Source organism: Saccoglossus kowalevskii, chromosome 16, assembly GCF_978046115.1.
Source record: "Saccoglossus kowalevskii chromosome 16, keSacKowa6.1, whole genome shotgun sequence".
Taxonomy (NCBI): domain Eukaryota; kingdom Metazoa; phylum Hemichordata; class Enteropneusta; family Harrimaniidae; genus Saccoglossus; species Saccoglossus kowalevskii.
Window position 1 is genome coordinate 13,220,148 of NC_140656.1, and position 124,778 is coordinate 13,344,925.

Sequence of the window (124,778 nt, forward strand, 5' to 3'; positions counted from 1 at the left end):
GAATCAAGAGAGAAGTGTAGGTGCCTGAGGTTTTTTGGCGGCCACTACAAAATATATTGACCGTTTCCTCAACTTTTCCTGAGATGATATCGGTTTCTCCTCGTAGTGATGCGGTCGATAATATTTGTATACGCATACAGCTTACACAAATGTCTCTTCAATTGTCCCTGTAGCCTCGGTATGTGCATTATATTTTATTCGATATTACAAAATTGCAGATGCCGCAAACTATATTTTTTATTTCCCATCATTGTATGTGTGAAGCCACAAAACAAGCTAATAAAAGTGCGCGAAATCAGTCTTTCGATCACCACTCAACAATTAGCGACTACTAGTATATTATAATTCAGTATATTTCTAAAGTTATTTTTATTGTTTCAAATAGTATTTGCTTATTCAAGGATTTAGCGAAAACAAACATTTAGTAACAACTTTTAAATATACGAGTGATGTAGTAACAACTGTTTTATAATGTACTGATTCATATAGCGACAGAAATATAAAGGCAAATCAGAGTGATATATACTCACTGCAAGTTCAATAGTTCAAATTATTGACTTTGATCACTTTTCTGTGTCGTAATACATATATATACTAATAGTCATATATGCCAGAATATTCACACCACAAGGTTGGCTAAGCATTCACGTTTACGAATTGACCCCTCCTCAAAAATCCATAACATCTTTGAGAATGAAATGCGAGACGTGGACGATGAAACAGCGGTTAGCGTGTTCGTCCCGGGTGTTTACTCCGCAGTGTAAATCACAGTACAGTCTGTCCTGTCTCCCAAAGGTTTGGCGAAGTAGTTTGCACACACGCACTTGCAATTAAAACCCAAGAAGAAAGAAAATCAAGAGAGACAACAGTAACTTTTTTAGACATTATTTAAAAAAAAACAAACTACTTTTTGAACAGCACATACCACTGTTATTGTGTTTGAAAATTTGAAAACTATATTTTAGTGGAACACACCAAAAACAGACTAAGAATACTTTATATATACGAGGAGCGTTCAATAAGTAATGTCCCTGATCCATTTCCCATAGCAGGAGATTAATGAAACTTGGCACGGTTATTGGTCTTTCTCTACATAGGAACCACTCAGAGTTATGCATTTATCCCATTGTTTGATGTTTGGTCCTCCAACCACCTCGTAACTTCATAAATCAAGGCTGCATCATCTGGGAAACGCTTTCCTTTCATAAACAACTTCATGGCTGGGAAGAGATGAGAATCAGAGGGTGCACGGTCAGGAGAGTAAGGGGGATGGGGAGGATTTCATAGCCACACGTCCGTGCACCTGATCTGGCGACATGCGAGTGGTGGACCGGTGCGTTGTCCTGCAGGAGGAGGATATCATTGCTGATCTTGCCCCGCCTCTTGATTTTGGTAGCTTCTCTTAATTTCATCAAAAGTGAAGCGTAATAGACTCCTGTAATTGTGGTACCTTTTGCCAGGAAATCTGTCATCACTACTCTTGGTCCCAGAAGACTGTGAGCATGACCTTGCCAGCGGAGGGCTGCACCCTTGCCTTCTTTGGAGGTTGTGAGTCGAAGTGCTTCCATTGCATTGACTGGGCTTTGTTATCTGGATCATAGTGATGGTCCCAAGTTTCATCCTGTGTAATCAGTCTTTTGAAAAACTTTGACTCATCTTCTTAGCACATCTCCAAGTTCATCCTCGAGCACTCGACGCGTTTTTGCTTCTGGAAAGTAGTGAGCAATATCAGGGGGAAGTTCTTCTACTCTCGGGTTCTCCACACGTGTCAAGGGGGAATCTCATCTCGTCTCTATATCTCGTCCCCTTGAGGTACGGGATCGGGGAAGTCACTTAAGCCTTACGGTCAAATACACACACAGCGAAATACGTTTCAACTTTCGTCTTAGTCGGTCAGTCGAGCACTCTATAAGACACAGCTCCCTGGGGAAAAGTCCCCAAGACTATCGCAAGGCTGACCCAAGACTAGCCCAAGACTGGACTAAGACTCGCCCCAAGACTCTCCAGGACTGGACTGCGTCTGTCGTGCTGTACTCGCCAAGACCAACTAAAACAACTTTATTCATTTTCAAAACTCTAACCAATTACAAAGCAGGAAAATGACTCTAGGGCGTAACCTTCAATCATAAAGCCAATCACACTAAGTACTGAATACGTCATATCTTTTGATTAATCGTTCACTTCATTAATAACTACGAATACCAACTGTCAGAAATAGTAGTCCGAATAGCGACGGTTATCTCGTAATTAGTTCCAAATCACTGAGTCGAGTTCCGTCCAGAACATCACATGGCCTAAACGATGCCAGACTTAACACAGCCGTTCACGCGTAATTAACTAATTAAGTCGATCAACAGATACGCAAAAACAAATTCATCACAGCAACCTGGGAATCCATCTGACAGACACCTTATGCATATGCAAATGGTCATGAATAATAGTTTCCACAGACCCTGTACTAATCTTGACCTCTTGGGCTATTTGGCGAACAGTAATGTGTCCATTTTCCAAAATCACTGCCTCAACTTGACGGACAGATGCATCGTCACTGCGCGACACTCAACTGGCTCCATTTCACACCTGACTCGGTTCAAACACTGTAAATCAGAAATCACATTTAGTTCAGAGCTGTTTTTGCAACATCACCCATAGAGATGTAAATCATTACACATGCAAAATTTCATCTAAATCAGACTACTGGAAATGGGTTAGGGGCATTACATATTGAACGCCCCTCGTATATTGAAAGCATATTATTTTTAGGATTGTATTTATATGTTATAATATTGGAAGTATAGAAGTATCCATCTATATGAGAAATTAACGTCTTGACTATACATTGGTGTTAATGGCGTTTGAAAATGAGAGTATATGACGGTTCTGACACAAAGAGGGCGATTTTGCAAATTAGCGAATGCCTGAGCAGTAAAACCAGAAATTCAATTCAAAGTAGTTTCTAAACCCAACGTCCAATTTTTTTTTGAAATGTTCACATACGTATCACCTTGAGTTTCTCATCAAAATCGTCGCTGTTGTCTTCAAATAAATAATATATTTGTGTGAACGTAAAACTTACATGATAAAAGTGTAATTTATTCACACAATCAGAATATTAATTTTTGATTGATTGTTAATTATTAATACAAACTTATCCAGCTGGCACAAATTCATGATTTTTTTTACCAAAAATGCAGTTGTTTTTTTAACAAAACAATAAGCCCAATTTAGGAATCAAAATATAAATAGGCTGCCACATTCAGTTATCTATATATCTACATTTAACAACATAACATGACTTAAATGTCATCTTCGTCATCTATTAGCTCATTAGAAAAATGTGATTTAAAAGGTGAATCGCATCTTTAAGTTAGTTAGCAAATATTAACTATGACATCGTGACCCCTCTTCTCACGATAATACACGGTATCTGGTGACGTCATACATCGCGTAATCTGTATGTGGTTTTGTGTACCTGACACAACGAATTTAAACTACTGCCGGCAATTTTCTTCAGACGTAATGTTTCCGTGTAATCAGATCCTCTTAAAAATGGACCGCATTACACTTATTCTAGTGTCAGCCGTAGTGAGTATGGCGTCGGATGATTTGACGCAATGCATTGGCGAGCGGAGCTTTCAAAGTCTTAATTTGCATATTTGCCAGACCAATGTTTAACATTGATGGCGCTCTCCATGACAACAGTTAATTCAGTTTATCAAATTTACATTCAGCCTGATTTCGCTATATACCGATAATTTTTCATCAACAATTCTCGTAAAAGCAATAGACTTCAATATTACAATTTCCACAGCCATGTGTCTAAGTGATTTCCCATGTAATCTCATTCTTGTATCCGTTGGAAACAGAAAACGCGCATTTTCAACACGTTCGCAAACGTGAGTGAAGAGTCAAGGTGAAATTTATTTAAGTATTTACGTAATCAGAAGGCTCATACAAATAGTGCAGAATTATAATATTATTTCCCGCGTGTTCAAGGCCAGAGAAGTCTAGTAAATTTGTACTGCTGCTGTGTCGTGCCATCATGTGAAAAGCTCTGAGAGACACAAGTCAATCAGCACAAATTTGATTGGAGTAGAGATTGAGTTTAGGTACCTTTCAAAAAAATTGATTCTATTGTTTGCATCTGTGCACAGCAAAAGGATTTTTCAAGTGAATTAGGAACGGATATCAAGTCGCCGTACAAATTATATAACATTTATATAAAAATGTATAATTTTGTCAAAACTACGAATACCTAGTTCTGAAAGTTCCAGAGGCGAAATTTCTAGTCTTCCCAAAACCAATTTGTTCAATATTCCCTGTTCATCTCTCATATTTCTAGTTAAAAAGTCGCAAAATGTCATAACTACACTTTCGAAAACTGGTTTGCGTACTAAATTCAATTCGCACGACTATAATAAATCTTTGGTAATTTCTCTTACTGGATGTCGACCAAAAAAATGCAGTGCTAACTTCGCTTACATAATTTTTCGGTACCATCATCTGATATTTTGTACTGAGAGCAAAGCCATGATTTTCAAAATGTCGGTCGGGTAGCAGCCGCAATTCTTCGCTGGTTCCCGGCGTCCCTTGCGAATAGCAGGTAGGACGCAGGTAACTAGTAATCGCCATATTGTTGCACTGGGCCGGGATTCCGGCCAAAAGGCCCGCGACTATGTGACGTAATTTGAAAACATTCCAAGTTCTGTTCACGTGCCTGTAATACTGCGATAAAGCCGTGCCCATTCACTCCACCTGCTTAGACCTCCTATTTGAGATAATTCTGGTATTTATCGTTATTTTTGTAACAAAAGAAACATTTTTATATTCCCGAGAGTAAAAGGAAAACCCTGCTTTATATATAGAACGACTGCGAGCGTAACACTGACGTCAGATAACCAAGGGAAATAGAACAGAGAATGAGAACGTGATGGACCAATCAGAATGCCGGATCCATTACTAGTTACCGGCCTATTGGGCTCATACCACTAATTGAATTTCCATCGACGACAATGTTAACATATGACGAGATTGCTATATGAAAATGATGAACAAAGTTGAAAACATGGCCCAAAAATGGGAAATCAACATGCCAGTAATCAACCACTTGAAAAAAACTATCATGTTGGCCAGCTCAAACTCTTGCAAATCTCAGGTAAACAAGGCACACCTACTGTATTTAAATTGCATCTAGAGAAATCACTGGAAAAACACCAAGATTAGAACATTCAAATACACACAGAATAAACTCACAGTCGCTAAGTAGTAAACAAAAGACCACATGTTGGTCTCACATTTGACCCAGGTGATCACGCCCTCAAACAGGAAGCACCTGAGAAAAAACAAATATTGAAAAAATTTCATTGGTTCTTCCAAGGCATTTAAATTGAGCAGCCATTGGTTGATTAGTGGCATGAGACCTTATTGTGGCTTGGTGCGCCGCGCCATGACACTTGAGACGGGAAACAGCCAACTGCAATACAGGATGGTGGCGCTATGACAGTTAAAAATCTAATACAGCTATTCTCAGTACGGACATCCGGGCATTTTCCCAGCCTGGAAACCAACAGAAAACGGTACTTTGGGATGGTTGTTGAAACTCCCCTGAATTGTGTAAAAAGATTACCCCCTACATGTGTAAAAAGATTACCCCCTACATGTGTAAAAAGATTACCCCCTACATGTGTAAAAAGATTACCCCCTACATGTGTAAAAAGATTACCCCCTACATGTGTAAAAAGATTACCCCCTACATGTGTAAAAAGATTACCCCCTACATGTGTAAAAAGATTACCCCCTACATGTGTAAAAAGATTACCCCCTACATGTGTAAAAAGATTACCCCCTACATGTGTAACATCAGAGGTACATTAAGTAATGTACCTTTGATTTGATAACATATATAACTTGAAATTTGGTTGCCAATGATTACTTCAAAGTTGTGTGCTGTTTTCCCAAATTTAGCATTGAAATAGTACATGGTACAGTGCGGGGGGGGGGTGGTGGTGCATGACACAATTTGTCGGAATAATCGTCTCATTTGCATAAATTAATATTCATGAGCAATGAAAAACTCGTCTTCCGATAGCACCATGATAAGTGTAAATTGACTGATACTATCGTTATGAGCTGAAAAAATAATCGAAAAACTGATGAGAGACGATTTTGATCAGACTCCAACAAACTGTTGAAAGTAACCACAGTTTTTTTTTCTTTATCCTGATCATAGCAAGTTATGAAATTCATGGAGAATGCTCAAAATGTTTTCAGTGAGTTTTGTCAGTGTATTTCGAGAAACCACAGAGTGTGTGCATGCGCAGTTTGAAATGGGATATTTTACTATATTAGGGTGTGTCTACATCGCGCGTTAACATTTGCATATAACATTAGCGCGTAACAAAGATTGTGATAAAGGAAAGAGTGGTATAAACAAAGATCAGTGATTACTTGAAATCGATACCAGGAAGGGGGAGGGTAAAATAAAAGTTATATAACATTTTATTATTTAATAATTTATTAAAATACATAAGTTTGTCCAACTCCCTGTGGAAATACATGGTACAATCTTGCGCGTCTTATCAACGTGGAACGTCTGGCGACGTGGCTCCGCCCCCGAGGATACGAACCATTTTATCGCGGACTATGTTTTGCAAGGTGATGTTATTGTAGTGAAATGGCGCACGTGATACACTAAAACTTCGAAGAAAAACGATCTGTTAACATATATAGTTGGGAAAGAAACATTAAAGATCAATTTCACTGAAAAGAGTCTCCTAACATTTCCTTTCATTTTGTATTCTGGTGAATATTTCATTACTATTTCTGGCTTGAACGGGTTTGATTTTCCGCGCCTAACAGTCATAGAACACAAAGGTTCTAGTAATTTTATAAAGTTAGTCATTTATTGTACAATCTAATGCTTTGGCATCTAGGAAAGGATTGTACTTTTCTAACGCAAATCGTGTATATTTTAATATAATTAACTGAACATTTTTATTCAGAGCCAGGGCGTGAGCGTCTTATTAAAGTGATTAATGTAACCGAGTGACTAACGTATAACTTTGTTAACCGACAGGGTAATATGCAAATGAGTTCTATGCAAAGCTGCTTTGTGCAGTGATGAAAAGTAACGCGTATCGAACTGTGCGGAGTTCGGCGTTACTTATCATTGCGTAAAGCGCAAAGACCTATGGGAAGGAGATTGGGTACATTGGTGCGCGTCTTAGCAACGTGGAACGTCTTTCGACGTAGCTCCGCCCCCGAGGATAACCTACATATATCAACCAATGATTTTGCAAATGCAAAAATGCACGGACCAGATAAAAAATCCCTGTCAGTTTTCTCTGACCCCCCCCCCTCCTCTCACACAACGCGACAATTACATACATCATCCTAATATGTTTGCAACTTATATTTATTCAACATAAAGCTACGTAGCATGCAACCCTCAGTAGTTGAAGAATTTTGTTTAAGTGCGCCCTCTCTGATGACCAGCGTTTGGAAACCAGTGGCGCTGTTCATTGGACTATACATTCAATTTCTGTCGTATTTTGTCCAACAGGAGTCGACGTCTGGCTCTTTGGTGAATAAAGTAGGGCTTCATTTTCTCGAGCTATTGCCGCATGCAGTTGCCTTTTTTGCGCATATTTGGTAAAAATGTAATATTAGGTAATTAATTAATTTATTGATTAATAAATAAAAATAGAGTAAATTATTCTGTAGAATATACTACCTATAACAAGGGAATTATTTCAACGATTTGACGAGGGGTGATAAAACACATAAACCATCTACTGATTACTTGATTAAACACATAAACGCCAGACACAAATAAGTTAAAGTAAGTGTAGTTACATTTGCTAAATATGCGATCAGTGACATACAATAATATCAATCTCATTTCCTCTGTAAACAACGGTAGGAGTGAACGTATACTCTCCTAACACGGCTACTATAAACAGTACGTGTGTTGCTCCATAATACTTTATTGCGTTAAATAAACGTCACAGAGAGGTGATTTACGAATACATATAAACACGGCCTGACATGTCAGTTACCTTTCAGTATATTATTGACCTTTGGGAATTCGTATACGTACTTTCCAACTGCTCACTAAATTCAAAACATGATATTTCATCCTTCCATTATACGTGGTATGTAGTCAAATCGTTTCAGTCTACCAGTGGCAATGAATTATGTGTCGCCAAATTGTTTAGACTCGATTTATTTTCAGAGCAAATCACGCTTTATTCCGAAGATCGGCTCTGCACGACAACATGTTATGAATCAATATTGAAAATGAGTCATTTGTAATAGCATGCCGAATTTCACGATATTCGTTCACTGAATCTCCCGGCATGGCATTGCACTGAAGCCCTCGGTTGAGCATGACATGGACAATATACAATGCAAATATGTAAGCTATCAGCCATATAGGAACCTTTTCACGAGTCGTACAACAGTCGTTATAAGCGTGTACAGCGAGACGAGCCGACATCTGGATATATGCTTCCTTTTTCTTGGTTTTCCGCAATTTCAACTTAGTGAGAAATACCGCGAGTCGCGCCCCTATCAAAAACGGGCTTCTGTGATGTATATGTGTGTTTACATCGTTGATGTTTTGATCCGTGGTCGTCTACAGTTGTTGAGTTTGCAAAATTCTAAATGACAAATCTTTGAACAACCAACCACAATTGAGAATTGAAACGACGTTGTTTACGTCAGAGAAACGCTTTATCACTAGAGGGCGCGACCGTGGGTGTGTCAGGATGGTTGCCATGGTTATATAGGTAATGGGGACTGTGGGCTCGATGACAGGATGCGATTACGGGGGAGAAAGAAAAATTATCTGAAATGCAAAACCGAATGTCGAGGCTTTTCCGCTCCCGGCGTGATCTTAGCGGCCGTTTGCCTTTACGGTTTTTTCTGCGTGAGGCTTGTGCGGGCGTTAAACTTTTTTTTTACTTCATCATTACATTGCATCAAATACGATATACTGTATAATATTTTATTTTATTTTAGCTGGGATTAATTTTCACTAAAAATACATTTTGGCTGTTTTGTATGAAGTTTATTTTCACTGATTTGTGATGAGTTGAAGGTAAAATTTACAGAAAAAAATATTTTCACTGAATTTTATTACGTTCACTTATTCATTCCTTCAGCGAAAACACACTCTAAGTGAAAATAAAGTACTTTGCAGCAGCATGGCTTAGAAGGTATCCAACTAACACGTGTCGACTGGAATAGCACTAAATTTAAATGCCAGGTATAGAGTATGGACTCTCAGAATAATAAAAATATAAGCGAAAGTTGTGCAATTATTTGGTTGCCGGGTAACAGCCTTTTATTGGAGTGCGTGCGCATCGACCACGTGCACGTAATGGCATGATTGTGAATTACATACACCACACAAAACCAAATGACACAAATCAAATGAAATTCACATGTATTTCCACACAAAGGAATAGACATATGGGTCACCGTGAGACGAATTACAACGTGTAAAAAAATGCCATCCATGCGCAATAAACTAACCAATTTCACGTGAAAAGAACAGAATAAAATACAAGTACTACTTGTACTCTTATATTACCATCAAAGCGGGGAGTCGTCACCGGCGCATGCGTCAGATGGCCATAGCTTGTCATTGTTTACAAATAAGCGTCTACCCATGAGCCTTTGCGTGTTAGCGTGTTTTATTATCGTCGCTTGGGACTCAATTCCCGCGCATGCGCAGGTGATGACCCTCCCGCTTTAATATAATGAAAAAAAAAACAAGAGGCTTAAAAACCATAGATCTAAGGTCTATGAAAAAACAAAACAAAACAGTGAGCTAATTCATTATAGATGCACAAACACATACATTCTCATTCTCACTAGTGATACTGTGTGTTTGTGGGAGCACTATAATCTGATTTTAGATCATAATCACCATATTCCTCTTCTGGGTCGAATTTGTTGTTCAAGTTCAAACTCGGTTTGTTATTAATACAGAGCATACGTCATTCTGCACTATGAATACTTCATATCCAATATGTTTATGACAAAACTACAATTTCCATTTATATTGGATTTTTCATTAATGTTAATCTGATTAAAATAAGATGTATTGTACGAGTGTTTTGAATCATTTCAACTTTTGCCTGTTATCTGCTCACATACTAGACTAAATGCCGTCTAATATCGTGAGATTTGAAAAAAATCTGCGAATAAGAGACCGAGTGAATCGGATTGGAGGGTTGCTGGCGGGCCTGACGTACAGGCCAATCTGCGCATGCGGGTTTCCATGATAATGTACTGAAGCCATGGAAACAGCCAATCAGTGACTACGTATTCATGTAGCGGTTCACTAGGCTGTTCTTGAGTGCACTTGGATGGGCATTCTGAATGGATGGATTTCAATATCCCCACATACACCTGACCAACTTCATTAAGAGATACTGTTCTCGAGATCGCTTCAGAGTAAATCACTCAACCAATCAGAGAACATGCATCATGATATGTACATTCAGCGCGATGCGTTGTTTGAAACACGCATTCTGAATGGATGTTCAAAATTATGGGATATGAACGAGATTCTTTATTTGAGTTGGTAAGTTCTATGTGCGAATTTCACAATAAAAAATGACAAAACCATAAATAAAAGAAAAAGTGCAAAAAATACATATAATTACTGTTCGACGTGCCACAGGCAGGAAACTATCCAAACTTGGGGTGAGCGAGAATTATGGTTGTTCGAGGAACATCTATCTATAAAATAGCTGAAACAAATTCATCACATCTTTTGATTTGAAGGTGTTACATAATTATAGATTTTAGACAAATTTTATCAAATTTTAGATTTTATTTTCATCTAGTTCGAAACATGTTCGAACCACGATGAATCATTTTTTTTAAATAAATAGAACTCGTAAGAGTTTCAAGTCCTGAAAATTCGTGACCACACGTTTTTTCATTCTATGTTACAGAAAATATTTTTGAGATATGATGAAACATTTCTACCATAGAAACAATTTTCATGGATGTTTGACCCATTTTTCTAGCGGGAAAAGTAGCTAGGTGATAAATATGTCATTTATCTAGGTTTTGAGGACAACAAGCATAACGCAAAATTACACTGTGGATGTCAAAGAAATCTGATGACCTATTTTAATGGTTGCAAAGTACCTTAATACAGAATAATGACATAATCGACAGTTACAAGATTAGAATTGTTCGTGTTATCGCGACAATCTGACAAAGGTTAGCTATGATGACGTCACAGACAAGAAAGTACAGCTGTCCTATACCTTAACCCCTATTAGCCTAATGCGAAAGACATAGTCTATAATTGTGAGTTTCAGTATTGCGCATTTCAAAAAAAAAAAAAAAATAATTATGATGTGACATGTCAAATGCTCGAATGAAGAATATAGTTTGTCGTGTATACAAATTAGCATTGACATGATCGATTTTCACTCGCACACATTCTACTAGTTGTGTTAACATGGTACCAAACATATATTCAGAATCTGAGATGTCTTCCTGGTTACATAAGACAACGTTGAGGGTTTTCGAGATCGGCTCCGTGTTAAATTTACACTAGTACTTTTTCGAAGATCTCAATGAGAGCTTTCCTATAAGAGTCGCGTCTTCTAGCGTCGAAACGCATTGGTGGCGTCAAGATGACGTAGTTGGATAAAAGCAACGTCGTTCTAAAAGACAATTGTGAAGCGTTGTGTAGTTGTTGGTCATTTAAATTTAGCAAATAACTGAAAAAAAACAAACAGTATATATACCTGGAGATGCCCACTGTGTCGACAAATTAAAGTAATATTTTTTGCATGCATGACAGAACATCTTTCAACAGTGGGAAGTGTGACTTGCGTGAACGTTTTTGCTGCCAAAGCTTATTTCCGCTTCGAAAGATTAGGCGCCGTAAAGAAACCGTGGTTTTACGACGACTGGCGAAGATGCATACTATACAACAAGTATCCAAGACATTCCGACCTTAGACAAAATAAACAAAATTCATGTTTCCGATCGATCGCGCGAAAATCTGAAAAATCACAGCTCATCACAGCTGTGGCTTAAATAAATACTGGTACACGACGACAAACAGACAAATAATCAAAGACATACTTGCTTGGAATATTCGACAACGACAACGACTGTTACGATGTCGATATTTGATCATTGCTATCAGCGAGTACATAATTAAACTACTTTAATAGACCGCCATGACGTCACAATATTCTTCAGTTCGCTTGTTCGATCCATATTTGATCATTCCGTCATTCCTATGCTCCTTACACGCCGACCAATCAAATGGCACATTCCACACGATCGCATAAAGTATAATTTAAAGACCCGTTTCACGTTTTTCACCCTGGGGCAAGCGTAATTTTTCACGGCAATAAAACCGCAAATCTCACTCTGTCCGTAATTGCAAAATAATAACCTCGGGGATTTTACAATCTTATGAAAATATGCATCCTGCGAGTTTCAACATATGCGCATGCGTTTACGCATGTTACTAATATTTTTTCAATCTCAAAATAGCGTTGAATTATTGACTGGGGCATAAGGTGACTGAGTACGATACTATCAGTGTACCGTGAATATGAAACAAACTGTCGAGTAATGTGTATTAATGTAACGGATTCACTGAGAACGTCGTAGCAATAACAATTTTAATGTTATGCGAATTAAAAAAAACACGTTTAATTTCTTCATTCGGATAGCTTCAAATAACTTCTGTTGGAAATATATGAAAATGAAACCAATTTTATTTATAGTCCAATTTTGACAGCATCAAGTTACCACGGCAACGGATAATATGTGACTATGGCTACATTTTCGTAGAGTTAAGTTTGAATTAAAACGTGGGTGTAGTTTGGGTTTACGAAATGATAATTACATAGAACTCGGAACAATAAAAACAAATAATTAAACGTATTGAATCAAAATATATTGACAGACATTGAATGATTTTAAATTTCAATCACATACAGACAAAGCTCTTGGTTTAGCTGTAGTTCGTTTTTTATTGTCGGTACGGTTATTTCGTCCATAGTGTGTGAACGAGAAACTACTAGTATAGCGAAACCAACTGAAGAGTACAGTCCTTCGTTATACATTTTGTTTTAAAGCGGGACTGTGACCATGCCGTGGTTGTTCTCTACACAGGTAAAATTAACCAGCAGTCGTATTATCGTGGGAGGAACTCTGCCAAGGGGCAGGCATATTTCATATACAAGTAATGTGGTTAGAAGTACATCATCGTATGTTTCTTGTCCAGTGTAGTTACGGTTACTAGTGTAGGGGTAAAACAACCGTGGTTTAAAGCGGGAGAATCGTCACCTGCCCACGCACGGGTCCCAAGCAATAATAACAACACACGCTAAGAACGCAAAGGCTCATGGGTAGACGTTTGTTTGTAAACAATGACACGCAATGGCCACATGACGCATGCGTATGTGAGCGTGTTCGAATTTCGTGTAAACCACGGTGCATTTTATACCTGGGGCCGCCGTTGCAACAACATAAGTTAGAATAGTATAATCATTGCAGAAAATGTTACTGTAGCATGTGCATTAATGATTAAGAATGATTAAGATTCTGATTGCACTCTACACATCTGGTTGTATTGTGTTATTTCCAGGTTCTCTCTCCATAAGATTGATCACGAAATCAGAAAACGAACTTGAATTTTATCGAGGATTGGTAAAACGTCGAAGGAATGAACACACATCTAGTCACCATAAATAACATATTAGTTCACCGGAATATGCTTCCTCTCTATAATAGTATATTATTACTCGCTAATATAACATGAAAGTGCGGGGGAACATTTGTACGACGTACGACGAAAGGGAAAATCAATGGCGTTAGTGCGTATACGTATTTGATAATATTCTTTATATATAAATCCGATGAAAGATTGAAATGATAAACCTAGTTTTGAAGATATATCTACTTTAATGAATTAAACGATCTTTGTGTCGTGTTATTTTATTGCATGTCTTTACTGCCAGTGAAGTGTGTATTGACCGTGTCACTTGTATCCCATTGATACGCAGATACGACTTAACTCTATTTGTATTATCGTCGATAATTACCTTCTCTGCATCCTTGCAGGCTTTTTCCATCGCATCAATGTACATTTCACAACACAGAAAGAGCCAACCTTCGAAGTTCGAATGTAACTTAAAGAGGGGGGGGGGAGTCGTCACATGCGCATGTGTCAGATGGCGATAGCGTGTCATTGTTTACAAACAAGCGACTACCCATGAGCCTTTTCGTTTTAGCGTGTGTTGTTATCGTCGCCTGGGAATCAATTCCCGCGTGTGCGCAGGTGACGACCCTCTCGCTTTAATTATCACAGCCGAGTCGAAGAGATGCGCTATATTTATTACATTGAAAATTTACCATAGGCCCTGGTGGTCGCTGAAATCTCGTTGGAAGCGAGGAAGCGACGATACTTGTTTAGCCTCCAAATAGTGTTCTGTTCTCTCCTGCGCCCTCCTGCGCCCACTGTTGTAAATAGCATACCTACATAGGTCGAGTGAACAGTGTCGCGATGACGTAAGAGAATGGAACATTATTTGACGGGAAGAAATAATTACATTGTATCGTGTGTTTTTTTCTCGCACTCAACGATAGTTCGGTGGCCATTTGAGTGCAAGTGTTATGGATAGCAGCACAAAAGATGTAGATGTGAAATATTCCTTACTCGGAAATTACCGCCATAACCACAGAGTCATTGATAACGTTGCTTCACACCCAACATTTTTTTAAAGTTTTAATCTTCAGAATGACGTTATAAGTAAACACATATGAAACTAAACCATCGCAGCATCGTCTTCCTCGTTGACTAGTATTATAACGTATATTCCGAAGACATGTAGTCTAATGAGAGAAGTGTAAGGTTTTTTTAATTCATGCATAAATATGTGCATGCTAAGAGGCCTAATTTGCATAAAAACATAATTAGCATATTCTATAAGATCAAACGTATTTCACACCAATGAATGATTAATTAAAAGAGGGGGATGTGTCACTTCCAATTACTTTAAATTAGTACCTGTGACATTTTTTGTTCGAATTCGAATTCGTTAACAATTTTATATTAGACTGGAATTTACACACACCTTATATGTCGCATAAGCAACAGTAATATTGGCTCCGAATTTAAGAAAATGTCGATAATACAGCGATGTATTTACAAATATCAACCAACACACACGTTTATCCAAATCGTTAATCATTAAAACCCCGTTGAATGCAAATAATACTCAGAATATCAGTTTAATACTTCACTGAACAAAGAAGATTTACGAGTGAAGAGCACGAGGTCTGAATTAATTATGGAGAAAACAATAACGTCATGGTAACATTTATGCTATAAATAGTGCATTATCATGGATGAGCAAGAGTGCATGCAAGATGTCACAGTGTATAAATATATATTAATGACATTTTTTTCTACTATTCATATACCTGTGACAATGAGGTAACAGCATTTCCTTTTTTTGGAATGCCCTTGTTCATTGGCCACTATGCAAAGGTTAAACGCTGAATGTACGCCGACCTATAGAAATTTTGCTTTCAGTTTGTAAACTGAACATACCGGTAGTATTGAATAGCAGCTGGTACTTCTACTCGTCCCGTCTATTTCAAAGTGTGGATCAATATACGAGTCAAGCAGCGGGGCGTTTCAAGTTGCTATTCATCACATGATTCCTTATAAGAACTGTTCTCTCCTAAAATTTGCTAACCACTTTAACATTTTGAGCGCCATAAATTTCCGCGACAAAATCTTGGCGCAAAATTTTGTAATGTTATACATTTTTCTAATTTTATTTTATCATTTTGGAACAGATAGACATAATTTTTTTATTGGCAAGAAATGAATTATTGTTATGAATTCTTGAATGGTGACAGAATTTGATTTTGCCTCTCTAAGAGTTGATATCCAACCTAAATTTATATTACATAATTGCGTACATTTGTGATTCAATAGATAATAATATTGAAAATAATATAGAAAACTACAACGTGTACCCCTGTAATCAACTACCACGTTCTTCTATAGTTGTGCTTTGCTTTTAGATTATTATTATCGTCCAATTCTAGACACGTGTCACATTGCTGCGCCGTTTCTACCACGATGAAACGCAATAATTGGTCATATTACGGGGGCATTACAGTCATTGCCTCGTTAACATTGAACAATTACGTTACCGGTTTAGAATAAATTATTGTGTTTATGTCTGTCACATCTTTGCTAATTTATCACGGGCTTTGTCAGGCATGTTGCGATAACTGCCGCGTTAGCTATCAACGTCCTGTAACATTGGTCCATGATCAAACTATGGTGTGGGGAGAGAAAAGAATAATTTACAGTTTATAACAAGAACAACGAACGATTTAAAATCATCGTCTATAAATAATGCTATTGTTATGTCTGCTAACGTACAGCTGCTTCACACAACGCAATACATAACTTACCAATTCTACGCGTTTTATTGACGTTTCGTGAAATATAGCCGACGACGTTACTCAAGTTGAATAATATGAGGTTATTACGAGCATACCTCAAAGTGCACGAAGGCAGCGGAAGTATCGACCGACGCACAGCGGAGGACGATGCGACGGCGTACTGTCTGAGTGCATAATTTGAGGTATCCTCGTAATTACCTTATATTTATACATCTTTTCCTTCCAAGGATACACCATGGGAATGCCGAAATCCAAAAAGTTTAGAACAGAATCATCGTTCATCGAATCAACTTCATTGTGTGGACTCCGGTCAAACCCTGGTGGCAGCCATGTTTGTTTTTATTATTAGAGGACGCTTACGCGCGTAATCATTCCATATTTGGAATTCGCATTTCTTTATATGGTAGGATGAAAATACCCCGTAAAATACCACAAAATTACGGCACGCTATAACTTATGGCGTTACGATGACAGATGTATAATAATATAAAATATGCATTCAGCAGTGATAAATATTAAGCCCGTATGCGACAGTAGAGTATCTGCAAGCACGACGGTTATATGAAACATTCAATTAGCGAGAAACCTGAGACAATTCCAAACCACGTGTTGCTGTTACCATTTTTAATAAATCTGTATCATACTAATACTGTTTTATATGTTTTCTCTTGGAGATAAACAAGTTTTGAATTTTCGATTTCCAGCAAGATATAAAGAACAACCGACAATACAAACAAACGTCCATGTGGCAGTGTCAGTCGCGTTGAACGACAATTTAGCCCAATGTCACTGCCGACTTTTACTATAAGTCAGATTCGTTTTTTTATAATTATTCATCTAATTGCATATTATTTCACACCGCTCTGCCTCAAATCTATACTACTGCTGGGACACGTCATTGTTCTACGGAGACTTTCAACGAACCTTCCCACAATGCAACTCACCGGGCTGGTAAATCCTAATGGGCATTTTAATAAAGCCACCACTGAATGTATTGAACGTCATGGACAGCACTCTAGTGTTATCTAGTATTATACTAGATATATATAATTTATATGACGTCACTCGATTTACTAAGTGCATTTCCACATACCTCGTTAATTGGGTATTCACACTTATACTAGTGCCACACAATTTACGCGAAAAACAAAACAAAACAGGCACAATGCCGGAAACATCAATTCCGGCGGGTCGGTTTTAATCGATATATACAATTACGAGCAGCGGGGTAATTCAGCATTTTTATTCCTCCTAAATAATACCCTGTAATTAATAATTCTGAAGTTCATATTCATCAACGTTGAAACAGGAGCATGTTGAAATCTGTACCCACAAAAAGATTCTTATCGCTGCCAAAGCTGAACGTATAAAACTAGTTATGTGTTTAACACGGAGAGTACTTATTTATCAATATCTGAGAAGAGCCCTTGAGCAAATCGGTTGACATATCAGCGAGAAGTACGGGAGAGTCATATTTTGCGTGTCTAAAAGCTGTTGGTCATTCACGTTGTAATGTTATAAAACTCATGTTTATTAAAGTTATTGTTCATACATGAGTTGTTGAACACACTGCATAGTTTGTAATTTCATTCAGCTTCTTTCAGTCATAATTCAAGACAAATAGAAGGCAAATATATAGAGAATATAGCAAATTATGTTTTTGTCTGTAATATTGTTTGTGTAATCTGTAATTATGAAAATTATTTATGGGTGCATATGATATATATTTTGTTATGAATTATTCTTAATATAAATTTTTGAATTATCTTGTCAAAGTCATTTTTTGGGGGTATTTCCCCCCCCCAATTATTGTTACGTAAATATATATTTTAAGACTACAATCAAACCGAATTCATGAGAAAGCTGGTTTACTTGTTCCGGTCAAATGAGCGATCAAACATATGTTCATCTTTTTGTATAAGTAATCAACTACAACCCCTTCTGGTCGCGACCGTCGGCAGGAACGATAGAATTGAACATAACTGAATCATCAGTACCTCGAAACATTTACAATTATTGTTAATCATTTACACCAGGTATACAATAAACTCGAACATTTCCACTGTGCGACCTCGGGTCACAAAACAATTATCATAAAGTCTAATCTCATTCCTCACCTATTGGATATGAAGATTTATGTTCACTTGGGAGTTATTCTATATATAGACCCATGATTCCGCATGTGACATACGCCAAACACTTCCTCGGGCTCTTTTAAAAAAAATCTATCCAGTGTTTTACTGCTATTTGATGGTTTACGTTAATAAGTAGGCCATATAATTGAGTCTTTTTTGATAAAAAAAAACAACCCACCCACATCCACTGACCTTAAATACATGCTGTTTTTTTCAGGAGTCAAATAAAAAATAAATACATAAAGTAGAGTTTTAAACGTAGTATAAATCTCATTACGGGTTGCAATTGTGACTGAAGGTTTTTTTTTCTCAAAGCAATTCTTGATCTCCAATTTGTTACTCCCCGTTGGTCATTAATACTAAGCAGAAACCTCATTGTTACCATAGCGACGTGTATTTCTAAAGATTGCTAATACCCTCCGCTCCCTCGCTATAAAACTACACATATATTTAAATTGGTAGGCCTTACTGCGACAATAACAAAATGTACCTTGCGGCATTTCCTTTCATATATATCTTAATACTAATACATTCGATACTCCTGACTGATATGGCTTCAGAACAAAATGTTTATTCTTTCACTCACTCACTCACTCTCTCTCTCTCTCTCTCTCTCTCTCTCTCTCTCTCTCTCTCTCTCTCTCTCTCTCTCTCTCTCTCTCCAATCAAACAACAAATATGCTTTTTACAGGGCTTATTACGTTTATCAGATCTTATTAAAAATAAAAGTGGCGAAAACACCTTAAAAGTGGACTACTTGTGCAGATCATAACAACAATGACAAACTCGCTATGTCCTTTTGTTCTGAATCCCATGGACGTTTACTTTCTCAACAAAACCTTTAGTAAAACTAGTACGTCAGGAACTAGTTTAGTTTTTGTTTACTCATTCTGTTTGTCCGAATCGAACGTCATCATGAATAATGATAACATTACGTACTATTTAGTTGGGAACGCCGTTATATCCTGGTCTTTTAAGTGAAAATAGAAATAATAAAATGGTTGTTTTCGCTTTCGAATTTGACGTTTGAAAAATAGAAAACGTTCAATCATAAGATATGCATTAATTCAATTTTACAGGCATATGACATATATGACCGAGATGGTTTTGAATAACCTAATAAGTGAAGAATGACTTGACGTTGCCAAAACCTAATTTATAAAATATTTGACACAATTCTTCAAACGTGGTGTACATGTGTACTTAAAATGACCACCCATGCATCGTTTATGCGGAAAATTGTATTTCACAGTGACGGTTAAAGGGTCAACAAATACATACATTGATTACGTTGACGTTGTTTCTGTTAAATATAGATTATGAATTTGTTCATGACTGATTGTAAGGCAAAAAGTTATTCTTCAAAATGTATAAAATAAAACACCTAAATAGGATGACCATGCATCTACAAATATCCCAGAGACTTGATCGTGTCTTATTTGTCGAATGACTTTACGTGTTCTTAATACTCGTATGATGGGTCAGTAGGGATTCAGTCACATGCGTCATTGTTTCCATGGAAAAGATATTATATTATGTTTTATATAAAATTATAGGACCGTCGTACTTTCCATGGCAAACGTAAATTCAGGAAAATCAACTACACTAAATCGATATTTTTTATCTGCACATTAGATACATCACGAGTAAAACATTTTTACTTTTGTGTGTCTAAAATGGTTGCCGCTGTAATTATATGTCGCCATGGCAACCACCACACCGCATCGGATGTCGCAACGCTTACACACGACGATCATGCGTAGAAGTGCGCAATTCGCCTCGTAGACCTTAGACATGATTAAGTCTAACTCTGTCAGTTCTCCCAGATCAATACTGTCCAGTCGCCTGGAGATTTCTTTTGTCATTGAATATAGTGCGTGAAAGGTCTCATTGTGTTCACTATTACGTCGTTTCCTTGATATCTGCGAACACAAACAACTGAGGCAGAACCAGCCTCCTGGAGCTTTTTTCAATATGAAAAACAATATAACGAGTTAATAAATTTTGCAAAAGCCACTAACCAAGGGGAAATGAAATGTCCTAGTGACGCAAATGAAAAGAAAACGAGCCGCAAATTGCAATATATTGGAAGTAATGACGGAGGCTGCAAACTGAATTTATCCAGGTTCGGGCGACGATTTTTAAAACGTCAGTTAAGGGCTTCGATACACAAACGATGATGTGGTAATCATTGAAGTCTCAGTCTGAAAAAACAAATCACGGATGTTAAATACTAAACACAATTTGCTAGTGAGGCCACTAATGGCTTCAGCCTTTTTTTTATTTAAGCAAAATAAATCGAAGTCAACAAAAGAGGAATTACATGATCACATGCTGGGGAATGGCAGGCGAGTATTTTACAAATAATAAACCACCAACCTGATAAAATGTACCACGATCGACTTCCATGTTACCACAATCAAACAAACAATGAACCATGACCATATTCAATGTACCCATTCCAAAATATGTTGTGTACCTTAATGTATACTGACCCACAATCAAGGTTTTCCCGATCAGCCTCAAAGTTACTCAGACCAATTCCACCTTCCCAATCATTCGTCAAGCAACCTCGTCATTCTACAAGTCAATACTAGTTACTGGTCGGACTTCCCACTACCCTGATCAGTCTTCAAGCTACCTGACCATCTCTAAAGCCTACCTACCTACCTTCATGCAGCCCTGATCGAAATTCAAGTTACACTATCAAGCAATTCAATCATTCTTCAAGTACTCCAATCAGGCTCAAAGCTACCCTGGTCAGACTTCTAGTAACATAAGCATCTTCCATTTTTTCTCGACAAGACTTAAAGTTACCTGGTCAGACTCCAACTACTAGTATTTCAATCAAACTTCATGTCTCCTCATCCTACTCAAGCTACCTATCATTCTTCAAGCTACCTCAATCATACTTCTAGCTATGTAGTCAGACTTTAGCTATCCCGACAGGACAACATAATCAAACTTCATACTATCTAGTCAGACTTCAAGTTACCTAACCAGGCCTTCATTTATCTCATCAGACTTCAAGCTACGTAATTAGACTACATACTACATCAATCAAGCTTCAACCAGATCAGACTTCAAACTACCTCGATCAGACTTCAAACTACCTCGATCAGACTTCGAGTTGCCTAATCAATATTCATGCCACCTGGTCAGATTTTAAACGACCTTATCACGCATCAGTCTACCTTGACAGTCAGACTTTAAGCTATATGATCAGACTTAAGCTACCCAAGAATCCTTCAACCCAACTTCATACTACCTAGGCAGACTTTAAGCTATCTGATCAGACTTCAAGCTCCTAAATAATTTCCAACCCGATTTCGTACGACCTAGTCAGACTTTAAGCTGTCTAATCAGACTTCAAGTTATCTCATCAGACTTCAAGCTATCTAATCGGACTTCAAGCTACCTAATCAGACTTTAAGCTATCTATTCAGACTTCAAGCTATCTAATCAGACTTCAGGCTATCTAATCAGACTTCAAGCTACCTAATCAAACTTTAAGCTATCTAATCAGACTTCAAGGTATCTAATCAGACTTCAAGCTATCTAATCAGACTTCAAGCTACCTAATCAGACTTTAAGCTATCTAATCAGACTTCAAGCTACCTAATCAGACTTTAAGCTATCTAATCAGACTTCAAGCTATCTAATCAGACTTCAAGCTACCTAATCAGACTTTAAGCTATCTAATCAGACTTCAAGCTATCTAATCAGACTTCAAGCTACCTAATCAGACTTTAAGCTATCTAATCAGACTTCAAGCTATCTAATCAGACTTCAAGCTACCTAATCAGACTTTAAGCTATCTAATCAGACTTCAAGCTATCTAATCAGACTTCAAGCTAGCTAATCAGACTTCAAGCTACCTAATCAGACTTTAAGCTATCTAATCAGACTTCAAGCTATCTAATCAGACTTCAAGCTATCTAATCAGACTTCAAGCTACCTAGTCAGACTTTAAGCTATCTAATCAGACTTCAAGCTACCTAATCAAACTTTAAGCTATCTAATCAGACTTCAAGCTACCTAATCAAACTTTAAGCTATCTAATCAGACTTCAAGCTATCTAATCAGACTTCAAGCTATCTAATCAGACTTCAAGCTACCTAATCATACTTTAAGCTATCTGATCAGACTTCAAGTTCCCCAAGTAATTTTCAACCCGATTTCGTACGACCTAGTCAGACTTCAAGCTACCTAATCAGACTTTAAGCTATCTAATCAGACTTCAAGCTATCTAATCAGACTTCAAGCTATCTAATCAGACTTCAAGCTACCTAATCATACTTTAAGCTATCTGATCAGACTTCAAGTTCCCCAAGTAATTTTCAACCCAATTTCGTACGACCTAGTCAGACTTCAAGCTACCTAATCAGACATCAAGCTATCTAATCAGATTTCAAGCTACCTAATCAGACTTTAAGCTACCCAATCAGACTTCAAGCTATCTAATCAGACTTCAAGCTACCTAATCAGACTTTAAGCTACCTAATCAGACTTCAAGCAATCTAATTAGACTTTAAGCTACCTAATCAGACTTCAAGCTATCTAATCAGACTTCAAGCTACCTAATCAGACTTTAAGCTGACTAATCAGACTTCAAGCTATCTAATCAGACTTTAAGCTATCTAATCAGACTTCAAGCTATCTAATCAGACTTTAAGATACCTAATCAGACTTTAAGCTACCTAATCAGACGTTAAGCTATCTGATCAGACTTCAAGCTCCCCAAGTAATTTTCAACCCGATTTCGTACGACCTAGTCAGACTTCAAGCTACCTAATCAGACTTTAAGCTATCTAATCAGACTTCAAGCTATCTAATCAGACTTCAAGCTATCTAATCAGACTTCAAGCTACCTAATCAGACTTTAAGATATCTGATCTGACTTCAAGTTCCCCAAGTAATTTTCAACCCGATTTCGTACGACTTAATCAGACTTCAAGCCACCTAATCAGACTTTAAACTATCTAATCAGACTTTAAGCTACCTAATCAGACTTTAAGCTATCTGATCAGACTTCAAGCTACCAAATAATTTTCAAGCCGACTTCATACTACCTAGTCAGACATCAAGATACCTAATCAGTATTGAAGCTACATAATCAGACTTCAAGCGAATTTGATCAGACTTCAAGCTACCTTGTCAGACTTCAAACTATGTTGATCAGACTTCAAGAATCCCGATCAAGATACCTAATCAGTATTGAAGCTACGTAACCAGACTTCAAGCGAATTTGATCAGACTTCAAGCTACCTTGTCAGACTTCAAACTATGTCGATCAGACTTCAAGAATCTCGATCAAAATACCTAATCAGTATTGAAGCTACGTAACCAGACTTCAAGTGAATTTGATCAGACTTCAAGCTACCTTGTCAGACTTCAAACTATGTCGATCAGACTTCAAGAATCTCGATCAAAATACCTAATCAGTATTGAAGCTACCTGGTCAGACATTAAACTACCTGATCATACTTAAAGTCACCTCGATCAGAGTTCAATTATTTTGATCAGACTCCAAGCTGATCAAACTTCCATTTCCCTAAATAAACTCCAAATTACCTGTCATCTCACCTATGGAAGTCTCTGTACAAATACATTACTATCTGTACTACTGAGTACACATTATGTCTACTAATGAATGCAATGGATGACATCAAGATAACTAACCCACAATCTTCTTTATAATTTTAACTATTGTATTATATGTTTGTTTCATATTGTTTTACATTTATATTCTACAAAAGGATCTGATGTAAATTACAGCTATAACGTGGACTACGCTCATTCAATACAATGTTATCATTAAACTAGCAGATCAACCCTAAATATACCTGACTAGACTTCAAGCAACCCCAACTGCAGCCTCGAACGTATATTTAAATCAGATTTCAAATCCATCTGTCACTATGTTAGTGTGATGTCCATGGGCAATATTTGTGTTTAGGTGAGTCGGTGCTGACACCAGATTGTGGCAATGCCAGTGATAACCTTTTGAACTCATTATAATTTAGCGGTTTAGTACTAAGAGATGCTTTCCATAGTATAATCTTTTGAAACCCAAAGATAGCCTAAGTGTAGATTGTTAGTAAGTAAAAGGTTGTAGATTGTACTCGACAACAGGTTTATTCATCATTCCAGGGTGATGTCTTTGGGAATGACGTCATAGGTCATAGGTCATGTTGTTAATAATAATAATAATAATAGTGTCAACAGAAGTGTGTATAGATTAATGTTGAGACGAGTCTTTACTGTTTACACGCGCGGGAATTGAGCCCCATGCGACGATAACAACACACGCTAAAACGCAAAGAAAGAAAGATCCCTCAGGTATTGGAAAAGGAGAATCTTATCTTATGATATAAAGAATGACTTAATGAACTTAATCCTCACATTAGATCACATGTCATTCGCATGTTTTATTTTACGTTCAAAATTGTCTGTAACATTTATATTCACTGAAAACTACATTCGACATGAAGGTGTGTTCTATAGTTTCACCCACGTACTCTTTAAGGCAGAAATTGAACATCAGAAAAGCTTCTACTCAGAAAAATGTGGGTACGTACGTTCCAAAATAAACTTGCATACAGTCTCTTGTTTAATTTTTTTTCCGAAGTTTTTTTCGATAAAATAAAATATGGGATAATTAATGACGAAAACCGGCTTACAGCGAAATAAATATATTTATTTCTCGGTAACATGACTTTCGCGGTAACCCGTTTTTCGCCATTTACACACTTCAATGGTATTTTATTTCCTTGAAAAAAACACCAAAAAATAAACAGGAGCTGATCATTTATACAATCTAATAGAAATAACAATAAATATAAATATGAATGCAATAAACTCGGTTGACAATAATGTTTCACATGGTAGTTGTTTTTCACTACATGTATGCAAATAGAAAACTAACTATGTGAGTTGGCTAAATGTGCTTTTAATGTTTGCTTGAAAGTATTGCGATTGGAAATATTTCTAATATGGTTAGCAAGGCTTTTCCACAATTTAATTCCAGGGAGTAATCCAGGGAAAATTGACCAAATGTAGTTCTTTTGTGTGGGCAGGCAAAGTTTCCATTTGACGGGATCTAGTTAATATGAATGGCCAGGAAAAGAGAATTAGCTACTTAGATCACGGGGAGGGGGGTATTATTGTTGTACAGATCATGAATAAAACATGCTGTTGGTCAAAAATGTCAAGAAAACCCAGAGAATTAGTAAAGAGAAGTCTGCTGTGAGTGAGTCTGTCTTTAAGCATTATAATGCGTGCCAGTTCATTTTGTTGTTTATAAATTGGATCGAGGGAAGAGCGGTAAGTACTACCCCAGACTTCTAAACCATATGATAAATGTAGGAGAATAAAGGAGTTATAAAGTACTAAGAAGTAGCGTAATTTTGAAATTAAGCCTATCAGTGGTGTTATTTTTGCTAACACTTTTATGTGAGGTGTTTATATATGGTTAAGGCAAGGTAAGTAGCTGTAGTAACATTAGATAACACATTATTATTGAGATTCAGGTTGTTGTTTGAAGGGAGGATGTTCTGAGGAAGAAAGAAGATCACAGAGTTAGTTTTATTGTTGTTAGTTTATTTGCAGCACACCAGTTTGCTACATGATTTAGATTAGTTTCAATTTTTATGTTTATGGTAAGTATTATTCTGGTCAAGATATTATTAAAATACGGTCTAGTCTGGTTTAAAGGGCGGTAGTCGTCGCGCCACGCATGCGCGAAATATATGGGTCTCATATAAACAATTATGGCGACTTGACTGTTGCGCAAATCAACGAGTACAAACTGAGATGTTACCAAGCTTTAATTGGGTGTTTGTAGGTGATTGGATGGTATCAAAGGAGTCACCGGCGTTAATTAGTGCAAGTCGCGCCAAGGTAAAACCTCATACTTGTGAATTTAATTAGAAGAGCGCATTGGATTGTGGGAAAATCAACGTTTATCATGATCAACACATATATCGCACATGCGCAGCGCGACGACAACCGCTCTTTAACTTGAGCAAGTTATCTGTTTGGTACCCACCCACATTGCAGCACAATGCGTTTTCTGGATGCAGGAATGTTTCATTATTCCAGAGTAATTAGAATATTTGCTAAGTGTGTGTACTTATACCTGAATTGTTATTGAATAACACTGTATAGTAGTACTAGCTTTACTGCCTCCAATTGTAGTCGAAGCATTCATGATTTTATTTGTTGAAACATGCTGTTTGATTGGCTTGTCTGTTGTTGCGTATCGATTAATCCAGGCACAGTCTTGAATTTGCTAATATCCCGAACGATGAGGGTGACAGTAGTATTGTTTCACGCGCACTGTATCTACTTGGCTTTGCCACAGAGACAACAGTGAGACTGGCCCTGTCTTCGCGGAGATGCTGAATTGTTCGGGTTACGAACATCGAGTTCCAAAAAACACGCCCAAATTGTAACTCCATGTTCAATTAACAGAACTTCGAGTTACGGGAAACACATATTTTTATTTTTGTTGATAGCTCGTAGCTCGACTAATTCGGCATCTCTTCTTCGTGACTTTAAACAATCATTTACAAGATTAATGATCAAAATTACTTCGCACTTATGAGCGTTATGACACGCACCAGACACACCAGCGACTGTGTACTGAGGTAAGGGAGTGGGTGGCTGGTACGCTTTTTACAGGAAATAAAAAGGAAAGTTCTAATTACAGTAAAAAATAGTTATTTTATACTTTTCAGATAAAAGCAAATTCCTAATTACATTTTTATAATATATTTGATAATTTGTGTTTAAGAATCGAAATTGGAAATTGAGTACAAATTACGAAATTTAATGTTGAAAATGCTTTATACGCTTACAAAAAATAAGATCTTCGTACAAATTACGGACGAGTAGCTGATTACATTGTACACCTTGTACATGTCTACGTTTTTTATTTATTTAAATTACATATTACGAAAAAAAACCAATTGATTACAGCTTACGAAAATACCCCTCTGTACCGATTTTTCAGACCGGTACATACATTTTGTTTAAATAAGTCTGTTATTTATTATATAGGAATTTATACTTTTGAATGAAATAAAATGAAAATCAACTAACTGCATCGGGATCTTATATTATATTTATATGACGTGCCCGAGTCCCGCACTATTATTTTGATGTCTACCGTTTTACCCAACTTGTTTTAATCGCGCAGCGACATCGAGGCGCGCATAAAAACAGTCAGCAACTCAGCTGGCATTGTCGTGTTTCGGTCACGGTGTTCGAAACAACATGGCGGTGACAGTAATAATACAACGCGGAAATGGTGTCACTGTAAAGGTATGTTCCTCGTCAGAAATCGTGGATCAGTGCATGGGTTCCAGTGGATCATTTACACGAAGTCACACATTTAGTGCCAACCTTGCTCAGTGATCGATCGATGCCACTATTTCAAAAAACCCGTGACGGTGAACTAAAAAAATATCTCATTATATTTCCCCTGCCCTCAACATTAAAAACAGGTATCTTCAAATGCTATACAACCCTTATAACATAATGGCCTGATAATTATGTATTTTTTTAATTTGAACATTCTTGGACATATTTTGGATGACATTTGAACACTTCAAATGTTGAAATAACATGAGGTTACGCTGAATTGCAGGTGTGGCCACAAAGTGTCAACCAAAGTGGTCAAAGGTCACGCCACGCGCTATCTCCAACTGAACAAAGGCAAGTTTCTAGAGTGCATTTCGGCTTCGCTGAGGTGTTTGAATGACGATGTCTGCTGCTTGACGGATATTCGCTGTGTTATTATGGATTTTAGTACGAGCTCGAAAACAGTTAAGTATAACATAGTATACCTATAGAAGTATGATACCTCAACACAACGGGTGTCAGCTGTCGGCGACCCAGCGAGTGGAATCAAAATGGCTTTCGCTGTAATCAGGGGGACTGTCGTCACACGAAACTGCCACTATCGACGCCGGTTACAGACCGTTTTGGGCCGTTTATAATATTATTGTGACCGACGGTGGTGTTTCAATCAACCAACTAATCGATTCAAATATTTAGAGCGACTTGATTTCAAGCAGATATTGCAGATCGTTGACTACATCGCCTTTCACACGTACGGTACAGGCCCACGCACCTTTGCGATCCAGACTAGTGTTCGGTTCCTTGTTGTGGAGTCGGTGTTTACTTTGTCACGACCACACAGTTCAACGATATATTAGTGACCCACGGTGACGGTTTGATTGTACATCACGGTACCCCCCTCCTCCCATCTGCGTAAAACGTGTGTAATCTCAACTTGTATTGAGTTGTTGATACCACAGTTTAGCTGTTCATGGCTCTCTATGCATCGCAACCCGGACACTGTGTAGCCGAGTTGTCAACCATGACCGGCGATTTGGGGTCCGAATAAGTTTGATATTAGATCGGTTGGTGTATTGGGCAATCGGTCGGTACCGAAGCCCCGATTGAATCGTGTATGCTGACCGATCTATCATATGACTTATCCGGACTCCAAATACCACGGAACCACGCGGCGCGGCGATCAAACCGTGTTATGTACGTTGACCTTGGAATGTGTATGGGTTAGTTACGGCATGAAGTACGTACCGTTAACTGCGCATTCATTGTAGGCATGTATGCAGAATGAACTCAGAACTACACGTCATTACATGTCGGTTTGACAGTTTTATTTTTGTATTTACTAATCGTCATTTCCAGTTTGATCAAATGTCGCGACGAGAAGGTTTGGGTTTTGTTTTCCTTTGGTTTCCCATGACATTCCGTACCGCAGTTATGGCATGTCCAGTGTTTACATCATACGATACACAAACCTTGGTGAGTGCAATGCAGTACACGGCATAGGCTTCGTACTTGACCTAACCAAGTGCCAGTGGCGGTCTATTTCCGACACTTCGGGTCTAGTTATAACACGTGTATGAAAACAACATCCCATGTTGAGAACGGGGCGCAGACTCTGTTTAATTAGTTGTGCATTTGAGATGCTCATTTTGTACTTTCGATTGACAATAATTTCACCCAATTAGAGAAGGTGTAGAACTTCAAGTTGTTAGTGGTATTGTTATTTGTTGATCACCTACTAAGTACAATAAAATATGTTTTGTTTTTTTAATTTCTGTGGAACGTTTACTCCAATGAGTAAGACGCTGTCGAATTTATATGATGACCGTTTTTGTCTCTGATTGTAAAGGCAGTTTTTAAGAAAAATGAATGAATGTTTACATAAATTTGTCTTTTTTTTTTTTTTCAAATATTTAAAAATTCTCAATTTGCTGTGAAATCAGATTATTGAAATGTGGCCTATGAACCAGAGTGTACTTGTTGTATTCTGCCAGACTACCTCGCCCTCACACAATAACAAAATAAATTGATGATATTTTTAATTATGTATGGAAATTACGCGACAGAGGAGTATGCATTCAGATAATTATGTTAATATAATTTGGTAATTAATAATTGAATAATAATAATTACTTCGGCGCGAAATCCGGTCTGTGAAATACATAATGTACATAAAAATAATAGTAATATGTATGTGATTGTCTTTTCTTTTTTTTTCTTTTTTTTTGTGTGTGTGTGTTACTTTATTGTATTTTCAACTAAGATACCACTCTGGGATACGGTTTTAATAAAGATTATTATTATTATTATTATTATTATTATTATTATTATTATTATTACTACTCGTAGTCTTTGGTAATTATTCAATTTAATTAGACTATGGAAGACATAATTAAATGTAGTCCACGTTGCCGGAGTATCGCTAGAATGGGCGTGATTGTAACAGTGTAGTTTTATCTTTTGAGTAGTATTAATCGTACGTCGCCGCTATCACCGGTAATGTGCGTTATCGTACTTTACGTAGCAGACCGTGGCCGTGTAGATATGGCATAACGATCGCTCTATAGTGATGACTGGGTTAATGTGTTGTTATGTATGTGTAAACGTGACGTCATTTGTCACGTGCCAGGTGAGGATTCACTAGGTGATCTCCTTCGTGCGGACGTCATTGTAATGAGACGTCGTGCGGTGAGTAGCAGCTCGCTCTGCCCTTCATGTACGTATGTACACAAAGCGATCATGCACATGTTAATATTATTTTTATATTTTGACTACAGGTATGTGAAACGTTGATCGACACGACTGCTTTACTAAAGGGGGACTACTGAACGCCGGAATACTATAACGCACTGCTTATATTCGACGTTGTGAACTGCACCATTGAAAGACGGAACCGCGGTGCGAGACCAGGAGACCGGTGAAGGAGGGTTATAAAGGCGTGGCGTGTGTCAGATAAAAATTACCAGCACATGATCACCGATGGTTGACCCCTATCTTTGAAAACCGTTTTATTATTAGCACGTTTATTATTTAGTATTTCAGTGTTGTACTGTACAGTTGTGTATTGCCCATTGAAAACAAGTGGTTTCACGCGAATTCATGCGATCGCGGGCGGTTCTTTGGGGTTAGTGTTGAGTTCTGGCGGCGAGACCTCACCTCAGATGACCTCACTGGGAAATCCAATGTACGGTTAGTGCCATGGCCAGCGTCAGCACCAAGTTGTTACGTCTGTGGCGCAGACGATGTACTAACAGGGCGTTTATCGCCGTCTTACTGGTGATGACACCGGTAATTATGTTATCGACCCACTTCCACAGTGAGATTCTCGAGTACGACCGAGGAGTCGGTTCCATCGACGGGAAAGCTGAATACCATGGGTACGAGGCCGATCGTGCAGTGCAGACCGCGTCAAATCCAAACCGTACAGTCGCCATGAAAGGTGTTTCACGTAAGAACGAGTCCACATGGCTGAGCAAGAGACCGCCAGATGTTGGAATCGATGCCAAAACAGCACAAGAAGACAAAGAACGAAGTATACAGATTATTTCGGGGTTACCAGGTGAGTGACCCGGAAGTAGGGGTGTTGTTGATTAAGCGTGGGAACATCCCTGTGTCAGTTGGTTAAGACAGAGCTCACAATCGAATGTTATTGTGCACAAATTCTATTAACATGTGCTTCGATAATTAACCTATGTTTTAATTTAAACTGACCATATACAGGCACTACAATATCACCTGAGATAACCCGGGTCTTTGAAAGGTCAACGACTAACCGTTGGAAACGTTTGCGTACTAGTATCATTGTGCCATGCACTCGTATACATAATCACTATACACACGCGTGCCCGCGAACGAATAAATGATAGCGCGTACCATTCTGTTGCATCTCTACTTAATGCGCCGAGTAAAATTATTAACAATGTTTTTTTTTTTAAAATAACTTTGTAATTACCAAAATATTATGCCTTCAGAAGCTGCATGAGCTTGAATACGGTGCTGGCAGCAGCTCGGAAAGTGTGGTTGTTGATATATTCGTTCTGTGTATGACTTTCGCATTTCGCTTTCAGGGTGAACACACACATTTATTGTAAATGAGAAACTTTCGATTATTCATCCCCAAACAATGCAATTGGTTGTCACATTTTACAGTTACACTTTAACATGGCAAAATACCATAAATTACGGTTATGTTTATCGTAGGGAAACATTCCCCTGGGCCATTCATCCCATCAGTTTGGGTTACGGTGTGTACAACTGCACTTTGCTTGACTGAGTGCAGTGTGTTTTGCCAGTCTAGTAAAGAACCTATATGGCTTCACAGTGGGAGAACGTATAGATAGCTGGAAGATAATGACTGTTGTTCAAAAGAAAGTGTCCATTAACCGCCGATTACATACTATTATCACAAATATACGTCATATATTCAGGGTACTGACCCTGTCATTTCGTGACATGTGTAATTTTGGCAACATGTATGCTTTTATAATAATGTTTAGACGCTGGTCGCTTTTAATATGCGGGTGACGACCGTTTATGCTGCATTTCGACAACTTATATGCTTGTGTTGTATTATAGTCGACGCCACCTTATTTACTGCTGCCTTCACCAACATGGCCATCATGTTGACATTCAAACAGACGGTGCTATTACGGTTGACACAGTGATGTATTATACTGTGTTTACTCTATTGACAATGATACATTATATGTCATTTTATTTAATGACCCACAATACTTCAGGCTTCGGGTGAATACAACTGTTTTCGCATTCTGTCTTTCAGACGCCCGCGACTCCCGGTAACAACTAACAGCGAGCCGTTGTTTTCATGACTGCTATATTTTTTCCCGGTTCAGCCATATGCTGTGACTTGCACACATCGACGTGTTTGCACACGTCTTGTTAAATACTATTATATCATTCGCAAATATATACATGTACAACTAATCACGTCTTTGGCGAGTCATAGTATTCAATATTGTGTTTAATCCTCCTGGTCCTTACGCGCGCTAAGCTCCCTGAAGGGGATACAAACAAGCACAAACGATTTCTATCCGCAACCTAATCACGTGACATGACATGGATTATTTTATCAGAATGTATAGTCGACAAGCTTTGAGAAACAAAGCAGCTGCCTGTGATTTGTTAAGGATGCTCAATACAGTTTCACTTCAGCGATGTGCGCATAATATTGCGCAGTTTCTACTGGTTCGAATATAGACTCAGTCGTACGAGTACGCGCGTAACTCTAATTTATTATGTTCGTGTTTTACTTTCCCTTCGCGGAGTTCGTATATTAACTGTGCAATATAAACATTCGGTAATATTTTTATTATTGCTAATAGTCATAATAATCTCCCGGTGTACAAAAATGAAAAATTAATATACATTTCTTGAACATTAAACATTTTCAAAAATGGCTTCACACATTCACTTTTTTCCATACGTTTTTCTTCAGTTTTCAATCATTTTAATAAAGATCTACATGCAAATAGGGAATATGCCAATTTCAAAAAAATCAACGAGAAGATGTATACAATGTAAAAATGCTGCACTGTAATGTCCGAAAGTGTGAATCGCGCGGCCAGTCATAGCCCAAAGATGGGAAAAGTCGACCATATCTGTTTTTATCTCTACAATACGACTTGGGTAATACACATTCGCGGCCTCTATCTTTAACAGAGTTGAAGGTAAATTGATGTTTAGTGTTGACGATGATTACCGCTTGCAAATAAATGATTTTAGAGAGTTTATTTTCAACTGTGCCCTTCAAAGGTTTGTCTTTATATAGGCTGTGAAAAATCTACAGTAATACACATAGTAAACGCACTACAAATGGAGGTAGAAATAATCGGTTCTTTGTATAGATTGAACGTTGCTGTAATAACTGTTTCTGATTAATGACCTGTTAATTAGTAAAGCAATCATAACCTTCCCCGGATCGCCAAATCTGGCACGGGACTACGGGCGAGCCGCGTCATTCTGATATTACAAATGTTGACCACAGCACAACTCAATACTTTACTGTATTGACTCGCAGGAGCATTTGTAACCTCGGCTTCACCTCAGCTTTCCGAGTCGACGCAACTGTATATTTGCAATTGTGATGTGGGTATTTCACTTACTTGTATGTGTATAATGGAAGGAAAAGAAGGGAGTTTCTACTCCATAGTATACGGACTCTCTACCGGTTAAAATAAACCCAGTATGAATTGTTAAAAATAATATTTATAATAATAATTATGTAATTGTATGGTTTGTGCATATTTTGCTTTACTAATTATGCTCGACAGTTGTTAGTGATCTCACCCATCTATGATGAATGTTGTTTTACTTAATTAATTATTTAATTATCATAATAATGCAAATTTCATTCAATTATCGTACTTGGTCTCGTGTATAACACTACCAAATTTGTTGTGAGTCGCCGGAAATGAATTATTTAATAGCCTTTTTACTACTTTTAACAATTACCATAATTTGACTTGGAATTCATTTCCGTGATTTGCGCCATTTATTTTAATTTTGCAAAAATAAAATGTAAAAAGAGAGTTAATTGATCTTATACTGATCTAGCGCGTAATTAAACCGTTGCATTAACATATGTGACGTAACAAACTTGCCTCGTAATTCAAATTTGTTCACGATGCTGACGCCAGGCCCACGTGAGTAACGAGATTGCTTCCGGCTTTGAATAACTGGATTGTCTTGTTTAAATAACATCGGAAAAGCCATACGAAGACACACCCAGTTCTCTTTTATTTTCATTCAATATTGAATGTCATAAGACGAGATGATTTTCAAAGCCAGAAACATTATTTTGAAAATGCGCGTGCAGTCAGTGTCGATTTTTTTTTCGCTTTAGAATCGCACATTTAATCGGAAGGTACGAGTTAGTGATATACATTTTTTTATATACGACTTTCCGTTAATCTAAACGGTAAAAAGTCGTATTCCCTCGCATAATGGTTGCTTATAGAATACTCTCTAATTGATTTTGTCTTAGATAACTGTCTCCAGGGGTCATTCGACCTCCAGGCACCCCCCATGGAGATTAGTGAAAGCCTAGAGAATACATCCCTTCAACACGCACATGGAATATCAAGGTACAAAACTGCGATAATATCGTATGCATTTAACTGTGATTGCGCATTCATGGTGCCTGGTTCTCGTTAACGGGTACCCTTGTCATGTGGAGTACGGGTACGGATTGTCGCAATACGTCGTGTTGCACGTGCGTCCCATGCCCGGAGACTGTACATGTACGTATGAATGTTGATACCTAATATTTGCATGCACAATGAACTGTTTACCTGACGACAGTGGCCTGGCTGGATGAGTGGCGATTGTGGCGCGCTGTGTGGCGACTATAACGATTGTGGTGCGCTGCGTGACGGCTGTGGCGCTCTGCGTGACGGTTGTGACGCACTGCGTGTCAGCTGTGGCGCGCTACGTAATGGCTGTGGCGCGCTGCGTGACGGCTGTGTGGCGCACTGCGTGACGGCTGTGGAACACTGCGTGACGACTGTGGCACACTGCGTGACGGCTGTGGCACACTGCGTGACGACTGTGGCGCACTGCGTGACGACTGTGACGTACTGCGTGACGGCTGTGGCGCACTACGTGACGGTTGTGTCGCGCTGCGTGACGGCTGTGGCGCGCTGCGTGACGACTGTGGCGCGCCGCTTTGCAACTAGTGATTTGAATTTAAAGGTTGGGTTAGATTGTCGTAACCGATGGTATCGGTGATTGATTGACGAAAGCATACAAACTAGAACACCTGGCGGACGGACAAATTATACAACAACCTGTTGTGTACAACAACCCATTTTCAGAATATGCTGTAGTGAAATCTTCCAAAAAGTACCGTGTGTGTATCACCCCTCCAGAAAATACACCTTTTGTTTAAAACTCAATCAATCATGATGTGTTCACAAACACTAATATTTGGTTGTCCTTCATATCTGCGTGACGACTGTGGCGCACTGCGTGACGACTGTGACGTACTGCGTGACGGCTGTGGCGCACTACGTGACGGTTGTGTCGCGCTGCGTGACGGCTGTGGCGCGCTGCGTGACGACTGTGGCGCGCCGCTTTGCAACTAGTGATTTGAATTTAAAGGTTGGGTTAGATTGTCGTAACCGATGGTATCGGTGATTGATTGACGAAAGCATACAAACTAGAACACCTGGCGGACGGACAAATTATACAACAACCTGTTGTGTACAACAACCCATTTTCAGAATATGCTGTAGTGAAATCTTCCAAAAAGTACCGTGTGTGTATCACCCCTCCAGAAAATACACCTTTTGTTTAAAACTCAATCAATCATGATGTGTTCACAAACACTAATATTTGGTTGTCCTTCATATCTTGTAATATACATGGTGTTGTCACTGTCGTTGCACAAAACTGTCAGAAACCTGGCATGCTTTGTTGCATTTCGTCTTCAGATGCGAAAAAAAGTTTATGTGCCAGCTTGTTAAACAATTTAATAAGCAATTCTGAAAAACGTATGATGCGATTATCGATTTGAAAATAATCCAATATCGGCTTTAAGTGTTTCATATATTGATTTTTAAGCTATCGTACGACTATCCCCAGTCCAATGTTTGGTACACAGTGCTCAATAGTGAACAATAATTATAATAAAAATGAATAATAGAAAGTCGTTTTTTTTAAAGTGTTGTTTTTCAATCCCATGAAATTTATTTTGAACAGTTTCACTGCGATTCAGAAATGTAGTCTTCAACTTGCTTGAAAATAGTTGGCATAGCAACACATACAATCGATTTTAATAAAACTGTGTCATTATTGAATGTATGTGAAAAGAGTTGATTTGAGTCCCTGCCACGATTGACCTACCGGTTCTTGTTTACATTCACTTAAATAGTAATGAGTTGCATTTGTATTACCTTGGATTCGATTTAAGTATGCCACCTCCCGAGTACGATGCTACTCTGATTTTGGCTCAATTATTTCACAGCTATCGGAATTGAGTGCTCGACATTGACTGCGACACATTGCCGTAATGCAGCAGCGTTTGCCGAGGAAAGAATTCGCATCTCGCAAAATGTTGACATGAAGCCCCACTTCAGAAAAGAGCTGAGGTGAAGGCGAGGTTAAAATGTCCCCTTGCGTGTAATGAAATTGTTGCATCTTAAATTTGGCGTATCGACATGTAAAGTGCTTGAAACACATTGTTATGACCCGATGCTGCGTTCTATGCTTGCTCATTATGTGTAAACGTGTTTAAATTGTAATTTCATTACCGAGTCTCTTCAAAGTTGTCAACCGTGCAGTCAACGCTCAGTCGGCGGATTTTGTGTAGTTGTTTTAATAACACATTTTCAGGCTGCTCTCAAGCGATATGGCCATTTCATTTTAATTTATTTTCATTAACGATAATCTAAATTTAACAATTCGTATTTCAATTACATAAATGCAACGTGGGAAGTTATAATCGTGCTTTCCTTCGCCAAATCTGCAAACGAAAATGACGAAACAGCCTGTTTGGGGGTCGCGGTTCCAACACTACGGGCCTCAAACCTTTACTAGAACCGAGTAATACTGTGAATTTTCCGAGTTTTAGCTGATACATTGGTGACATAACTCTTTTGTATAAAAGGACATTGGGCAAAGGACCCTCAAAAAGGTTTAAAAAATGAAAAAAAAAATGTTCCATTATTAAAAAGTGGAGGGAACGTCGTGCTTTCCACTTGAATCATGTAACAACAACCTAGTTCTCTTTTAGTAAATGGGTATTGTTGAGAACAAAACAAACCAGTAAATAGACACTATTTGAAACTAAGAAATAATACTTGCCTTGTAAGCGTTGTGTTAACTGTGGATATTGTGTTTATCGAAATACAAAAGACGTTTGTATTAGGTATTCATATTGGATATTTCCTACCGTGATCTGAGACTAGCAGGTCAATTAAGTTATTTATTTTGATAATTGTCCGTATAAAACTTTATTGCCTGTGCAAGTCTATACACGGTCTATACACGAACAATAACAGATTGTCATAATGTTACTCATTCATGCTTTGGTTATATCTTTTGTCGAGAAATTTACGACATAGTTTATAATATTTTATGTTGCAGACGACGTGTTCTAGCGCCAATGTATTATATTTCAAAACTATTTGTGGTTATTGTTGGTATACACGAGCATTCATTTTCATGTACTGGCAAGCTTATTACGATAAAGCCGGATTGACGTAAAATTGTATAAATAATACAATGAGTCAGGACCGCCAGCCTGCTCGCTTAGTATAATATTATTTTAAATTATTTTTTTTTGTAATTATAATACTCATTAATCCGCCATGTCATGATTGCGTGTACCGTATGGTATCCCCTTAATTAAATAGTTTTAATACATATGCATTTTCACATGCCACACGAGATGTTGAATTGTTCCGAGTTATGAACATCGAGTTACAAAAATTAAAAAACATAAATTCTATGTTGCCCGTAACTCGATGTTCGGTTAACTGTTATTTAAAATTCGAGTTACTAAATTTGGACGTTTGGCAAAAATAAAAATAAATGTTGCCCGTAACTTGAAATTTGGTTAACTCTTATTTAAAGTTACAATTTGGGCGTTGTTTCGCAGAAGTAGGCATGGGTTCTGATATATGGGCGTGGTCATTTTTGTAACTCGATGTTATCGTACCTCGATACCCGTAACTCGAACGATTCAGCATCTCTCTGTCAAATGGTCACCCGTTTAATAATCTCTGATGCCATTACGTTACCAGTTTCGCCAGGTTGTATATATAATCGAGTATGTACATTTACTGAAAATATGCAGTCTATTACATTCAGACACGTGACTTGTTGTCTTTCTGTCATATGTGGCCAAACAATAATACTGCTAGTTTTTACCCACAATATTAGGAAAGAAACAAATCACTAAAACATATAAATGGCACGTGTTTTCTTTGGAAACAAACAAGGCGTGTATGATATTTGCTTCGAATTCGTGTTGTACAATATACTAGTTGTTACAAGTCTGATGGTTTCCATAGAAACACCACCTTTGTGTTTTGTCTTTGACGCCGAGGTTCAATATTTCTCCATTGTCGAACTCTACCTATTATTTCTGTGATTAATTAGTATATTATTATTAATTATTATTATTGTAATTCATTACACTTGATGTAATTGAAGGACTAGACTGCGGTATATGTAAGGCTGCCCATCCATATAAAATGTCCGTTCTATTTGCAATTATGTATATTCCCGTTAATGTTTAAAATAGCCTTCGGCAAACTATTGTAATATTAGACAAAAAACGAATATGTTTCAGAAGCCACATGGCTTACCCATTAACCATATGAGCAAATAAAGACTTAGTTTTTTAATACAGTTACAATTTGTCAATTTACCCCTCAATTACAGTAGATAACAGTGCTCCTACATTTTTAATTGTTAGGGTTGTATTGAATCGCATACTGCTCAGTACCAACACGTCCAGCAGGTGGGAAGTCGGGCGCGCTTTGAAGTGCTGTGTCGCATGTCATTTGACTTCAGACGCAAATAGATAACCAGGTACCTTTTACTGTGAATTCATGCGTGCTTCAGCATTGGTGTTTTTTTTTCTCAATTAGATCATCCACCTTACGACATGATCCTTAAACCAGTCTCCAATCTAATACTCGCTATAGTTGTAAATCTTCGTAAACGAGCATTTGTATACCTTTCCACCGCGAGACGAGACGGAAATTTATTGCTTTCCAGTGACTTTTTCCCCCACATCCTTTCTCTACGTCATCGATCACTAATTCTAATAATACTGCCACGGGCCTTAGAACCGTACTCGCCAGAAAGTTACGCGAGATTATAGCACCGTGACAAATCCGCCGCCATTTTTGAAACACCTGTTCGTGAAAACAAACATACCAGTTTGTATTACAGTCAACCAGATACCAATATATATGTAAATTGTGTTGATATTATAAACATATACAATATAAATTTAGGTGCCACCGCCAAAATCTACATTTTAATAATGTGGCAGCTTCTTGTGTACATTATTGAAACTTAATACAAATGTCGTGTAAACAAACAAGGTATGGTACACGCGCTGTACACGTGACATGGGACGCACATCGAATGAAATTCCGTGCAACGACTGTATCTTTGTGTAGGTGGGTAGTGAAGGTAAACAAAATGTTCCACTGCTTTTAAATATAACCCATGTCATGTAACCTTATTTACTGCCGGCAACTGTCGCAATTTTATTCCAATTAATAGGCTTACAGTGCATTAAATTATGCCTTGTAATTACGGTATTGTGCACGCTCACTTGTTCCCATGCATCGTTTCTTATGATTGACTGGAGCGCTGGACGGATATATATTAATTTGACGGAAAAATTGACACATGTCAATATTGATTTCTAAATTGGCTCAATGAATTACTCGATATTTTTCATTTTTGAGTGGGTACAACCACTATAATGTATCGTAATGTGATATGTAGCGTAATAGAATTATACCACAATTCTGTCTTGTGTTTATTCTTCGGATAAGTTTCAATGCCTCAGTTTTTTTTTTCTATTAAACGAAAGTAATGTTAATAATACATGCTGGAAGTTAATATTAATAGTACTTATAATAACTGAGTTAATAAACCTTTTCCATGTATCAGATGAAGTGGAAATAGTGCTGTGTTTATTATATTAAAGCGGGGGAGTCGTCACCTGCGCATGCGTCAGATGGCCATAGCGTGTCATTGTTTACAAACAAGCGTCTACCCATGAGCCTTTTCAGCGTGTGTTGTTAACGTCGCTCGAGACGCAGGTGGCGACCCTCCCGCTTTAAAGCGTGTTGACCTCAATTCAAGTTCTCTGTTAAAGCGCGGTGGTCGTCGCGCAGCGCGTATTCGAAATTCATGTAAATAAACAATGTATTTTACACGCGTTGTATACATCGCCATGAGTCCATATCCAACAGGGCGCGGCACGACGACTGCCGCCCTTTAAAGTACATTTCACACAATGTTTGTTTCGTATACGTTGTAGGTTTTCGTTGCTGATTACTTGAGCTGCAAATAATAACAAATATAATAACAATAATGCAAATAAACCAAGAAGCTAAGTTTGACATCCGATGAAATAAAAAGTGCTTGGCATTTGAAATTAAATAAGCATATGTGCACTAACGGTGTACATGTTTACTTTGGTACTCATCCATATCAAAAACGTCGATGATTCGTTGGGAATGATCGACGAGTAATGTACCGTCGCTTGGACCTGTTTGGCGTTCACATCTGTTTGTTTTACTTACCCTTGCGTAATTGTTCAAATCATATTTTATATTTTTACCTAGATGTACTTGAGCCGACCCCAGGAATTGTTAAAAATCGCCACGCATGCAATAAACGCATTCTTGAGGTGGTTAATAATCGTGGTAAATATTCTGTTTTCTATACAAGCAAGGGTAACGCACTTTAGAAACGAGTGCGGCATTTACTGTCTACACACACACTGTGACGCGGTTAAGGATGCTCCCTTAGTTTATATGTGTCATTTTCTAGTCAGAGAGATCGTTAATTGCGATGCAATTGCCATTGGTAAAATTGGCACCGGACATAATTTGAATTACCGTCGTTCCTTACCGGGCATTAATTACAATTGGCTTTTCTGTTGTTACGCGCGACAACTTACAATTTAGTATTCATTACTGGGGATAATTATGGTAAGAAACATGTCAAATTATAGCTGTTGAATATTTTTCCAGACGTGAACGAATGATGCAAATGACAATTTGAAATGAGTGTGCAATGCACCTGAAACTTACAGTGACTTTCGATTGTCATATTCAGCCACTTCGTTAGCTTTTAAATTTAATATTTATTGCCAATTGAAATATTTATTAGAATCTTTGTATTGCATGAATTGCATACATAGTATACTTAAATGGGGAGTCGTGAAAAGGCCATAGCGTGTCATTGTTTACAAACGAGCGTCTACCCATGAACCTTTGCGTTTTTTTTAGCGTGTGTCATCGTCCCTTGGAACTAAATTCGTGCGCATGCGCAGATGACCCCCTCCTGCTTTAATTCCATTAATCTAAGTATGAAGGCTCGGTCGATGATACAAATGAGAGCACAACTGATGATATATATATTTTTGTAATTGTTCGGTCTTTACTTATCGACCTTGGGCGGATATGACCGCCGAGGTAACGTTGGAGAGCGAGAGCGGGAACCACGAGACTTGTTTTTTGTCCCTGGAATAGTGTTCAATTATCTCCAGTCTTCATTAGCACTGTTCCAAATAATGTGGTTACACGGGTCAGGGGAACAGTGAACGCATTGGCAGAAAAGAATGGAACACTTGAGGAGCTAAAGAAGTCTCGTTGAAATCTCGCTCTAAACGAGATTTTGGTAATCGGCAATCGTAATCCCATGGTGCAACTTGCTACTCATTTCAGCTGTCTTGCAAACAAACAATACAGTGATGTCACCATTAATACCAGGGTGCATGCGTACATGTTTCCATTAACTGAAATGGCGTTGTCGGGAGAATGTACAAGTGTGATTATATTGTCACAACCGACTTACTTTTTCACATTAACTATAAAATCGCGATGTCGCCATCCAACGATGTAGCCATTGTTAATTGACCGCCCACTTACCACTCCATTATAAAACAATAACCACGTAAATCAAATTCAAACATGGTGTCGGTAACACATTGTAAATTGTAAACGGAAGCTCGTAAGTTCCTGAATAGTGGGGAAGGTCGTCCCGAGACGCGCGTACTTATTTTCCATCATCATGTTTGCAGGATTGGACTTATCTACGTATAGTACAATATCTCATTCCCGAAACAACCGATATTTTTAAAAGATCATGTCTGATTGACCCCCACCCTCGTTTAACAATGTTCATTGTTAGGCCATTCAATTATTTAACGTTGTGTAACCACAACAAATACGCCATCGCTCATCAAATAATGTACAAATTCGCACTCCCTCCCATCCCATACCCTCTCCTCCCATTCGATCTTGAAATCATAGTGCTCCGCCTAAATAATTGTCTGAAAGTGCTTCTGTGGCTAAAAAGTTAGGATTTCATACACATATAACGTATGACATCTACTGAGAGCGGAATCATTTAAGTTCGGATTAACGACTGTACACCCTTCACAGGGGATTTATTAAACACTCTTATATTAGGGCAATAAATCAGCATTCTGTTCATAAAACAAAATAAAAGTGATGACAGCATCATGGCGAATTAATGAAGTAAAACTACCCCTTGGAAATACACGTATGATAAGATTCGAACTCATAAACCATGACAATGCGCCTCATATTCACATTGTCGGCGTATTCGTACCAAAATCTGAAATTGATCGCTTTCTACCATATACAGTAAAGTTTCCGTTCTATTTTCTAGCCTCAAGCAAACAGCTTATCTCATAGTGTTTTTTTGTAAACAAAAAGTGAATACCTTTCTCCACTGCAATATTCCATCTTGACGTTCCACAATAGGGGGGGGGGGCATACTTTCATTTCTCAGTTAATTCATTTACCTAGGGCGTACTATATATGTCAAGTTTCCAAGCTATATTGCATTAAGTCCATGTTTTCAGAGAAAATATGAAAGTCATATATCCTCGGGGGCGGACATCCGGGCATTTTCACCGCCTGGCAACCCGCGGCGGTGAAAACAAAGGCCCAAAACGGTACTTTGGGGTGATTGTTGAGACTCCTCTGAACAGTGCAAAAAGATTAGCCCTACGTGTGTAACATATATAAATTTGATTGTTCGGGATTACTTCAAAGTTGAGTTTGTATTGTTTTCTCGAATTTTCACCGGCTCGACCGGCGTTCCACAGCAGCGCGCACAGAGCCCATAGAAATGCATGGTACAGTGGTGCGCGTCTTAGCAACGTGGAACGTCTGTGACGTAGCTCCGCCCCCGAGGATACTATGTTTTGAAGATTATCCCAAAGGGCAATGTTATAAACGGTGTGATATGCACCTTAAGTTTTCTTTGAAAATAACTTAACTACGTTTTTTTTTAAAAACTCAACACGTCGATATCTGCGATGGAAGAACACAGAGTCGGCACCCAAATCATATAATAGGAAGTGTCGATTTTTGGACAACAGTATTAACCTAATATTAACTCATTTCCAGTAATAAGTATTCATCACACTACTCGAACTCTTAAAGTTGAGTTGATTGATTTCTTCTTTTTGAGCTTTAATTTACGACATTTTAATGAACAAATACAGTTTTCATTAAATCACTTAATCGCCACTGGGAGTGTACCTACTGTAATGTCAGCAAATCAACCAACACTCTCAAAGGTGCCATGCAGTATTCGTTCCGCATTTGACCCTACACCGCAGATGAATCATTCCAATTTAATATCCCAATCTATTCACACAGTTATTAAAAAAAATACACCTTTGTAATAACAATTGTCTGTACGTGCAAGAGAAATCTGTTTTATTAATTAGTTTTGCTGCAACAATGGACTTTAGAGAGAACGTATTGCATTTACCAAATACCGACTAGTATTGCTATCAGAACTTACGGTGTGCTCGGGTCTTATCTAGATCACACGTATGCTGCTATACACTTATATGAAATGAAACGACGTTCAGTTCGCTCCTACACGTACGTGGCTTTCACTCAGATCAAGCGTGTAGTAGGCGAAACTCCATTGCGAAGCGCATGTAACCAGCCTTTACGCGTGATGTTTTCAATGGCGTTAAACACTACATGCGTGAGTTCCAGTACGCTACTTAGCATTACTGGCAGTAGTGTACGCATTTTAACTTATTTTCTCTTAAAAATCCCATAAATACATTGAAGCGATTGCATCATGTCCGCTCATTTCATAATATGAGGTTATTACGAGGAATACCTCAAAGTATGCACGAAGATAGTACAGCGGAAGTTTCGACTGACGCGCAGCGGAGGTTGATGCGACGGCGTAATGTCTGAGGTATACCCATAATAACCTTATTATTATATATCTTTTCCTTCCAAGGATACATCATGGGAATGCCGAAATCCAACAAGTTTAGAACTTCTTTGTGTGGAGTCCGGTCAAACCCTGGTGGCAGCAATGTTTGTTTTTATTATTAGAGGACGTTCACGCGCGTAATCATTCCATATTTGGAATTCGTATTTCCTAATACGGTAAGATGGAAATACGCCGTAAAATACCGCAATATTACTGCACGCTTTAACCTATGGCGTTACGGTGACAGCTGTATAATAATACACTTTATTGCGCGATAATGTTAATGAATTATTTGGGCAGTACGTATATCGATCAATGCTGGAGTTAATAAAAAGTTACATCTATACCGCGGAGTTGCACTGTGTCCCTCGATAACAACTAAATTGTACACGGACATATTACACCAAGTGTTCGTGCATCCAATCAATCAATCAATCAATCAATCAATCAATCAATTGCATTGTCTTTCAGGACACATACATTCTACGAGCATTGCGCTTTCCTCGGTGGATATCATTCAAGAAAAAAAAGTCAATTAAAATGTAGATTGGCAGATGAAAATATATGTATTTATATAATTGGCGAGGTATTCCTAATATTGATCCCTTAAAGGTCACGCCGGTTCACATCCCCTCTAGATGAGTATGCTGATTATAGAGGTAATGCATTTATGCCACACAGAATTAGCTCTGGCAACAATGCAAAGTTCATCAACAAATTGCATTCCCCACAATGCCTTACTTGAGGCGACGTCGTCTCGTGTAATTTGCTGTCGCTCGAGAATCTCTGATTGTGTATTGTGACCTTCCACCGTGTAAAATGTCCTAAACCAAATCAAATATTTGAGACGGACTCATGGCAGTGTGACGCGCGTGTTCAGCTCGTGCATATATGCGAATGCATGAGAAATGCATCAGCGTAAACCGATTTTGTGTTCAGTATTGTTTTTTTTTTATCGAAATACTAATAACAAGTTCATGTCATACTAGTTGTCAATTAATATTACGTAACCTTATGCCCATAATCAAGTCTGATAACAAGAAAGAAAAATAAAGAAGGAACAATAATACCGTGTATGGATAATCTATAATGGTATTTTTTTTTATTTTGCCTCTCGTTCGTTTTATAAGCAACAAGCTAGTAAATCAATTACACGTACAGCTGTACAGAAATTATAGGTAGGCACGTTCTAAAACACATTTTGTTATAAATAAGTATTTTACAGTCTGTTTCGTGGTATAACACCTCCCTAAACGTGTACACTCGATGAACATGAGTAATATATCCATGATCTATATTTTGAGACCTGAATAGTACCCATGAGATCGACGACAGTGAATCGCCGACACACTTCGCTTTATTCAGAAATTGTATCATGACGTTTTTTTGGTTTGATCTGTGGTCGTGACAGTCGCGACGTTGGTGTTATATTTTAGTTGTCCGATTTGATTAATTCTCTATCATTGGATGATTAATTTTGAAAACAAACCAGTATTAGTCCGCAATGAAAACTAAGAAATCGTGACGCGCACTGGCCTATAATGCTTTCATAATGCATCCTAACTAAATAACAAAATTGACAAAAATCTGACTAATTTGCATTTTGTAAACAATATTGATTTGTACCAGCGGCTACTCGTATACAAATTGATATTATGTCACATGATGGCACTCCCGCTGACGTAACCGTGACGTCGCGTCCAATACCACGTAGCAACAACCTACAGGAACCGCGTCGCATGGATCCATTCTACAAAAGACTTTCGTATTGATTCCTTACGGCACCTAGCCTATGTATTCGAACTATGGTATTTGCGATATGTTTACACACTTATAGTTATTGAACTACAATGTAGGATGTCAAGTCACGTGGCAGTCCTCATTAACATAAACTTTTACCGTAATTTAATGTTTTTCTTTTAAGTGTCTCTGATATAGAATCCACTCACCAACATATTAATTTACCTTAACCTCGCTCACGTGTCATGCTAATCGAGTTGACTGATGGACTCAATTGATATTTCCGCGGCAGCACGGCATGTCATTCATATTCATACGCCCCTGCGAGATAAGCCCCATGCATTATGTAGCGATACACAGACAGACGCCGAAACAAACAGCCATAAAGATAAACCGGACAGAAATTAATTACTTTATATTGATTTTTACGTGTTTTGTTGTATTTTTTTGATGATATCATTATTCCGATTTCCTGCTTTCCTGCTTTGCAAGAGTTTATTTTTGTATACTAACTTGTATGCGCTTCCGGCCATCAAACTATTTGAATTATCACCATAATTCAATTTATTCCTTATATCATTGCAGTTCAGTGTAATAAAGTCGTGTAATAAGTTTCTATATCCCCACACTATGTAATGCAAGTCCCAGCACCCTGATTGGTCCATGCAAATAGATCGACCTTTTGACGTCATGGCTGACTATTGCTTAATGGACTAATATCTGAAGATTGGTGGATTTACAAGACATTTATTCAATCATTATTATTATTAATTCGAATAATTCTGGTAGTTTCAGATGTTTTCTAAAACGCGCGTGTGATATAAAGCCGCATATATATTTTTTCAAATTTTCACAACCTCAGCTTCTCCACGCGAATAACTTTGTTTGTCTCATATCTAATATAACCAATTATCACGTATTGTAAAACGACCACAGTTTGAAGTGAGTAATAGCAATTACACTTCATATTCGCAATAGAGTAAACGTATCGGTAATCGGCGTTCATGCATTGGTTATGCAAATGAGCATGAACGCTGGTACGTACAATAAACAATCTTTGCACATGCGTATTACTAGACTAGTTTTTATTTTTTTATTTAACAAATAATGCTGTTTGTGTCGGAAACGCAACACATTTAGTTCGTGATACATCACTGGTCCGTATTGGTCTGCTGTATAGAATATCGAGCAATAATATTGAAAAATATAAATTTGTTGTCCATATTGCATATTCAATTGTTAATAGCAGCTCTGATAATTTTCACAACTGATGTTTTTGAGTCATTATTATTACCCTAGTAGTCGGGAAACTAATATTTGTTTACACTGTCTAACTACTGGAGACACGTGATGCCTGTGACAGTAAATTAAAATCATTTTCCTATAATTTACATTTGTACATCAAAATCATATTATACAATGATATAAAGCAGCTCTAGCCAGATTTCGATGTACGACACATTAACCCAATATATATACCTATATATACATATAGGTGGGTCGCCATTCGAACGTTCTTGTCCACCTGATACTGTGTATATCTGTGAATAATGTTAATTGTATGGGAAACTAATAACATTTTGTGTTAATTTGCCAGTTATGTAAAGATTCACGTAAGCAATATATACTTGTAACAATTCGTACACACCAAGATAAACTATAGTTATAATGCTCAATTCCATAAACTTGAAAATATTTAACATAACAACGACAAAAACATATAAGGCGATTCAGGTGATTGATTTGTTTTCAATTTTTGTTCATATTTATTGTTGATAGCTTTGATTAATGTCTATTTATATTAATTTAACCAACTCGTATTTATTTATTATGTACTGATTATACGGCCGACCAAGGTCCAGTAATAAATGATACTGATACATCAAAATCACATCAGTTTCGCTTGCTGGGTTGAAAAAAAAAACAAAATGTATGATATCAATTATCATGACCAGTCCGCCATGTTGAAATACCGTTGATTTTGCGTCATGGAGTATTTTAGTTCATGCAAAAAAAAAACGTGATTTAGAGAAAAGTAGAATATCCGTTTTTTCTTTAAAAGTGCAATATGAAACATCACCTAAAGCCTCGTAGTAACAACCTCCGTTAATTCATGACTGTACGTGGCTTTCACTACCCAGGCATGATCAGTAACATATTTACACACGTACAAGGTTTGAATTGTAACATTTCCACTACCTCATTGAGCATTGAACGTAGAATATGTTATGGTACCTCCATTGCGGCTCTTTGGTGTGCCTTTCAATGCGTCACAGGGTGTTAATACAAGCCCAGTCACGTCTCGTTTGATGTAAAAAATCTGATTCACTAAGGTCACTACAAAGGCTATTCCTAAAAGCTCTGACGAACAATCCTCGCAGGTAATCGTATATTGTGGTGTCGATGCGATGGTTTTTTGACTCGACAGGATCTTGGGATAATGGGTAACAGCTTTTTAGTGTTCTAGACTTCGTCACAGAATATAAATAACATATTAGCTTTATGTGAAATTGACAGCGGCGTTCAGAAAAAAAATGTCCCAATTGGGATTTAACGCCAAAAGGCATGCTTACAGATATTTGACAGAACGTGCACGAACGTGGTAATCGAGTTTATAGACAAGATTCGGCCCTAGGTTGCTAGGTAACCGCGCTCGCCATACTGTTAAGTTCGAATGGGGAAAGATGATAAGTTGATACTTTCAACCATCGACATATTAATTTCCACATTGTCAAGAGACTAGCTTGAGATTTGTACTGCATTTGTTGAAATTATTGTTTAGTTTTTGTCATCCAGAATTGTTCTGAATGATGCATGGAATGCAATTCTAGCGGGAACCATTGTAATAAAAGATGAAAACGGTATAATATAACTTGTTATAGCATCAGCTGTCTTTTAAAACGGAAATCGACACTGGTACTATGCACAAGGCTGCTTAGCAGCCACAGAACTCGAATATGATCAGGTGAGGGATGATGATGGATCTGTAATATAAATTTGGAACATCTGTCTCTAGTGATACCAACAAAGATATCTATAGTAAATTATGTAGATGGATCGCCATTACATTTTCCATGGTAAACTATCGTCAACTGTTACCGGTATTACAATCTTGTTCATGAAATTAAAACCAAAAAATAGTTAATACAATCAAATACTACTTTTTGACTTATTGTGAATTTGTCTCAGTCTAGACATGTCGCCTCCTAATGCCTGCTTCAGCCTAGCACCCGTCGCCTTCTAATGCCTGTTTTAGCGTAACATCCACCACCTTCTAATGCCTTGTTTAGCCTAGCATCCGCCACCTTCAGCCGAGCACCTGTCACCTTCAAATATTTGTTTCAGCCTAGCACCTGTCACCTTCTAATGCCTGCTTCAACCTAACACCTTCCACCTTCACATGTTTGCTCCAGCCTAGCACCCACCACCTCCTAATGTCTGCTTTAGTCTAACACCCACCACTTTCAGCCGAGCACCTGCCACCTTCAAATATTTGCTTCAGCCAAGCACCTGCCACCTTCAAATATTTGTTTCAGCCTAGCACCTGTCACCTTCTAATGCCTGCTTCAGCCTAACACCTGCCACCTTCACATGTTTGCTCCAGCCTAGCACCCACCACCTTCTAATGTCTGCTCCAGCCTAGCACCCACCACCTTCTAATGTCTGATTTAGCCTAGCACCCACCACCTTCAGCCGAGCACCTGCCACCTTCAAATATTTGTTTCAGCCTAGCACCTGTCACATTCTAATGTCTGCTTCAGCCTAACACCTTCCACCTTCACATGTTTGCTCCAGCCTAGCACCCACCACCTTCTAATGTCTGCTTTAGCCTAACACCACCACTTTCAGCCGAGCACCTGCCACCTTCAAATATTTGCTTCAGCCTAGCACCCGCCACATTATAATGCCTGCTTCAGCCTAGATTCCGCGACCCATTAATATGAGCCTTAGTCAGGTGGCAGACCTTCACATGCTTGTTTCAGCCTGCCTATTACCGCTAGTAATGCCTGCTTCAGCCTAGCACTTTCCATCTTCAAATGTTTGCTTTCAGCCTAGCACTTGCCACCTTCTAATGCCTGCTTCAGCCTAGCACCCGCCACCTTATAATGCCTGCTTCAGCATAAATCTCACGACAAATTAATGCGAGCCTTAGTCTAGCACTATTTATATCCTAATTCCTGTTTTCGTATAGATTATCTACTTCAGCCTACCACATTCACCTTATTGTACGTATATCAGCCTGTTTTCGTTCACCTGGTAATACCTGCTTAGTCCAGAACCATTCACTATGTTTAGGACGGAAGTTTATTCCGGACTGCAGCAGGCAATAGAAGGCGAATAGTGTGAGGCTGCGTTAGATATTTTATTCTAGGATGGGGTAGGCGAACGATGTGAGGCAGAAAAATGTTTTATAAGCTTGGCTGGGGCATACGAATGATGGGAGCCAGGCATTGTGTGTTATGCTAGAAAGCACTAACCTGAGACAGGCAATATAGCATTAATAGAAGGCGCATAATGTGAGGCAGAGGTGGGTTTTGTATGTACTTGTTTCCTTCTAATTCCTACCCCAGTCACCAGGCTATTATAATACCTGCAGCAGCCTGGCATATAATGACTGTCTCGGCCAAGCATGTTAGCTAAGGAATTGAACTGTGGGTAGATAATAAACATATGGCAAATGTTGGCGCCATTACCGCGAACCGTCTACGCAGTCTAAGTGATATAAGTGCCCTTATGGATGTAATTGTCAGCCTTATATGTGTTGTATATTTAATGGCATGTTTCAGTGGTTGGCTGAATTGAGATTGGCAACCAACGACGAAAATTAGCGACGAGGAAACGCCTAATCTGCAAATTACTCTTTTATTACATGTAGTTGGTTTCATACTGAAATTCACCTTTCAAACAATTATCACGACTCATTGTCATAGTACAATGGACTCGTAGCGGCCAGGTTTATTTCCTGTTATCTCTATTGAAGAGACTGGTCCATAACGACGGTGTTTCTTTTATAATTTCCGCTCTCGTACTAAGCTCGGAATTATAAATTATTGTAATAAAACATATACTATGATTGCGATGTAATTGTATTGTGATTTTGAATTCAACTGATAATTGCGACACACGTGTTGCCATCATTCAGGTGGTCCGGGATGAAAACTATGCCTGCAACGACGTACGTAATTACGGCTTATTGTAACACCGCGCGGCGAATAACATGATGTGTATCGTAATAGTATTGAGGTAGATGACAGATTCATATCACATAATATGACATCACGCAAACCGAGTTTATTTGCACAGAAGCGTGATGTTGTGAAAAGCTTGCAAACCCACCAGCTCGTGACTAGATTTGCATACGAATGTCGCACAGCCAGGTATTTGTATTCACTGATATTTGAGAACAGCGTATCATTAATAGTAGCATCAATACATCGACCTACGACACGCATACAATAAATAGTTAGACATTGAATGTTGATGCATTTCGATTACAGAATGATTACAAAGGAATGTCATAGTCTGCCAAGGTGTTTTTCTATAAAATAAATAACGTGCTTTTGTCAACTCATTGTTATTCGTCGTATTCATATTCATTATATGTATGGCGTTGTCAAACTGTTAGCTGATTTTTATATTTTTTTTTATCGGTTGCTATTAATCTTGATCGATAATTTGGAAAGGTCGGAGAATAGATGCGTGTGAAACAAATTACAGCAAACGCTAATAGTGTCCACGTACATTTAGCGGCTGCTTTCCACACCAAAATAATTCAATATTGCTGTGCTGTGTTTTTTTATCTTTTTTTTTTTTTCAAAATCAGCACAACTAAGTATTTTATAAAAGTTATATGTTATCCCGGCTTCTTACAACATTAATTAGTGCCTCATTAACCAGCAATATATCACACCCTCACTGAGTCACCGCGACGCAGTAAATCGTATTCACCAATCCAAGCCAATTCACCGTCCCCGTAGTTAAAAGGCGGTGGTCCTCGCGCTGCGCATGTGCGATATTTGTGTTGATAAACATTGATTTCCCCACAATCCAATGCGCTGTTCTGATGGAAATAACAAGTATGAGGTTTGACCTGGGCGTGACTTGCACTAATTACTGCTGATGACTCCTTCGATACCTTCCATTCACCTAAAAACACCCCATTAAATCTAGGTAACGTCTCAGTTTTTACTGATCTGTGCAACAGTCAAATTTGCCATCTTTGTTTATATGAGACCCATATATCTCGCGCATGCGTGGTGCTACGACTACCGCCCTTTAACTATGAGCACCACAGTCGTCGCACCGTTCTGTCATAAAAGTTGGTTCCATGTATGAAATTTACTGTTTATTTAAACAGATTTTGAAGGTGTGCCACGCAACGATCGAGGCGTTGTAGCCACTTATTCTTTCAAGAGCTTTGTAGATTTTTTTAAAAGCCTTTTCATATATTCTCCTTATAAATTTATGATGTTTCTCGCTCGATTTATTATTTCTCGTAAACGCGGTGTACATGGGGGATACTGGCAAGTATGAACCGACTTGTGTGATCGTAATAATGGGTTTTGTAAACATGCTTTTAATCGATGAAACTGCCTCTATGTGATATTAAACCACCCTTGGTGTATTTGAAAAGAGTATTGATTTCTTTTTTTATTGATTCAGTTTTCTCAACTTAATATATTAAAATCTTATTCATATTAAGAAAACGTTATCTTCTTGGAAACCATCGGTGTTGATTGGTGGGTATTTTTCCTCGCGGATTGAACGAGGTGTTTACGTTTTTCATCAACCTGTAAAATTGGAATTCAGCATTTATCTACAATTGGATGAAAATGCGAATACATGAAACCGCCATCGAGTGTCGGCATCAAACACGTGCGGCGGAACTCTATCGACTGTTCATTTCGTTGAAGTATAGTTAAATATTGTAGCCAATATAGCAACCCATACATTATTCGTGTTTGCTTGTATGACCCATCCTCTCGTGCGTATCCGGAGAAGTAGCGAACGGTTCTTCAGATCCGTCATGCCCACACAAACATTCAATGACGTCACATTTCCCAAACAGCGCCCTCGCTGTTATGCCGAGAAACGTATGCATAACTTGCAGGCGGCATTTAACCTTGTGCCCAGACCACAAAAAGCACAAACCGAAATCCCGCCTTCGAATCTTACATCCGGTGTCGCTGTATGAAAAAGTCCATAATTTTCCGGGTAGTCAGTGGAGTTGAACCCTTTTTCAATAATTAATTACATTCTTAATTGCTTATATTAACCGGATGAAAAGCAATTACAGCAAATGCTTATTTTTTTCATATTATTTTACCTGAACAAAATTTCGATTGGTTTCAACCATGATGGTAATGCGTAACGAATGTAGATAATTTATTAAGCGAAAATAGTTAGTAATGTTAATACGTTATTTTACTGAAAGTTAATGCTAAATCCAATGCAAAGCTCGCCATCAAAACCGAGCACACAATATCGATGACCTTTGCCATTGATTAACCGATTCCGTTGTCATATTTCGATCAATTTTAGCTAAATGCTGCATTGTCAGAGCAGCCCGAGTTCACGAAAACTGTCGACATACGTCAACGAAAGATCACTGATGTATGTTCGTTAATACGTTGTGTGTCGAGCTTATCAAATTTGTAGAAGACTTTCTAATGCGTGTCATTAGTGTTACCAGATAATGAATGACACATTCATACTTTGATAACGTGTTTGAGTGACGCTTTCACTACTTCTGATACACATTGTCGGGTTGCTTGTGTCATCACACGCTATAAGTTCGCCATGTCTGTTAAATTCACATGTATTTATTTTATATTGGCGCAGCTGAATGTACAATATTACCTTGTCAACGTACAGTAGAAGGGAGAACGGCGAAGGAAAATGTTTGCTGAAAACTTATATATTTGTATTAGATATCATCAATCGGTATCTGGCATACTTCAAAGTTTAATATTTTCAGATGTGTGTTATTGATAAAATATCACTGAGATTAGGTACCTTAGAGATTTACCTATCGCCTGCTGCGCATTTAAATTATGGTGTGGTCACAGGGGAATATTCAGTGCTGGCAGCAAATTGTACAATGCTCAAAATGTTTTTTTTTTTCTGTCCACCTTTGATGACTAGAGAAAAACAAGATAAGTGATAAGCGAGTTTACACAACTATTACGGCGTTTGCCTGAAACGTATACGATCTTTTACTGTGTGGAGATTTTCGACAGCCCGACAACAGTGTACTTACATTGTTTTATTGAATTTAGTTAAATCATGGTTACTAGAGCCATGTTTAAATGAGCGAATGCTCTTATACCTGCGCCACCAACGTCGCGAGAACTTAACACGAATCTGGTTTCAGAGCCGTCGCAAAATGTGACCGTCTTATCTATCGCAGATGGTCAAGAGAAACGCAACAAATCTGTTCTCAGCTGACTCTGTATACGATATACTCAACCCGGACACGTTGAATGCCACTGTCGATTAAAGACACAAACGCACTCGACACAGTTTCCATGGCAACGTCTCAATTATAGGATATTGAGGTTTTGTTCCAGGAAGTCGTAGATTTAGAATGGCTTCGATTTCAGACGGTATCACGTTGGTTTCCATGACGACGAAGTGGCTAACAACTCCTCCGAGATTAGATTGTTATGGAGAAATAATCCATTCTATAAAACATATAGGCGGGTACACACTAGCGCAGGAAAGTGTTTTGTGTCGTACGCCTGTCAACAACACACTCGGGAACGAGGCTCCTGAGAGATAAAAACGAGATAAAATTAACATATTTTATAAGTAACGTACGGGTGATACTGGCTTCGGTCTAATTATAGATAGACATTACTGATAAAACATGGCAATGTCATCATTTGCAGCTTGGAAGCAGGCATAACACTGACTGTTGTTCAGGCACTTTAACCTTCATTTAACATAACACAGAATTGAACATAAAATATGTCATATATTCATTCTATGAGGTTATTACGAGGATACCGAAATGTATACACGAAGACAGTACAACGGGAGAATCAACCGACGCGCAGCGAAGGTCGATGCGGCGGCGTATTGTCTGAGTGCATACTTGCGGTATCCTCGTAATAACCTTATTATTATACACCCCCCGCCCAAAGATACGTCATGGGAATGCAGAAATCCAAAAAGTTTAGAACAGATTTAGCGAACTTCTTTGTGTGGAACCCTGGTGGCTGCCATGTTTGTTTCTATTATTAGAAGACGCTCAGGCGCGTAATCGCTCCTTATTTGGAATTCGCATTACCTAATATGGTAGGTTGAAAATACCCAGTGCCATACCGCAAAATTACGACACGCTGTAACTTGAGGTTACGGTGACAGATGTATAATAAAAGTATTTAGTGGTGAAAATGAAGGTAAATTTGATTGTCTACAATGAAATACAAGGCAAAAACTAACATTTTAGATTATTGGCGCCTTTTCGTCAATATATACAAGCCACAAATTATTCTATTGTTGCATTGTTTTTACTTTATAATGGTTTGACGATAAGTGGAAGAAATGCTGGACTTTATATTGATTTGCCGTCTTCATATTGTACACACATGGACAACTTGTGTATGACAGACAAAGGGCAAAACATTACAGACAAACACGTCTCAAAAACATAACGATACTATAAATATCATAGTAATACATTGGCAAGAAGGTAAAAGGAATATTATACTTCACATGTATTCATGTTGTTGCGGTATTTGTGCAGTTTTAATTTGGATGAGGGAAGGGTATATTTTGAAAAAGTATGTACCGAAAATGAGCAACAGCAGATCAGATACCAACATCTGCCACCATACACCGCCATTTTGTGGCAAAACGCCACAAGACTTTTACTAAGCGTATTCTCGGTGTCTGTTTGTTTTAAAATATGGCTGACAGGTTATTTACAAAATAAAATGTTATCGCTGCCCCAACAACGGTTACTAAGGTGTGTCCTCCATGCATTCGTAGTTTCGATGACTAACGATTCCTACTACAACTCAGTTTGCGCACTTTGAAAACAACCACAATCTATAAAAAAAACAAAATCCTTACGTTTTCATCGGGTTTGATAATCTGGCACCAACATGGCAGTGTTTTTTTATGGACATTTTAAAAAGTATTACCGTTGTGTTGCGTCTGCCAATCGACAAGATCAAATCGCGTGGTGGCAGAGGTATGTGCGTAGAAATAAAAGTAAACGTCACTGTAGATTAATACGCCGTCTACGTCACGCAGCGCGCGCTCGAATTGTGCGTAAATAAACTATACATTTCGCACGCATAGTACACGTCGCACGGGACCCACGAACGCGGCGCGACGACGACGGCAGCGCTTTGATTTGTACCTTGAAGTCGGATACTAAAATACAAGACATGCGTGTTTGGATCGGTGCCTAATAAAGTTTTGTTTTCTTTCTCGTGGACGATAAACAACACCTTAATTTGAAGCGCTTCCCCAAATATGGTGCGCCATGAAAATGGTGTGGCAACCATTACATTGGTGAAAGGTAACATATGTTTAAAGCATGTACATTTCGGTCGATGACAAACTGCGAGGCATCACAGTGAGGTTTGCTTAGCGTCGTTGAACGTACTTGAGATTCAGAAAGTGTGTGCCATTTTATCGATATTGGCAATCTTCACACCTCGCTTGACTGCACGTTCGAGACCCAGGGAAAACCTGCAAAAAAGTCATTTTGACCTTGAAAGCAGTCGCCCAAGGTATTCTGCAAGGCTACATGGAAAATGTGTTAGTTGAACCAGAGTCGTGAGTTGAATTACGTAATCGTAGAGGTTTGTCATCATGACTACACAAACGTAAACACGGTTGTCGTTTTGAATAATATTGGTTTGTCCAATTTTGACGTCACAAGTCTCGTCGCGAGAGGTTGCGATTCCTACAAGTGTGTTGCGTTAATAACTGCAAATTTAAGAAGACTTGTATATTGCAGCGTTTTGGTAGTGTGTTGTTTGCAGTCTGCATGTTTATAATATAAATATAATTTCCTCATTATTTGTATTTGCAGTCGTATATGCGGGTTGTTACCAGGACTACCGAGAAACCAGCAAACGTACTCTACAAGGCAACATGTGGCATGATAACAAGGGGATGACAGTCGACGCATGTGTGACACACTGTTCTAAAAAGTAAGCCCTCTTTTACAATTCATAAGAATCCCCAACCGACTATAGATTACTTAATCCTGTCATTAATCCACCTGATATAAAGGTAAATTAATATTTGATTTAGGTCGTGGATTTGGATCTTTATTTCAGATCATTGCGCGACCAAACGTTCGCAATCAGGGGGACCACCGCTCATTAATAACCGATTTACGGCTTTGAATGCAGTCGACGTGGGTTTAGCACTTTTTTTACTTTGATCTTGAGTCCCAAGAGATGATAACAACACAAAGGCTTATGAGTAGACGCTTGTTTGTAAACAATGACACGCTATGGTCATCTGACGCATGCGCAGGTGACGACTCCCCCGCTTTAATTGATAATGAATAGAGTCGCTTATTATGTTAGATATTTGACATCAAAAACACTCGACTGTTTTCTAACTTCTTGACCTACCCCCCCCCCCATCATGGCAAAGTAAACGTTTTTTTATAACTGTTAAAATGGTTGAATGCATGGCCTGTTTAATAAATTTATTTATAAAGAAATACAATTCACTTAAATGTTCAATTCAAAACCTGTCAAGAAACGCAGGAAGGAGAAGGCGTATCAAGAAATTACCGGCTTCCTGCTAAGAATTCACGCGCGTCCTTCTGTATCGGACGTCACGTGATGTTGAATTGTAGAGCTCCGTCGCTACTCGATTTTCAAAGTCCAGTAATTGATAAGTGGAAACCAGGATAGACCAATTTCACGATATGTATTAGCATTAATTTATTTTTGTTGTTTGTATAATTGTGACGATTAATCAATGCTGACTGTGTCTCGCTTTAATCACATGTAAACGCAATTCTAACAAGACTTATTAGTCCCCGTTCGGACGCAGTCCGAAAACGGGGACTTATGTTTTGCCCTGTGTGCGTCCGTCCGTCCGTGCGTCCGTGCGTCCGTGCTTCCGTGCGTCCGTGCGTCCGTGATCACCTGTATCTCGAACATGCATGGACCGATTGAGTTCAAACTTCACTCATACATCACACATTATATGGGACATATGCACATGCATTTTTTTCATGATCCGATTAACGATAGCCGAATAGCGGCCATTTTAAGGCCGAAAATGCATCAAAATCGCACATTTTCACCATTCCGGACCCGGATCTCAGTTATGCATGGACGGATTTTGTTCAAATTTGGTACATACATTAAACATAATAGGACCTTGATGCACGTCATTTTTTTTTTCGGATCAAGTTCGAAATAGCCGACTGGCGGCCATTTTGTTTTAAAGAATTCAGTTCTGGATCCGTATCCGAGACATGTCTGGATTGATCAAGTTCAAACTTCACACACACAAGGTACATCATGTCACAAATATGTATGTGTATTTGTTTCATGATCTCATTAACGATAGCCAAATGGCGGCCGCTTTAAGGCCGAAACTGCATTGAAATCGCACATTTTCACCATTCCGGACCCGGATCTCAGTTATGCATGGACGGATTTCATTCAAACTTGGTACATACATTAAACATAATAGGACCTTGATGCACGTCATTTTTTTTTTCGGATCAAGTTCGAAATAGCCGACTGGCGGCCATTTTGTTTTAAAGAATTCAGTTCTGGATCCGTATCCGAGACATGCTTGGATTGATCGAGTTCAAACTTCACACACACAAGGTACATCATGTCACAAATATGTATGTGCATTTGTATCATGATCTCATTAACGATAGCCAAATGGCGGCCGCTTTAAGGCCGAAAATGCATTGAAATCGCACATTTTCACCATTCCGGACCCGTATCTCAGTTATGCATGGATGGATTTTGTTCAAATTTGGTACATACATTAAACATAATAGGACCTTGATGCACGTCTTTTTTTTTTTCGGATCAAGTTCGAAATGGCCGACTGGCTGCCATTTTGTTAAAGAATTCAGTTCTGGATCCGTATCCAAGACATGTCTGGATTGATCAAGTTCAAACTTCACACACACATGGTACATCATGTCACAAATAGATATGTGCCTTTGTTTCATGATCTGCTTAACAATAGCGAAATGATGGCCATTTTAAGGCCGAAAATGCATCAAAATCACGTATTTTCACAATTCCAGAACCGGATCTCAGTCATGCATGGATGGATTTTGTTCAGATTTAGCACAATGTGTTGTACATATGCAGGTGCATTTCGGTCATGATCTGCTTTGAATGTATATGTCACTCAAATATGAACGGAACGGGGACGTGTCATTGACAATGACTTGTTGTTATTGATACCATCATTTCTAAGAATAGACCCTCGGTGGAATAAAACTGTCTCCTTTGATGTCGACTATATATTATCATGAATCATACTTCAAAATGCTCCCCATAGTGTTTATGTATAATTCGTTTCTGTTGCTTTAAATCCGAATCTGAAGTTGACATGGTTTCTGATCCCCCACTACTGACAGATTGTCGTTATTAATGCGTCATCACTGATGGGCGAAATCTACCTGATTTTGAGTTATTTGGGTTAAAGCGTAGGAGCCGTCACATGCGCATGCGTCAGATGGCCATAGCGTGTCATTGTTTTCAAACAAGCGTCTACCCATGAGCCTTTGCGTTTTTAGTGCGAGTTGTTATCGTCGCTTGGGACTCGATTCCCGCGCGTACGCAGGTAACGACCTTCCCGCTTTAACCCGATCGCGAAGTCTTTGTGTGGGTTGATGACGGTGGTTCTACATCAGTGGAAGATGAGCGGAATCCTTTGTGATGGGCGTCACTTTCTATTCAAAGTGTTGCAAGTGCCCGCGGTAGATGTTAAGAGATGATCGTTGGATTAATGTTAATCCGTGCAGTCACAGTCTTAAATTCCACTCTCGGCGACGAATCCACTCCATTCGAATCAAGATACCTGATACAGTAATTCATAGAAACTCGTCTACAAACCACTTGACTCTGCGTTGAATTCAAAGCTGACAAATAAAGAAAAAAAACGTGCTTGACACCGTGACGTTTCTATTTCATCATTGATCCACAATCCCGTCTAGTCTGTATTGGCAATGTGATTTAAACTGACACCATCACACATTAAGTCACGCCGTTCCGAATGACATTTTCCGTTGAGCAGATCATAACGCGACTCGGTCTCTCTACATGCGTCATCCACACCTCTTCTTTAGTCTGTCTCAATAATGTCACTGTGTATGTACACAAAGCACAAAATGTCAAACATTTACGTCCGATTTTCTGCTATTTATGTCTACGTCATCAAAAATACATGTGCTATATCGACATCAAGGGATCAAGTCTACACCAAGTCCTTTTCGCCCCGGTTCTATTTTGTTTTATCTTGGAACGTTGTATTTCATTCTAGTATCGTTTCAGTCGCTGCTGTGAATGATTCCTCGTCTATTCGGTGTTCAGTTTTTCAAACCTTTGTCGTATCGTGTCGTTGTCATGGTTTATATGTCTTTGTCAATACTTGCCGTTTATATCCCGTCTTCTCAATTTCACAGAAACAATTTTCGCTTCGTTTTTATTAATCTTTTAATATTTAATAATATTTATGGTTTACGTACACTGTGATGAATATAAAACACGATGTGTATAGTTCTACGATGACAATTCACATGATACTGTTGGGCTGGGAAACCCAAATATCTGCAATACATTCAACACTGACACTTGAAATACGTTGACTGATGTGAAAACAATCGTAACCACGTGAGCGTCAGTTAAAGCATTAACAAAACATGTGATAAGTCTATAACCTTTTCAGTGCCCGAGAGCGTCTACACCTCGCATAGTCCGGTATTATTTGAAAATATGAAATATTAAATTTCAACTATTTCTTTTCTCTTCTCAGGGGATTAGTCTATATTGGCCTTCAGTACAGTGTCGAGTGCTGGTGTTCCAGTACACTGCGTCCGGCGCGTGTTAACGAGAATGGTTGCAACATGAAGTGCTCGGGGGACCCGCAGCAGATGTGCGGCGGTCAGCTTTATTTGTCAGTTTACCACATTACTAAAGATCAACCAGAAAATTCAAAGATCATAAATAAAAAAGAAGGTAATAACAACTTACTAGAACTTCGAGGGGGCGCTATTTCGTTCATAAAGTCGTGGATGTGGGTTTCGTGACCGCGTAGTCATTCCCCTATTTGATTGCCGCAAATACGCAATTTAGTAACAAAATAGTTATTAAAGCCACACCTTGCTTTTCCGATCAGCTTAATAAGGATGTTCTACACCGCAAAGTATGTACAAAGGCAGTACGGTGGTCATATCGACCGATGTGTATTGCCACTACGAGTCAAGTAATAACTTCTGAAAATTTCAGCCACAAAGAAGCCACATATATAGTGTATATGTGTATAGCGACGAAGCACTTCTTTCTTTGAGGTCAAAATGACGTAGGTCGGATATAAGCAATGTTGTTCAAATAGATTTCTTTTGTAGTCGTCGTTCACCATTACAAATATAGCAAATCTCTAAAAAAATTATTGGCGGACGATCACAGATCAAAAGAATATCGATCTTTGGAACTTACTACGTCATAGAAACGTCTGATCTTCATGGTCAGTAACATCAATATTCTCGGTGAAATACAATCGTTAATGTTAACGGAATGAACTTCCATTCTTTGACAGATCACAAAGAGCCCGATGGTATACTTGAAGGATTTAAAGGCTGCATAGAAGTTGGGGATACCGACAATGTTTTCTTACACGGCTTCTCGCAAACTGACTCCTCAATGTCTGTGCTGGGATGCAAGTCCACGTGCGTGCAAAAGGTGAGGCCTAATCTACTCCTCTACTACAGAATATATTTACTCGTATACATGTACACTGACAAAAAGGTCCCACTTGTTATTTAAGTGTAGGCAATTGCAGTATATCGTATATGATTATTGCTTCTAAACTAAATGCTGTGAATAAAATATTTGTATTTGTGAAATTGTATATTTTGTATCTATCTATCTATCTATCTATCTATCTATCTACCTACCTAACTACCTACATCATTGATTGATTAAATAATTAATTTTTTATTTTGTTTTGAATTATCTTCAGAAGTTTTCAATTGCCGCCCTCACCGGTGGTAACCAGTGCCACTGCGGCCATCTTGAAAATACTTTTAACTACCAGAATCCAGCCAATCACAGTCGGTGTAACATACCATGTAGCGGCTTCCAGGGACATTACTGTGGTGGCAGCAATCACGCTTCGCTTTACCTGACAAATTTTGAAGGTAGGCTACACCAAAAACAACAACAACAACAACAGACAACAACAACGACGGCGACTACGTTATTCTTGCTTACAAGTCTTATTAGTTTTTCGAATTAAAAAAATTGCCGATAGTCACGGAATCCCGAGTAGCCTAGTCTTTCCAATGCCAACTACTAGTATATATTCAAAGACATTTCGGAAAGTTGACTTAAAAAAAATTATAACAACGTGAATGATAGTTTTCTCTCATGAAATATTATCTGCATATTATGCAAATTGAATAGTTTCTGATAGGCTCAAACCAGATCGTTCCAGAAATGGATACTAGTAACCGGTAGGAAATCGCACCAGTTTCAGTGAGGGCGCATCCAAGGGACGCAAGTCATTTGTTTTGTTTTTCGCGACCAATTCATCAATGCGTATTTTTGTCATTTTCAAGGGTTTACTGCAAGTACGTCTGCATTGATGCACGTTGTTATTTTTCTGCAAACTAACATAGTTGCTAATTAAACAACTTTCAGATCCAAGATGCCAGAATGCTAGTTTCAAAAAAGATGGTTCCATGCCTCTCGTAGCACTAGCAAGTTTTCCTGGATCGGGTAACACCTGGGTACGCCATCTAATTGAACGCTCATCGGGAATATACACCGGTAGTTTTTACACGGACGGGGAACTCTACAAGAAAGGTAAGCCTGGTATAATTGACTGCAGACATTATTCATACAAACGTCATCGAAAGGTTTGTGTTATCATGCAATTATCAGGTCGACACATTAGCATACTGAATGCAAGACGAAGCGTATATATAGCGCCATTATGACGTAGTACTTTGTAGACCAATGTCGATCAAATAGACAATTTTATTACAATGTAGCGAATTTCTAAAACAACATTTTTTGATTGAGGGAAACCCAAAAGATAAAAATAAGCTTCGTCGCAATAGAATCGGTTTATTCTGTATGGCTCCCAAGGAGGAAGTTTACTAGAAAATCTATTGTTCTCAACAGGTTTTAAAGGTGAAAAAGAGAACTGGAAGAAAAGAAATACTATTGTGGTGAAAACGCACGATTTTAATCCCGACCTTATTAAGGAATACGATGCCGCCATAGTCGTTATAAGAAACCCATACAAGGCAATGGTCGCGGAGCATAACAGGAAATTCGGAGGCCATACTGGGTACGCTACCGAGGATAAATACAAGAAAGGATCCGGTAGGTTGAATGACTTCTGTGTTGACGATTAGTTGAAATGATTATACATGTTTTCATTTTCAGATATAGAAACTGTAAACGTTAATACCTGCCAGAGCAGAGTCAGACAATAGGTTAGGCTGCGCATATTATAAACTACACGTAAAACCACATTCGTGAGCGTCATACTTTATGTCTCATATGAACCCACTAGGTACGCAATTGACGTTGCCATAGAGATGATCGTGATTATCGTCCTATTTATATTTAAAGCTCATAGAAGCGAGTGACACTAAAAAAATCAAGACAAACAATATCCGCTTCTTTGTCATATTAATATATTGTGGTATTGTGATCACATTTGCACAGTAATGCTCTTCATTTATTTTCACTCCGAATCATTTTCTCTTTGACATATCCCATTTGAAATTAGCTGGTTATTTCGTTTCTACAATTCATCAGTCATATTTTAATTAAAGAGATATTACAATTCCATATCTATATGCGAGTCAGATTGTCAATCTTTTACAATTTAAACTACATTCCTGTTTTCAAATTCTAGAATGGCAAGATTTTGTGATGGGGAAGTCGCGTACTTGGACAAACACAGCAATGATGTGGCTACAGAACTGTCCAAAAGTATTGGTCGTCCACTTTGAAGATTTGATACAGCATATGAACCGAGAGCTTCGCAGAATGATGGAGTTTCTCAATGTTGACATCAACGAGGAACGGCTGCTGTGTGCTGAAATGGATTCTGAAGGCAAGTTCAAAAGACCAACCAAGAAAACAAAGATGTTGACCTTTGACCCGTTTACTCAGGAAATGCGCGAATATGTGGACATATATATAAAAACAGTTGCCATGGCGCTGAAGTTACACAATCAGCCTGATTTACCAAAAGAATACAACCCAGGTCTCAGGCTCTGACGTCCGTTGGATATGCACATATATGGTGTATTAGTATTACAACTGGGCAGTTCCAGTCCGCCGAAACATTTTAGTGGGTTTCAATACAATCTGCAATTACCGAAAATGTGTATTTTGTATTTTTTTGGCGTCATCTCGTTATTAATGCCACCCTCAGTCGTGTGACTACAACTAGACTAAATTATAGTCACATAAACAATTTATAAAGTCTAAGCGCCAGTAACGTTCGTAAGACTCGTAAGCAAAGCATCAGAAAAACAAGTATTCGCAGCCTTATTGCGCATTGGTTGGTCACATATCAAAATGAATTCAGTTGGTGCTTCAGTCAAATTATGACAGTTTTGTTCTCTTTGGTTAACGACGATTCACTTCTTTTACGTCGTGTTCGGGAATAGGGAACATAGCTAAACCTTTTATAATAAGTTGTAATTTAATCAGAAATGTAATGGGTTATACTTTCAATTATGCCCTTGGGCAAGTTTCGATTTGGTTTATTTAGTGTCCCACAGATACCGTCTTTGTAAATGTTGTACAGAAATCACTCCCTTCGGGGTACTCACGTGTTGCTTTTATGATTTCGTGTTATCAAAAGGAAAAACATTGGCGCAAAGTAATACATATGTTATGCCACGTCTAATATTGGTTCGTGCAATTGAATTTTCTACCTCGTGGGTAGTCATATTGTTTTCAACTATTTGTCACTGAATTTCTTTTTTTTTTACACGAAACTTCGATTTATATCGTGTATTTTGATGGTTACTATATATATATTTTGTTTTCAATCAAAGTAATATAACACAATGCAACGCGCGTGGATTTTTTTTTTCTCTCCTCATGGTTCATAAAACTTGATTCAAAAACAGTTCAATGCAGATTTGTTTGAATATTGTAATTTCAGTTTCCTTCATTGTTTTCTTCAATTTTGAAAATTATCTTCAGATATATAACCGGAGTGCAAATTAAATAGCTTAAGTCAGATGGCTAATAATCCGGGATTAATGTAAGGTAACTTATTAGTTGAATGTATTCGCAATAAATAATCGATTCGACACGCGTTTAAAACAACTGTCGCCACGCAGCGCACTACAGACGCCACGCAGCGCGGTATGGACGCCAGGCAGCCACTACAGACGCCAGGCAGCGCACTACAGACGCAAAGCAGCGCACTACAGACGCCAGGCAGCGCACTACAGACGCCAGGCAGCGCACTACAGACGCAAAGCAGCGCACTACAGACGCAAAGCAGCGCACTACAGACGCAAAGCAGCGCGTTACAAACGCACTGCGCCACAGTCACACTACAGTCGCCACGTGACGCCATACAATCACACAGCGCCCATATTTTCACTAATGTTTCACACTTGCAAGGTAAAAGATTAAATTTTTTTAAATGTTGTTCAGTACAGCCATTGATGTGCGTTTTGACATGAAGTGAATGATTTAAACAGAATCTGTAAACTATCATGATTGTTTCTTTCTTCTTAAAAATGTTTATATAATATATTTCTGTAATTAATTGAATTGAATGGACATCATTGAAGTTGTTCAATGTAAAATAAAGCTTGAAATATTTTTTCACTTTCCACGTTTTTTTGTCTTCTATGTTATTATTATGCATTATACGAGTCTTTTTTTGTTTGTTTATATTATTTATAACATAAACGGATTATTACCAATAATATATATCGAATTAAAAAGTCACAAAAAAAGTAAACAAGTTGGGCATATACCCGCTTCTATATCCTATCATCCACCCGTGCAGGTACCACTCGAAATTTCACAAACAACATGCAAACATTTTATTCGATATGATCTTAGGAATACGAGAGCGTTATTCTCTTTCTACATTATCTATTACTTCTTGAATGTCCTTGCCACAATCACTAGTTTAAAGTTTATGATTAAAATTTCATTAAAACGCCACGATTCAAAGAATGGCTATTAATATAAAATGATTGATTTGTCCTCAAGGTAGATTGTGGATTAGGAATCAAGTTAATCAGATTATGTTGAATTGATGTATTACTTGTACATATTCTGCATTATCTTTGTTTCCTTGTGGGGTTCCATGTATAATTGTTGAGAACATAATTCGACTGCGAGACTTCTACAGGTTTCGTTCGTTTTGTGATTGCAATTACACATGTTTATGTTACGTGACCTTTTATTCACGGAAACGTTCGATTTGTACAAACAAGTGACTTTTAAGTAGCGGCAAACGTATTTATAACTGTTGCTTTCAAGTATGTTCTGAATGGCCTTGTTCAAGCAATATACATCTTTGTGTTTCACAACAAATCACCTAAAATTCACAAAAAAGTAACGCGGCTGTAGTTGAAAATGTCTTATCGTCTGCGCAATTATTATCACTTGATCTGTGTCACGTGCTCTTCTACGCTCCATGATTCGTCAGTTATGTTTTTGATAAGAGATTAGAATCCTATGAATGTGCTGTTATCAACAAATCCACATTTTTGTTGGATAGAGTTGTCAACCATTCGAACTCCAAAATGAAATGTTGACACCATTCAAAAACTAGACTTGCATCACTTTTTTTAGCTTATCAGCTTTTATGATACGTACATTGATTTTAATTAAATGGACAACTTTCTATATGGCATAAATGATAATTTCGATTTATCGCTAATATAACTGTGGAAAACGGCTTTATTCGACTACTGTCCCCACCTTTCAAAGCGACAGAGTAGACTATTTAAAAAGTCTGTACATTCATGCAAGAGTCCATATTGATATTGAATGCTGATTGGTTACATGGTAAACGATTGAAGATTTGAAGATTTTTGAATGTTAAACTCCCATCACAACATTTGCGTTTATTTGTGTATTCCTCACACAAAACGACATCAGAGCAATATATCACGTACGTATTTTCGGGTAAAATAATTCCTTCAGCGCACCGATGAACCCGGGGAGGGGCACTTGGATTGGGAACTTGGTGAGCATTCTCGAACAGATAGTCACGTCAATGCACGTACGGTGTTGAGGGTTATTAAAATCGAAAAACAAAACAAAATAAGGGCATACATTTTTTCAAAATGATATGATAAACGCAAAAATTGATATTTCAATCTCCATATCTTAATTTCTTTGTGGGAGTCTCCCGAGCCATCCCACGGACGAATCTCTGGGATAAATCAGTACCCCCATCATACATGACGTTCAGAGTTTTGTGGAGTATGATTATATATACTTTGACAGTTAGTCCTCGTTAAACGTAAACAATGTAGTTAAATAGCAGTTTATATATACACTAAACCACTCTCTTCGCGCGTTGAGCCGCCTTTCCTTTGTGCGTTTACTGCCCTCTGGTGGGCCGACACGGATATCTTTCGTTTTTTGGTACTCCTCCACCTGTAGTGAACTGATGTACACAATGTTATGATAACATACAAGAATTTATTTATAATTACCTACAATTTGCGCCGTATATTCTAATTTAAAAGTCTGTAGATAAGTAAATTTTAGAGGGCGAATGTGTTCCCAAAATTGGTACTTGCATTTTTTTTAGAAGCAGTCATGTTATCACATCAAACTAACATATCTGAAAAAAATCTAAATCTAATCCACGATTACCTAATTCATTATAATGTCCGAGTCTTCGATGTCGTTAATGGTAACGCTTGAAGTCGACGATTGATATAACATGAAATTCTCACAATGCCAAAAAAGCGTGATTTCTCAAGTTTTTCTTCGATCTTCGCCTGCTGCGTGTAGTAATAACGTTCATTGTGCCGGGTGTAAGCTGTTTCGTTCAAAATGTCCCCAGTAAATTGCTTTTTACATTATTGATTTGTTGTGAGAGAGTCTCATCAACGATGCAGGTAGGAAAAGTCCCGTGAAATCGAAATACATGTCTAGGTAATTGCCATCGATAGAATGATATGTGTCTTAAATAAAAATACTGGAAAATCAATCACATGAAACGTACACGGTACATTACACCATGAAGTGTGTTTTGCGTAGACCCACAATGCATAGCATCATCCTGTTTCTTACTAAAATAATACTTTCAATAGAAATGGATAATTATTTTATGAAATGAATTTCATTTTACTACACGAAACATTCACGATGCATATATTATAATAACGTAATATCTTGTATTACAAATCGGATATTCGAATTTGTCAGGCTCTGTGTCTTTGTAATTAGACTCAGTTTGTTCTTGATTACTCGCAGTCGAATATATCCCCGTAGCGGCACTCCCATGATGCAATCGATAAGAACACGTGCAGATAGGTAAACATCACACGCGCACGCGCATAGGGTCGCAGTGGGATTGTAATCATACGATTGTGAACCTTCTATTAGATTGAGTTATATTGTAAACGGATTCGATGATGATACATGTCCAATCCAAGAAAATGTCTGGTCCTCAAAGACGTTTGCGGAAAGGACTAGTAATTTGCTGATTTAACTGATCGCATTGCGAGATAGAGATTTAGTATCAAAGCTGATAAACCTGCTAAAGGATTACCGAGGTTACGATAGGACAATTCGTGCTGAATTGATATTGCTTTGTCGTTTGGCGATAACAATGGATACGGAGAGCGGTAAACTTTAAAGAAGATTCAGGACTTGTATTTGTCTTATTTTTCATCAACGTTACAGTTCTCCTGTATCGTATGTGTTACTAGTCCATTGTCCTAATGTTAGGCGTTAGGTGATTTCAAAACCAATCTGTCGTGTTACGTTGTTGGTATACACCCCTGAATATCGAAAATAATTATCCGAATGCGTCACTTGGTGGTGCAGTTATCAAACAACTCTGACTTGTACGAGTGATCAAAACTCGCTGTTCGTCACCCACTCGATGACTTCCTTACTTCGAATACACGGATGGAAACACTCAATTCCAAATCAAATTAAACACTATCGTCCAGAAAAAAAAAAAGCTTTTACGTTCTTACTTCAGTTATTACGTTAAGGATTTGAACAAATCAAATAGCATATGTGTACTGAAGTGGGTGTGAATGGTCTCGCATCGGAATTATAATCATCTCCACAAAACATCGAATCGTGTGTCGGTGAGTATGATAAATTCACATTGTATTTTGTTAATGACAATGGCGGCGACGTTCTGTAGTATGTATATGATCGTCAGAGTATTATTTTTTCATGAAAATGATTTAATTCGCTGCACAAAATGTAATTAATTTCATTTGTTGCCGCAACTGGAACACCCCTTCTTACATACACTGTAACGGAATATCGCGCTGTTAAAAGTGATTATATAATAACAATAATATACGATATTATTACTTCATAAAACTCATTATTATACTTCTACTATGGCAATTTGTGTTACCGATAACTGCTTCTAAGAACTATGCAAATTAGGACGCGGAGCCATTAATTATTCAAATTACAACGTTATTAGATTGTGTTGACCTCATCAGAAGATCAACGTGAACACAATAGTTGCCATTCGAGAATATATATTTTTTTCGTATTCTAAATCAAATATTGACTATTCATACTACAAATGTTTTTTGACTGACTGCATCACGTAACTGCGTACCATCGGAATCAACGAGTTATCTTTGGACGCCGGTATTCCGGTCGCTGCTATTCAAGTTACCTGCTTCTCCCGGTCCCTACTATATACAGTTCTCTACTCTATTCGATGCGGTGATTGCATAATTGTGCCAAACAGTCTTTTACTGGCCAGGGATATTTCTATTATGGGAAAAAACGATCAGAATTTATGTCAGTCGAGCTCACTCGTTCTGTTGTGTAAATTTCCAATGCTTGGCCCTTCTCGGACAATTTATTATATTCTAGGCATATTATTAATATTCTTACATTGCCGCCAGTATACCATAGCCTGGCATTAATGTCAGGTTTTAACTGAGTATTTTCATTCACACTTAGAATCCTAAAACACACTTTAATATAGTTACTTCTCTCTGCGCAACTCAGGCATTCTCTTTATGTTTATGAATATTTAAAAATGTTAATAGCAGTTGAATCCAACCAGCCCATCAACAAGCAAGGCGCGCAGCGACGTCATTTGAAAACGTTCCAATGTTGTTCAATCAGAGAATAAAAACCTCGTTTCAATTTTATTTGTGAAAATTAAAAATATTTATAAAGATGAAGGGAATGCCTTTGTTGCCCTGAGAGTACATGCCATATTGGTATAGGTTGTTCGACGTGTTTTTTTGCATGCAGGTTATATGAGCAGACCAGTTATATCCGGACCATGCCCCCCAAAAAAAACAGTGTTGAACTTTCTCCCGTCAACACGTCTACTGATACGCTGATCTACGTAACAGTTATCGCGATATTTGAAACAGTGGACGTGATGACGTGTGGAAATAGTACACTATTTGTGGGTCAAAAAGAAGTGTCGTGGTTTTCACACTTAACGAGATCTCGGCGGCCATTTTTTTTAGTAAAGTCACTCTGTGCTAGATTCGCAGCTTGTACGTGACAATAATGTATACATCACATCATAAAAGCTTAGATATACTAGGTGAAAACATTTATTGTCGTTTAACACAAGAACATGCGATAACATGATGGAGATCACAGCTGTTTCATAATATTGACTAGCATATGTTTCTCTCTGCGCTCAAATTAAAAGCTGTTACATAATGCAATCCCCATTTCAGTAATTTTATTTTTACTGATTAGAGTGGCCGAGTAACACGTATCGAGTCATTTACATCAATGGCTATGTCACGCAAAGCATCACTACGACAGACCTCGAATGATTGACATATTACATTGGTGTCGTGACTTATTTTAGAGAGCAAATGCGACTCAAAATGAAATGTGTTTTGTCACAAATAAAACTCGTTACTTAAAAATTCAACCAGTTGCGTAAAATCGACATATTAAATTTTGTGATTAATTTCAGAATAAACATAGCCTCGAACACCTACTAAATATCTGCATGCTAGATAATTAAGCTGCTTTATATCACATTGGTTCATATAATGATAGCTGACAAAGTAAATATGTTATTTTCGTTTCTTGCGTAGTTATTTGCGAAAGTAATTTGTCATATTCTATCTGGTTAGTCCCTGTCCATGTTTTTATTATATAACTATGAACTATAAATATGAACTTTTAATTTTAATATTGCCATGTAATATTTACAACAGCATATATGCATATGACATCACCCTCGCGCTTCAGAAACAAAAACTATTTCGTACTAGAGGTCAAGGGTCGTGACATTTCCATTTTAATCATATAATTTTCGCTGACACAAAACGCACTTATTATAATTGAGTCCCGCGTAAGTGCGTCAAACCCGGTAAGTGCGACTAGCCCCGACATGATGGCCATCTAAATGCGATTGTATTGAAATAAATCTGTCCAACACGACCGACAACTAATCACATATCACAGATATTATGTTACTTTTATTGGATTGAATCTAGTTTGACTTGTCTGTGGTTTACACAAAGTTTTGTTCTCTTCATCTGACGAGGTAAAATGCCAACGACGTCAACACCGAGTAGAAAACTCGAAACCACATAGAAGAAAGTATTAAGTAATTAATACACTTGTCGCATGTAAGGGTCAGCGATGAATAAGGAATGCAAACAAATGTGTGCATTCGGTAGCATTCACATGAATTATAGTGCAACTGTAGGTTTTAAAATGGATTAATTCATGCTGTGTGAGTCTTTTTTAGTTTGCCGATTACGTAGTTGGAGGGTTGGTTTGTTGGCGAATCCTCCACTGCGGCCGGCGTCACGCTGGAATCTATTTAAGTGTGATGCCGCTTTTGACTCCAATATGACAGTTCTCTATATTCACTGGGTTATATTTTACGGTTTTACCACTCTAGTTGCATAGATTTCGGCTTACTCCTTTCCGATGAACGATTTGTAGCGCAACCCGCGGATATGTCAGGCACAGTTTCATAGAAAAAAAAAACAGTGTTAGCAAATTTTTGTGGGATGTGGAAGGCAGAGTTACGTTCTATCTCACATGTATTGGTATACGGCAAAATAGGTAAATATACTTTTAAAACATGTCTTTTTTGCGAGCATGTCTTTTTAGCGATTTTAGCGAGAGAACTGATTCGCTAATTCAAGATGTCGATTATAACTTTATTATAAATTCAAAATGGCCAAGGCATGGGGATTTGTATACAGTAATCCGGAACATAAAATTCTGAGGCGCTTCCTAATTACACTTGACAGTTTTTCGTTGTTTTTATCGGGGTGATAACTGCGCATTTCATTTGGCGCGCGACAGACAAGTATTGTGAAAACAGGAAATCAACAATGACAAGAGAGATTCGCTAAATCAACATTTCGCTATTACTTCATTTTACCACATTTCTCTAAAATTGCATGTCGCTTTTTCAACATGGTTTACAGTAGTTTTTTATGAGTTTCCAAAAAAACGTAATACTGATTAAAGGAATTGTGTCGTATTTCTGCTCACACGTTTATAACTGTATTAATCATCCTTGAAAGGCATATCAAATACATTTCATGACAATACCATTTGAATCCGACCAAATCCCCAAATCTCGAAATCACGTTGAACGAATATAAGTATTAGGTAATTAATCAATTTGCCAATTACTTATTTAGAGGTTGTTTTCAACGTATGATTATATTGTATCCGTAGAAAAATCCGCCACAACAGAGCCTTATTGATCAAATAAGTCACTGCAACGATTCATTATTTTTATAACGCTGTATGCATTATTTTCCCGAACCACGCTACGCATTCACGCACCCTAATAGGTAAGTAGGTATACCTACTTCTCGATACACGACATGGAATCGACTAGACGACTATTCATACCGTAATTATGTGGTTTATTTACATAAATGACATGATCATGCAATATGTTCAGTTGTTTAATATAACAGCTTATATGGACGGCGAATTATGCTATATTTTGTTGCATTGCCATTACAGTATGAATTTAAAGAACTATGGCAATGAATGAATGATGAATGTATTACAACACTGTCAGAACATACATGCAATTGACATTTAGAATCTAACACATTCTAAGCCCATTGCAAAAAATACGATATAGTATAGTAATTTTAATTTGTTCCGATCCTTGTATAGAAATATAAAAAAATATTACACTGCTTTTATAAATTATTACACTGAACTGCCATGATAAATGCGATAAATAGAGGATATCGAGTTTGTATTCATACATGTAAAGTTCAAAATGCCTGCTACTCGAACGTATATTGACTATTGTGTCACAAACTCTATGCATATGTCATGTATCTAAATGACGATATATTTCTGGCTGACGGGTGATCAAACCGACACAGTTCATTTAGTTACACTTATTAGATAGAAAGTGCATCACGTAAGAATGTGTGCTCATGACATGGCAATCAATCTTTATTTCCATGTGTTTAGCCGGAAATTAGTTTGTGTTATCTCTTGAATTAAACTATTGACTGATAGGACCGTTTGCAGTGAATGTTGTACCCAACGCCAACACCAATCACACCATGGCTGTCCTATATGCAAATATATTTATTGTTCTTGTTAATAAATAATAATAAAAATATTAATTTTAGGCATTGTATGCTATTACAACTTTACATCGGAAATTGATGAGGTGACCCACAAGAAAAAGTATCAGACAACACACAAGTGAATTCCAATTAGTACTCTTTAGATGTATCCCCATTAATTCTCATTAACACAATTAATAACCCTACCGGTAAATGTAAATACACATATTTCATTGTGTGTGTGTTTTTTTATACATGTTCATATTTTTAATACCACTTTTCTTTAAAACATTCACAATTCACGATAGAGCAATTTACAATAGAGCGTATTTATACACAAGGGGATTAATATAATTAACTGTACATTATTGGACAACATATCAATTTCCAACGAATTCGTGTAATTATTCAAAGTTTGAATACAACGTGATTGAACATCTATATTAGCTAATGAAACAACATTATTTTTGTTGGGTATTATTAACTTTTCTTTCATTTTTTGCAAAGTAGATGGTTATCCTTGTCACGCTATATAGTCCCGGTTACTACTATATGATATACAGTAGTACATTTTAAACAATTTATATTAAATATCCTGATGTATTAGCAAAACCCGTTTGTATATATATAAAAAAAAAACATCATTGAAAAAAAAAACACGTTCATATGTACGATACTAAACACCATTTTGTTATCAGAATTAATACACACATCGTGTACTTTATTCGGGATATCGTCGTTGTAAATTTTCGACAGCACACTGTTAATTCAATTTAATTGGTCTTCAATAGAACTGTCAACAATTAACATACCAGCAGACACATTTATATATTTATTAACATTTATAATTTATACAATATTCGCTAGTTTCAAGGTAAAGCGCTACAGACGTCCAGCACAATCATGTGAATAAACAATGTATTTTACACTAGTTGTATACGTCGTTGTGGGTCCTGTATCGAGCACCACGCGGTGCGACGACTGTAGCGATTTAAGTCAAAATGAATTCGCATACACAACACGTATCGATTATCATTTTTTCAACACAACGATCGATATTTGAAGTGTATTGAACAAACAATGAATGTGTCTCTAAAACTGTGAGTATATTTGAATTTATCTCGACTAAGGGTATTTCTTTAACCCGTATCAGTGAGTACGTTTTTGAAAAAAAGTCACTAATCACCTTGTACGGGTCAAACTCGTAACTTTAGCAATGATTTTTTTTGTTCTAAACAAAATGTATTCGTTGGGCTGTAATTTTTTTTATAAACTATATATGTGACATGTACGTTATAGGCGGGAAAGCAGATATCAATGTATTCAGCTATATGACAAATATTCCATTGATTTGTTCTAATTAAATAGTTTCGATATCACTCCCCCAATCTAATTTGTCTTTGTAATCAATATGTCTGTTTAGTGTTAACTATTGACATAACGGCAAATATGTCAACATTATATATATCTATAACATTTGGGTTTTGTTATTTAAAATACTCTACAATGTTCGGTAGTTTTAAGTCAAGTCAAAGTAAAGTCGCATACACGAGAACTATTGATTCGCAATCTCATTGTTGTTGTTTTTTATTTAAAAATATATATACAATGTTATACGTTATTGACTTTAACACAGATATCAATTCATTCAACCTAATTAAACCACATGTTTTCTCGGCTTGAACTGTAGTTTAGAAAAGTTGTGTTTCTTGATTATTGATTAAGGCCGTTATTGTAAAAAAAACAACACTAATCGCCAGCATGATGTTTTACTTCAATCTACATTGTGCAATACATCAGCTATAGGCAGCAACATTATATGAAGAGGGTAACCCCATAATATCATTAATAGTATTAAAAGAGTTAAAACGGTTCGAAACAAATGAAAATTACTACACGAGTTCAACACATCTGATAATGGAGGGTTGAGAATTTGATATTCGGTTTATCCCATGTATTTATTTCGCAGCTACTGAAGGCTGAAAACTAACTTAGAGATCGTTTGTGGGCGCGTCAGCATTCAAGACATCATCGAGCGTTCTGGCTCATTTGCAAAATCGATCGGTGTGCGTTAACGTAGATTACCGTTAGTTTATCCTATTGGTATTAAGAAATATAGTTATTTCTGGTTTAGGAGATGTATTGATTACGTAATTACTAATTTGTGTGTGCTTTCAAACAGTTGCCGTGTCACAGTCCGTGACAATTCGTCACTAGACATGGGTGAAACAAATGTATGTGCGTGGAGAAATAAAGGTTGGGAGAATTTGAAATGACGTCATGTATGCGGCTTTATATCACATGTCTGAAACTACCAGAAATATTCGAATTAATTGTTAATAAATCAAGTTATATTTTGTAAAACCACCAATATTTTGAGATATTAGCTTATTCACCAACAGTTACCCATGATGTCAAATGGCCGATCTGTGTCCATGGACCAATCAGATTACCGGTATTTATATTACGTAGTATATAGACCATTATTACACAAATTTATTACACTGAACTGCAAGGATAAATATTATTATTCCTCAAGTATGAAACAGTCAATGTTATTGAGCAAAAGCAGTCACATTATATTGGCCTCTCCCAGCGTATTTCTTGCAAATAACTAATAATAATTTTGTGTGTTACTGGCCACTGATGTCATGACACCCGCCACACACAGATTGTTGCAGACGATAGCAAAATAAGTTGCACTTTCCAAAGCGTGTTTGCACTGATGAATAATTCTGATTTCAACTTAGAACGTTTGTTTTTTTGCTGACAGTTTTACCTCGCTTACTACCTCGTTGTTTCCCTTTGGGATAATAACATAGTTATTGTTCTTGGCTTTGGCCAATATTACGATTCGTTATCCCCACCGACCCCAAGTGGCTGTTTTTGGTCTCAGCCAAAATAACTGCCACTTGGGAACGATAATTACAGATATCGTCCCTCATGATTTGGGGGGGGGGGGGCTAATAACAGTGTAATATAATATAAAACAGGTAAAGCATTTCACTGTACTTCCAATTAAATGAGTGATAACATTTAAGATATAGTTTATAGTTACTGGGAATGTTATTTATCGGACACACTCCAATCTTATGCAGAGTGGAGTTCAATAAATTTACCAGATTTTAAAATTATAGTGTGCATTTGCTCAAATAATTTCTCGGCCATTACGATGTTTTTTTCACGTGAAAAACATATCCACGGTTAACTTAAATGATGGATAGAATTTGATTGATAGAATGCACGTTTTAAATTCTAAAGAAGTAGTTTTCGTCATGTTTATTACGAGACAGTTCAGTGAGTCAATGCTCCCGGGGAATGTCATCTGAATTACACATACAGTTGTTGTCGCTGTAAACTAATTCTCTAGTGTTGTAGACGTGCTGCAAATGTATTAGAAGTTAGACGTTCGAATACTCGCAGTATCCCCATATTTCTATAGTTTATATTCATTCAAATATTAAAAGCACACTCTCGTTGTCAAACGTTGATTATTTTCATCAAAATTGGATTTCGTCGTCTTATAAATTGGTGTCGCGCTTTTATGTGCCAGATACTCTCGTTACGCTATAGAGATTTTGACAATGCAATATGTAGCGACGACGTTTGTCGAGTAGTGGGTGTTTTGAGTTATTCGTTTATTTTAATATCCCAAGACGAACAACTAATTTGTTTCGACAGTATTCTTTGTTGTTGTTTTGTCTGTGCTCAAAACCAGAGAGTGTATATTTTGGCTGCAGAATAATCTGCGCCGTTTGAAACGAGAGGGTCGTCACCTGCTGCGCTCACGCGGGAATTGAGTCCCAAGCGACGATAACAAGATTTGTGTTGATAAACAATGATTTACCCACAATCCAGTGCGCTGGCAACCATGAATGCGAGTTATAATCTGTCCGCCATTTGCACTAAATGCCGACTTTGACTCTTTAGTGTCAAGCAATGTTTTTCATAAATACGTAGAGTTAAACCTTCTGTACGCGCAATAAGTAAGGTCACAATCGTTGTTATTATGGGACGCATATTCCGCACATGCGCGGCACGACGACCACCCATAACCATTTGGCACATAGTATCAGCGAATCGTGTAGACGATTATTGCAATGTATTATACTACATTATATTTTATATTGCGGCTGCGATTTTCTCATACAAGTATTATGTTTTACAATTCACAGGAGTTTTCAATAACATATTCAACATACCAGGACAAGTCAGTATTAACGATGAAGACAAAGTATGTTGTTGTGGCTCTATTGGTTTATCTTGAAATACACATCTACGTCGGAGGTACGTCATAGTTATTTAAATTTCATTTTATACTATGCCTAACAGTTCCCGCCCTCCTAAAATCGGTGTACTGTTCGAAACAGAGAGGTTTGTCAGTTTATTGATATCATGAGCCATCTAACAGAACAGTTCGGATTGGCATATTAGTTACCCAGCGACAAAAAATAAATTCGAAATGTTGATACAAAATCGCCGAACGCAATATCATTCTGGTATTCTTGGTATTCGTCGCTACGGCGCCTCAGAGCAATTCCGGTTTATTTAGGAAATACGCTGCTAGTGGATTTTTTGTTCTTAATTTATGGAAGATCAATTGCATATTGGGAAATCATACAACATGCCGAGTTTCATCTTTTATTGTATTTCTTCTAACCGATGGCAATCCATCTGGTGAGATCAATGGGCCACAGATATAAAAAAAACGGTGTATCAATAGAAAAAGAAAAATTAAACTACACTTTATCATGTAAACATACTAATTAGTCCCATTACAAGCCCCGAAGTCCGCCTTGATGTACAGAAGGAGTGGTATTTTCATTTAAGAAAGCAATTCTAAAACTTGGAGGAGTAAGAATATTAGTGTGTGTACATGTCTGCAAATGCGTTAAATTTATACAATGGTTGCATCTGTATGTCGATTTCAATTTGGTCAACCCGATGTATTTTTCAGTACAGTTTAGACATAAACTAAAACATGTTTACGAATTACCCGATTTTATTGAAATGTATCACATGAACCTTATATTGCGGGTTATCAATATACTTCACATTAAATTGATTTGGCATTAAATCCAGTACCACTTACGGCGACTATTTCATTTGTATTCGTTCTGCCATACGATCCTCTAAAACCCAATTTAATTTTACCGGGCGTATTTTTTTTATAGTCGATCCAACTGAAATAGAAATGCAGTAAAAGCAAAATTGAAAATGTATCTTTTGTATTTTGCGCCTGGCGAAGTCTGCTACATTCACGCAGAAACGACCTACAATAAACATATACTGTTTACCTATTGAACAATTGAAAATACTCTTACTAATCGCCGCTCTTTGATGAACACCTAAATCAACAATGTTACCGATATAAAAATATTTCGAAAAAAAAAAATGATGCCGAGTATTACTAAAAAGACGCATGTTTTACTGAATGCGAATACTAGATACTGTGAATACATTTCTGGATCTGTTCCTAGAAACATTTGGAAATAATTATAATAAAACATGGATCGCATGAATTCTGTAATTCGACGCTTCTTTTATCTATATGATTACAGATCTGTGTGTCTTCTTAGGGGGTTATATGCGATCGTGGGTACCCACTTTCCTACATAAAAAGATTTGTTTATTTTGTTGTAATTATATGAAAATGATATCGGAGTATTGTTAGTATTTCATATGGACATATACTTGAAACAGTGGGTGCCAAATACTGCTTGATTCATAATTAACAACAAAGCATGTGTGCTTCTCGTATGAGAGAGTATCATGTGAACATTTATACTGAGTGTTGGCGAAAAACTCGTTTAGTACGTTCAAATTAAATGTAATTATTGATCTCTAAATATGTTACCCAATTGACTGACATTTTTAGTATAAATCAAGTTCGAAGGTGCTACGAAATTAAAGCACCAATTACATATATGGTGAACATTAATATATGAAATCATATGAAATGTTACTAATATTGACTCCCAGTGGGTCAGATTGTATATCTTCATCAACTATACGCTTAAGAAATTCTTAGAAATTTAACCACAAGCTGACTAAATCTTAAAATTTTTTAAAGCTAGTCGTTTTCCACAGAACCCTTGGTGTAATAGATTGAATCGAAACGAAATTAGAGGCACGTTTACGAACATATAAACACAGATCACGAACAAGTATATGTACCCCATCACAGTGTACCACATAAAACTGTTCTTTGACAATTTCTGGTCTTCTAGTGTATGTTGTTTACCTAAGAAAGTCAAACATGTAGCAGATATTCATATATTCGTTGAGATTTATTTGTTCATGATCTTAAACAACCGAAACAGAAGCGAATGTGTATAGCGTATGATTGGAGGCCGCGTTGCAGCTCTCAAACAAGTCATATATTTGTATACAAACTAGATACGGACATTTAATTTTAATCACCGTGTTTTACTCTACATCACTGATTGCTGTTATTGTGTTATGCATTTCAAGCAGCCATACATACTCTATGTCTTATTTATTGAGTAAGATGATATTCATTGAAGATATGTATCATCAACATGTTAGTAGACAGTCTTCATAAAATGTTGTGGATAGTAGTATATAGCTCGAAGTTTATATGGTATTCTTGTGTTTTTTTTGTTTTTTTGGTGTTTTTTTCTAATCGTGTTCTAATATTCAATGGTGCATTGGGTTGGCCTGAAATCCCCTAGCCGCGTTCGAAAGCAGCATAGACCTTAATGTAACGTCACGTGTGCATTTTTGATGGGACTGTATTGAGTACCCACAAGACCCAACTCACCGTCCACGAATCATTGAACAAGAGTTTTGCCCTGAATGTTTACTGTCGTTAGTACAGAAAGTGGTGACTTGTTCCAAACAGTCAACGGCTGAAATAAAGGTTGTTCTCTTTCTAGTGTGAAGTTATATAAACTGTTTAGCTGTTTACCGTTTACTTTGGCCATATTTTAGAATACTAGTATACAATAACCGAATGATTGGATTGATAGCGTTGGATGTAACACCCATTGAATACTTTCAATGTCACCCAATAGAAATCCATGTCATATTTATTTTCACAAAAAACGAAAAATATTAATGATTTATAATATCACATTTTTTTATAGGATTCGAGGAACTGTATGTTTGCCACAATAGCAAATTTAAATATTGTCGGAAGTTTAATACATCATTCGTCCGTTTTGGTTTAAAATCGCACACACATGTATACATCCCTTCTTAAGTCACCTTCAAAGCTATATATCAGTACTCGTACAATGGTTTTCTCGAAGAACTGCTTGGCGATTTCTCGCATTACATTTAAAAGACATGGACAGTTTTCGTGGAAGATCGGTAAACATGTAAATCCCTAGAACTATGAATGATTAAACTATTCGAAACCTGACAAGGGACTGTATACAATATTTGAGAAGCCCATACCTGTAAGCAAATGATATTCAGACAACATACGCGTCAGATGTAATAGTATTTTCAACGCTATGATAAAAACTTTCCGTTTTCAACATTGTGAAATTCTTTCGTTTTTGGGGAAAAAACTCTGAAAATGATTTCGAGAAGAAAATTCAGAATCTTATATTAAAAATCACGAAAAGTATTACCTAAAGGTATTATTATGCACCCATAAATAATTTTCATAATTACCGATTCCACAAGAATATTACAGAAAAAAATTGCTACATTCTTTAAATTTTTGCCTGTTATTTGTCTTGAATAATGAATGAAAGAAGCTGAATGAAATTACATCCAGAACACATTATCGTGAATTAAAATGTAGTTTCGACAGTCGAAAAATTAAATTCATTGTATGAAAAAAAGCACTTATTATTTTATCGAACTGATATTAATAAGTTACTTTGTGTGCTGCAGAAATAACGCTTTTATGTCTTGGCAAATCACAGTCCAAAAAGATCATACACGTGCAAGACCAGACAACAATAATAAAACGCACATACGCACTGCACCGATTTTAGCATCCAACTTTTGAATTTTTCACAGTCTCATAAAACAAATACTGAAACACGAGTGCTCATGCAAAAATCACCACCAAAAGACAATACTGGGATAATAATGCAGGTATTTAGTTAGCAAAAATTAATTCTATTAATTAAAAATCACGGTTGATATGCAGACAATGCAGAAGGGTGTTTATAATGCCACGATCAACCCCCACCCGAGAGATTGCAATTGGCAAATAACAAGCTGGACATGTAGATATAACCTTAATGTAGCGGTTAAGTGGGATCGATAGAGAATCTTTTGATTTGTTCAGCTTTGTCAACATCGATACTAGTGTGCTTGTACGAGAGATGAGAAATACGATGTCAAAAGTGCTACCCATTACTAAAATTGCTTCATCTTTTGAACCTTGCCCGATTGGGGTTGATTCGATTTTTCCAAGTTTCCCTATTGATTAGAAATGCTTTTACTTGGAAAAGTAATTAGTTGTTTTGTAGAACAGTTATCCGACCAGAATGTATTGTATACGTAACATATCACACACACACACATAAGTATGCTTAGGCATTAACCAATCAAATTGATTTCGGCATTGGTAGCTATTATAATTATTTTTTTTAACTGTAAAATATTGCTTCTTATGAGATAAGTAGTATGTATTTTGTCAAACTAATCATTCCACTATTTTAGTAGTAACGATTTTCATTTTCGGCTACAAAAACGTATCTCAGATACAGTACATAACTTCTGAACGTGCATTTAGTATGCAAGTGTCGAGTTGTTTATTCTTTTACTATAATTGTTCATGAAATTGTTCACAGAAGCAGGATGTGCCAACTCTTGTGGAAATATCTTACGCAGTTATCGAATTGTCGTCTATGATTTGGCCATCTGTATAGTTTTCTGTGTAATTTCTACATTGAAGGGTCTTACCACTAATAAGCACAAATGGTTATTATTAATTATTAATGCACAGTGCATTTTTACCAGTGCCTACCTTCTTCCCAGGCTTGTAATTAATTGACAATCCTGATTTTCAACTGATCTCTAGATTTACTCAATTGTGGGTGTAAAATACAAAATGTTAAAAACGAATCTATTAAGCAGTAACGCGTATTTCTTTTTTTGCTTAGCGCACATATCCCGTTAATTTGTTAATTACATAATTTATTTTCAAAAACAATTTTAGAAATCATATAATTAATCAAGGAAAACACATTTATTCGCATAAAAAGATACATTATGTTAATTTTCACCAGAAAAACGAATACATTATTAAAAACTGCCGGTAAATCGACATCATCCCTGTTGGGAGTTTCTATTTCTCCGTATTACATATTCAACATTTTTTTTTCTATTTTTGTATGTATCTCTATAATGAGCAATTTTCCTTGTACTAAAGAACTGTTTTTTCTTCAGTAAATGTGTTTTAATGTCGCTGAGTAATGACCAACACTATATGCAGTATCAAATCTGCGGTCTCCAAGCAACGTAACATCTCTAATGAAATGGTTAAGAATGTTATCCTAGTTTTATATCTCCCACTCATCCCATGCCCTGGAGATATTACTTAAAATACTGGTGTTGTGATGCTTGTAATTAGACAATGTTTAAGATGTGATGATCTTAAACATAAATATATCAACGCAGTTACCGGTAACAGTTGCTTTTGATAACAAACTATTTTCGAAAATCAATTGACATTAACATTAACATTTCTCAAAAGACCCAAATTATAATTAACTTAAACTTGTGTATTGTTGAACTAATAATCAAAATCAGAACCAGAACTTGAAAGACATTCACGAAACTTGCTCAGTATATTCTGACGAGTGGAATTTATAAAATATGAATATTTTTTCAAATACTGCTAAAAGAAACTTTTAGAATATAAATCTTATTTATGTTTTTATTTTATTTAAACAATGTTACTCTGTATCGAATACATTCTGTCGCAATTCATTCAATGCAATGGCATTTAACAGTACAAAGTCTTTTTGGATTTATCAGTGTCTTCAATTTTCAATCAGTACGACATTTTTCATTTCTGAAGCCAAGTGAGATATCTGAAAAAATCTAAATAGATGAAATTACTTATATTAGATGAACTAACGAGTCCACACTCAGAGACATGTCTGTACATAATCACAATAAAAGGGTTCACTTGTCATCTGTCATTCAAATATCAGAGTATGTATTAGGAAAGCATGGAACAATTTAGGTAACCTATAGATAAGGTAGTCTGACACAATGCACATTACGTTTAAAAGAGTAAATACATGATTGGCAAAGTCTCACCAGTCAAATTACCAACGCAAGTTGACGTTATTTTAACGTGACTGCCGGCTGCACTGCTGACATACTAAATATACTGATGTTCTATGTTTACAGTTGACGCCCATTATACATCTTCTGCCTCATCGTATTCCCTCAATGTACCTGTAATATTTTCAAATATTTATAAATAGCGATTAGGCGTAATCATATTAGAAGTATATTGTCGATAGCTATCTGGTAAGTGACTAGGAAAGAAAATAAACAGCTATGTTTATGAGTATTCTATGAGTATTCGCTAAATTTCACCATTCACATAACATTAGTTTATTCGATCCGACACAAAGCTGGTTATCGAAGTATTTATATATATATATGGCGGCAATAACATACCTGGATCTAAAATGTGTGACATCACGTAAATACATAGAATCACATAGAAATCACATATCAATTACACAGCAATAACATAGCAGTCACAAATCAATCCCAAAGACATCACATAGCAATCACAAATCAATCACAAAAAAATCACACAGCAATTACATATAAATCACATACATATTAAATAGTAATCACAAAGCAATCACGAGGAAATCACATAGCAACAACATAGCAATCACAGCCAGCACATAGCAATCACTAATCAATCACAAAAAATCACATAGAAATCACATAGCAATTACATAGAAATTACATAGAAATTAAATAGCAATATATCACAAATCAATCACATAGAAATCACATAGAAATCACATAGCAATCACAAATCAATCACATAGCAATTACATAGAAATCACAAAGCAATCACAAAGAAATAACATAGAAATCACATAGCAATTACATGGAAATCACATAGAAATCACATGGCAATCACATAGAAATCACATAGCAATTACATAGAAATCACATAGAAATCACATAGCATTCACATAGCAATCAACATGAGTATTTTAGATTCCACAGAGCCGAATAGTCAGACATAGAAGTTATAACTCTAATTGGAACTATGATACCTTCCAGCATTTCTGTTTTGACATTTGTATTTGCATTTGCCATTGCATTTCTAAGCACACTGCATTATCAATGTTTATACTAACCTTATTGAAATTGTCCCACACATCTAAAATAAATAGGAGACCCTTTAAGCGTAACCACTTAACATTATAAGGTCAAATTCACTGAATTGTTTTGGGATTTTGCATTTGAAACGATAGATAACTTATTCCCCGGTAGATAACCTCATTATTCTACATGTTTTGAAACATACATAATATCGCTTGTAATCCGAAAGGTGAATCTTCTCAGAGCATTTATTGACAGTTTTGTGATTGAAAAATCACCTTTAATCTGCCATTAAGATTAACCTACATCACCTAGATTTATGCGGGAACGTAATTAGTTAGGAACAGTCACACGTCATTTAAACTGTTCTTGATGTATAAGGCAATATTTCAGAGTTCGCTCATGTCTCTCTTATGTCGTCTGTTTAATCAACTTCTATTTCTATAAAACGACGTTCTTGATTTATAGATACCGCTAGCTCCGTGATTATATTATGTTATTACGGAAAGGGCGCATTCCCATTGGTCGATCAATACCACGTGCTGTCCGTTACGGAAAGGGCGAATTCCCATTGGTCGATCAATATCACAGCTGTTCAATCACCAGACGATAACTTGGCAGTGTTCTGTGACATTGGACTAACGTATGAAATGGAATCAAATTAAGCGTGCATTTGTAATGTTTTACCACATTTGTGAAAAAAATCCTTCATGATTCGCTGACGCTATGATATCCTGGCCATTTTCACTTGCAAAATAAACATGTTTGCAAAAAGTCGTGTAGTTCGCTAACAGCACGCTCGATATGCCGTTGCACATATTTTGAATTTGTTCGCCATTCGCGGTTTTATAATTGGCTCTGCACTGCTCATTACTAGTGGTAATGCGTCCCGTCCGATATTGCACACACTTGTCCGGGTATCACATAATAGCGGCCAACGCGTCGCCCTTTAATCCCTAGGTAGTATGATGTGACTTGTGTGCGTTTCTCGTCGTATATAGTAATCGCTTCAAAATTGTATTTTATATAAAAATTACATTCCGTCATATACATTTATAGTTCATGTATATTGTAGGTGATTTACCAGTTGCACCCGAAGATATGCTTCTAAAGGATAAGCATATATTTACTAAGGAAGGTACTTACAACCACTTCGTCAGACCTGTTTACAACCCAACTGACACACTTCCTGTTAAGTTTGGATTGTCTATAACCCAGCTTCTTGATGTGGTAGGTGTTTTTGTCATTCTGTTTAAACAACTAGTTGGGGATTTTGTGCATTAAATCATTGTGTATAAGTTTCCAATGCACAAAACCTCAAATAAAGTGTTGTTTTTGTTCTGTTTTACTCTCGGATACAGATTTGAGAATAAATTCAAAGTGTTATATTTCGGTTTTAACGAAATACCCCCTTGCGCACGTTGTATATTTCAACTCTCTTATTTATTTTTTAAAGTACATATTATGATCAGTTCCTTTCTTTGTCTTAATTCCTCCAGGATGAGAAAAATCAGATTATGACCACGAGCGTTTGGATGAAACAGGTAAGTTTCTGCGCTGGTTGGTATGGTGGGATAATTTGTCACGTTAGTACTATTCCATGATTGATTTAAATAAATCGCGTGGTGTAAATGCGCCAGTTACGTACTTGCGTTCAACGAGTTCAGTGACGGACAGGATGACATTGTATAAGGAGATAACTCAATATACCACAACCCTATATTGAGAAACATGTGAAAAGTAAGGAAGCCCTAATTAGGACTAATTTAGCCAGGTAATTCCGTACACAAATCAAACCCTAAGACACTGTGTTGTCTCAAGAAATATTATCTGCAACCCTGTGTCCCTAAGATAAAAGGTTTTATAATGTATTTTTGTCGAATTTCCGTGTTTGTTACCGAATCCAAAGTGTTATACTCATAACTAATGTAACATATTTGGGGAGAAGAGATTTTCATGCATGCAGCTGCCCTGAACCAGTTTGCAGTTGATTTGTTACCGATGTTGTCAGGTTAAACATATGCGATAAGCAACACGCCGCAGTCTGGTAATTGACATGTATTCAGATAGCGGCCTTTTCTTTGGTTACGTCATGCATTGGGTTATTACATTTATGAGACTCAATTGAAAGATTTAAAACCATGCATTAAATATGTATGCGTCATTATATGCGTTGTTTGATATGACAATGCACTCACATAGTTAACTGAAACTTCAGATCACATATCCGTCCAGTGTTTTTGTTTCCTTGGAAACGGGTTGTTAAACAAGTAACCTAATTCGCATGTCTTCGATCTCTGTTATCTAAGCTTTGTTTGTTTGATGAGACAGTTATTAACTTTTCAGAGCGTTGAGAAGTGAAATCGATATTTTTCACGAAAAAAGAAAAGAACAAACTTAATTGCATCCTGCCCGGCATGCCAATCAAAGCGATGTGATGTCGGCCCGAGATGTTTACATTGCTGGGATTTGTAGGAGAGGGGAGTGTGTTTGTACAAAATATACCTCGATGATTATAACTATCCCAACTCATGAAAACAGATGCAGTCGATGAAAATATTTACATATATATATATATATATATATATATATATATATATATATATATATATATATATATATATATATATATATATATATATATATATATATATATATATTATATATATATATTATAGATACAACTGAGTTTGAAATAGTCAGTCAATATTGTTTAAACAAAAATCTTCTATGAATCGATAGAAACATGCAACCCATTATAATATCTACCAGAATGCATCGGGGTTGTTTACGGAACTATTATTGCAATTAAATTCATTTACGGGGCAATAAATAGCGCCTTACGACTGCTATTAACGTAAGAAGTAACATTGAAATGGCACTGTTGTTAGGAACGTCATCATTCGCATTTTGTTATTATTGTTATTTTTCCGGCTTTAAACTACCGCACTATGCGCTTTACGTGGTAATCGTCGTTCTTTTGAACGCAATAAGGCAGTAAGTTTCGTAATATATGTTTTATCCCCACAACTAGTCTTAAATTACGACCAAGCTCTACGCATAATTTGTTTTATATTTACTAATCTGCCTGTAAATTTGCACGGGGCAAGCTCCCTCAAAAATTATTTTACCAGCTCAATTTAGTTTGTTATCAAGCATAAGTTGCATATATCAAAAGAAAGTATTAACAATTGAATCTCAAATTACGTATTGTCAATATCATAGGCTGTAACAATTGGTCAAAAGTTAGTCTAAATATTCGAAAAATGAAGTCTTCTCAGCAGTAATTGTTCAATCACCTTTCAAAAGTGAGTTGATTGTTGACATTTGACATACAGGGGACAGCCATCTTCAATGATTTCACATGTAGCGTATAGAGTAATCTGACTTTATAACAGATTTATGCCACTTTAGTAATCACAATAGTGTAACATCCTGTAAATGAACTTTTAGGTTACTGCAAAATACTTTATTTTAGCTGGAATTAATTTTCACTGAAAAGACTTTTGGGTGTTTTGTGAGGAATTTATTTTTTAATTGATTTTTGACAAGTTGAATGTAAAATATGGGAAAAAAAGGTATATTTGCTGGATTTTATTTTCACTGCATCATTTCTTCAGCGAAAATAGCGAAAATTAATTCCAATCGAAAATAAAGTATTTTACACTATTGAACGTGCACTATAGATCAGTCATAGCGTGTGACCTTTCGCTACATTTTGATTTTGAAAATACACTCTGTAAATACAAGCTTGATTGTTTTGATTTCAACGACTTGTTTGTCCCGCAATTTTTATTTAGAGGGTATTTGAAACTTTAAATTCTGAAAACGTGCAGTCTGTTAACTGTTAACTCAATGAATAACCCCCCAAATAATCCCGAAAACGTTAAACAAACACATTCTATCGGTTAACAGAGAGACTCACACTGTCTCTTAATCTTAATTTACATGTTACGCCAATTAACATTTCAAATCATACCTCTACAGAGAACGTAACGAGGTCCTCAATCAAATTCAATCAATATAATATAAGTTTGTATTCTACGGACACAAATCAGTCAAAGTTACCATCTCTGTATCGAGGAAGTGTCCCAAAGCAATGCATCTTCTTGGATGACTTTCGCTTTTAGTTGAATCAAATCACGCGTTGTTTTGCTACCGAATAATGTTACATATGTTAGGCATGCAAAGGAGATGTAAACCACTTAGATTGTATTGTTGCTTACATATTTCTCATTTAAGACAAATCAATTTTGAAAATGTCATTTACAAATAAAATACTAGGACTGTTAAGGCATCATGTCTAAGGATAAAGCATCGCCATATCTAGCCATCTTGTTTATCACTAGTGTATTTATGAGTAAACATGTCGATCTAGACGAATCCGATTGGCTGATATACTTAGTTGTTTTAACACTCATCTAGCGGCATTTTTGAAACATCTACCTTTGGTAATTTTGCATACCAGGAAAGTTTTTGTGTATTTTGAAATGTACAGGAGTGAATAAAACGAGTAAAAAGCAAAAACATTATGTATTATTAACTCACCATTGTAACCCTAATACCAGCATAGATTCTATCTAACCCAGGCATTTTTTGGAGAGTACAAATATTATATGAGCACCATGTGTTTCTAGTAAATTCAATATTTTCATTTATTCGCTCTGAACATTAGAAGTATGAAAGCAGCGCGCTCAGATATTCTTGAAAAGACCTTAAATACTTTATCCCAACCTTTTAATATGAAATCGAGTGATAAAAATCAATCAAACAAAACGAAAAATTGCGTTACCGGCATATTATTGCGTATTATAGCTAGTTAGTATGTGAAATGCATCGCAGACACATTAAACTCGCGTACCATTATATTTATATTACTGAAATAAATGATATAGAAAACAATATTTAACAATATAAGCTGGCAGCAGAAATCTACTCGTAATTTGTATTATTCATGTCACATTTCAGAAGGCAGAGACGACACTTATGTGTAGCGGATGTATATGCACAGAGTAGGCATCGCTATTTTCGTAGGTTTAAATGTATGTTCACAAGATAGAACAGAAGCATTATTATGTACGATACAGCGAAAAGAAAAGAGCTTTACAAGTCAAGTATAATAAAACTCGATTATTCTTTAATGATTTATAGGAATGGAGGGACTACCGACTGACATGGGAGCCTGCACAATACAGTAATCTCTCAGCAGTCTCATTACCCGAGTACACGTTGTGGTTCCCAGACATCGTACTGTATAACAAGTAAGTGCCATTGTTCATGAATAATTAATTACTCAGTTGTACGATGGAACAGCGGATATACAAGACACGTCTGTATTGCATGTTACAGTGCCTTCAGATATGTTCCCATCTCGACCGCTTTGATTGCACGTGTTTTTTTTAAATATAATAACCCTATTACGTAGTAGATTTAATTTTCTTTGTTTCAGTGCCGATGGAAACTACGGCTCAACTATGTCTACAAAGACCACAACCAAAGCCAGAATATATCACGACGGTACCGTCTTTTACGCGCCTCCTACCATATTTAAAAGCCCGTGCAAAATCAACATTGAGTTCTTTCCCTTTGACGAACAACGTTGTACATTAAAGTTTGGTTCGTGGGCCTACAGCGGACAGGAGTTACTGTTGAGTTTGATGAGCGATGAAGCAGAAAAGGAGGATTTTTGGGAGAATAGTGAATGGGAGGTGATGAGCGTTCCAGGGAGAAACTATACGATGAAGTACGATTGTTGTAACGAGATATACTCTAACATCAAGTACGTCGTTATCATCCGACGTCGCTCGGCGTTCTACGTGGTGAATCTGATCATTCCGTGCATGATAATGTCTTTTTTGACATTGATGGTGTTCTACCTCCCACCAGACAGCGGGGAAAAGGTCAGCCTCAGTATCTCCATTCTCTTAGCGCTCTCCGTATTTCAACTGTTGGTGGCAGACATCATGCCGCCATCTTCAATAGCAATGCCTCTGATTGGCAGATATCTCATGTTCACAGAAGTTCTCGTCATGGTCTCCATCATAATCACCGTAATTGTTTTGAACATTCACCACCGATCAGGGGTCATGCACGACAAAATGCCCTACTGGGTGAGGAGACTTTTCTTGGAGATCATTCCCGTAATATTGTGCATGCGGTCGCGCCCGCGTAAACGGAAGTCGGGGGATGGCGTATGTGAAAACAAGAACGCACACGAAATGGAGTCTATGTTGAAAAATGACTGTACGAACTTGATAGCATGTGATAAAAATGGATTAACTGCATCGACCAATGAAGCGGACACCCCGGTGACCAACACAGGTGTTCATAAGTGTGGGCGGTGTCAGTCACACGCGGTACTCTGCGAGTCGAAGAACACAGATGCCAAAATACTGGAGGAAATACAAATAATAACTAGTCATATACGGAACGAAGGTGCTTGCAATGAGGTACGGTTGGATGGTGATTATGCAAATCTATATTAGCATTGTGGTTTGAAGATTAAAATAAAATATTTTTTTTTTTAATCAGTCTCAATTGCTTTCTCATGTTGTTTTGCAGATTAAAGATGACTGGAAACTTGTTGCCATGGTTATTGATAGGATTTTACTTTGGATATTTACGATCGCAAACATAGCGGGCGCTTGCTCCATTTTGCTTGAGAAGTCGCGGTCGTCCAGCGCGGCAATGGACATTTCAGTGGACCCGTACACGGAAGATTACTAGAATACGTTCATTTAATACGTATATATTACAATTAAATTTTGTTTTTCTTTTAAAATATTTTTTTTCTTCAAAACTTCAATACTGGTTTCATCGAATGGAAAGCCTGTTACCCTATTATTAATATTTACTGTGAGGGCGTCGAATATTTGGTCGAATTGTTAGACTGCACTATTTTGTTTATCACGCGAACCGGTAAATACAACGCACTATCTGTAGCTGCATTAAGAATTCAATGGCTATCCGCAACAATTCGCGACATGTTTAAGCAGGTATCGCTAATCGGGTCATGATTTTGCAAATATTATATTTAACCTTCATTTATTACTATATATGTTACTTACAGTACTTATAAATAATACTTGTATGAATTAAATTCAATGATTATCCATTATTTTCCATTACTATTTTTAAAGGGCCAAATATGACAAGATTCCTTAACTTGTCTAAAAACATGACCAGGTAAACTGGAACGTTTTTTTTTGCGACATAGCACCCATAACGCCAGAGAATAACCCATTTGAGAAGAAAGGCATTTGCATTTATTGTACGTTGACACTTTATTTGAGACGGTAATTAAACACATATGTAAAACTTTTTTGCGAATACCTAGTAAGCACCGCTTGTATTTAATTGTCCATGTAGTCTGGCCATAATAATTCGCGGAATCGCTTCTGAGGAATGTTATTCTGAATGATGTAAATAACGATCGATACTGCCCTCAGTGTTCATACCAGAATTCATACCAGAGTTTGTTTTTCACGTTAATGCGTAACGAGATTCAATTACGTGTTCGTACGTATTCAAATGATGTCTGTTTACTATTTCGAGTTGTATTATATTGAAACAAGTAGATTTTTTTTTTTTTATAACTCGGTTGTATATGTCGATTTCCAGCCTGTATATATCAGTGAAATATGATTCAGATTATGGTGGCAGATTATCTGGACATATTATTATTAATTTGTGAACAATTTGCCCACATTTATAATTTTAGACACCACAGTTTTCGTCAATTGTCAAAACTGGCCTAACCTAATAATTATCTACTGGTACTCACAGAGTCTGGTGAATGCCTGGTAAAAATCAAAATGTATTGACAATGTTTGAATAAATGTTTGACATTAATCTTAGACAAATATATTTATACATATTTCTGCAAGTATTTCAACTTGAAAGACTTCATCTTTATTTCGCTAAAATTGTTTTTGCTTTCACACTGGTATGGATCGGCGTGTGTGCTTATACGATATGTCTATGTCATACAGCAATAAAAGACATTTTCTTAAAAATATAAGAATTGTAAAAGTTAAATAAAGATCGATTTCGTCCCTCCAAGTCTAACTCTCTGTAAAAAGTGTTGTCACCATATCGATTCATGTGCATGTTTCTTGTTTGTTTAGTTATGCAACGTCAATAGCAAGCATAGTATGGGCGTATATCCTAACGAATGGGTAAACACATGTTATGTTTTATAGATATACTGGAGTAAGCATTTGCAAGGATATTACCCATCGAGACCTAGAAAGTACGTAATAGATCTCGTGATTTGCCTAAAGTACCTCACAAATACACGTTACAGAATAATGAAATAGCACCTGCAAACCTTAATAGACCATCAGTTTATTATCTAGTAATCTCTCTGAGGGCTGCCATCGTCAGTCCGGACACAAACTGTTTTAAGATGTCCAATATGTTACGGCGCGTATTACATAATTGTTTAATTAGACTCCCGAGTTAAAGAGTTGTGAAGCTGGACACACATCACTTAAATACACGTGACGCAATTCGACTTTTTTTTGTTTTATAAAAAAATATAATTAATTGTCAATTTAGCCTTTTTAACGTGATCGCGAAAACTAGCGTGACTGCGAAAGAAATCCCGACTGGACGCATCTGCAGGTGACCCCCTGCGTTGGGGGGGGGGGGAAACCGGAGCGGTGATTATGCTAATTAAAAGTTGTTGACTGGCATTGACAACGAATGAAAGTGCAGCTATATACGTCATATCTCATCTAAGTTAGTGTACGTGACCTTTCACTTCTGAGGTCCCGGCGATTTTGAAAGACCACTTGTATACATTGGACATTTAAATCGACTTTTTTCAGTAAACATGAATTAAAGTATCGCTTTCGCACTTAGAATGTTAAAGTATCCATCTCTTCGATCGAACTAATCAACATTTGAAAGGTAATGTTTAATTTCACACACCCACGCATAAATAATCAATGACACCATGAATAATTAATAGCAGTCAAATGCCCGCAGATGCGCCCAGTTGGGATTTTCTTATCGGTCGGGTTAGTTTTCGCGATCACGCTAAAAGGACTAAAAGAACAATGATTTATTTCTTTTTGTAAAACAAAAAAGAAGCCCAACTTTGCCAGTCACATTACAGTATTCTTCATTCGGCACTGTAATTCACCACTACTGCAGCATTGGAAGCGTTGAAACTAACTCCCAATATAAATTTACAAAACTTATTTTGTACTTTTTCTTTGTCAGCTTTGTCAGCATTCCCCACACACAACTACCATATAACAAAATTGGCAATATTTTACAGTCAAATACTTTGCATGCAAGATCAGGCTGCAGTCCCCCAACCCCATAATAGTTTTTGCCAAACAAAATAGTGCTTTATTAGCTCGCTCCGAGATATCTTTCTGTGTTTGAAACTATTTGTCCGAATTATGTCTAAATAATTATAGTTTGCTACAATTTCAATCTGTTTACCCCTCTGAAATAATTTTTCACTTTTTTTCAGACGACCCCCTTTCGGAAAACAATGATTTTTTATTTGTTCATATTAATATTCAGTCTCCATTTTGGACAATAATCCACTAAGTTATTAAGTAATCTTTGCAATCCAACAGGTGTGCTGCTGAACAACACCAAATCATCCGCATATAACAGATAAAAAAGTGTTAAAGTATTTATATACACAACTGATTCCCGTCCTTGTTGGAGGGCACTCTTAAGGTCATTTATATAAAAGCAAAACAGTAAAGGTGGTATAACAGAACCCTGCTGCAGCCCAACATTAATATGGAAAAATTCAGTAACTCCCTTTGGGTTTTTCACCGCAGCCTTAATATTTTGATACATAGAATAAAGTGATTTAAACAGTTTCCCCTTAATTCCAATCTTTGACAACTTATAAAATAATGAACAATGGTGTACTCTATCAAATGTCTTTTCATAGTCAATAAAGGCACAATAGAATCTAGCTCCAAGAGTATAAACATATTTTTCTACAAGGGTATAGAGAACAAAAATATTATTCAAAGTTGATTTACCTTTTTGAAATCCACTTTGTTCCACTTTTATCGATTTAATCAATTACTTAACCTGTCACTGAGAATACTTGTGTATACTTTCCTTTTAGTATTCAAAAGCATTATACTTCGATAGTTTGCCCGGTCATCCCTGCAACCCTTTTTGTACACTGGGGAAATTAATCCCCTACTCCACCCCTTGATCAAAAACTTTGTTAATATATAGACTGTACAACAGATCACAGATGTCTAAAGGTGCACATTTCCAAAACTCAGAAGGAATCCCATCTGGGCCAGGTGATTTATTAGCCTTCAATTTATCCAAATCTTCTTCACCTCTGTCATAGTAATTGGTTGGTTAAATTCTGCTAATTCCAAATCTACGACAGGTAAACTTATATCCTCTATATCTAAACCATTCATATAATCCTCGATTGATGCGTAAAAATCATCGTAATTTTCATTTTCTTCAAGAACCGGATTAAACAAATTAGTAAAGTAATGTGACCATTCCTCCATAGTAATATTTTCTGAGACATTAATTTTATGTTGCTTAATTTTCTGCTAAAATTCATGAGAGTTTTTCTGTTTGGACAGGTTAATTAGTTCATCCCTTCTGAGCTTTTGAAATTCTGCTTTTTTTCTCTTTAATGAGTTTTAGAGAGGATTGTTTAGATAGAAGATACTATTCAAGACTGTTCTGACTTTTTGTATGTCTGTAGTGATTAAGCGCTTTAGTGACTGCACGTTTTGTGACTAGACATTCTTTATCAAACCAAAAACTTCGAAAACATTCATTTGACACCATATCTTTTCCACAAAAATGAATAATATTAGCTAACCTAGTAGCTGCATCATTTATATTCCCTTCTATCACATTCCCATTAACCTCATGACTTAGATTTCTAATGCCCTCTGAATTAAAATTATTTCTATAAACATTTGCGTTTTTAGGATCACCATTTTAGTTTGTTCAGATTCCCAGTATTATGATGAACAGCATTGATAATACTATTTTCATGCTTGGAAGACAGCACCATGGTAAGTTCAAGTGATAGATGGTCTGATTCAATTATATTACCAATAGAAAAACTATCTGCGGTTAACGTTGTTAAAATATAGTCAACTACACTAGTGCCAGTCTATTCGAACCAGTGCACTCAACAATACCCTTCTCATAGTCTAGCTATAATGTAGTATTTTCCAGAGGGCGCAATACTAAAACTATGCCCTGGTTTTGTGAAACATTCTGTCGGTGGTGGCGCTTGAAGGAAAGCGATATATTAAATCACTATAAATTGAAAATTGTGTGGAGTCCGGTCAAACTCCGATGGCAGCCATGTTTGTTTTTATTATTAGAGGACGCCTACGCGCGTAATCATTCCAAATTTGCATTTCCTAATATGGTAGGATGAAAATACCTCGTAAAATACCGCAAAATTACGGCACGCTGTAACTAATGGCGTTACGGTGACATATGTCCAGTCCAGTCGTCATATGACGTGAAAACAAACGAAATTGGGTAATTTCAGTTCACATGCTATTGCCAAATTCGTGTTTGCCATGAAATGAGGTTACGTGTCAAACGTCACGGGTGGAAGGGCACACCAAATAGAAGTGGAATTGCAAATCAAACAGCAAAGTGGAAACAAAAAGTGGAAAAATCGATTGTAAACATAAATTTAAAATTTAAAACATAAAAAAACAAAGCGGAAGTGAAAATCCACTTTGAAAAACAAACTGGAAGTACAAATCAAAAAGCAGATGGAAATGCAATTATAAACATATTTCAGACTTCAAAGTGGAATTTAAAAATTTATTGAATATGAAAATGAAAATGTAAATATATTTTTAAAGAATGTGTAGTTTTAATAAGATGCCGTACCTTGGCATATCATTGCAAACTAACTTCGTTTAGGTAAGCATCATGAAAAGGTAACCACTCAATCAAAAACAATAAATTAACAGATGGACCTCCCAGCACTTTACCACACCTTAATCTTACATTCAGTAGCCTAGCATATATCGCGCACGATTTGGAAGTAAACAAAACATTTTCTAACGCCAGTGTTTTTGTGTGTGGCTACTGATCTTTCTTTCTAGCCAACATACTAGAGAGGATAGTGAAACTGTACAGCCTAAATAAGTGTTATTGATTCAATGCTGTTTCGATACATCACAATTTACACACATGTGCGTTCCAAGTATATTTTACGACGCCATGTTTTCTATTAGGTAAGTATGGTGCTAAAACAATGACAGGTAATTAATGTGTTGACTTTGCATACACCATCGAATTGGAAGACGTAGACTAATGAGAAACAGTTAAGTGAATCCATAGAAGTCAGAACTGAGCACTTTGTAACACAATCATAGCACACTGCCGAAGGGTTTTTTCCGCTTTCCAATGTGACATTGCTTGGCGCAGCTGCTATTGTTTTCATGATTAAAAAACAATGCAAAGTTAAAGATTATCACTTGACGGATGTTATTAAGAAAACGAAAATCTGACCAAACTGTGATTTAGATTTAATTTGGTATTGGCTCTAAATAGCATTAGCTAACTACTAAGCGAAATCAACAGATAACTGAAGTAAACTGATTTAAAGCGGGGGAGTCGTCACCTGCGCATGCGTCAGATGGCCATCGCGTGTCATTGTTTACAACCAAGCGTCTACCCATGAGCCTTTGCGTTTTTCGCGTGTGTTGTTATCATCGCTTTGAACACTTTGGTGACGACCCTCCCGCTTTAACTGTATATCTCACAGACTAAATTGAATTACACACGGCAATGTGTTAAGTAACACACACACCACGCACCTATAGAACGCAAATATATAAAAGTCAGACATTTAGACTACCCAACTGCATAGTGATAAAGTTGGAAGCCGGCTCATATTTTTTTAGAAAGTCGGTCATAAATCGTGTGATAAATGATTTAATATGTACAATAGTAGTGTTGTTATAAAAAAAGACATTATTTTGTGTGTTGCAGTAGCATATTTCGGTGAGTAATTAGCCTAAAATTGCCAAGATCAATTCCATAAAACAGGGAAAAATATGCAATTTTTCACTTTTATTTACTTTATTATATTTACTTAACTGCACTTATATATGTGGTGTTCTTGAAGCTTCTTTTGATGGAACAAATGTAGCATCAGTTTTCGAAGATGTGAGTAGGCTGCGTCTAAGGTCAGACTAAAGATTATGACTTTACGCTTGTTTAGTCTTCAAAACTACATGTACACTAATGTTGTGTGACAGGAAACGTAATAATGTGGGTAATTTAACTTGGACTTTACTGGGACACATTGACGCATTATACCGGGTGAAGACCATAGCATATTAATGCAAATACCCTTAGGGTAGTTAAGCGTCATATGAGTGTGACTGCACTCAATCGAAAACAAGGAATTGTCACCATCAACAGATGGTCTTTACCTGCCAGCACTTTGTCACACCCGAATCTTTCATTTATTATATTTGCTTCTCCCGTACACGATTAGAAGGTAAGCAAAATATATTTCTACTCATTGTAACTGATCTTTATTTCTAACTTAAGAGATGCTTGTGAGAATATATTATTCTAATAATATAAAAAACAACTAAATACGAAGATAGGGAAATTTAAATTGGTTTATTATATACAAACATGGAGCCATATTTCCATTGTAACTTAAAATATTATTTAGTGTGTGGTTTTTTTACTGTATGTTTTAGAACACAATACCAAACATTGCGGTTTGCATGTCATTTACCTGGATCTCAGTTGTAGAAATAATTGTTGCATTTTTCGCCACTTTTCAAAAGCCTGATTTTTAAAAATGATTCTGGATATCTAAAATTACACGATCAGTAAAGCTGTTAAGTTTGTATCAAACTTTGTCCCAAGCATACATACAATTTGATATATCCGCCATTAGAACTGATGACAGTTTTAAAGCAATACACAGACATTAAAAAGAAGCTTATACAGTTTGTAATTTACTGCAAAGTAATTGAATATTGGCTAGTTTCATTTACGAGTAGGCTTCTACGCTGAGCAAATATTTGTTCTCGGGAACAGTATCTACAGTATTATTACGGCCATTACATAACAATGTTTACTAAAAATTTTAAAAATAGCTTCTGCAGAATTCAAAATATAAAAAACAAACATTTTATTAGGTAATACATTATTCATGGTCATTTGCATATGTATTAACTTTGCTATTTTGTATTCATTTATTCAACGGAAGAACGATGGGAAGATTACTCAGATACCTTGTGTTCTACGTGACAATAATGACAACACGAAATACAATCAGTGTACAACTAAATCAAGGTATTTGTCAACGCCCCTTTTTTTTCATTGCTTGAGAGTTCGGTTGTACATGTGTGTTTTTTCATGTTATATGAAAAACAAGCCTGTTCGTCAGAATTATTGTACGCCTGACATGTAATAAAACGCAACGTAATAAAAACCATTAATTTTTAGATTTTTAAATGTACATAACTTTTTTTCTACAAATTGAGACTGTACTTTACAATATATCAAAGTGAATACCGTCTAATTCTTCTAATACACATAATAAAGTGTGTTTTTTTTAAATAAGGGACTGACGCCGAAAAACGCGTCTGCGCATTCTCCTACTTTCTCTTTTCCTCATAAACCAGCAATCTGAAGGCTTGCTCAGAGCATACCCAGTTCTGGAATATAGCACATAATTCCTAAAATGCCGACACAGTCCTTTAAGTCTCAATCATCAAAATCATGGCTAAGTGAAAAGTGTATATACAGTTTATCTGTTGGATGGTCACGTTTGATACATGTTGACTGTGTTTCAGAAGATTTCGAATGTTGTCAATTACAGGGTCGCCGTGTTTCATTTCGAACTGGGAGATGTTCGTGTGTTCCTCTAATAATCCACAAACTAAAGAAGAATGTAAACAGAAGAATTGTTGCTGGGACGAGGATGGGCAATTTTGTTATCACAAAAGATCAACTGGTATTCATTTCACAGATTTTACGCTCGTAATCGTACCATTTATTGAATTCGCATTTCCTAATATGATAGGATGAAAATACCCAGTGCAATACCGCAAAATTACGGTACGCTGTAACTTATGGCGTTACGGTGACATATGTATATTGTATATGTGAGTAATTGACGGTATAGGGGTTCTGCATACTAATGTCTCTGTGGTCGATGAATTTAGCTGCAACCAAGTAGCCTCCTGGTCCATACAAGCAATGATATGTCACCGGAGATCCGATGCCCAGAGTTTCTAAGGACCCCCTAAGCTGGTGGTTGATATGATACTACCCTGTTCAACATGCAATCAAATTCCACCTATTGAATGTATGCCATTGACAAAAAAATTAAATCATAGTCAGAAACGAAACGAACCCAAAAGTGCGTAGTAAGACACAGAAACGAGTTCGCAAGTTAGTACGCTGAGCCTAGATAAAGATTTAGTTAAATGAATGACAATTGAGAGGTATTATTTTTCTGAAACGATATTAAAATCATCAAAAACGGGATACTTCTATGGAATACTGCAGGAATAAATAAATACTTAGAAGAAAGTTTGGAATGTAAGTTTTGAACAGTTTTAGCAACTCAAAGTTCCTTTATTTAATGACGCATTCAATATTGTGGTCATAAGTTGATCCTGTTTTGGATTTACTAGTAATCAATTGGAATCGGAGATTTAATACTTAGAAGAGTGTGTCCATCTGGGAAAAGAGGGAAGAAAAACACAAAATTTGAAGCAAGTTTGAACAAAACCAATATATATATGCTGCAAATGTAGTACCCCTTGTTACATTGTTTAGGAAAGTTTCAAAAACTAGCCCAGCACAGTACAGTTTCCTGAGGATTTTCGACCGTTGTTTTAAACTGTGGGGATTTCAATGGTTTCAGGCGGCGAAAATGCCCAGATGTTCGCTCTCGAAATAGGTTTAAATCGAACATTTGTGGAAATTTATTTAGGTAATTTCGGCATAATTTGACACTAATCCTTGAAACAACAGTACACTAACACTACGATAAGGACTTTCCGTTTTTGACATTGTGAATATTTTCGTTTTTATGCAGAAAAATACAGTATTTTTACCAAGTAAAATCATATTTATTAGAGTTATTGTTCATACATGAGTTGTTGAACACACTACATAGTTTGTAATTTAGTTCAGCTTCTTGCAGTCATAATTCAAGAAAAAAAGGCAAAAAATATAGAGAATATAGCAAATTATCTGTCTTCTGTAATATTCTTAAATAATCGGTAATTATGAAAATTATATAGGAAATACATTTTGTTATGAGTTATTCTTAATATAAATTTCTAAATTATCTTGTTAAAATCATTTTTCTTCAGGATTTTTTCTCCTCAAAAACGAAAGGATTTCACAATGTGTATCTTCCATGTCATCAGTAATAACCCAACAAGTAAATGCAACTATTACAAACATACTTTTGTTTATGAATAGTAGTAATATTTTCCTCGTCATTCGCTCACACATTCCCTTAGATATCTACAACATAGCGTTGAACAGTTACATCGGAAGATGTTACGCTGCTAACTGCTGGGCCCTGAATGACGGTCGAATCCCAACGTACGAGTCGAACGAATCCAATCGTACGATCTACAGCGCAGACATGGCCACTGTATTGACCTTACCGTACATATCATCAACACAAGATTTACAGACACGCAATATGTCAAACAATTGGAACTCAAAGCAATGCAAGCTCAATCGTTACCAAAATGTGACAGAAATCGTTGATGTAAAGGATTTAATACCCATTGCCGAAATCTGGTTTGGTAAAATGGTTTTCATTGACAGTGTAAGATTACTGACGAGGAGAGAAGACCGTAAGTATTACGTAACAGATTACCTGTATCGTAGTCTGTAGCAGCTCATTAATCCAAGGGAATACTGTAGGAATTATAAATAGACCACATTTCCAGAATGTTATGCGTTTGCCATGTCAAATTAAGTATACATTTTGACCGCTGTTTTCAAATAATTGAATAGGGTATCACAAGAAACTCATTTTTTATATATGTTTAGGATCCCACAATTTTGTAACAATGTGACTGTAACGAGTGAATTGTTTCTATTGTCCTAGTGTCTCGACTGGTCGGACTTATTATAATGTTTTCATTTGGAGATTATACAACGGCACATTATCAAATTCCATGCGGTGAAATTCTACTGTTTGAGGATATAAACAGAGGTTATGGAGATACTATGAATATCGACCCAGCTGGAAAAGATCTTGTGTGGCTACATTTCTTCTGTCAACTTCCGTCCTATCCCGGTGTCGTATACACAGGTGGACTTAACATCATGATGGTTTCTATGCTCGAGTGTTTCGATGTTCACATTTACGAGGTTGAAGCTTACACCACGTACGGTTAGTTTTTTTTCTTGTACGACAGACTAATGAATGATTCCAAAACAGAATGCCATGATAGTTTAGTTATCCAGTATACAGGTTGTCTGCTATTTTAAAGTAAACTCAAAGCGCGGTGGTCGTCGCGCAGCGCGTGTTCGAATTTCGTGTAAACAAACAATGTATTTTACACGCGTTGTATACGTCGCTATGGGTCCCATATCGAACAGGATGCAACGCGACGACCACCGCCCTTTAATATAACAAATAACAACACCACTAACAACGCATGGATACTTTTTTTTTACCGTGATAGTAATTTCTTTCTTCTCTGTCAGCGATAGTTATTTTCATTTTTGTTTGTTATTAGGCGGTGTTGATGAATGTTATTGGGATGAATATGGTGTTGATTATAGGGGAAACGTAACGTCAGCGCATGGGTATGATTGTTTTGATTGGTCCGACGTGTTTGAAACACCCGACGAACAAAATGGACTGACCCAAAACTACTGTCGATATACACAGTACACAGGAGAAGTGGTGTGTGCGATTACGGCAGATTACCTTGTTCCGTGTTATGTTGGTGAGCCAGGGGAAAATTGCTGTAAGTTAGAAATGATTTCTTAGTTTTTTTGCCTATAATTGTTATACGTGTCTCTGTGGTTATTTGTTAGGTGCACTTTGAATTAAACACAACCTGGCATCACAAATACAAACTATGCATACTTGCAACAATTCCTGTAATGGGGGTAATTAATGTTAAATGCTAGTGTCAAGCAGTATCTGTGAAGCTGATCCCGTGCTTTCTCACGTGAATATTTGGTGATATGATTCACGTGTGACGTGGCTGTAAGTTTGTTGTAGCGCTCTCTTGAAATATAGTTTTATACAATTTTTCGTAGCAACGTTGCGTCAACATTCTAAGCCAAGTAATTACCTCCCCTGTTTAACTTTCTTCGCTACCCTTTGTAATTTTCTATTGCACTACTTATCTGCTGAGTTCGTGTTTCTGGAGGTTATAATTTTAGCCATCTGAGCAGGATACTTTAATCCTGATTATTTGTTGTAACTCTTGTCCAAGGTGAGCTCCCTACTTTGCCAAAGGACTTCTGTTGTCCCGCAAAAGCTACAAGTTACAAATGACATTGAACGCCTCTCATATTAATGGTAAAGTCTCTTAACAAAATTTGACTGCACTTTTAAACCCCACAAAAAACGATGTTGCAGGCACGCTATCAATTAACTGATATAGCGTCCGATCTGAAATGACTGGTCCATGATGATCATACGAACAAGAATATGCCTGGTATTCCATATTAAATTTATGATAACTCAACACCTGAACCTGTTTGTCAAAAATCTTACATGGTACACGCAACCACTGGAGCTCGAGTTCTTCTAAACATTTGGATTGTTTAGGTCTAAAAAAAGAGATCTTCCTACAGACTCCGAATTATTGGCTTCGTGCCCGGTTTTTAATCTGTACTTTGCACGGCGAGTCGTCATTTTCAAGAACATTCATCTACTTAGCTCTTTTTTGTGGTAGCCCCTTTCTCAAAGTGCGTAAATAGATATTTTCACATCTGACAGTACCTTTTCACCAAACGTATTTAAAACAAGTGCTATGTGAAGCACAAAACGAAAGCGAGTCTTGCTACCAAACCTAAATACCCATATAAGTACCTAAGCAAATGAATGCACTAATTAATGAAAGGCCAAATTGTAGTAAGCGAACACGCAAAATGGATAATCGCTTAGTGACTAACAATTGTGAGAATGGTGACATTTGTCTTGCTTAGATTTGATAAACAACCTACAGTGTACAATATATACGCTGTTCATTTTTTGGGTAAATAATTTTAATCATACGAAATGATTCCTGAATGATTCGATTAATTATTTTCAAACGTTGTTGACATAGAATTTGATAACATGTTAAATCAAAAACATGACTTAACATTAATTTTACACAATAATTTGATTGTATTGTTAATGTTTACAGACTTCCCCAAAGTACACCTATGTGAAAGAAATCCTTGCCATAACAACGGAATATGTGTACCTATATTCGAAAGTTATACCTGCGTCTGTGAGATAGGGTTTACGGGGGAAAGGTGTGAAGCAGGTAATATTAAATAATACAGTTTTAAATAACATTTTCAGTTTTATTTGTAAATGGCAGACAAGAAGTAGAAAACCATGAGACTTGTATTTCCATTCTCTTCCCGCATTCGCTGTTACCACATTCATGGTTAAATATATCAGAACGTCACGTGGTCACATCATTCTTAACGAGATCTCGGCAGTCACTTGGAGATCAGGGATGTAGCTATCATGCATTTTCATTGATTTTCTCCAGTTGTTGGGTTCAACGTACCTGGACGATTCAGTTATAAGGAAGCGAAGCATGTCTGCCAGCAACACAATGCCCACTTAGCGTCCTATGAAGATGTTCGAATGGCACAATTGTACCATGTCAACAGTGACGGGTTTTACCGGAACGAAGGTAGATCCCAGAGGCGAACATCCAGTCATTTCTTGACTCTCGATGAGAAGATAAAGTACGCAACCCATTGGATCGTTGCAAGGACTGGAACTACCGGAAATCGTGTGGGGGCCATGTGCGCTCGTACGTCAGGTACTGCCTCACTGCATTATGTTCATGGTTTTATCGCTTAGATTGGACATCGTTCTCCCGTGTTAAGTATCAATTTTTATACCTGTTTTTACCGTGTGTTTATATTCAATCGTGTAGCCTCTAGCTGCCCAGCGCAGTATTTTCCCCTTGGTGTGATGGATGGACGCATTCTGGGATATCAAATGGAAAGCAGTAGCGACTTTTTGGACACTTATGATGAAGAGGTGTGTTCACAACTTGACATCGTATTTATTCTTACTGACATATAGTTCCCGTCAACAATTTAGTGTATTTGACATTGTCTAATTTGAATATTACTGGGAATTTCTTCCAACATGAGTACGCATTTTTAGTTGTACCGGGCACCAAAATAGGTGTTTCGGAAACGGTGAATTAAACAGAAACGTTCTGGTGTATCTATTTGTCAATGACAATGGGAACCACTCCGCCAGTCACGGCGGGGAGTAAAAAACTATATTCTGAGTTTTAAATAAATGCCCACAGGGAATTAATAAGCTGCCGATTCCCTGCGATGAGTGCTTAATTTGGAAAGAATCGATTAAATAGACAAACCTTCAATGGTGAATACGTTTCATTATAAATGGAAGGGAAACTACCCGACGAACAATCGACCAATGACAACGCAGCACATTCAACTCTGAACAGCGCCGTATATGGGATATAGATAGGATAGGCAATTGGGCAAATTATTCAGGGAAAAATAAAATGTCTTTATTCCAAGGTTGAGATGTCAGTAATCTGATTGATCCTACCAATGAATCGAAATGCTAGTCATAGTTCATATTACTTGTCCAATTGCATTTATCTGATATAAACTTGCAGTTATAAATGTTGAATTGCCAATTTGTGACCCCGGGCACAAAAACTAGAACACCTATGGCATGTATGGGTCATCTCAACGACATTTTAATGGTGTATTTCCAATGTCAGTTGAGTTCAATAGTTTTGTCCACATTAACAAATGCGTTGGTGATTTGAAATCAATATGCAAATGTTTGTTACTATTATATTTTGTCTCACAGAAACTAGAAATAGACTCTTCCGTGAGCCAAAAAAGGTATGTCATAGTTCACCCGTTTTTATACGAAACTATACATGACGTTTGGATTGGATTACCAGAACCTCAACCAACTTTACGAGTGGATCTTGTTGAATCAACAACAATAACGGCAATAACTCTGACAGTAGTAGAAGGCACATACGATGGTCTGCCTGTTAAATGGCTGTCGCGATATTTCAAACTGTTATATTACGACAAACAATTGGACACACACATGGAAGTGGAAGATGGGCGTGGCAATACTAAGGTAAGGTACATTTCAATGAAACTAATCATATTGACAAGTGTACATTTACATATATTACATGTATTTAATTTATATAAAATCTTTATATAGATATATAACACAGAAAATGTGATGTCGGCAATAGATATAAATACAATCTGTCCCCCTATCTTATCGTCGGTTATTACAATAGTTGCACTTCAGTGGGTGCCATTTTTCCCCGGTGGCCAAGTGGAGTTATATGGACTGTTCGAAAAAGGAAAATGTGAGTCTGCTCTTCAAATTTATATGTTGGTTAAGTTAGAAAATAGAATAAATATAAACAATTTTACAAAGGTTATTTCTAGTCTCGCTATCATTTGTTTTTATGTTCAGTTAGTCACTGTGGGTTCGCGTTTATTACTCATCTTTTACTATTAATATTTCAAGCCGTTTTTTTTGAGAACGATGAAATGCATGTTTACAATGACGATACCGTTTTTCGTCGTGGTCACGGGTTCGCTTCTCGTATGTTTATTTCATGTTTGTAGCATGCCTGTAATACCATTGTTATTTCATCAAGTATTCAATATAGACAAATCGCCAATGAATTATAGTACATCTTTCACCATGCTCTCATCATTGAACATCTTCCATTTTCTCTGTTTGTGTTTGTAGACAACAATATATCACAATTCATCACAAGATATAACGCCGCTCCGCAATCCAGAAATACACGGGCAGCAGCCATAGAACATTTTTCTAGTGTTTATGTTCGCTTTACATTCGATGAGTGTAAATATATTTGTCTGAAAGATCCGTTTGACTGCAAAATTATGATGTATTCAACGTTATTATCAGTGTGCATAATCGGAAGACTGCCCTACTGGTATCTGGATGCTTCCGCCACTTTGACAGATTCGTCGCAGTGGGACTACCACATTCAATTGACGGATGGGGACACATTAAAGAGTTAAGCACATATTAGTCGTTTTGCACAATAATGCTGTACACTAATATACTGTAACGAAACGGGTTTTTAATCTGTGTATCCAATTAGTTACTTAGGTCACTCATGGACGTGATACTGGGCACATTAAAACACTACATGTTTTCATTTTCGCGAAAAGCTTTGACGCCGGTTATGAATTGTGAGAGGTTAAATCCTGTTGCTTGAATTTAATACGAGATATTAGAGACAGGATTTTAGTAACTCAAAAGGGGTCGTTACAATTTTTTTAGACAATATGTTTCTTCCACTACGATATGGAAAATAATTAATAACAAAAAAAATAATAACAATTACAATGAATAAACTGGTAGAAATCAGATACACCTATCTATTTGTATGGTTCCTACAGCTTTTAGAGAGCGAAACATACACTGTTGTGGTTCCGAATCTGACATTGATTTTTTTTCAATAAACAGTCAATTTGAGTTGGTATGTATTGGGTGTGTATTGAACAACTGGATTTGGAATTAATTGGCATAGAATTTATTAATTCAGCATTTCGACCATATGTTATTGTATTAACAGAAATTTTGATTGTTTAAATTACGTAACTTGAAGGACGAAATTGCTACTATTCTTCGATTGCACAGTTTATTTTCAATTAAAATGAAATCAGCTATTTAATTAGGTCACATGGGAATTTCCAAGGTAAACTTGAGAATAATCAGTCCCGTTTGAGATTAAGTGTTAAAGTGCTCAACGTTACACTAACATCTAGGCTGTAACGGGGGAATAATTACGTTCACTACAATATTAAAAAGAGAGAATAAAAAGTCAAGATATATAATACAATGGTGCAATGGTAGAGATTACATTAAATCTAGGATGCACACAGGTATTAGCAAAATGTTTACAATAAACAGTTTAATTATGGTGTATAGACATATCATTGAAACATATATTTTTTTCAGATCTGTTGAACTGCCAAGATATAAGCCGAATATGCACGCGAAAGCTGAAATGCAGTGAATCCGTAGGTATTTTCAGTACCTTGGACTATCCTAATCCTTACAGAGGTGCCTCACAGTGTTCATGGATTATATCGGCACCACACGCCTCGTACATAAAACTGAAATTCTTCGAATTCGATGTCGACCAGAGGGGAAAGCATTGCAATAACGACTTTGTGGAAGTGTATAGCGGACAATTCAGCGAGGGTAGACGTAGAGGTCGCTAGTGTAATCATAACAAACCTACATCTGGTATATTTTCCGAGTTCAATGAGATGTTTATCATTTTTACCAGTGACCCATTCGATGATAACAGCCTTGGTTTCCTGGCGTACTATTTTTTTATTGATATGAATTTGATAACTTCGCCATATAAAAGTCTTCAAGGTAATTCTGAAGTCACGTACTAGTACATAAAACATCGTACGCAGACATTAGATACATCAAACCCCATGTGTGTAGTTGTTTTCAATACTTACAGCATTGCCATGAAACGGTGGATGTTGTTAATGTCTAATGTGTATACCTTTAATATATATGTTTTTAATTGCATTTATTCATTTTTTTTAATGTTAAATGGTCGCAACTGTTAATAACATGAACGTCTATCAAAGTATATGTGCCATATCACGTTCTATCGCCAATGTATTAGCATCCGCTATTGGAAGTACCATACATTCTGTATTTGTTAACATATAGTTCCAAGCACATTATTTCACTGACCTATGCTGCGAAAAAAAAAGTTTTTAATTTTTAAAAAATGGAAAAGGTCGTGTTATAATTTCCCAATTTAGCCTAGGGTTCCAGGGGGCGTATACATGATTTGTAAAACACATGATTTATTTGTTTAAAAGAATGTTTATTCATTGTTTATATATTATTACATTCCAGATAGACAATGTCAGCTTGGTTGGTATATTTACCATACATCATGCTATCGGTTATTTCACACGACGTACGTTCTGTCTTGGAATGACGCGCTAACAATGTGCGAAGACCACGACGCCTCACTAGCGAGTGTATTGAACCAAGAGGAGTCATCATTTCTGCAGCATTTTGTTTCAAACCATTATTATGCTTGGATATATATAGGTAAATTGAACCTGCTTGATCTTTATTCTGTATAGGTCGCGTGCGTTGTGCACACTGTGTGTAAAAGCACGTGGTTTGTTTAAACTACGGTCCGACTGAAATTTATCGGTAATAGAATCGATTCTAATGAAATAGTTGTTTCACCTTCGGTGTATTTAATAACTTAAAATTTACATGTTACAAGTTGAAACAGTGATATTACATACGCCATGCCATTCATATTTGAAAATATTTATCTACTATATTTGTATACAGGTTTGTCTGATACACATCATGCCGGGACTCACGAGTGGGCAGACGGGAATCCCTTGTCATTTACCGATTGGGATTTAGAGAAGTAAATGCATTTTATCTGTCTTATTAGTGGATACGTTTGATATAACTAGACATGATCATTCAAATTATGCAACTGTATTAGTAAACTAGTGTACAAAGGATGATATTAAACACAAGAAAGTGGATGGGCGTGCGAAGTAGGGAACTGAGGTATGCGGTAATGATGGCAAACATGGTGCGTGTTCTGAAAAACTCGCACTCGGTATTGTTGTGGTGTATACTATTACTTGATGCGAGAATTGCTTTCAAACTTCATACAATTAAATGTGTTTAACTAATGGCCCAATATTAAATATTTCCAAAATAGTGTAAAATGAGAATATATGTATTATATTTGCTAACAATTTTGAATGCGCATTTTCTTGGAATATCCATATCAGGGCATGGTAACAATAGTTTTACCTGGTATATGTATTTCGTTGTAGTGTATCCCAAAATTGTTTTCATGTTACCAACTTGTTTACAGTAGCGGCATACCTCACATGTAAAACTAGTACCATGTCACGCACATGTACTGATATAGAATTCATGAAATAACTATCACCACAGTGTGACGTCACACTTATGTCATAACGTGTACACATATATCATGGACATTAACAATCTGTCAATTAGCAATTTGTTTTCGCGGCGAACTTTTGCGCAACTGTTAAAACAATATAAGTTCAGTAATACGTAATTACAATCTAAAAAAAAAAAACATCGAAATAATTAGAATGTCACATGGATGTAGCAGCTAATAATAATAACAAATTAGACCACGACAGCCTACAATGGGTTGGCGTTATCAAACATCCGAATCAATTAAATGAATGTATCACATCTATCCATAGTTCTCAACCTGATGGTGGAATATACCAAAGATGCGTAGCTATATTTACCAGTAATCTGTATTCCTCTTCTCACTGGCATGACGTCACTTGTGTTTCGAACATCACTGATTTATTCATCTGCGAAAAGAAATTAACAAAGGGTACGTCTCGAAAGAGCTGCGCATGTTGAATATTAGCATTAACTTCATAAAATCGCTTTCCAAGAGAAGTAAAAGTATCATCGAAGTTATATAAATAATGTTGCGTGTCTATATTTCAGATGTTGAGGAGACAACAGAAGCACTTCATATGGTAAAAGGTAAGATACCAGTGAATGCTCAATGAGTAATGCGAACATGTATTGACAATGAGCTGATACCATTACGCTGACCCAAAACACTATATTTATCGAACCAATAGGCAGATGAAATGTGTTGTTATACGAGTTACTAACAACCCTCAAAAGAAAAAGTCGTATCGCACACCACAGAAATATGACACTATTGTCACTGTTGCGTTCAGTATAGATACAAATAATGTAGTGTAATGTTAATTATGTTTTCTAACTATCAAAACATGAAAAAGATGAATTTTGAAATCAATCGCTAGCGCGCATTGTAATAAATGCACTGTGTGCCTTTGGAACAAATAAATAAGCTTACGTGGTCACGTGACAGAACGTTAAAATATCGCTACATCGAATTTGCGCATCCTTCTTTATTGTATGTTATCGATATGCAACAGTCACTTGTGTGGTTCACTTGTATCTAATTAGGAAATGGTACTTGTCCGAGTCATCTATATAAAGATGAAACTGGAGTGTGCTTACATCATTCCGATGTTTATGCTGGTGAGAGTTACCATGGTGATTGTGTTCAATAATCAATCAGTATACGCTTTTGTACATATAGTGATTTTATTACCGAAACCTTATTCTTTGTTTCTATATCATTATGCAAATTTATGCTGTAACCCGGCGTCAAAAGGCCCGATCGAACACAATGTGGCATCTGTGAGTAAATGAATTTCGACCAGTGGTTTTTGTGCACACAAATAAAGCCTTATATAATCATGGTGAGAATGACCTACCCAGTTTCGATCGTCCTCGGAGACATTTCTGCTACATTCGAATCATTATTTACGATGATCAAATTGTAATGAAACGTCTAATATAAATCTGAAATCAGGCATCGCGGTTCATGTATGAGGGTTGGCGAAAAGGTTCTGCTTTTGACAATGACAAAGTTTCTTGCAGGTGGTTAGTCTTCAAAAACAACCATAGGATTGAATTAAATGTGTGTATGCTTTTAATTATATATTACATATCTATCAGGCTCGGGTCATTAAAGTACATTACAGTTTTATGATGTACATACAGAAATTAACTTGCTTTGTATTATAATGTTGCAGAATGTGATGGGTTCGTGTGTGAGAACAAACAGTGTATACCTTTCTCATTGTACTGCAATTTCCGTGCTGACTGTGATGATGCATCGGACGAATTACATTGCGGTATGTTCGTTTTTGTTGAACACTTTGAGGTTATTACGAGGATACCTCAAAGTATGCACGAAGACGGTACAGCTGGAGTATCGACCGACCCGCAGCGGCGTGATGTCTGAGTGCATACTTTGAGGTATTTTCTTAATAACCTTATTATTATACATCCTTTCCTTCCAAGAATACATCATGGGAATACCGATATCCAAGTAACACAAACTATGCATTTATTTGCAAATAAGGCTACTAAGAGAGTAATGTTTGTATTTTTCAATTCAATCAAGAGATATCCAATGAACAACTATTATTCCATATGGATATTATATGGAAACTCTCAAGCATTATATGTATTCATATGCATCAGAAGTCCATATATCTTATAACAATATTTCACATTTAATAGATTTTACTATTTGTGAGGACATGGATAACACATTCCTATGCCAGAATGGTCAGTGTGTTGATTTCCGCAAACATTGTGACATGAGAAAAGACTGTTTTGACGGAAGTGACGAAATAAATTGTACAATCACAGGTATTTTTGTATTACAGTAACCATCGCCTTACTCAAGCATTGCGTATTATTAAAATAGGTGTTATAACATGAAATGTTTATATAATTTTTCATCAACCGTTCATAATCCTATTTTGTCATCATTTCTGCTTTTCTACTTAAAGGTTGTTTTGACTTGTTTGAACTAGAATGTAAGTGCCTAAGCTCTGTATTATGACCGTAAGTTAAGCCATATTGCCTGCGCTGTGGGCACTCACGAACTTTTTTACTCTATTGAGTTTTAAATCCTAAAACATTATATTTGTGAAGTGATATTGCTTATGCTACAATCAGGGGCTTATACGATAGGGCTTTGCAAATTATATATTTGTAGATGCAGATGTGATAAGAATTTGAGAAACCCATTCAAACCTTCTGACCAATAGCATCACACGCACTGGGAATGCGCAAACTCGCCATAAAAAAACAATCAGAACTTTCAACAGCCCATTCATTTGTCATTCAAATATATTTTGATAATGTATTTTTGTCTTCCGGTGGGATCATCCCACAATTCGCTTGGGTTGCATACCTTTTCTCTCTCACACATCCTCGACACAATACAATGTAGGAATCGTAAATTTATGTTATTTACGGACTTGTTGCATTTACATAGGAACATGCAACGGTGTTTCATGTCTTGATAAAACATGTTTACCCAAGACTACAAAATGTGATGGCATAACCGATTGCGTTTACTGTGAGAAAGAAACAGCTCCCGACGAAAATTATTGCGGTAGGTATACTTGCTGATTTCATGTAATATCCATAGTTTATTTAACATATTTGAGTCATATAAATGTCAGCTTTGGACGTGTAAACATTTAAAACACTGTAACGTTTTCCATAAGTAACTGTAATCGCTGATCTAATCTAATCTAATCTGATCTACTGTGGTGCAATATGATATAATAATCGAACCTAACCAATTCAATATAATTCAATCCATTCCGATCTAATTCAGTTTGATCTCATTCAATTAGACCTTGCATCTAAAGATTGTCGATTTGGGGAGATTCGTTGTAAAAATGGAGCATGCGTAGACGAAAGTGTGATGTGTATTTATGACCGTGACGACAACAATTACCACGTTGGATGCCGAGACGTTACACATTTGGAAAATTGTAGTAGGTTAACGTAGCAGTCATGAATTTATGTAAATGATTGTCTGTGACGTCATATATGTGGCTTGCGTTTATCTATTCAGTATTTGCAAGCAAGCGTGCGTTACACGTTGTTTAGAGCAGCTTTTTTTGGTGGTTACTATCCTGTGGTGTGGTGAGGTGCTCATAAGTGCAAGGCGTGGTCGTGTGTTGGAATCCAGTGTTGCGTTTTGTACCATGCCAGCCATTTTTGTTTTGTTTTATTTGTATTTGGCTTGATGTGAATAGATATATATGTAGATTAAATTATATATAAACAAAGACTTTCCGTTTAAGACATTGTCAAATTCTTTCGTTTTTTTTGGAGGAAATACCCTCGAAAAAAGTCAGAAAATTATATTAAGAATAATTTATAACGGAATGTATATCTTATTCATCCATATATAATTTCATAATTACTGATTACACGAAAATATTACAGACAAAAAGTATATTTTGCTATATTCTCTATATGTCTTGAATTATGACTGAAAGAAGCTGAATGAAATTACAAACTAGTAGTGTGTGTGTTCAACAACTCATGTACGTATGAACAACAACTTCAATAAATATAATTTTGCTTGGTAAAAATAAAAACGAAGGAATTTTATGTCGAAAACGGAAAGTCTTTATTGCAGTGTGAAATGTCATACAGTAAACGTCGTTGATGCGTGTGTTAACTATGTATAATCCACTTTGATTTTTGTGGACGTCCATGAACTATAAAACGGTATTTTGATCAAAATTATACGATGAGTTACTTGTGAATATTTGGGTTACAGCTATTCAATTGTTAACATCGCCGCTGTTTTGCAATATTTTCGGTGGTTTTGTGGCTGTTTCTTCTCGGGATAAACAGGGAAGAGTTAACAACTCGTCACTTTACCGTTTTTCATCCAACTTAAAATAGCATTAACATACATTGTTATTGTTTTAACATCGCATATTTTTTTGTATACAACAGAGAATTTCACTTGCCCGGAGTATATGTACAAATGCCCCGAAAGTTACTGCATTCCTCTACACAGAAAGTGTGACGGTGTTACCGACTGTTCTACACTGAACGAAGAAATAGATTGCGGTGCGTACAATGTCAAGTAAATTAATAAATATAAGAAAGTAGTTCGTATTTCGTACAGTAATATGACATTGTGGTTCGGGTTTTCATTTAAAAATATATAGCTATGATTGTCGGGATGTATTATTCTGAAATACAATGCCAACAGTAAATTCACCAACCCGAAAGTGAGTCCCATATTTTTCTAATAGATTTTAATGTGTGTCATATTTTAGAAACTCATTCATGCGTGGCTGGTACTTACAAATGTAAACATCAGGATATCTGTGTATCGCCTGACTATATCTGTGATGGTATACCCCAGTGTGCTGATTTTGGCGATGAGCTTTACTGTGGTGAGTTATATATATCGAATACGTATATGGACTAGTTTACAAATTAGTGATAGCATGTAGTTGGAATATTGTCAATTTCACTATTTAAGTTGTACGTATTACCCAGGGTACGTCAGTGTAAAACGTTGAAATGGTACACGATTCATTTGCCAAACAATGACGGTTAACATGTTTTGTATAAACTGTAGTGGTTTACTAATCTGCATACAAATTGATTAACGGGAATGCTTGTTTAAAGGATGTTTTGATACGGAAGTAAATATTAACACAAGGAATTGATTATCTTGCAGAATTCACATGTCCCATGCACTGCCAATGTCAAGGTCATGATGTTAATTGTTTTAATGTGTCTACGTTTTCATTTTTCGATCTTCACAAAGATACAAGAAGTTTGTAAGTATACAGTATTCTTAGCATGTGTTTATTTTGTGATTCAGCTTTATTAGTAGTATATTGTGACGACACACACCGCGTGTGAAAAAATCTGTCAATTGCATATTTAAATGATACTCTCATTAAGCTTCGCTGTCATAACAGGAATGCAAGCAGTGTCATGAAAGCAGAAAACTCGAATTTGAACACAACTCTTGGACTGTGGTCGTACATTGGTAAATTGTGAGTATGGCACAATGGCAAATAGAAATTGAGTCTCGATCGTTTTTTTTCGAACACATATGTTATTTTTCCACTAATATTACGAACTAATATTTTTTCTTCTTTTCGTCACACTCATATCTGTTCCCAGAGACCTATCGTTCAACGGCATTGAGAGAGTGGGAGATAGTACATTCATCGGATTACACAATCTGTTATTACTGTGAGTACGTGTATACAAGTAAACAATGAGAGTAACTTGGAAGTTAGTCAAATACACGAAACTTAACCTTGCGCTGTAAATGAAAATTAGATGACATAAAAGAAGTGTTATGTAGAGACGTTGGAGAAATTTGTTTTTCTACTCAAGACTTCCATATTTTGTTTTTCTCTTACACGCCACTTTTATATTTGTTGTGAAATGTTAAATACATGAGTTCTTTTCAAAGCAATATTTTTTTAACAATTTTCTCATGGCTCGAAACGGTATTCATTGTAAGGTTGTAGATATAAGTTAAAGCGAGATGAAACCAAGTTCTACTTTATTTATTTATGTCATTTGCTCATCAATTTACCTATTTTAGAATGCATTTACAGATGAATTGCATTGTATACTTACACATCTCCTTATATTGTCTTATTTTCATAGGTACCTAAATAATAACAGAATAAATGAACTAACGAGGTACATGTTCAGTGGACTGAGAAAACTTACAGTCTTGTGAGTGAATAAGTCTATTATGCAATCAATAACAATCATATTTCATACAAAAAAATTGCTGATGTTAGACAGTCAACTAGTCTAGATTGTGTATGGCGCCCTCAGTGATATTTGTTTGAAAAGTAGCAAGCCACGGAGGCAACATGATAGCAGAACGATTTGTAGTATTGAAGAACATCATTACTTGTAGCACAGTTTCGCATTCTCTGATTTAGCTAGCATACGCGCGATGACAATTGGGCGTGGATCAACATTTATTTAAATCTAGTTACATGGAATAGGAAAGTTTATGGACATATTTTGTTATATCTAATTCAGTTCAACTTTTGGTTTCCAGAAATGAAATCTACGTTATTTTTGAAAACATACGAAAAGTTTGTTCATCAAATACACACAAAATTATATAATATATAGTTTATCTGTGCGTATTTTTCTAATATGTCGCACAATGTACAAAAACAAGTCCGACCGCCCTATTACAGTGATGCATCTCAAAAATGGGGACACTAACTTCCTGATCTTACATAGTTTCCAGAAATTATTACTGTTAATCATAGTTTTTCATCTCCAGAGATATACAGTGGAACCGAATACTAATATTAACTGACAATGTATTCATACAAACACCGTCACTTCAAGAGTTGTAAGTTTGTTTTCTTCACACTACACGAAATATGCCACCATTATAACTAAAGCCCATCGCCCACAACTGATGTTATTCTGACGTTTGTTTTCAAGTATGTGCTCTGCTGCATTGCGATTTCCAGTGTACCCACAATTGAAAAATGTGAGCCTGAAGCAAGTATGTTCTCGTCCTGTGCCGACATGTTAGTAAATCAGGGTGTCCGGACAGCAACGTGGATAGTCGGAATGACTGCAGTTTCGTTGAATGCTTATGTCATTATTTGGAGATTCCGTAACATTCGTAAGAAGGGAAGCACGTTGATGGTTACGGGGGACTCATTTCTGATATTAGCACTGGCAATTGCTGATGTGTTCCTCGGCGGTTATGTCTGCTCACTTGCCGCCTTTGATGCGTACTTTGGCGATTCTTATATCCTCCAAGATTTAGTCTGGCGCCGAAGCACTTCTTGTAAATTTCTAGGGATTCTGGCGACCCTGTCCTCGCAGTCCTCGTTACACATTCTTACTATTATGACTGTTTCCAGGTGCATTGTGCTGGCTTTTCCGTATCGTCGTCTGCAGCTAACACGGCGACTAGCGTGCATCCTGGGAATCTCCATCGCGGTGTTAAATCTACTTATTGCTGCAGTGCCTGTTATTGACCAAAGACACTTCGGGGATCTGTTTTACGGTCAAAGTAGCATGTGCCAGCCGCAACATCTGCGTCATGATCGCGTACCCGGCTGGCAATATTCCGTTACGTTTGGCGTGCTTGTGAATACTGTGTGCGCTTTGATGGTGACGGTGTGTTACATTATAATAGTGACAGCAAAGAAGAAGAGCAGCAGTGCCGTGTTCAATTCTCGTAAACAGGAGAGTAGCAAGATGATGGCTAAAACTAGTCTTATAGTGTTGACGACTGTCATCTGCTGGATTCCTGTAGCTATTACGAGCTTTGTGAGTTTAACTGACGTTCCGATTAAAGGTCTGCTGTACACGTGGATGGGCGTGGTTGTCTTGCCTATGAGCTCCATCGCCAACCCTTTCTTGTTTTCCTTATCTTCACGAGAGTTCATAATACTGGATCGAGATAATTTTTATTCAACATATAAAGATAAACAAAGAAAACGCCACGTGGGTAAGTTTTTTAAGGGTTATGCATTAAGTGATTGGTAAACAAAAGTGTATTTTACTTGTATGTGTAAAATTACAATGTTTCGGATGACATTGGCTCATTTAATTGTCAGAAAAATAACTAAACGTCAAAATGCCCTACAATTTTAAAGGAGGGTTGGTATTTGGACAAGCATCTTCCGAATCGCACGGTTTCGCTAAACCGGCCATTCATAACCGGCCCACGAACCAGTGCGTGATCGTGTTAGGAAAATCTGTATTTCACTGCAGTTAAATTGAGTCATTTGATTGGGCGCGCCAAGAAGCTGGCGCTACCAATCATCACTGCTGTATCATAAATTTGAAGATCCGGGGGTCAACACAGATTAAAACAATGGCGTCGTGTAGGCTCTGCACTGATTCACTCGGAGTCAAGAACAGAAGGTCTATGTTCGTTGACATGTTTCCAATTTATGTTATTCCAACGTTGAAAATTGTTTGTGGACAAGTGAATGAAGACTATGGAATGTTTAAATATTTGTGCAGACCGTGTTTTAGTAACCTGACAAATCTGGCGAAACAGATAACATGTCCGACTCCGTACGATCCGTTCTTCTTTGCATCTAACACATCATTTTACTTAGAAACAGCACTAAGTTTTTTTCTTTTGTAGGTCAGTAAGCTCGTTAGCAGAGAAAAAGCTAGCAACACGTTGATTTCTATGTTCAACCGAGCTAGCGCCACTAGTTTTCATTGGGTAAATCAAATGAGCCCAAGTGAATCTTATAATCGTTTGAGGGCGTGCGACATACAGTAAATTGTGGTGAAATCTGCCAAGGGTTAATGTTGAGGCTTCGGCCGAATAAATGGTTCTTGGCTGGCGAAGATGTTGGACAAGGACCAGTCTTCAAACCGAGAGATTCATTAAGACAGGGTTTCTGGAAGAATACTTAATCTATCCAATAATCTATGAAATGTCATGGACCAATCAATTAGATTTGGGAAGGGAATTATATTCAGTTGTCAGTATGACAAGATTTAAGTTTAGATCCTTCGCTAACGCCAGATAACCAAGAAAGTTTAATATACGCAAATTTTAATGACATTTGTAGGTGGGCTATCTTTTCTTGACACACATTTTATTATAGACTGGGAGATATTCAGATCCGATTTCCAGAAGGAAAAAAATTGTTTTCACCAAAGCCAGATAACTGTGGATGTATTTTTAAACATTTTTTTTAGAAGGGATTACCTTTAAGACATTGCCAATCCGCTATCTGATTGCAATGAAGTGATGAAAGTCTTCTTCTTCCAAGGACAAAGAATGATAGTTATATTTTAGATGAAGTGTGGATCCGGTTGTCACAGAGGCAGAAGCGTTTGGAAAGTACATGTACTAAGCAGCTGTGAAAAAATCACTTTTGTCGTGCCTTTTAGTTATATATATGCATTTATTTGTTCCCATGTTCTCATTCTCACACGTGTTATCAATCACGAATCATCTATGAATAAGTCGTACTTTTAAACATGAAAATATGAGTTTAAGATTGTGTCTTTCAAAATTATTGGCGTTTTGGGGAAATTTAACAATTTGAGTTAGTTATCTGAGTCACCCTACTGAATACTGGGATTGCTTTGTATTCATAGTTGTCATAATAAGCCAGCTCTATCTTTGTTGTTGGATTAATATTGTTTCTGGTGATTAATTTTGCTGCTTTCCAATCCTTTAAAATGTTCAGATATTGAGTCAACAAAACCATGCTCCAAATCATTTTCACTATGTTCACTTCCAGGAGCAGCCATTAAGAAAGAGTTATACAGATCTGTTGTTATAACACGATTGTGTTGGTCGCCGTTTTTCAATTTGTGCCAAGGGATGTCCAAACAACGTGTGGATAGGTTCAATCACTGGAAGAATGTATACCTGGAAGATGTCAACGGCTTTCAATGTGACATATATGGAGCTATGGCAACATTACATGCAGAAGAATATTGCCATGGAAACATTTCAACAATGAATGTTCTCTTAGACACAGTTAACGTAAGTATATTATCTTTGATTTGCTTTTTATTCTCAGACAAATAATATTACACATTCAAGGGCATGTACGGATTAACTTATTTGATTCGAGGCATGGAGCTGAGCTAATATTATATCGTCATGAGTTAAAGGGACGCGATGGGTGATTTTTTCATTATTACAATATCCAATGTGCTAGAATGTAATCAATTAGCCTCAAATTGGACGGCAACGTGGGGTGCACATCAGAGTAATTTATTTACTAATTAGAATACAAAAAAGTTAGGATTAGATGAATATTTGTCAATATTTGATTACTGTCAAATCTTTTCCATACATTGTGACTGAGGCGGCCCATAAAACAGTGTCCCAAAAGTACAATAATTTGTGTGTTTCACTTATTTCAGAAATCGCAGCTTGGAGGTTTCCTACTTGTTGGTGGATGTCTGGCGGAAGGAAGTCAACAACGCATTACCCGTGACTACGTAATGATGAGAGGTTTACGCACATATATCGCTGAGAAATCAAATATTTTGATTGCGAACCTATACGATTATGAAGACAGGGTAAAGGCAGCAACAGAGGCGAAAATTAAACAAAAGGCTGTTATGAAGCAGAAATATTGCGAAGGGGAAATTGCAGGGATTAGAAATGCCGCAAAGTCAGCTATGACAGATGAAAGTGGTGTAAATATAGCCACAAAAAAGAAAGTTGAAGATAATATATGTTACATAAAAGCAGAAGATAAAAATGAGGTGAAAGTAGTCACAGATAAGAAAGTTAGTTCAAAGGCAGCTGCTAGGAAAAAAGTTTACGCAAACGACGCTAGAGAAAAGAAATATAGCCAAACGGCAGCTACCGAGACGAAATGTGGTATAAAAGCAGTTTTAGATGAGAAATATGGCGAGAAGATGACTGCAGAGAAACGAAAACGACTAAAAACAAATACAGTGAAGAAACGAGGCATAAAGGCCACTGATGACGCGAACGATGGTGTCAAGGCAGAAGCTACAAAGGAGCAAGATGTTATAAAGGCAGCTTCAGATGGGAACGAAGGTATAAAAGCTTCTACAGAGAGAAAAGTTGTGATAAAGACAGTTGCAGATGAGAAAGATTTCGTAAAATCAGTAACGAATTATAACAAAGATGTAAGGGCGGACAGAGCAGGTGAAGTGAAGGTAACTAACGTGAACGAAGATGACGTATGTGTAACTACTTTGAAAAAAGATGAAGGAAAGCCAAAGGCAGCGAGAGTGAATAACGATGGTGTAAAGGAGGCGAAATTAAACTCCTGTGTCTAACGTAGAAGCTAGTTGTGATTGAACTATTAGGATATTTAGAAGCAATTATATAATACATATTCATCACATTATTTACATAATGTATTATATCGTATATGAACAGTACGTAATGTCATGTCTGCATCACATCATGGTGCGTATGCATCGCATATATCTAAGAACATATGTATAATATTTATGTTATTTTTTTTTCATTTATGGTTGGTATGTTATGTTATGTTATGTATTGTAGTCATGGAGAATAACAACAATGACAATATCATAGAAATCTTAGCATGTGTTACTAAATATAAACTAAATTATTCTAAATCATACAGTAGCAAAAAACAGTGTTGTCGAAGTAGTGTAATAATCTGCCTAAAAAAGTGTTATCTGTGTATTTTTGTGTTAATTGCGATCACTCCAAGTAAATATAACTTTCAGTGCATGAACAAAATACTAAAATTAAAGCTATTATGTATATTATACGTGGTATATCGAATGTTGTGATTATGTTAAATAGTGTATCCATAATACATACTGATAACGTTTTTCCATTCAAGCTGACAGTTTTTTTCTAAACGTGGTAAAATAATACTATAATTTGAGTCCATATACAAAGAGGGTTTAATTAAACACTGTTCAGATGATTATACAAGATATATTGTCTCCATTCACTCTATGTATGAGCTGGTTTCGTTACATTCTTGTAATTTGTAATCATTCAAAAAACGTATACTCGGCTTTGAATTTCGCACTCTCTGACAATTTTATTCAAGTTATACTATATGTGATGTTGCACACCATGACATATATAGCATACTGTTTAATTTAACTTAGAGGTAGTCTCTTCTTGTGACAAAAACATAAATAATAAGACTCATGAATACATAGCTATATATGTTGTTTTTGATGTCCCAGATTCAACATGTGCATTAACATTTATAGTCGCTGCGGGCGGACTGCACGCCGATTCCAACTGCGTTTTTCGGCGTAGTGAGAGTTCTTTGGAAACGTCTGACTGCTGTGGCGAGTACGAATCACCGTTTTCCGCATGTTGTATTATATATATGTTAGTGTATTTGTACAAATATACGGAATTATTGTGTTAGTGGTGCTTTGATTGCAACAACAGTGCGTATCCTGTATACTTAGATTTCAAAACTACAAAAATAGGGAGTTGAAAGGCTCGTAATTATATACATTTCATCGTGAAGTTTCCCACAAAATCAGGTCTACTTATCAAATATAAAACAAAGGTATATATGTGACTATAAGAGGTAACAAGTTAGGTACCATACATGTCTCACATTCTTCTGTATAAAGCATCAATTCGACTATGGTAGGTTCCATAACAAAGCGATATTGTTTGCATCAACCAGTGGCTCATTCACAGAGTCGTTAAAAACATGGAGTTGCAATGATCTAAATGAATATAAATGTTGTAAATAGATTCAATTAACAAAACCACTTCGTCTTAGGTCACGTCGTGCCACAACGTCGGTTCGCACCACATATGTCACAGTTCACTGTGTACCACATATGCACTCATAGATAATATTTAAGCGATAATCATTTATTAAGTATTTTGCATATTTCGCACGTGATGATACATGTTATATCCTCGTCACGTTTGATTAACATTTTCAAAATAGGCAGTATGACGTCAAGTAAAACTGTTTCATTTGAATATGATTTCATTTCATCAAAAACCATTATTATACATCTGCCACCGTAACGTAATACGTTACAGCATATCGTAATTTTGTGGTGTTGTACAGGGTATTTTCATCCTACCATATTAGGAAATGCGAATTCCAAATATAGAATGATTACGCGCGTAAGTGTCCTCTAATAATAAAAACAAACATGGCTGCCATCTGTGTTCGACTGGACTCCACACAAAGAAGTTCGCTGATTCTGTTCTAAACCTTTTGGATTTCGGCATTCCCATGATGTATCCTTGGAAGGAAAAGATGTATAATAATAAGTTTAAGCTGCATGTCGGTCGATACTCCTGCTGTACTGTCTTCGTGCATACTTTGAGGTATTCTCGTAATAACCTCATATGCACTACAGAAATCAATGTCATAACTGGAGACTAGTACATGACGATTGCCAAAAACAAAATAATAACAGAAACACGGGTTAAAATTAGTTTCATACTTACAGAAAGCGAATAGGTAACTTAGCCATTGCAGGCAGTCGCTTTTAATTGTTACTCGTAATCAGTTGGACCGTACGAATTGATTCTGTGCTATGAAGTGACTTGGAATGAAGCGGTTTTGTTAATAGGTGACTTTAATTTTTAGCAATAAAT

The 124,778-nt window shown here is 36.8% G+C and overlaps 2 protein-coding genes across 2 annotated transcripts; both read left to right on the plus strand.

The window, feature by feature from the left end:
* The first annotated feature begins 28,316 nt into the window (after positions 1 to 28,316).
* On the plus strand, positions 28,317 to 66,791 carry LOC100372495 (sialate:O-sulfotransferase 2-like). The gene is made up of 9 exons (XM_002740965.4): positions 28,317 to 28,450; positions 30,761 to 31,542; positions 57,775 to 57,895; positions 61,722 to 61,924; positions 62,505 to 62,647; positions 62,928 to 63,105; positions 63,608 to 63,772; positions 64,094 to 64,297; positions 64,839 to 66,791. The coding sequence occupies exons 2-9, from the start codon at positions 31,182 to 31,184 to the stop codon at positions 65,204 to 65,206; spliced, it is 1,743 nt and encodes a 580-aa protein (XP_002741011.3). The 5' UTR covers positions 28,317 to 28,450; positions 30,761 to 31,181; the 3' UTR covers positions 65,207 to 66,791.
* Positions 66,792 to 78,917: 12,126 nt separating this feature from the next.
* Positions 78,918 to 92,718, plus strand: LOC100372643 (neuronal acetylcholine receptor subunit alpha-6-like). The gene is made up of 6 exons (XM_002740966.1): positions 78,918 to 78,981; positions 87,068 to 87,222; positions 87,492 to 87,536; positions 91,144 to 91,253; positions 91,442 to 92,441; positions 92,554 to 92,718. Exons 1-6 carry the CDS (start codon positions 78,918 to 78,920, stop codon positions 92,716 to 92,718), a joined length of 1,539 nt encoding a protein of 512 aa, XP_002741012.1.
* Positions 92,719 to 124,778: the final 32,060 nt, after the last annotated feature.

Excerpts from the sequence above, each read along its gene's own strand:
- LOC100372495 (XM_002740965.4), top strand. The coding sequence starts at position 31,182 with ATGGCCAGCGTCAGCACCAAGTTGTTACGTCTGTGGCGCAGACGATGT. Across the intron at positions 63,773-64,093 it reads CGGGGAACTCTACAAGAAAG|GTTTTAAAGGTGAAAAAGAG; the intron begins GTAAGCCTGGTA and ends TGTTCTCAACAG. Across the intron at positions 64,298-64,838 it reads TAAATACAAGAAAGGATCCG|AATGGCAAGATTTTGTGATG; the intron begins GTAGGTTGAATG and ends TTCAAATTCTAG.
- LOC100372643 (XM_002740966.1), top strand. The coding sequence starts at position 78,918 with ATGAAGACAAAGTATGTTGTTGTGGCTCTATTGGTTTATCTTGAAATA. Across the intron at positions 87,537-91,143 it reads CGAGCGTTTGGATGAAACAG|GAATGGAGGGACTACCGACT; the intron begins GTAAGTTTCTGC and ends AATGATTTATAG. Across the intron at positions 92,442-92,553 it reads ACGAAGGTGCTTGCAATGAG|ATTAAAGATGACTGGAAACT; the intron begins GTACGGTTGGAT and ends GTTGTTTTGCAG.